A 110188-nucleotide genomic window follows, 5' to 3' on the forward strand; every position below is an offset into this window, starting at 1 on the left:
TTTCCAATTGCAAAACATACACAGAGGCCTTCTTAAACACAAGGATTTGTTCGAAGACTGCCAAACAGAAAATTCTTCCATTCACAGAGAGCCTGGCTTGCTTCCTCTTTGCACATATTGCCAATGTTGTGAACTGCTAAACATAAAAAAGGCCACCCCACTGCAATTAGTTTTCTATTTATCCTTTGCTTCTTAGCTGCCATCCCCATGGCAACCCCAGGTCACATGGGATTTTCTTGGAACCTAATGGTGTTGTAATCAGGAAGCCAATTATTCCTCTTTCAAAATAATTGCCAGCCCACCTTGTTCTTAAAGGGACATCACATCAAAACAAATATAGCTTTTTCTCAGCACATGGGTAATCATAATGTTATAAAATGGGACCAGTACTGAGCCCTTCCAAAACTGACTGGAAGCAACCTTATGACCATAACCCATAGCTTCCTATCACTGGACAATTTTGGATCTAACTTTCCACTTACCCTTGGATCCCATGGATCCTTACTTTCCTGACATGTTGCCATTTAGAAATGATTATGCTTTCATACTTTTTATTGATAAGCTTTACCTTCCTGCTTGACATCACTGATTTTATGATAAACTAAGAATTTTGTTGTTTATTGAAGAAACGCAGTTATTGGGTGGTCATTGTGAAATTAATAGGTAAAGTACATATTTGGCTGTATAGCTGGCTGGGAAGATCATTTAAGTATATGTTGTGACCTATGGAGTAGTGGAACGAGAGACAGGCAGTGCACTCCTCCCATCTGATAGGCCGAATGGCCTCTTTCTGTGCTGTATGATTTCATCATTCTATAAAGCTGACTCCTATTTAGTGGACAGTGGGAACAGAGGTTTAAAGTCCAGTTCTTAACTGGCCATAGGAAACAGTGAGGGTGAGGAGAATGCTTCTGGGAAGGGTCATGAGGACTCGAAACGTCAACTGTGCTCTCCTCCGCCGATGCTGCCAGACCTGCTGAGTTTTTCCAGGTATTTCTGTTTCTGTTTTTGCTTCTGGGAACTTAATGTTTTAATGGCAATGCATGCAGTCTAATGGAGTCAATTTTTGTGGCCTTTGTTTTTTTCCCAATATTTGATTGAAGGAAATTTCTGCTCACCCAGTAGTGGATGTGAGATAAGTAAGATGTGAAATCAAAGACAACGAAATGGTTGACAGTCAGTGGCGAGGTATAGCCAAGTGTCATCAGTATTTGTGCAAAATCTAATGTTGCACATTCAGATGATGTAGCAGAGTGGCAGCATGTAGATGAGAAATAGAAGGCCAAGGATAGACCCTAGAGTAGGGTCACCAGAGGTAGTGCAGAAGCAGGGAGAAAAGCCATGTTTAAACTAACTAAATCAAGCCCCTTTTCACCAGGAATTTTCTGGAAGTTAAATTAGCCCAGCTGCACCCCAACCACAGCGCACTCCCCACCTCTCCATGCACTCCCTCCACCCACATGCCCAGCTCTCAGTAACACCTTAACAGTGATGGGGGAAAGGACATGGACGACTGTGGGAGGGGAAAGGATAGGGGAGATGAGCAAGTCAGCTCAGATGGACAACTGAAAGAGAACCCCAGCAGGCAGCATTGAAAATACTCGGGATATTGAGATGAGTGTGATTTTTTTTTATTCATTCAGGGCTTCGCTGGCTGGGCCAGCATTTATTGCCCATCCCTAGTTGCCCGTGAGAAGATGGTGGTGAGCTGCCGCCTTGAACCACTGCAGTCCATGTGGTGTAGGTACACCCACAGTGCTGTTAGGAAGGGAGTTCCAGGATTTTGACCCAGCGACAGTGAAGGAACGGCAACATATTTCCAAGTCCGGATGGTGAGTGCCTGGAGGGGAACTTCCAGGTGGTGGTGTTCCCATTTATCTGCTGCCCTTGTCCTTCTAGGTGGCAGTGGTCATGGGTTTGGAAGATGCTGTCTAAGGAGCCTTGGTGAATTCCTGCAGTGCATCTTGTAGATGATACACACTGCTGCTACTGTGCGTTGGTGGTGGAGCGAGTGAATGTTTGTGGATGTGGTGCCAATCAAGCAGACTGCTTTGTCCTGGATGGTGTCAAGCTTCTTCAGTGTTGTGGGAGCTGCTCTCATCCAGGCAAGTGGGGAGTATTCCATCACATTTCTGATTTGTGCCTTGTAGATGGTGGACAGGCTATGAGGAGTCAGGAGGTGAGTTACTCGTTGCACAATTCCTGGCCTCTGACCTGCTCATGTAGCCACAGTATTTATATGGCTAGTCCAGTTCAGTTTCTGGTCAATGGTAACTCCAGGATGTTGATAGTGGGGGATTCAGTGATGGTAATGCCATTGAATGTCAAGGGGTGACGGTTGGATTTTCTCTTGTTGGAGATGGTCATTGCCTGACACTTATGTGGTGCGAATGTTACTTGTCACTTGTCAGCCCAAGCCTGGATATTGTCCAGGTCTTGTTGCATTTGGACATGGACCGCTTCAGTACCTGAGGAGTTGCAAATGGTGCTGAACCATTAGCGAACATCCCCACTTCTGACCTTATGATGGAAGGAAGGCCATTGATGAAGAAGCTGAAGAAGGTTGGGCCTAGGACACTACCCTGAGGAACTCCTGCAGTGATGCCTTGGAGCTGAGCTGACTGACCTCCAACTACCACAACCATCTTCCTTTGTGCTAGATATGACTCCAGCCAGTGGCGAGCTTTCCCCATGATTCCCTTTGACTCCAGTTTTGATAGGGCTCCTTGATGCCACACTCGGTCAAATGCTGCCTTGATGTCAAGGGCAGTCACTCTCACCTCACCTCGTGAGTTCAGCTCTTTTGTCCATGTTTGAACCAAGGCTGTAATGAGGTCAGGAGCTGAGTGGTCCTGGCAGAACCCAAACTGGGCATCAGTGAGCGGATTATTGCTAAGGAAGTGCCGCTTGATAGCTCTGTTGATGACCCCCTTCCATTACTTTACTAATGATGGAGAGTAGGCTGATAGGGCGTAATTGGCCGGGTTGGATTTGTCCTGCTTTATGTGTACAGGACATACCTGGGCAATTTTCCACATAGCCGTGTAGATACCAGTGTTGTAGCTGTACTGGAACAGCTTGGCTAGGAGCACGACAAGTCCTGGAGCACAAGTCTTCAGTACTATTGCCAGAATATTGTCAGGGCCCATAGCCTTTCTCGTGTCCAGTGCCTTTAGTCGTTTCTTGATATCACATGGAGTGAATCGAATTAGCTGAGGACTGGCACCTGTAATGCTGGGGACCTCCCGTGGAGGCCGAGATGGATCACCCACTTGGCACTTCTGGCTGAAGATTGTTGCGAATGCTTCAGCTTTATCTTTTGCACTGATGTGCTGGGCTCCTCCAGCATTGAAGATGGGGGCATTTGTGGAGCCTCCTCCTCCAGTGAGTTGTTTAATTGTCCACCACCATTCACGACTGGATGTGGCAGGACTGCAGAGCTTAGATCTGATCCGTTGGTTGTGGGATCGCTTAGCTCTGTCTATCACTTGCTGCTTATGCTCTTTGGCACACAAACAGCCCTGTGTTATAGCTTCACCAGATGGAGGAATGATCTACGTGCAAGGGAGGGTGCTTGCATGAGGCTTCAAAAGGTCCTACCAGACGCACACTTCTCCCTCCAGAATCAATTGTGGCCAGGCCGCATGCTGTTGAACTGTGGTGGGAGGGCAGATGCAGAAGGAGGACTCGTGAAGCCTGTTAATGAAGCTGAAAGACACCATTACACATTATTCAGTGAAAGTGAATATATTTTCAGGTTATAATGTGACAAAATGTGTTCACCCCTGCAAACACTTGTGATCAGAATTTCTTAACTTTTCTAGACCTACCACTTCTTCTAGGTGCTGCCCTGACATGCGCTGGAGGGGTGGAGACACCCCTGTTTAGCATTCCAAAAATATTAAACAATCAGGGGGGGAAATAAATACAATAACTACCACCAGAGAAAAAGTACTAGAGCAACTAATGGGGCTAAAGGCCGATAAGTCCCCTGGACCTGATAGGTTGCATCCTAGGATATTAAAGGAATTAGCTATAGAGATAGTGCATACACTGGTAGTAATCTTCCAAGAATCCTAGATTCTGGAAAAGTCCCAGAGGACTGGAAAACTGCCAATGTAACACCCTTATTCAAAAAAGGAGGGAGACAAAAAACAGGTAACTATAGGCCAGTTAGCTTAACATCTGTTATTGGGGAAATGTTATAGTCTAGTATAAAGGATGTAATATCAGACCATTTAGAAATACATAATCTAATCAAGCAGAGTCAGCATGGCTTCATGAAATAGAAATCATGCCTGACAAATTAGAATTCTTTGAGGAGGTAACAAGCAGGATAGATAAAGGGAAACCAGTAGATGCAATATATATGGATTTCCAAAAGGCATTTGATAAGGTACTGCACATAAGGCTACTTAATAAGATAAGAGCCCATGGTGTTGGGGGTAGTATATTAACATGGATAGAGGATTGGCTAACTACCAGAAGATAGAGAGTTGGGATACCGGGGGCATTTTCAGAATGGCAACCTGTAACTAGTGGAGTGCCACAGGGATAAGTGCTGGGGCTATAATTATTTACAATATATATTAATAGCTTGGATGAGGGAAGTGAATGTACTGTTGCTAAGTTTGCAGATGACACAAAAATAGGTGGGAAGGCAAGTGGTGAGGATGACACTAAGAGCGGAATTTTGCCCTTGTCAGGTGATCTTGGCGGGGGCGAGCAGGAGCGATCGGAAAGCCGACTGCCGCCCACAATCGGGCTGCGTCCGCGATTTCACGCTGGTGGGCCAGTTAAGGCCCGCCCAGCATGAAGCACGTGCTGCAGCGCTCAGTGCTGTCTGTGTGGCGGAGGGGGAGGAGGGGGAGCGGGGAGCTTCACGCATGCGCGCAAGTGCACACAGGAAAGATATAAAAAATGAAAAATACAAAACATGTCCCCTCATGTGACCCTGTCACATGAGAAGGGGCGTGTTATTAATGAAAAGTTAAAATTTTTATTTTATTTTTAATTGCTAATTAAATAACCCAAAGGCTGATTGGCCTTTTTGCCTGCCTGCCAACTGTAAGGTTGGGTGGGCAGCAAAAAATTACATTTAATAGGCACTTTAATGGCCTTAACAGGCCTGTTAATTGTCGGCGGCGGCATTGTCGACTCCTGCGTGCACAAGTGCTTGATGACGTTGGGACGCTTGCCCGGTGTCATCGCACGTCATTTTACACTCGTTCGGGTCAGACGCGTGCCCGCCCGACGAGGTAAAATTCTGCCCAGAGAGTCTACCGAGGGATATAGGCAGGCTAAGTGAGTGGGGAAAAACTTGGCAGGTGCAGTATATTGTGGGAAAATGTGAGGTTATGCTCTTTGGCAGGAAGAATGGAGGAGCTGAATATTATTTAAATGGAGAAAGACTGAAGAAAGCTACAGCGCAGAGGGATTTGGGAGTCCTTGTGCATGAATCCCAAAAAGCTAACATACAAGTTCAGCAGGTAATAGGGAAGGCAAATGGAATGTTGGCCTTTATTTCAAAGGGAACGGAGTATAAAAATAGGGAAGCCTTGCTAAAACTATACAAGGCACTAGTTAGACCACACCTAGAAGACTGTGAAAAGCTTTGTTCCCCTTATCTAAGGAAAGATATACTGGCATTGGAGGCAGTCCAGAGGAGGTTCATTATGTTGATGCCCGGTATGGAGGGATTTTCTTATGAGGAGAGGTTGAGTAGACTGGACCTGTACTCATTGGAGTTTAGAAGAATGAGAGGCGACCTTATTGGAACATATAAGATTCTTAAGGTTCTTGACAGGGTGGATGCTGAGAGGTTGTTTCCCCTTTGTGGGAGAGTCTAGGACCAGAGGGCATCATCTCAGAGTAAGGGGCTGCCCATTTGAGACAGGGATGAAGAGGACTTTCTTCTCTCAGAGGAGAATCTGAGGAATTCTTCATCGCGTGGGGCTGTAAAAACTGGGTCATTAAGTATATTCAAGGCGGAGATAGACAAATGTCTAATCAGTAAAGGAATCAAGGGTTATGGGGAAAAGGCAGGAAAGTGGAGTTGAGGATTATTAGATCAGCCATGATCTCATTGAATGGCAGAGAAGATTCAATGAGCTGAATGGCCTACTTCTGCTCCTACTTTTTATGGTCTTATGGAGACAGCCTGTGCAATGGTTGGCTCTGTTGCCTTTGGTGACTTTGGCGTGCATCCTCTGGAGATCAAAGGCCTTGAGGGCCCCGGGTAACTTTGGCTGTCCTCCCATGGGCCAGCTGCTCCCTCTGTGGTGACAAGGATGGGGTTGAGGGGTTCACAGGCAAAGGGGACTCAGTGGGAGACGGCAGTCTCTGAGTTTCCTGACTGGGTGGCCCAGGGGTGACCAGCTGCTGCTCCTCCTCCCTTCAGGTGCCTGAGGGCCCCGGCCTGACTCCTTGAGGGACATCAGCACCTGGAGGGACATTGAGGTGGCCGTTTCCCTCTCGCGTTACCACTGCAAGAACTCACCCATGGCTACAGTGATGGAGTGCAGGTCTGCATGCATCTCCACATTCTGCTGGACCAGGGTCTCCATGGTGTTCACCATTCTCCTCATAGAGACCTCCATATGCGCATATGTGGGCACCACTTCATCAGAGCGCAGGCGGATGCACTCCTCTGACTCACATGCCACTATGTTGTGGGCTTCAAACAGCTCCGCATGATGTTGCCCTGCCTTCAGCTGACTCTCCAGGATGAGTTGGAAGACTGAATCCAGAGGCTTGTCATCTGGCTTGTACCTCACAGATGCCTCTTACCCAGCAGTCCTCTGAGTGCGGGGGAGGTCGGCTGAACCTGCCTCCTCCTGCTGCGGACATGTGTCCATGCGGTGAACACCAGATTGTGAACCCGAGCCTGATCTAGATCTGGGTCCCACCGAGGTGTGTATCTCTGCGCTGGTGGAGAGTGTGGGTAAGCCCTGTAACGGGTCTTCCAGGCTGCTTATTTCCAGCTCTTCAATGTCCTCTTGGCTGGAGGTGAGGACCTGGATGGAGCTGAGGGACTGGCTGGCTGAGGGTGGCGGTTGCTTGGCAGGGCTTCCTGTGAACCAAAGTAGAGATAAGTAGTGCATGGCAGCAGAGTCATAAGCAGGAGAGCGAGCACTCACAATGCGTTGAGAGAGGGATGATGTGGTGCAGGACCCTCACGAGGCTGTTCACCACCAACCTCCCAGTTGCCACAGGAAGAGTCCATGTCCTCACCAGTCAGCGCAGTGGCACACTCGTCAAAGCGAGTGAGGGGTCTAATGTGGGCCACTCCACCCCCTGATCTGGGATCTCTCCCTGCTGTCGTGAGCTAGCTTCTCCTGCATTAAGACTGAAGGAGAGAGTGTGAGCAGGATGCATGGCACTGCATGGAATGTTTGTGTGGTTTGCGGAGCCATGGACAGGATGAGGACGTGAGGTCCAGAGGATATGAGTCTGATGGAGATGTGAGGATGTGTGTGAGAGTTAGTGGTGGTGTCTCTTGAGGTGTGAGATCCCTGTGGATGTGTGATAGGCTTGTGTCTGTGTGAGTTGAGAGTGACGAGGTGGTTGACTTACCCTGGTGGAATGGATGAGAGCATTCATCCCCTTCCTGCACTGAATGGCTGACCTTCTCTGTGTTCCGATGGCACTGACCCGCCACTGCCACCGCCTCCCAGGCCGGATTGGTGACTCTGGTAGACCTCCTGTGGCCAGAGCGGGGGTAGAGGACATCACAGCGGCATCCCACTGCGTCTAACAGGCGCTCCAGGTAGGCATCACTAAATTTGTGGGTCTTCTTTGCTTTTGGGGTCATCTGTTGCCTGGAGCAGTCCAGGTCCAAAGACATGAAGTGGGCATGTGCTCTGGTGCGCTTTAAGTATGATGCCCAAGAAGAGAGGAAGCACAGCGGTCACCATGTAGAGGGCAAATGGGAGCCTGACCACCAGTGAGCCAGTCTATTCCCTGTGAATACACAATTATCGAGGCAGGACGCACAGGGAATGGAATGATACCGTGCGAAAAGACACCATTGCAGATGTGGGTAAACTGTCCTTTTTCCCGCCCACTACCGCACCTTTTGCAAATCTGGGACAATTCTGCCCTAAGAAATATAGGTCTACAGCATCACAAGCCCATTCTCCAGTTTGTTAAAGTTTAGTAACTGGGCTGGATTGCAGAAGTGTCGAGCAGGTTAATTCATGGAGGAAGCCAACGGGGAGATCTTCTGTCCCAGTGACCAGAAACAAGTAACCCTGATTATATGCTACTGAGCTCATGTGGAAATAATGATTACATCTGGGGTGTTTTCATTTATAATACGAGGTACAGTATGTGGACAAATAAAAATGCAAAGGTTAATCATGGTTGGCCAACAGCCAGCACAAATTTGTCAAAGGTAAGTCATACTTGACTAATTGAATGGACCTTTTTGAAGTCACTGGCAATAAAAAGTGAGGGCAGTGAGTGTTTTTGGCTGTTTTCAGTGAGCGTTTGAGAACATCATTCATAAGGGGAGAGAAATTTGAGAGAATGCAATCGCATGGATAGAAAGTTGTTGATGGACAGAAAACAGAGATTTGGGGTTAATGGATGATCTTGAGACTATAGAAGGGATTGAGGTGGAAATCCCCACCTCCACCCCAGAGGTCAGTGCTGAGAGGAGCAAATCCCACCTGGAGTTCATGCTGGGAGGGTGAACCACCACCTCCCCTCCCCTTGGGGTTAGTGCTGAGAGGGGTGAATCCCCTCTTGCCCCTCGGGGTCAGTGCTAGGAGGATGAACCACACACTCGGGATCAGTGCTGAGAGGGGTGAATCAAGGGGCAAAAGTGAGGAAGGAACTTTAAACAATCACTCATCAATAGAGAAAAAGCACTAAGAAAACTAAAGTGACGAAAGACTGACAACCCCCCTGGACATGATGTGCTGCATCCTAGGGTTGTAAAACAAGTGGCTGCAGAGATAGGGATGCATTGGCTGCAATCTTCCAAAATTCCCTAGATTCTGGAAAGGTCCCAACAGATTGGAAAACTACAAATGTTGTACCTCAATAAAGAATGAGGGGAGGCAGAAAGCAGGAAACTATAGGCCAATTAGCCTAATTTCAGTTATTGCAAAAATGCTACAATTGATTGTTAAGGAAGCAGTAGCAGGACATTTAGAAATTCATAATACAATCAAGCATCGTCAACATGGTTTTGGGTTAAAAGGAACTCATGATTGACAAAATTCTTTGAAGATGTATCGAGCAGTGTGGATAAAGGGGAACAAGTAGATGTTGTGTTTTCAGATTTCCCAATGGCATTCGATATGTTGCCACATAAAAGGTTCCTACACAAATTAAGAGCTTTGGGTGTTGGCGTTAATACATTAGCATGGATAGAGCACTGACTAACAGGAAGTAATGAAGTTTCTCCTGAATTGCCTATTGGATTTATTAGTCACTATCTTATATTTATAGATCCTGGTCTCCTCCACAAGTGGAAACATCTTCTCGATGTTTGCCCTAACAAACCCTTCTCATAATCGTAAAAAAGCTTTATCAGGTTCCAATTCATTCTGCTCTTTGCTACAAATAAGACCTGCAACCATATGAAGCTTTCCTGTTCTAGTATGATACTTGTGAATCTTATTTGCACCTTTTCCAGTGCAACTTTATCCTTTTTGTTCTGGAGAGTATTCCAAGTATGGTTCCCAAACTTCACAATAAATTATTTGTCTGTAAAGTGTCCAGAGGCTGTATAAGGCACTACATAAATTCAAACCTTTCTTTTATTTCTCACCATCCAATTAGAGGTTAATCTTTGAACATTGGCAATGAGTCACTGGGAGATTGAGCTGTGAGCTGCCATCTCACAGACAGTTTGATGAAGTGTCTGAGTGAATCTCCAGCTCCCTCTAATGGAGGTACAAGATTCACAGAATTCATTGATAAAAACAAAAAACTACTGCGGATGTTGGGAATCCAAAACAAAAACAGAATTATCTGGAAAAACTCAGCAGGTCTGGCAGCATCGGCGGAGAAGAAAAGAGTTGACGTTTCGAGTCCTCATGACCCTTCAGCAGAACACCCTTCAGCTGAAGGGTCATGAGGACTCGAAACGTCAACTCTTTTCTTCTCCGCCGATGCTGCCAGACCTGCTGAGTTTTTCCAGGTAATTCTGTTTTTGTTTTGCAGAATTCATTGATCTGTACCTGTGCTGGACACACGGCAGAATCATCCGTGCCCACTGGTGTCAGGCATGCTGGGCAGCGTGAGCAGACAATATGGCGAGAAAGGCAAAATTCGGTTTCACGACATCGTGAAACCAGTGTGCGATCATCTGCTCAGCACGTCGATGGCAGGCCGCGTCTCTCGCCATCGGATGTCGGGAACCTCATTGTAATACATCAGCATATCATTATAAGGCCAGCCCAACGGACTCATTTCCTGCACCCCACCCCCAGCCCACACTGGATCGTCTCTCCACGTCCGTGTGATTGCATGCCAATGTGTTTCACAACAGCATATGTAAGGCAGGCTGCACTTTGAGGGGAACTCAAAGCTGAGTACACAGTAATGTTGCACAGCGATCGCCCAGGTCGCGTTGGACTTCAAGGCTGAGGCGCGTTGGAGATGTGGGGGCAAGGACTGCCCTGCAGCTGAGGTGACTTGGGAGTGGTGGACACGGGGGGGGTTGAAGGTAGTGCACAAGCACGTGTGGAATTGGGGTGAAGGAAGCGACCATGCAATGGAAACGTGACAATTCCTCTCTAACTGAGACTGTTCAGACGTGGACAAATTGACATGCGTGGAGTCGGGCCTCTAACTTACCTGTCCATTCAAGCAGCACAGAGGCACGAAAGTGCCACCAAGTGCTCCAGAGCTTTTCACCCCTTGGGCACAGACTGCAAACTAATGAACGTTTTAGTGGACTGCGGAACAGTTGGATGACTGTGCACATTGTACAATCTCCTCGCTAAAACTGGCCGTGGAGCAGTCACTGGTGGAGGCACTCACAGCCCCTTGCAAAGTCATCATCCCGGTTTGGACCAGTCTCCCCCATGGTTCAAGCTAACAGCGCAGCCTTGCAGTGCGGGTTAGGAGAATGCCTGTGCCTGAGGACACATCACTCACAGCATGGTTGTCTGATGGATGTTGCACTGCTGGATCCTCACTTGGTAGAGCAGCACCAACCTCATCGTCAGCGCAAGACTGGTCCCGGTCATTGGCAGTTGGTTGGATGGCTCTGTTTTCAAATTCTGTCAGAACTTTGATTTCCAGCATCCCTCCACCTGTCTGCAACCTTTCCCTCCTGTTGTGAGCCAGTTTGTCCTACATGAATAGAGATGGGGGGAGTGTATCAGCATGCCTGTGGGTCAGATGATAAGTATGCCTGGCCTGTGTGGGTGGTGAGTGGTCCCATGGATGGAATGAGGACAATGACAGTGTGTGTGAAAGACTGAATGGTGATGTCCCTTGCACTGGCAGTGAGTGAGGGCCCTGTGGATGTGTGATGGGTTTGTGAGTGTGTGAGTTGGGATTGATGAAAAGAATGACTTACCCTGGCAGAACACAGGAGATCATTCATCCTTTTGTGGCACTGGGTGGCTGTTCTCTGCGTTGACGCTGACCACCGTTGCCACCGCCTCTCAAGCCGGGTTGGTGACATTGCTACCCATCCTGCGGCCAGAGCGGGGGTAGAGCAGGCGAGCCTCCGCGGCATCCAACAGTCACTCGAGGGATCCATCATTGAAGCGGGGGCAGCAGTCTTTTTGCCTTTGCAGCCCATGTCTCCCAGGCAGTGATGGTGAGCTGGTGGCAATGAGCACTTTGTTGGCAGCTGCCTTTTAAAGATGGCGGCCGGCGTGATGCAACAGCGGGGTGATGGGGAGCGGGCGAATAAGAGCCCACCCACCATGGAAACGGCATGTTTTGCTGGAGTGAATATATAATGAGGCAGGCTCGGGAAGATAAAGCGTGAAAACCCGCCATTTTCATCGGCAGGTAAGACTCCATTTTACCCACCTGCTACTGCACTTAGTGCAATTCTGGGGTAATTCAGCCATCGAAATTAAACAGACACCAAGTAAAGCACATTTTATCTTATGGGCAGAATTTTACGGCTCCATTTCAGTGGGGACAGGGCTGTAAAATGCGGCGAGCCATTATAAACCCCATTGACGACCACGGGAACGTAAAATCCCGCTGTCATAAAATTCTGCCCTATGAATTCAAAATAAGGTCCCTTTCAATTTGTTTCCTTTGCAGACAGTTGTAGGGCTTACAGGCTTAGATCTCACATGCCTCTGACTTCCACACACAAAACTCTTCTGTATATACCTAGCCTTCCCTTCGAATGTAAATTCTCATTGTATCACCAGGCCCTTAGATCTCCACCTCTTCTAACAATAAAACCCCTTTCATAGAACCAATTTTTATTAGTAATATAAACATGTTGCTTGGTGTCTCCTAGCTATGTGCAAGATTTCACCCCCAGTCTTTGAATGGTTTATTCAACAAAATGCAAATACACCCTTTACCTTACTGTTTACATCTCAAAACTACTATACATCAAAGCACCCAGACTAGCTGGCTTTAATCCAATTAACACACACACACTCACAGACACAGACCCTACTACAAGTCCAATTTAAAATAATTTCCAATAAGATTATATACATTAATATCTCTTCATGACAGTCTGCATAGTAATAAGTTCGGCTTGCATCAAAACAAACAAAACTCTCATGACTATGACACTGGGTGGCTTCCACCTGTGCTGCAATGGTAGCTAAGGCACTGGCCAGCAATCATTGCATCATGGTTGGATCCTCAAGTGTTGCTGTGGCGCTAGCTGCCACTTCCTTGTTAGAAAGGAGGGGTTCCAAGCTTTGCACAAAGCCCTGTACCTGGTGGTCTCACTCTGCTCCCATGTCACTGCATGCTCCACATCCACTTCTGGGTACCAATCATTTGTTTACTCTTGTCTTAACCATGTCTCCACATGGAAAGTAATTACAAACTGTACAGTTCGCCAGATGCAAAAGCAACAGAGGCTCCTGTTTGAAGCTAAAAAAGATTGACAGGCTGGGCCTCTTCTCCCTTGAATAAAAAGGCTGAGGGGGTGACCTAATAGATGCCTTTAAAATTATGGAGAATTTTGATAGAGTGGACACAGAGAGAATGTTTCCTCTTGTGAGAAAGAGCATATCTAGAGGTCATCAATATAAAAACATCACCAAGAAATCCAATAGGGAAATCAGAAGAAACCTCATTACCCAAAGAGTGGTGAGAATGTGGAACCTGCTACCACAGGGAGTGATTAAAGCAAAAAATTAGATGCATTTAAGGAGAAGCTAGACAAGTATTTGAGGGAGAAGGGAACAGAGGGTTACAATGGAAATTTAGATGAGAAAAGATGTGAGGCAAGTCAAGTGGAGCATAAACACCGGCATGGATTGATTGGGCTGAGTGGCCAGTTTCTGTGTCCTATATCCTATGTAATCCTATGTACAGCAATTGTGGTGTAACCTGTTATTGTTATTGTCATATTCCCCTCCATTTCTGTTGTAAAATAAGTTCTGCAAAAGCCCAGCAACTTTAATGATTCTTTTGTGGACCCCATAAAAAGTTTCTATGGATTCCCAGTGGTCTGTGGACCCCAATTTGAGAACTGCTTGCTCCTGGAACTTTGCTATACTCAACTTGGCTGCCATATTTCCCACATTTCCACACAAAGTGGTTATGTTGTAGAATACTTCATGGGTTGTAAAGAGTATTGCAGCATCCTGAGATCATGAAAAGTGCTATATAAATGCAATTACTTTTTTTTCTTTTTCTCTCTTTCTTTCTGACTCTCTCTTTCTTTCTCTATCTCTCTTTCTTTCTGTCTCTCTCCCTCTCTCTTTGGGCATCACTGGCAAGGCCAGCATTTATTGCACATTCCTTTTTGCCCGTGAGAAGATGGTGACGAACTGATTACTCGAACTGCTGCAGTCTATGTGGTGTAGGTACACTCACAGTGCTATTGGGGACGGGTTCCAGGATTTAGTCAGTGACCGTGAAGGATACATTTTAAAGCCAGAATTGAGCGTGATTTGGAGGGAAACTTGGAGGTGATGATATTCTCATCATCTTTCTAGGTGGGAGAGGTTATGGGTTTGGAAGGTGCTGTCAAAGGGCTCCTCTATATTATTTAACAATGACAACAGGCTCCATGACAGGCCTGCCAATGTGCCCAGCATCTTGGAGTTCATGCCCATCAGCCTTTTTCTTTACACCTCCCCATCAAGGTCTTCATCTAAGTCCCTGCTGCAGAATTTGTCTGTGTTCTCAACCTCTGGTGAGCTAACAGATGAACCATTTTATTTCCCCCAGGCCTGGCTACAGCCTGCTACTGCATAGTGACTCAAGTACCCAAGAACTGTCAACTGGCAGGCCAGTGCAGCCTCACAAAGAGGGGCTTGACCTATACCAAACATTTGATGAAGGATCACCAACACTTGATCTGATCATCCCCCCCCTCCCCCCTCACAACTCTTTCTCTGGTACATCGATGACTGCTTTGGTGCTGCTTCATGCTCTCGTCTGGACCTGGAAAAATGTATTAATTTTGCTTCCAATTTCCATCCCTCCATCATTTTCACATGGTCCATCACTGACACCTCCCTTCCCTTCCTTGACCTCTCTGTCTCAATTTCTGGTGATAGACTGTCCACCAATATTCATTACAAGCCTACCGACTCCCACAGCTACCTCGACTACATCTCCTCACACCCCGCTTCCTGTAAGGACTCCATCTCATTCTCTCAGTTCCTTCGCCTTTGTCGCATCTGTTCTGATGATGCCACTTTCAAAAACAGTTCCTCTGGCATGTCTTCTTTCTTCCTTAACCGAGGTTTTCCACCCATGGTGGTTGACAGGGCCCTCAACCGTGTCCGGCCCATCTCCCGTGCATCCGCCCTCACACCTTCCTCTCCCTCCCAGAAATATGATAGGGACCCCCTTGCCCTCACTTATCACTCCACCAGCCTCTATATTCAAAGGATCATCCTCTGCCATTTCCGCCAACTCCAGCATGATGCCACCACCAAACACAGCTTCCCTTCACCCCACTGGCAGCATTCCGCAGAGATCGTATCCTCCGGGATACCCTGGTCCACCCCTCCATCACCCCCTACACCTCAACCTCCTCCCACAGCACCTTCCCATGCAACCGCAGAAGGTGCAACACCTGCCCCTTTACTTCCTCTCTCCTCACCGTCCAAGAGCCCAAACACTCCTTTCAAGTGAAGCAGCATTTCACTTGCACTTCCCTCAATTTAGTCTACTGCATTCGTTGTTCCCAATGCGGTTTCCTCTACATTGGAGAGACCAAACGCAGACTGGGTGACCGCTTTGCAGAACACCTTCGGTCTGTCCGCAAGCATTACCCAGACCTCCCTGTCGCTTGCCATTTCAACACTCCACCCTGCTCTCATGCCCATATGTCTGTCCTTGGCCTGCTGCATTGTTCCAGTAAAGTTCAACTCAAACTGGAGGAACAGCACCTCATCTTCTGACTTGGCACTTTACAGCCTTCCGGACTGAGTATTGAATTCAACAATTTTATGAACACTCTCCTCCATCCCCACCCCCTTTCCGATCTCCCCCTTTTTTTCCAATAATTTATATAGATTTTTCTTTTCCCACCTATTTCCATTATTTTAAAATGTATTTCCATCCATTGTTTTATCTCTACCTTTTAGCCTATTTCGATTCCTTCACCCACCCCACCCCCACTAGGGCTATCTGTACCTTGCTTGTCCTGCTTTCTACCCTTAATTAGCACATTCCTTAGCTAATATCACCACCGTTTTAGTAATCTCCACCTATCACTGGCCCTCTAACCAGCTCTACCTGTCCCACCCCACCCCGCCCCCCCCCCCTTAAACCAACTTATATTTCACCTTTTTTCTATTCTTACTTAGTTCTGTTGAAGAGTCATACGGACTCAAAATGTTAACTGTGTTCCTCTCCGCAGATGCTGCCAGACCTGCTGAGTTTTTCCAGGTATTTTTATTTTTGTTTTGGATTTCCAGCATCCGCAGTTTTTTGCTTTTATCTTGATCTGACATTCGCAGCCACTAGCTCAGATACTGGTCTGAACTTTAGAGGGTAGTATAGAGTTGATAACAGCACTTAGTGAGTCGCTATGCAGTAGCAGGCTGTCGCCAGCAGAAAGGTGCCCGAACAGGAGGGTCTCCTTACCCTCCAGCATGCAACAAGGCTGCTGGGGTTCGTAAGGCCTTACCATGTGGCAAGGGCATCCCGTTGTTGGTGACTATCACTGGTGGAGGGAGTAGGTTCTTAAGTGGCTATTTATTGGCTGCCTGCCAGCCTTCTCCCGGGATTGGTGGGGGCGGGGGTGGGGGGGGGAGGTGGATGTGGGGGAGGCGGCGAGCGGGGTCAGGAGTTGTATAAGTTCTCCCCATGGAAACAATATACACTGCACAAGTTTGAGGTCAGTCAAGGGAGAAGATCCCACTTCTGGTAAGATATTGGATACTTTGACCTGAGGAATATATCAGGACTGTATCAGGAAATGTACTTTCCTGTCTGTTGACTGATAGGAAAAAGCATTTCACAACGTCTTGAACAGAGACTGAATCTCATTACCCTTTAACCAGCAGTGTCGTGTCAAAGAGGGATGCAAAACTTGCAATCTGCTTTTATGACTTTCCATTTGACTGTGATTGGATAAGCAGGTCAGTAATAAAGTGATTAGGACATGAAGCAAAGGTTGGGATGACAAGGTGGTTAGCACAAACACCCACTTCCCTCAGAACATTTAGATTCAGGTTCCTTCCAACGCATTAACAGAAAAAGCAGTTGAGGCTCGGACGGTTTGGGTTCAGTAACTGGGGACTGTTGATTCTTTAGTTAGAGAACTGAGGGGAGAGTTTTCAGTGTTTGTGAGATAATGGATTCAAGCTTCACATTTTCTGCCTTGCTGTTCATCCTGTTAGCAGCCCTTCAGCTGAATGTCGCTGCTAAGTTAGAATGCTCTTTCAATGAAGGTAAGCTGTATTTTTCACATAACATGTGAACAATTGTTTTCTTTGTAAGTTATTTGCACAAAAGGTTATTTCTCTCTTTCTTCAGCTTGCTGTGTTCCAGAAAAACATATACGTGTCGAGGAGAATAACCCAGTAGACTTTGTCATCAGTAATATAACAGTACGGGAGCATCCTGTTAAAATATTGAACCAGCATGATCCACCTGTTGTTGCTGTAGTCGGGGACACACTGCAGCTCATAAAATCAATTGATTTTGAGGTAATTATCTGACAGCAAAAAAATCATTAGTTTAGTTGTAACTATTTCTGACCCTGAGTGATAAGATGCAGAGCTCGAATCCCAACCCAGACATCCCAGGGAGATAAAAACTTCAGGCTGCCCCAGGGAGACACGAGCCCCAGACAGTCCCATAGAATCAGGTCTGCAGACAGTCTCAGGTAGACTGGGCTCCAGACAGTGTTGGCGAGTGAATTCTGTGTTTGCATCCAAATAGCTACCTACATCTCCTGGAGTTATTGACTCCCTCTGGGATCTGGTTCTACAAGCTCTCCCAAAGGTGCTGTGTAACAATGATGTGGAGGTGACAGACTCCACATCAGTTGCATGTCACAGTTGTGTGTTATAGCCAAATGTGACCTGGGATTCTGATCATTTTATTTAAAGAATTGCAAGGAGTACGATTGAACTCTGAGTCCCTCAACAAATGCCTAGTTTCTGGAATACATAGCTGACACATGGCGCCCAATGAGCTCCCAATCTCTGCCAGTGGTCAATGATTGAAGCTGAGGGGTTTGAGTGTGTTTCTGTTGGAACAGAGGAGATTGGATGGTGTGACAGAGAAGTTTAAAATAATGCTGAGGTGGAACTGAGTAGAGAGAAACAGATTGTTTTCAGTGATTGAGAACTCTACAATGAGTCGACATAGGTGTGAAATTCAATCTAAGACTTTCAAGAAAATGTGCTCCACCAGGCAGTGTCAGGCCCTAAATGGTTTCCCAGTCTCCCAATATGATGGCCAGAAAGCACAGCCCCTCCTCAATATTGGATACGATGGATGCACTGGTGTCTGGAGAGTGCAGAAACATTTAAGAACATGAGCAATAGGAGCAGGTGGAGGCAATACAGCCCCTCGAGGCAGCTCTGCTATTCAATAAGATCATGGTTGATCTTCTACCTCAACTCCACTTCCCTGCCTTATAGCCCTATTCCTTCATTCCCTTCGTGCCCAAAGATCTATCGACCTCTGTCTTGGATGTACTCAATGACCGAGAATCCACAGCCCTTTGGATAGAGAGTGCCAAAGATTCACAAGCCCCTGAGGGAAGAAAGTTTTCCTCCGCTCAGTCCCAAAGTGATAACATTAAATGAATGGGGAAAATTGTGGCAAATAGATTTCAGTTTTGGCAAATGTGAGTCATCCGCTTTGGACCTAAACAGGATAAAACAGGTGACTTTCTAAATGGTGAAAAGCTAGAAACAGTGGAGGTATAGAGACTTGGGGATCCAGGTACATATAGATCATTAAAATGTCATAAACAGGTACAGAAAATAATCAAAAACACTAATGAAATGCTGCCCTTTATATCCTGAAGACTAGAATACAAGGGGGGAGAGATCCTGCTTCAGCAATACAAAGGCCTGATTAGATCATACCTGGAGAACTGTGAGAAAATATGGGCACTACACCTTAGGAAGGACTTATTGGCCTTGGATGGGATGCAGTGCAGATTCATCAGAACGATACTGGGCTCTAACTCTTAAATTAGAAGGCAAGATTACAAAAACTAGGGCTTTATTTTCTGATTTAGAAGGTTTAAGAATGATTTGATCAAAGTTTTCAAGATAGACTAGAGAGAAGTTATTTCTGATGATTGGGGAGTCTAGGACTAGGGGACATATTATAAAGATCAGAACCAGACCTATCAGGGGTGAAATTAGAAAAGCCTTCTACACACAAAGGATGTGTGCAGGATTGATGCAGGATCAACTGTTAATTTTAAACCTGAAATTGATAGATTTTTATTAACCAAAAGTGTTAAAGGATATGGGGCAAGGGCAAGTGTATGGAGTTAGGTCGCAGATCAGCCATGATCTCATTGAATGGTAGAAAAGGTTCGAGGGACTAAATTGCCTCCTCCTGTTCCTAACCTCTTATCCTGAGACTATGAACCCTAGTTTTAGATTGTTCAGCCATCGGAAACATCCTCTGTGTCTATCCTGTCAAGCCCTCACAGAATCTTATAGCTTTTATAACTTAGTTCGACATGAGATTACTGTTCATTCTGCTAAACTGCAAAAAAAGAGGCCCATTCTATTAGTTTTTTCCTCATATAACCATTCTCTCATCCCAGGGAAAAATCCTTCATTGCATTCCCTCTTGGGTAAGTTTATCCTTCCTTATGTAAGAAGATCAAAACTGTACACAGTACTCCAGGTATTGTCTCACCAAAGCTCTGTATCATAGCAGCAATACTTCTTTACTCTTTTACACCAACTCCATTGTAATAAGGGCTAACATGCTCTTTACCTATTTAATAGACAGTTATTTTTTTCAAATTAGAGTATGACACGTTCTCGACCAGTGTTAATCTCGCTCAACACACTGAGGGCAGGCTGGGAGAGGAAAATGTACCGGGGGTGGGAGAGGAAAACTTGGGTTCCACTGGGAGAGGAAGGTGTATCAGGGGGCTGTGAGGTTGGGAGGGGGGAAATAAAGGTGTCGGCGGAGGTGAGGTGAGGTTGGTGGGGGAATGAAGATGTCAGAGGGGGTGAGCTTGGGAGGGGGGGATGAAGGTGTCGGGCGTGAGGTTGGGGGTGAAACAAAATTGCCAGGGGGCGATCAGGTTGGGAGGGAGGAATGCAGGTGTCAGGGTGGGGCATGCCTGGGAGGGGGGAAACAAATGTGCCAGGGGGGTGAGGTTGGGGGTCAGAAAGTATGGGAGGGAGAAGGAGATAATTGGCAGAAGATGGCAACTGGGGAGGTAGGTGTAAGAGGGGAAGAAGGCATAAGGGAAGGGGAAGGAGTTTGGAGGGGTGCAGAACGTTAGGTGGAGGAAGGTGTTCGGAAGGAGGCAGGACTTCAGGAGGAGGAAGGAGGTTCCAGGAGGGAAGGAGGTTCCAGTGAACATGCAAGGGAAGCGTCTGTTGAGTCCATGACTGACTTCTGGGGAGTGTACTGAGGGTGGGCGTGGTGAGAGGGAATGGTGAGAATGACCAAGGGCAGAGTGAGGTGGTAGGGTGGGAGGTTGAGGGTGCGACGGTATCAGTAGAAGGTACGGAAGGGGTGGTTGGTGGGGTCTTGGCGACAGACACAGACCGTTGGGGGTGGGAAGGAGGAGGTCGGGAGGTTAATGTGGCTGGGGGTGGGGGTTTTTGGGAAGAAGTGAATGTACACGTTCACCTGGACATCCCTGAAGGAAAAGGGCTGTGGCTGGTAGGTGATGCTGGGGAGGTGGAGGGTGATACCGGGGCTGGGGCGGGTTGTCGACTGTGATGGGGGAAAGGAAATGGGTGACTGGGGGAGGGGAAAGAACAGGGGAGTGCACGAAAAATGTTAGCCACACCATGCTAGCTAAATCGAAAGTGAAACGAGAGGTGTGGTGGGTGAGAACAGGTGCTGCATGGGAGTGTGATCAGTGGGAGGGCGGAGATGCAGCTCAGCTTAGATGGACAACTGAAAGTGAATCCCAGCAGGCAGCATTGAAAATGCTCGGACATTGAGATGAGTGTGAAACGGGAAGGATCCACATGAGTGGGAGAGTGCTTGCACGAGGCTCTAAAGGCCCTCCTACACACACAGTTCTCCCTCTAGAATCACTCGTGGTCTGGTTGTATGCAGCTGAACTGCTACTGGGGGGATGCAGGGAGAGTACTTGCGCAGCATGTCTGAAAGACGCCATTGCATATTATTCAGGGAAAGTGAATATATTTTCAGATTGTAAAGTGACAAATTGTGTTCACCCATGCAAGCACGTATGACCAGAATTTCTTAGCTTTTGAACTCTTAGACTTTAGTGGCTGCTCTGACATCTGCATCAGGGGTGGAGACAGCCTGTGCGATGGTTGGCCCTGTTGCCTCTGATAACCTCTGGAGAGCCGAGGCCTTGGGGGGCCCGGCTTGCTTTGGCTGTCCTCCCATGGGCCGGCTGCTCCTTCTGTGGTGACAGAGGATGAGGTTGAGGGGGTCACAGGCAAAGGGGGCTCAGAGGGAGTGGACAGCCTCTGAAGTTCCTGAGTGGATGACCCAGAGATGTCCACCTGCCCCTCTGCCACCCTTCAGGTGCCTCAGCGCCCCAGCCTGATTCTTTGAGGGGAGTGAGCAGGTGGAGGGATGTTGAGGTGCCCCATTTCCCTCTCGCGTTGCCACTGCAGGAACTCCCCCATGGCTCCCGTGATGGAGTGCAGGTCTGCACACATCTCCACATTCTGCTGGACCAGGGTTTCCATGGCGTCCATCATCCTCCCCATAGAGAGCTCCAAATCTGCACATGTGGCACCAATTCAGAGAGCAGGTGGTCGTACTCCTCTAACTCGTGTAGCTTCCAAAAGCTCTGCATGACGTTTCCTCACCTTCTGCTGACTCTCCACAACGAGCTGGAAGGCCAAAGCAAGAGGCTCATCAACTGACTCGGACCTGACAGATGCCTCTTCCCCAGCAGTCCTCTGAGTGCCGGGGAGCTTGGCTGAACCTACCTCCTCCTGCTGTGGATATGTGTCCATGAGGTGACCACCAGATTGTGAACCCGAGCCTGCTCTAGATCTAGATCCCACCGAAGTGTGTGTCTGTGCTGGTGGAGGGCGTGGGTAAGCGCTGTGATGGGTCTTCCAGGCTGCTTATTTCCAGCTCTTCAATGGAGGATGTGTCCTCTTGGCTGGAGGTGAGGACCTGGATGGAGTTGAGGGACTGGCTGGCTGAGGGTGTCGGTCTCTTGGCAGGGCTGCCTGTGAACCAAGGCAGAGATAATTAGTGCATGGCAGCAGAGTCAAAAGCAGGAGAGAGAGCGCTCACAATTGCACTGAGATGGATGCTGTGGCGCAAGGTCCTCATGAGGGTGTTCACTGCTGACCTCACCATCATCGCTGGCATGGCCCATGTTTTCACCAGTCAGCACGATGGCACACTCCTCAAAGTAAGTGAAGGGTCTAATGTGGGCCATTCCACCTCCTGGGAACTCTTCCTGCTGTTGTGAGCCAGCTTCTCCTGCTTGAAATCAGATGGGGAGAGTGTGAGCAGGACACATGGCACTGCGTGGAATGTATGTGTGGTAAGCAGAGCCATGGATGGGATGAGGACGTGAGCTCCAGAGGATATGAGCCCGATGGAGATGTGAGGATGTGTGAGAGTTAGTGATGTTGCCCTTGATGTGTGAGATCTCTGTTGGTGTGTGATGGGTTTGTGAGAGTGTGAGTTGAGAGTGATGAGAAGGGTGACTTATCCTGGCGGAACGGAGGAGATCATTCATCCTCTTTATACACTGGGTGGCTGTCCTCTTTTCCAGGGCGTTGACACTTAACGCTGCTACCACGCATCCCAAACCGGGTTGGTGATGTTGCTGCCCATCCTGCGGCCAGAGGAGGGGCAGACGACATCATGCGGGCCTCCACTGTGTCTAAAAGGTGTTCGAGGGACACGTCATTAAACCTGAGGGCTACAGTTTTCTTGCCTTTTGGGGCCATGTCTTTCATGCTGCAGACCTGGGCTAGAAGCATTGAGAGGTGTGCGCGCAGCTGCACTTTAAATATGGCGTCCAGTGTGAGGAAGCGGCGAGGTGATGGCATGTCGAGCGAATGAGAGTCCGTCCGCCATGGAAATGGCGTGTTTCCCAGGAATGTATAATTAATGCAGCAGGATTGCGACAATACAGCGTGAAAAGTCACCATTGCAGCCAGCGGGTAATACGTCATTTTTCCTGCTCACTACCGCATTTAGTGCAAATTTGGGATGATTCCGCCCAAGATGTTTTGGAATGTGAAACATTGAACAAGCCACATAGGACTTGTAGCTCAGCATCTCACGCAAGTAGAACAAAGAGCAACAGCAAGGATTTGCACAATGTTACAGAGAGGGGACAAAGGATGGTTCCCTCTTTTTCCACCTCTCGACTGCAAAAATGTGTTTTAACCCCTTGAGCACTGTAACTGTTCTTCAGTTCTCTGCCCAAAGTGCCACAATTTCCACCATGGATAAGGCAAGCAGACAGGATTGAACCCCATGCCATTGGCACCAATCTGATCCACACCAGCCATCTAGCAACTGACCCCCAACATACACTCTTACATACATGTTGTAGTTTGGAGCTATGGATAGTGATGGTAGAGACTTCAATTTCTTTCCATTGCATGGTTAACCAGAAATCTCTTCTGTTCTTACTGCCTGCCATTGGTGTATTTTGGAAGGAATTACAAGTTGATACCCAACCTGTTTGGCCACATTATGAATTCACCTTCCTTGGCCATCATGTTCTGGAGTAGGACTTGAACCTAGAGCTTCTGCCTCAAGAGGCAGGGATGCTACAACTGTGCCACAAGAGGTCCTCACTATAATTGTTAAGAACAGACATATGACAGGTTTTCTCATAAATTTTACTAAAAGGATAAATGTTTAATACTCAACGCCTGAAATGTATTCACAACCGAACCCACACACACACATATACACACGCACACAGATACACACACACACACACACACACACACACACACAGGAAAAGAGGATGATTACAAAAGAGGTAGCATGCACCTAAATCTTAAAAGTCCAAAAGTTCACTGCCACACTTGCTTCTCCTGAGATGAAGTCTTGAAACATTGCAGGTCTTTATGGTCTGCTGAAGAAATAGAGTTTGGAGGTTGTTGAAGATAGGTTTGCAGTGGTTTACTGCTTGTGTGTAGCAGAACTGTGTAGCAGATTTCTCTTGCTTCACTCCAGTGAAGTTGCAGTAAAACACCTGAAAACCTGGTTTGATTCTTCAAATAGTTAGGTAACCTGAATCCTCTGCTACTGATGGATCTTAGGCAGAGTCCTGTCCATTTTGCTGGTCCAGATCTTTCTTCCCTCTGCTCCCAAAAATGTGACTTATTAAATGTCCTTATCTAAAAGCCTGGTTTTTGTTATGTGACCGTAGTATCTGCTTTTCATTGTCCTCATAAATGGTCTCTGATGACTTGGCTATTGTCAGACAATGCACTCCGAGTTTCACCTGTTCACATATCGGTTTGATAGAATAGGGGTTTTTTCACACCCATTGTTTGGAATTCCACTCCGCAGCTGAAAAGTCTGCCAGAAGTATTGTGAACTAGTTTATTTAATTATTTGGATAAGGGCAGTCCCTAACCATGGGAATGGTTTGAGCCATTTTAGTGACTTCTCAATTAGATACCTAACATCTGTTTGCATTTTAATGTCATGTCCCGACATGAAGGTTAGTTCCAGAGCCTTGTGTAGTTCCATGTACATTATCAGCAAAGAAAAGGTCAGCTGACCTCACAACATGATTTTGATTTTTAAAAATTGACCATTCTCAATTCTGTTTTAAGATAAAGTGTTCATTTCAAAGTTATACTCCATGAATCCATAAGTCTATATTGTGTGAGCATGTTTTCATGTGAATGTTCCATGATTATGCTCTTGAACATATTGTGGACACTCTCTCTGTGAAAACATTTCTCTCAAATGGACAGCACCACCTGGAAGTTCCCCTCCAAGTCACTCACCATCCTGACTTGGAAATATATCGCCGTTCCTTCACTGTCGCTGGGTCAAAATCCTGGAACTCTCTCCCTAACAGCACTGTGGATGTACCTACACCACAAGGACTGCAGAGGTTCAAGAAAGCCACTCACCACAACCTTCTCGAGGGCAATTAGGGATGGCTTAGCCAATGACGCCCTCATCCCATGAATGAATTTTTTAAAAAGTAATCACTTTTTTTAGTAATTATATATAAAGTTAAGAGTGACAAAAGAGCACCATTTATTGTTTGATATTGATGTGTACAATGTTGTCTGGCAGAATCTAACGCATAATGTTATGATCGTCGAATTAGCCTGTGGATCAGCGTTGGTAAGTTAAATGCCTCCTTTAGCTATTTAAAATCTGTTTAAATTCTGTGCAAAATGCAAGCACTCTGCAGCCACCTAGACCAATATGACTATAATAAATATTTTTATTATCATAGAATGATATACCATTCAGCCCATTATGCTCATGCCAGCTCTTTGAAAGAGCTATCCAATATGACCCACTCCTGCTCTTTCCCGACAACCTTGCAAATGCTTCCTTTTCAAGTATTTATCCAATTCTCTGTTCAAAGTTACTATTGAATCTCCTTCCACTGGCCTTTCAGGCAGCGCAATCGAGACCATAACAACTCACTGTGTAAAAATGTTTTCTCAATTCGCAGCTGGTTCTTTTGCCAATCATCTTAAGTCTGTACCTATCAAAATAGTTCATAATTTTGAACATCTCTATCAAAATTCCTCTTAACCAGCTTCTGCAGTCTCTAAACACAACTGAAGCTCTTCATCCCTGGTACCATTCTAGTAAATTTTCTCTGCACCCTCTTCAAGACCTTATCATCCTTCCCAAAGTGCAGCGCCCAGAATTGAACACAATACTCCAGCTGAGGGCGAACCAGTCTTTTATAAAGTTTAACACAATTCCCTTGTTTTTATACTCTATGTCTCTATTTATAAAGCCAAAGATCCAGTAAGCTTTTTTTTGACAGCCTTCTCTACTTGTCTTGTCACCTTGAATGATTTGTGTAAATACGCCCCCCAGGCCTCTCTTTTCCTGCACCCCCTTTAAAATCAAACCGTAATGATATATGTTGCACATGAACATCTGGGTTACAAGCTTTTAATTATCCAGTTAATGTCAAGCATTTAAAAATTATTATTGACAAGAAACATATTAAATGTCGAAGCCTTTCTTTGATTGATGCGATTTTATAATTAGCTCTCATTTATAGGAAACTCTAAACCTAATTATTGAGATCGTCAACGTCAATGACAATCCTGCCACGTTCCCGAGGGATGTATTGAATTTAACCATTAGTGAGGTAAGATGACTATTTCATTTCTTTTTCCATTCACTCTAATGTAATATTTGCACATGGTCAATGTAATGTCCAGTATGGTGACCAAGGTGCACTCATTCTGTCCGTATCCCTGGAACCATTCTCACAAATCTTTTCTGCGCCCTCTCCAAAGCTTTCACATCTTTCCTAAAGTGCGGTGCCCAGAATTGGACAAGATTCAGTTGAGGCCGAACCAGTGTTTTAAAAGGTCATCATAACTTCCTTGCTTATGGATCTATTCATAAAATCCAGGATGCTCTATGCTTTGTTAAATGCTTTCTCAGCCTGCCACCTTCAATGATTTGGGTACATGTACCCCCAGGGCCCTCTGCTCCTGCAGCCTCTTTTAATTGTATCCTTTAGTGTATAACGCCGCTCTTTGTTCTTCTACCAAGATGTATCACTTCACCTAAGAAAGGGTATATTTGCCATAGAGGGAGTGCAGCGAAGGTTCACCAGACTGACTCCTGGGATGGCAGGATTGTCGTATGAGGAGAGATTGGTCCGACTAGGCCTGTATTCTTCTGAGTTTAGAAGAATGAAAGGGGTTCTCATTGAAACGTATAAAATACTGTCAGGGATGGACAGACTGGATGCAGGGAGGATGTGTCCTCTGGCTGGGGGGGCTAGAACAAGGGGTCACCGTCTCAGGATACGGGGTAGACCATTTAGCACTGAGATGAAGGGAAACTTCTTCACTCAGAGGGTGGCGAACCGATGGAATTGTCTACCACAGAAGGCTATGGAGGCCAAGTTCCTGACTATATTTAAGGAGGAAATAGATTCCTAGACTCCAAAGGTGTCAAGGGATATGGGGAGAGCGCAGGAGTATGGCGTTGAGATAGAGGATCAGCCATGTTCATATTGAATGGTGGAGCAGGCTTGAAGGCCCAAATGACCTACTCCTGCTCCTATTTTCTATCTTGCTATGTTTCATACATCTCTGCATTAAATTTAATCTCCCATGTGTCTGCCCATTCCACCAGCCTGTCTCTATTCTCTTGAAGTCTATCAATAGCCTTCTCACAGTTCACAATACTTTCAAGTTCTGCATCAAATTTTGAAAATCATGCTCTGCACACTCAAATCTATGTTATTAATACATACATATATCAAGATAAGCAAGGTGCCTAATAACAATTCCTGGAGATCCCCACTACATATATTCCTCCAGTCCAAAAAACAACCATTCACCAAGACTCTTTGTTTCCTGTCACTCAGTCAACTTTAAATCAATGCTGCCACTGTACACTGTACACAGGGGGACCAGGGGAAGGGCCCAGTCCAAAGGGGGGACACCAGGGGAAGGGCCCAGTCCCACGAGGGGGGACCAGGGGAAGGGCCCAGTTCCATGGTGGGGGACCAGGGGAAGGGCCCAGTCCCACGGTGGGGGGACCAGGGGAAGGGCCCAGTCCAAAGTGGGGGGACCAGGGGAAGGGCCCAGTCCCATGAGGGGGGACCAGGGGAAGGGCCCAGTCCCACGGGGTTGGGGGGGGTGGCACCAGGGGAAGGGCCCAGCCCCACGGGGGGTCCCAGGGGAGGGGCCCAGCCCTACAGGATAGGCATTAACATTGAGAAGAGAGATTAATCAGGAAGTCTGACCAGGTAAGCCCAAACCTGAGTTTTAAAAGCCTTTAGGTTTTGTGAGGCTTAAAAGCTGAGGAAGGGGAAGCATAGCCTAGTTTTTTTTGGAAAATTAATGAATTTGTGTGAGTGCTTGTACAATGTGTCTAGATTTCATCAGAATGAGTGAGCATGGGAAGAGGAGTGTGTGGAAAGCTCTTAGATCAATAGATTGCATAATTTGTACAATGGCAGGGGCAAAAAGGGCTGATCCACATCAACTGTGCTCAAATTGAATGGCAGACCCGGTGGATGGGCAGAATGGCCTCCTCCTGTTCCTGTGTCCCACAGTGAATTTGGAACTTAGGATGAACAAGAGGGGTTTATTACTAAATTAGTTTACCCTTGATATAGAGACCAGCTCCTTGCTATTTATGCAGTGATTTATGACCCCTTGTTTTCTCTCTCTGCTGAAGCTCTTCCCTGTGAATAAAACCTGGACAACAGAAACAGCAACCGATCTTGATGGCGACCTAATCTTCTACAGTTTGGATCAAAACACAGTAAGTGCTGACTCCCAGCTCAGGGGCCACCTCTATTCACCGCGCTATATACAGTATTGTACCATCACTGAACTCAATTAATCTACATATTACTGTGCTTTTTGTAGGATGGAGCAGAGTACTTCCGCTTAAAGACCAGAAACACACCGGAGATTATTCTCAAGAAGGCGTTAGATTATGAAAAGACCAAGACTTTGCAGCTGATTTTATCTGCCGATGTGAGATTTTGATACATATCTCATAATGATATTTTGGAGGATTTGTGAGATCCTAAGTAGCCTATATGATTGGAATTTGCATATTTTGTTATGTCAGCTGTGCGTGGCACTCTCACCACTGAGTCAGAGGTTTGCAACTTCAAGCTCCACTCCAGAGGCTTGAGCACATAATCTATTGATGCTCCCTGTTCAGTCCTGACAGAGTGCTACATTTTCGGAGGGGCAGTATTGAGGGAGTGCTGCACCGTTTGGGGGAAAGTAGTAAGGGAATGCTGCACTATCAGATGGTCAGTACTGGGGGAGAGCTGTAATGTCAGAGGGTCAGTTCTGAGGGAGCACTGCACTGTCGGATGGTCAGTACTGAGGGAGCGCTGCACCATCAAGGGTCAGTACTGAGGGGGTGCTGCGCTTTTGGAGGACCAGTACTGAAGGAGTGCTGCACCGTTTGAGGGGCAGTACTGAGGGTGTGTTGCCCTATAGGAAGGGCAGTACTGAGGGAGCGCTGCACTGTTGGAGGGTCAGTGCTGAGAGAGTGCTGTATGCAAATTAGCTGTCACATTTCCTATATTACAGCAGTGGTTACAATTCAGAAGTATTTCCTTGGTTGTGAGGTAATAATGGTTGTAAACTTTCTTTAATACTCTCTCTCCCCAAGCCCTATACTCACATGTTTCTCTAGTTTCTCCTCATTTCCTCTCATTCCCTCTCTGAGCTCATCTTGTCCAAGAGGCCCACCTCATGTTTCCTCGATCCTATTCCCATTATACTACTGATCACCTAACTTTCCCTCCTGGCTCCCATATTATTCAATATTGTAAATGGTTCTCTCTCTTTTAAATCTGTCATCATCACCCACCCCTCAGAAAAACAGTCCTTGACTCCACCATCCTTGCAAACATTCCACAAGTCCTTGAACGTGTTTTTGCCTCCGAAATCCAATCCCTTCTTTCCGCCAACTCCATGTTTGAACCCCTCCGATCAGGTTTCCACCCTTGCCAAAGTGCCAAAACAGCTCTTATCAAAGTCACAACTGGCATTCTATGTGACTGTGATTAATGTAAACTTCCCCTCCTTGCATTTCTTGACCTGTATACAACCTTTAACATGGTTGACCACAACATCCTCCCCCAATGCCTCTCCAGTGTCATCCAGCTGGGTGGGATTGCTCTCACCAGGTTCCATTCTTATCTATCTAACTGTAGCCAGAGAATTACTCATAATTCCTCTGATTACCTCTGATGTCCCCCAAGGATCCATCCTGGGCTAAAAACAGAAAATGTTGGATAAATGTCTTCAGAATCATACAGGCTTGAAACATTAACACTGTTTTTCTCTCCGCAGATACTACCAGACTTGCTGCATTTTCCAGTTTTTTTTCTGCTTTTATTTCAGATTTGCAGCATCCACAGCATTTTGCTTTGCTCTATCCTGGGCCCCCTCCTATTTCTCATCTACGTGCTGTCCCCCTGCCGACTTCATTCAAAAGCATGGTGTTAGTTTTCATATGGTCACTGATGACACCCAACTCTACCTCAATTCCACCACTCTTGACTCCTCCACCGTTCCTAATTTATCGGACTTGCTTATCTGACATCCAGTACTGGATGAGCAGAAATTTCCGCCAATTAAATATCGGGAAGACAGAAGCAATTGGTTTCCATTCCCACCCTTCCCTAACTACCAACTCGGTCACTCTCTCTGGCAATCTGAGATTCAACCAGCCTGATCGCAATCTTGATGTCACACTTGATCCCGAGATGAGTTTCCGAGCTTATATTTCCACCATCACTAAAATTGCTTATTTCCACCATCATTAAATTGCTTATTTCCACCTCCGTAATGTTGCCCTCTTCGCACCTGTCTTAGCTCACCTGCTGCTGAAACCCTCATCCATTCCTTCGTTAACTCTACACTCGACTTTGCCAATGCACTCTTGTCTGGTTTCCCCCATTCTACCCTCTGTAAACTTGAAGGCATCTAAACTCTGCTGTCTGTATCTTAATTCGCAGTATGTCCTATTCTCCTATCACTCCGGTACTCGCTGCCCTGTCTTGATTTTAAAATTCTTACCCTTCTTTTCAAATGCCTCCATTACCTCCCTCCTCCAAATCTCTGTAATCTCCACCAACTCCAAAACCCTCCAAGATATTTGCACTCATCTAATTCTGGGCTTTTGAATGTCCCTGATTTCAATTGCTTCACCATTGGTGGCCGTGTCTTCAATTGTCTAGGCCCCAAGCCATGGAATTCACTCCCTAAACCTCTCCATTCTCTAATATAAAAGCAAAATACAGCAGATGCGGGAAATCTGAAACAAAAACAAAAATTGCTGGAAAAACTCAGCAGGTCTGACAGCATCTGTGGAGAGAAAGACAGTTAACATTTCAGAATTGAAGAGAAGTAAAAATGTGGTGAAGTATATACTGTTTTAGGGGGGGTGGGACAGGTGAAGCTGGATAGAAGGCTGGTGATAGGTGGAGGCAGAGGAGAGATTGCAAAAGATGTCACAAACAAAAGGTCAAAGGGGTGTTGATGGTGGTGATACTGGCTAAAGGAGGTGCTAATGGTGACATTAAGAGTAGAAAGCTGGATGAGCAAGTGACAGGTGACCCTAGTGGGGGTGGGGTGGGGGGAGGGGAAGGTGTGAGAAAAAAGGTGGGGATAAAACAATGAATGGAAATAAATTTAAATAATAATAATAAAAATAGAAAGGGAAAAAATATATATATAAAATTTTAAAATATATATATTTGAAAAAAGGGGATCAAAAAGTCTTCTGGACTTAATATTGTGTTCAACAACTTTAGATCATGAACTCTCTCCTCCATCCTTACCCCCTTTTTGATCCCCTTTTTTCAAATATATATATTTAAAATTTTTATATATATAGTTTTTCCCCACCTATTTTTATTATTATTATTTTCTAAAATTTCATTGCTTTATCTCCACCTTTTAGCCTATTTCAATCTTTTCTCCCACACTGTCCCCACCCCACCCCAACTAGGCCATCTGCCACTTGCTCATTCTGCTTTCTACTCTTAATGTCACCATTAGCACCTCCTTTAGCTAATATCAACACCCCTTTGACTTTTTGTTTATGACATCTTTTGCAATCGCTTTTTTGCCTCCACCCATCGCTGGCCTTCTATCCAGCTTCACCTGTCCCACTCCCCCTTGTACAGTATATATTTCACCACATTTCTACTTTTCTTTAGTTCTGAAGAAGAGTCATACAGACTCGGAACGTTAACTCTGTCTTTCTCTCCACAGATGCTGTCAGGCCTGCTGAGTTTTTTTCCAGCAATTTTTGTTTTTGTTTCTCTCCATTCTCTACCTAGCTTTCTTCCTTTAAGACATTCATTAAAACCTACGTGGCTCTCCGTGTCATACTTTCTTCCATAATACACCTGTTGAGTGCCTTGGGACGTTTCATTACAGTAAAGGTGCTATATAAATGCAGGTTGTTGTTATTGTTGTAACATGCTATGTTGAGTGAAAGGTGTTATAAATAAAATGAAGGCCTTTCTATCTTCTCATCATTACAGGACAATCCAGATAGTACTAGTTCGACCAAAGCATCACTGACCATTAACATCAGTGTCCTGGATGAAGATAACAAGCCTCCAGTGTTTGAACCCTGCTCTCCCATTCCTAACTCCAATGCAAACATCTGCCTCAATGCAGCCTATGTGGGAAATATCACACAAAACAAGACTGAGGTAGCATTCTGTCACTCGGAACTTTCTAAGCTGTATTCTGTCGCTCACATTTCTCACATCTCATTAATTTCTCCCCCTTTATTTATTGCAGACTGGCCCATTGCAACTGAATCCTCAGCAGATTCAAGCTGTTGATGGTGATAAAGGAATCAATACAGCAATTCAATATAGAATAATAGGTGGTGAGTTAGCAGGAAGAGGTCCATCATCAATCGTGTTATAGATTTAATTCATTATCTGCATTTGGTCCAATTTTAAAGAGGGTGCAGGAAGAAGGAGATCTGGGTATGTACACGAATGTTTAAAGGTGACAGGACACATTGACAAGGTTGTTTAAAAAGCATATGGAATTCTTGGCTTTATTAATACAGGCACAGTGTACAAAAGCAAGGATGCCATAGTAAACCTTTATAAAACAATAGTGAGGCCTCAGCTGGAGTATTGGGAGTAAATGCCCGCACCCTCCCCACCCGATGCATGCTTGGAGGCAGTGAAGTTTCTAAATGAGGCAGGAAGTTGGTGGGCGGGGACCTCCCCACCATTCTTCCTCTGCCCCCATTTAGTCAGGGAGGGAAGGCGCATGGTCAGCCTTCTCACCCTGCCATTAATTGAGGGCCTTGAGCGGGCAGTTGGTATGCTGGATCACCATGCAGGGAGCCTGAAAAGCTAAACCTGTCGTGTTTATTTGCAAACTCCCAGGAATTCCTATTGTCAGGCCTGATGGGGATCCCAGCATCAGGAAGTGGGGAGGGGCTCACTGAGAGCCACCACCTGCCATTGTCTTGGCTGCCGACCTCCCACCCCCCCCTCTCCTGTGACCCCTGCCCCACGACCCATATCCTCACTCACCTGTAGTCTGGAGGTCTCCATGATCCTGGGCCTTACACAGGCTATATCGCCAGCAGCTGCACTGCTCCACTGGCACTGCATGCAACTGGCGGGCTCTAATTAGCTGGCAGCCCTAGGGCTGGCAGGATTTCTGCCCCCTTGATTCCAGGGAAGGCCTGCCACTGGCCACTTAAGCCCCTGATAAGCACTTAATAGCAGCAGGACTTCCCAATGGAAGCGATGGGGGGCTCTCCAGCCAGTGGGTAAGATCCCTGTCATCTGCATTAAATACTGCCCATTGTGTCCAATTCTGGGCATCACACAATTAGGAAGGAGGTTGAGGCCTTTGAGAGTGTAGAGCAAATTTACTGGAATGAGGGATGAGTTGTTCACGGCTAGTTTTTTGACTGGCATAGACACAATAGCCAAGTGGCCTCTTCCTGTGTCATAAACTTTCTCTGATTCTATTCTATTCTGAGAGATTTCAGTTACATGAAGATATAAGAGTCATGGAGTCATCGAATCATAGATGCATTACATCACAGTGTTATGATCCCTGTAAAGAACAATAATGTTTAAAAGAAACTTAAACTTCCAGATAATAGCTGAAAAGGATGACAAGACACGTTTTCGTGTTTCAAGATTTTTACTGTAACAAATGACTAAAAGCCCTATTAACTAAATGCTATTTTTGTAGGCAATTTATACTTTAAACTATAGAAATGAACGGTCCCCTTTTATACTTATGACACATCACACTCTCCACAGAGGGAAAAATTCTCTCCCCGTTTTGGGAGGGGGGGGAAGTTCAGGAGCAGGCGCATGCGGGCGCGCTTCCGATCAGGGGCGTGCCGCCATTTTATGCCAATTAAGGCCCGTCCAGTGTGACGTCCACCAGGAAGCGCTACGCGTTCCCTGTGCGGGCGGGGGGTGGATTCCCTAAGCCAAGAGCGTGCTCTTTCGCGGATGCACACGAAAGAGCGCACCCATCTCCCTGAGGCTAAGTGCTGCCTCGGGGAGATCGGCGCCAAATTCAAAAATTCAGCAATAGAAAAATAAAATTTCCCTGACATGTCCATCACTTTTAATTAAACTTTTATTAAATTTTTAAAAAACATACCTGAAACCTCATCCCGCCCGTGGATGGAGGCTTCATGCTTTTTCTGAAGCCCGCCAGGGTTCCCAGCCTGCCCGCCAACCTTAAGGTTGGACGGGCAGGTCCTTTAAGCGTTTCAGTTAGTTTTTAAACGGCCTCAATTGGCCATTGACAGGTCGGCGGGCGCACAGCTGATGCAGCTGGGCCCTGCCAACCTGAAAATTGAAATGACGCGGGTGACGTTGGGAGTTCCGCCTGATGTCGTCCCGCATCATTTCACGCGTTGGCAAGCGGGCCACCCCCCACCCCCCACCCCCCCCACCCTGCTTGTTGAACTCAATATCCTACCCAGAATTACTGTCCTTACTGCAGTCAACAGTCACTTCCAGTTTCCAATAGGTTCATGTTTTCCTGTCTCGCTGAGTCGTAGACTGCCTCCAGGCACTTCTCTCAGTTTTCGGCGAGTTCTTAAATCCACTACCAGCAGCTCCCTTGATTCTCCTTTCCCTATGGCCGTGCCAGGATGAATCTCCAGGATTCCTAAGATGGCTGTGGAATGTGTCATTTCAAATGGAGACCATCTCCCCCCTGCATCCGGTCTTGGTAGCTTGCAGCCACAGCCTCTTCTCTCTGCTGACCAAACCAACAGCTTCTCTTTTCCTCCCTCTCTTTCTTCTGCCCAAACGCTTGGAATCCACAAGTCTATTTACGGTTAGCACAGCTGCCCTTGCCTTTTGCCCCCAGGTGTCAGAATTTCACACCTTATCAGCCTGTCCCTCGACTAGCCAGACTTGTTGTCAGGCAGACTTCGGAATAGCCACATCACCCCTTTCATTTTAACCTAAAATTAAAGACACACAGTACAAACCATAACAATGTCATAAAGTTCATAATTGTAACAACAGAAAGAGCCATTGAGCCCATGATGGCTCTCTGTGGATCAATCCAGTCAGCCTCATTCTCCTGCTCTACTCACACAGCCTTGCAAGTTTATTTCCCTCAATTGCCCACCCGATTTCTTTTTGAAATCATTGATCACCTCTGCTTCCATCATGATGTGAGTTAGGACAAGGGCAGCAGAGCTTTGGGTGAGTTTAAGCTTCTGAAAGACAGAAGATAAAAGGCTAGCCAGGAAAGCATTGGAATAGTGAAGTCTTGAGTTAACAAAGGCAACTGGAGGGGAGGTGAGAAATTTATTATACAGCATGTTGCTGCAATCTGCAGTGTTCTGGCTGAAAGGACAGTGAAAGCAGATTCAATAGTAACTTTCAAAAGAGAATTGGTGAATACTTGAACAGCAAATATTTGCATGGCCATGGGGAATAGAACTAATGGATAGCTCTTTCAAAGAGCCGGCACAAGCACAATGGGCCGAATGGCCTCCTTCTGTGCTATATGATTCTATCAGTCTCTGTTAATGAGTCCCATCACTTTTAACCATTTTGTATTACTCTCAAATATCATGCATTGCCCTCAACCATTGTCAATCACTTTCAAATAATGCCTATCACCCTCACATATCATCCATCGCCCTCAACCATTATCCTTCACTCTCAAAATTTCCCATCAATCTCAACCATTGTCCATAACTTTGAACCATTGCCCATTGTTCTCAAATACTATCCAGTACTCTCAACCATTGCCCATCGCTCTCAACCATTGCCCGTCGCCTTCAACATCTGTGCGTCACTCACAATCATTTCAAGCGGGCAGGCCAATTAAGGCCCGCCCTGCATGGATCGTGAGCGGTAGCACTGAGCGTTGTTTGTGTGGTCAGAGGGAGGAGGGAGAGCCGGGTCTAGAGCACAGCTCGTGCATGTGCACGAAAGAGCGCTTCAATCTCCCTGAGGCACTGAGCTGCCTCAGGGAGATTGAAGTACTTTTTATAAAAATTAATAATGACATTAAAAATTTAATGACTGTGTCACATGAGATGGGATATGTTTTTAATGGAAAAAGCAAGCTTTTATTTAATTTGTATTAGCTTTAGGAAATCTCATCCCGCTCGTGGGTGAGGTTTCCTAAAAAATATAAAGGCCGCTTGGCCTTTTCGCCTGCCCGCCAACCATTAGGTTGGACGGGCAGCGTAAAATTCAACTTAATTACCTTGTTAATGGCCTTAAAAGGCCTTTCAATTATCGCCGCTGCACAGCCGATTCTGGCTAGCACCCGCCGAACGAAATATCGCACAAGTTCATGATGGGACGCACACCCGACATCATCGCGCATCACTTTGCATTCTAGCATGTGGGGCGCGCGCCTGCACGCTGAAGGGAAAATCCTGGCCCATGTTTATTTGCAAAGGTACTCAGCAGCAACTAAATGTGTGCTTTCACTTCAAACCCTATCTCCATACTACTGACAACTAACCACAGAGGTAGCCCGCACTACTATTCTATTGGTTACTCAAAATCATATGATCTTCCTTAACAGCATTCTTCTTAAAGGTATTTTACACATTAGATAAGACCATAATTACCACAAGCAGAAACTGAGCTTTCATCTTTCTGTTTTGGAATTGTCCTTTATTGTAAAATTATATATATTTTACAGCACTGTAAGAATTTGGTCCCTCACTCCCATTCTCTCTGCTTTATATTTTAATTTATATAATATATAAATTTAACCATTTCCCTTTTCAAAGACATTCTAGGTCTGCTTCCCCCATTCTTTCTGGATGGATATTTCACATACTCGTACTCTCCATATAAACATAATGATTACCTTTCCTTCATTATTTGATGATGATCTGAAATTATTCCTTGAATTCCCAACCCACCAAACAATGTAAGTTGTCCCTCCTGATTAACTTTTTAAAAACCCTTCAGAATCCTCATCCTCACTATCAGATCTCCTCTCAGTCAAATAATTATTTGGAAGACCAAAACCATTGTTATCACTCCCTGCCGGAATCTCTGCTCCCAAGCTACCAGCTTCAACCCTCTTACCTTGCAAATGTCTGAGGCTGAACTGGACTGTTCGCAACCTTTGTGTCATGTTTGACCCCAAGATGAGTTTCCAATTGCTTATCTGTACCATCACTGAGACCACCTGTTCTATTCTCCGTAACATCACCCAACTTTTCCCCAGCCTCAGCTCATCTGCTACTGAAACCCTCATCCCTGCTCTTGTTGCCTCTAGATTCTACTATTCTAGTGCAGTCTTGGCTGGCCTCTCATGTTCCACCCTTTGTAAACTTGAGGCTATCCAAAACTCTGCTCCCAATATACCAACTCCCAGAAAGTTCCGTTCACCCACCACCCCTGTGTTCACTGACTTACATTGCTTCCTGGTTAAGCAATGCAGTAATTTTAAAATTTCCGTCCTTGTTTTCAAATCCCTCCATGAGCTTACCCCTCCCTACCTCTGTAACCTTTTCCAACCCTAAAACCCTTCAAGATCTCTACACACCTCTTGAACATCCCTGATTTTAATCACTCCACCATTGGTGACCACACCTTCAGCTGCCTGGGTCCTAAGGTCTGGAATTCTCTCCAAAAACCTCTCAACCTCACCTCTCTCCTTCTTTAAGATGCTCCTTTAAATCTACCTCATTGATCACCTCTCCTAATATCTCTTAATGTCGCTTGGTGTCATTTTTTGTTTTATATTGCTCCTGTGAATCACCTTGGGAATTTCATTATGTTATAGACACTATATAAATATAAGCTGTTGTTATGGAACCACATCTATTGTAATGAAAAGAACCCCAGTTTCTCTTGTCTCTCCTTGTAACTAGCTCCTGTCATCCCTGGGTCACCTTCGTGTATCTCTTTCAGACCCTTAGAAAGGCCTTGATGTCTTTCCGAAGTGCTGTGCCAGAAACTGAACGCAATATTCCAACTGTGGCCTAACCAGTAGTTTGTACAGACTTAACATTTTTTGTTTTCAGTTGCATTCTGTGCCCCTATTTATAGAACTTAAGATCCCATCTACCTTGTCCCCTGGGCCTCTTACTTTTAAAGATTAAAGCTGACCCAGTTATGTCCAATGGTGCTGATCCATTTGGTATTCTCCCAGGTTTCCATAGACTGATTATTGTTGGACAATTTTTTCCATGCCTGTTCCTCTCTGTCTATCAGGAAACAATGACTTTTGCTGCTGTAGATCCCAGAAGTCCTTGGACTTGGTGATGTCTAATATTGGATGGTGACGTGTGTTGGTTAACTTGTCCATGAGCTATGTTTTCATTCACTGATTCTTATTTTATAGGGGATCACACGAATGCTTTTAAAATTAATTCAAACACTGGAGATATAACGATGATTAAAGCTGTAACCAGTCCAAATCCAATTGTACTAACAGTCATGGTATGTACACCACCCCTTATGTCTTCAAGTTTAAAGAGCATTTTTAATTACTAAATTTGCAATAATATAACGTGAAAGTTAGTTCCTTTCACGCACAATCGCTCAGTGAAGCCACTTTCATGATTTAAAGAGACAAACTCTATACTTTCCTTGTAAAATTCCTTTGAAGATTGTGTTCACAACCTTAGACTAACTTTTCCAGCTGGTCCTTTGCTGCAGAGATTGCATTTAAATCCATTCATTGGGTGTGAAGGATTCAGCATGATGCAGACAAACACAATGGGCTGGTGTAGTGTAACCTGATGAAAACTCATTCTTGGTAAGGAGCCAATCTCGCTCAAATCCCACTCAAAGGGAATACTGACTGTGCTCCCCAAGATTTTCCATCTGATGGGTGAATAAAGGTCATGGTACATTTTGGGAAGTTCTATTCTCACTACAAAGCCTTGCTTAGTGGAAATATAGATTGGAGAATTAGACATGCAGGTTAATTTTCTCAATTGCATGTCCTTGAATTTTTTTTGATTACTTTTAGTGACTAAAAGTTAGGGAGTGCCAACTTCTACACCCAGTCCTTGATCTGCACTCCTATAGAGTATTGGGTAGACCCATGCAAAACTGTTCCTGAAACAACAGAAATGAACAGCTGTACTGGATAGGAAAATACCTACTGGCCTCTCCAGCCATATATTTGTGATGTCTTGTTTAATCAGATTCAAATACTCCCTATCTAACAGACTAACATAATGTCCTGGGAGAGATGACGAAAACAGGCAAATAACCAGACCAATTAGTAGGGAAAAATCCAGAAAACCCTTCTTCAACCTCTTTAAGCGTTCAAAACTCATCCAGGAGATTACAAGTAACCTGAAGGGTGCCACTTGCCCCAAGAGACCCCACTGATCATGAGGGTTCTTACCCCAAGAGACCCCCCTTGACTCTGAGAGACCTCACTGACCTCAAGAGATCTTACTGACCAAAAGAGACACTACTAACCCTAAGAGACTCCATTGACCTTAAGAGGTCCCACTGACCCCGAGAGACTGCAGTGTTGAGTGTGACTGTCTAAGATTATAATCACCTGATTTTACCCCACAGGCTTACCAGGAAAATGATCATTACAAATACACCACAACCACTGTTGTTCTCAATGTCTTGACAGTAAACAGCTGTCAACCAAAATTTGCAAAGGCAACCTATAATGGAAATATACAACAAAATGCGGAACCTGAAAGTATTGTCATAGAACAAGGTACAATCGCAAAACCTGTACGAGTTCAGGCTGAGGATTGTGACTTTCCTAACGTAAGTAAAAGAAAGCAGTGAGTTTATTTGGGGAACACACACAAAATTCTTCATGTGATTAATCTGCACAACCTAACACAGTCTGAGACTCAGAAATACTGACCATTCCTGTGGTATCCCTCTCTGCCAATTCAATACTGTTCATCAGTACCCCTCCCTGTTCATCGGTACCCCTCCCTGTTCATCAGTACCCCTCCCTGTTCATCGGTACTCCTCCCTGTTCATCGGTACCCCTCTCTGTTCATCGGTACCCCTCTCTGTTCATCGGTACCCCTCCCTGTTCATCGGTACCCCTCTCTGTTCATCGGTACCCCTCTCTGTTCATCGGTACCCCTCTCTGTTCATCCAATACCCCCTCTCTGTTCATCGGTACCCCTCTCTGTTCATCCAATACCCCCTCTCTGTTCATCCGGTACCCCTCTCTGTTCATCCGGTACCCCTCTCTGTTCATCCGGTACCCCTCTCTGTTCATTCAATACCCCTCTCTGTTCATCAATACTCCCTTCTCCGTTCATCAATACCCCCTCTGTTATGTCATTGCTTTCTGCTTCAGAGTATCACTGTTTTCTCCATTGATCCTCATCCTCCTCCCACTCCTAATCCTGATCCTGATCCTGATCCCAATTACGATCCTAATCCAATTTCCACTGTCATAAAGTGAAATTGAATATTAGATCAGGGATGGATCATGATTGGCTATGTATGTTGACTTATGCAATTTTAGAATCTGATATAACATATTACTTATCTTGTTTAATTATCAATTCTATTTTGCAGAATATTAACCCCTCAATAAGATATGAAATTGCACCAAATGCTAATTTTGCTATAAACAGAGATGGATTTATCCTTACTAAGACTGAACTCCCAACTGTGTACAACCACATTGTGCTAACGGTAAGACTGCTCACCCTTCAATGACGGTTATAGTACAGTGTACAATAATTGGCCATTAATCTAACCAATGCCTTTGATCAGTATAGATCCCAATAGGTAACTGAAGGTGTCTCGTGTTCCCATTCCCAATTTGAATTGGGGCAGGTGTGGATAGTGCAATTTGTCACAGCAGCATTGGGCAGTGAAAGGAAACAGCAGCCAGCAGGGTCCCTACTGGAGAGTGCTCGCGTGTTTGATTTTGAATAAAGACCACTTCAGCTCTGATGCTTTGCCTGGTTAAGTTGCTAATCGATGTTCAATATTTAGACTCATACTTCCCCCCCCGCATTGCATAAAGGATGGATGGAGATGCTCCTAGTGGCACTTGGCACCTCAGGACAGAGCAGGCAAAGGAAAAATTTGGTTAAAAGCTAACTTTATTTCCACTCAGGAAAATGTTTCACTCAGACCACATAACACAGGTCATAGAGAGGAAGAAAAAAAGATGGAGGAAGTTTGCACTTGTAGCGGGAGGGTAGGCTGAGGGACTCTGGTAGTCTTTAGAGCAACAAAGGAGTTGGGAGTAGGAGACAGTATGACAGCCATAGAATGGGTACTGGCAGCTCGAGCAGATGCCGCCAAACAGGCAACACTGGCTTCTGGTAGCATGGTAACCTGCCAATCACACAGAGCCCTGTAACATATACTTACTGGGATTGGGATGGTTCCAAAGAACCTGCTGGCATTGGCACTTTTCAGATAGAGGTCTTTGGGATTCTGATTGGCTTTAGATAAAGGAGATTCCATCAACACAAAATGGAGTATGCCATCCTTCGCTTATAGATATTGTGAGTGGAGATTTCAGTGAAAGGACACAGAGCACCCTCCCTTGCAGCCTGACATCTCTTTTTCTCCATTCTCTCTGCACTACCTCCTCCAACCTCCCTCCCTCCTCCTCCTTCCTCCTCACTCTTCCTACTCCTCCCTCGTCCTATTCACACCAACCCTCCTTGCCTCTCCCGCCCTCCCTCTTCTCTCCTTCCCACTGTGCTCCCTCCTCTTCCACCTCAACAAAATTATACTTAAACTTTATCACTGATTAGGCCTCAGAAGAAGTTGTGTTCTGTTCTGGACACCATACAGTCGAGGCCTTGGAAAGGGCACAGAGAAGATTTACAAGTCATGAGGTATTTCAGTTATGTGGACAGATTAAGGAGAACAATCCCAAGTTATCTAGAGCAGAGGAGGTTGAGGAGAAATTTAATAGAGGTGTTCACTAGTAGCTCACATCCTTTGAAAAAAAATATTATCAACTATCAACTCCACTTTAGGCAATTTTATTAGATCGCCCATTAATCTTATATTGAAGGAAATGTAAGTCTAGTTTTTGCAAACTGCCATCGTATTTTAACCCTTTTAACTCCTGTATCATTCTGGTAAATCTGCACTGCACTCCCTCCAAGGCCATTATGTCTTTCCTAAGGTATTTGGCTCAAAATTGGACGCAGTTATTCCAGCTGGGGTCCAACCAGAACAATGCACAACTGTATAATCAGTTCCACCACTTTGTATTCCATCCCCTTTAAGATGAAAACTAACAATCCGTTTGGTTCTTCATTTTTTTTTTGGACCTGCCCAATTGTTGTTATTGATTCCTGTACATGGGGTGGTGGCATTGTGATATTGTCACTGAACTAGTAATCCAGAGAGACACAGGATAATGTTCTGGGGAACCAGGTTCAAATCCCACCATGGCAGATGGTAGAATTCAAATCCAATAAAAATCTGGAATTAAAAGTCTGGTCTACATATGACTTCAGATCCGTCTCTGGAATGGCCTAGAGAGCCACTTAGTTGTAATAAACTGATAAAAGGCCTAAAAGGAATGAAACAGAATGAACCATCTGGCATTGACCTAGGCTACGGAAACGACAATAGCAAACTCAGCCCTGTCGACTCTGCAAAGCCCTCCTTTCTACCATCTGGGGGCTAGTGCCAAAATTGGGAGAGCTGCCTCACAGACTAGTCAAGCAACAGCCTGACATAGTCATCCTCACGGAGTCATACCTTACAAATTATGTCCCAGACACCACTGTCACCATACCTGGGTGTGTCCTGTCCCACCAACTGGACAGACCCAGAAGAGGTGGCGGCACAGTGGTATGCATTCGGGAGGGAGTTGCCCTGGGAGTCCTCAACATTGACTCTGGACCCCATGAAGTCTCATGGCATCAGGTCAAAATGGGCAAGGAATCCTCCTGCTGATTGCCACCTACCGCCCCCCCACCCCTCAGCTTTTGAATCAGTATCCCTCCATGTTGAACACTCTTTGGAGGAAGCACTGGAGGAAGAGGCTCCACAAATATCCCCACCCTCAATGATAAGGGTGCCCAGCACATCAGTGCAAAAGATAGGGCAGAAGCACTTGCAACAATCTTCAGCCAGAAGTGCCGAGTGGATGATTCACGTCGGTCTCTTCCAGAGATCCCCACCATGACAGATTCAATCTGATTCACTACACGTGATATCAAGAGACAGCTGAAGGCACTGGATACTACAAAGGCTATGGGCCTCGACAATATTCCAGCAATAATACTGAAGACTTGTGCTCTAGAACTTGCCGCGCCCCTAGCCAAGCTGTTCCAGTGCAGCTACAACACTGGCATCTACCTGGCTATGTGGAAAATTGCCCAGGTGTGTCCTGTACACAAAAAGAAGTGCAAATCCAACCCGACCAATTACTGCCCCATCAGTCCACTCTCTATCATCAGTAAAGTGATGGAAGGTGTCATCAACAGTGCTATCAAGCAGCACTTGCTTAGCAATAACCTGTTCACTGAAGCTCAGTTTGGGTTCCACCAGGGACTCTCAGCTCCTGGCCTCATTACAGCCTTGGTTCAAACATAAACAAAGAGCTGAACTCAAAAGGTGAGGTGAGAGTGACTGTCCTTGACATCAAGGCAGCATTTGACCGAGTGTGGCATCATGGAGCCCGAGCAAAACTGGAATCAATGGGAATCGGGGGAAAACTCTCCACTGGTTGGAGTCATACCTAGCACAAAGGAAGATGATTGTGGTTGTTGGAGGTCAATCATCTTAGTTCTAGGACATCACTGTAGGAGTTCCTCAGGGTAGAGTCCTAAGCCCAACCATCTTCAGCTATTTCATCAATGACCCTCCTTCCATCATGAGGTCAGAAGTGGGGATTTCGCTGATGATTGCACAATGTTCAGCGCCATTTGCAACTCCTCAGATACTGAAGCATCCATGTCCAAATGCAGCAAGACCTGGACAATATCCAGGCTTGGGCTGACAAGTGACAAGTAACATTCACGTGACACAAGTGCCAGGCAATGACCATCTCCAACAAGCAAGAATCTAATCATCACTCCTTGACATTCAATGGCATTACCATCACTGAATCTCCCACTATCAAAACCCTGGAGGTTACCATTGACAAGAAACTGAACTGGGTTAGCCATATAAATACTGTGGCTACAAGAGCAGGTCAGAGGCTATGAATCCTGTGACAAGTAACTCACCTCCTGACTTCCCAAACCTTGTCCACCATCTACAAGGCACAAGTCAGGAGTGCGAATGGAATATTCTCCACTTGCCTGGATGAGTGCAGCTTCAACAACACTCAGGAAGCCCGACACCATCCACGGCAAAGCAGCCCCCTTTATTGACACCCCATCCAAAAACATTCACTCCCTCCACCACCGATGCACAGTGGCAGCAGTGTGTACCATCTACAAGATGCACGGCAGTTACTCACCAAAGCTACTTAGACAGCACCTTCCAAACCCATGAACACTACCATCTAGATTGACAAGGGCAGCAGACACATGGGAATACTCTCCAAGCCACTCGCCATCATGACGTGGAAATATATCGTCATTCATTCACTGTCTTGGGTCAAAACCCTGAAACTCCCTCCCTAACAGCGCTGTGGGTGTCCCTACAGTCCCCAGTGGTTCAAGAAAGCAGCTCACCACCACTTTCTCAAGGGAAATTAGGGGTAGGCAATAAATGCTGGCCTAGCCACTGACTCCCTCATCCCATGAATGAATGAAAAATACATGGATCCCTCAACCCTTCTGCTCCTCTGCAGGTCCTAGCTTTACACTATTTAGAAATACTCCTATCAATCTTTCCCAGAGCCAAATTGGATGACCTCACACTTCCCCGCATTGAACTCCATCAGCCAAAGTTTCACCAGTCACATAATCTATCAATGTTCCTTTGCAACACCCTCGTCCCGTCTACACTAGTTAATGCCCTTCCACATTAGTGTTACGATCATGTATAATGATATACAGCTCAAGGATTATGGAGCATATCTCTCAATTAGTTGTAGTTTATCATTGTGAAGGTGTTACTCATTTCACCTGATTAGTAGAATGATCATCTCTCACGTTATGGCACCCAGTGTTAATGTGTGATCTCTACCTACTTACCTGGACAGGTAACAGCGACAGATATCGAAAATGGAGAGACTGCAAAAACGAAGGTCAAAGTGCAAGTCATCAGCAGTAATGGTAGGAGCATTTAGTTATATTCAGACATCTGGTGTATTAGATTGAAGTGGGTTCATCTGGAAGGGCAGTGCAATCATGTAATGGGACAGCTCTAGATCCCAGGTTTCCCTGTGACATTAGTTACAGATATGATTTGAGCATTTAATATCTTTAATACTTCTCCAGCGGGTTGCCACAGTGACAGGGCACGTCTATTATGCAATGACGGCGATTTCCTGAGTTTTTATTCCTGGGGAGAATCTTAATCTGCTAGGACTGAGTAGAGGAAAATGTAGGCCAGTCATTTTAGCATCGGTATTAGGAACAATAATAGAATCCCTATTAAAGGAGGGAATAGAAGAACAGCTAGAAACAAAAATATGTAATAATGAATATTCAACATGAATTTCAAAAGGGAAAATTTTACTTCAACAACCTTATTGAAATCTTTTGAGGAGGTAACAGAGAAAGTTGACAATGGTAATACAATGGGGATAATCTAACTGGCAGAAGGTAGCAAGTGGTGTTCCACAAGGATCAGTGCTGGGACCACTGCTGTTCACAATTTACATTAATGATTTGGACTTTGGAATGTAAAACATAATTTCTAAATTTGAAGATGACACAAAGTTGGTGTGGTGGATAGTCAATACTGAGGAGGACTGCAACAAATTACAGAAGGACATGAATAAACTTGCAGAATGGGCAAATAATTGGCAAATTGGCAATATGTGAGGTAACACATTTTGGTAGGAAAAAGTAGGGTGGTCACTTATTACATGGAAGGTGTGAGTCTAAGTGGGGTAGAGGTACAAAGAAATCCTGAAGTACAAATGCACCAATCACTATAAGTTGAGCCACAGGTTTGCAAAGCCATAAAAAATGCAAACCAGGGGATAGGATTGAGAAGTAGGGAGGTTATGCTAAACCTGGATCGAACTTTGATTAGCCCACACTGCATGCAGTTCTGATCACCATATTATACAAAGGATACAGAAGCACTGGAGAGAGCGCAGAGAAGATTTACAAGGATCACACAAGGCTACACTTCCCAGATGAACAGGCGGAGTCTCTTTTCTGTTGAAATAAGAAGGCTGAGGATGACCTAATAGGGGGCTTGAAAATTGTGAAAGATTTTGGTATAGTGGATGTAGAGTGAATGGCTTGAATTTTCACTCCTGGGTCAGGAGGGCAGAGTCGGGAGAATTCTGGGATCCATGAGCCCAATTCCTGAAAAACAGCCCCAGAAGTTCAGATTTTCATTCCAGGGTCAAGGTTTTAATTGGAATCATGCCCACTGACCCTGGAAACAGTTCAGAGGCAGCACAGGTCAGGAGCAGGGGTGGTTGGAAAAAGGCTGGCCTAGGTGATCCGGCACTTTGTCCCAGCTGCAAAGAAAACAAAAAACAGCCCTTTAGTCCTCACCCCCTCACAGCCTCCACACTCCCCATGCCCCATCATACCAATCCATGCCACCTCATGAGCTGACCCACCCCCCCACTCCATGGCCTCTCATACCTTCCATACCATACTATGTCCCCTACCCACTCCCACAGATCCTCATACCCTTCATGCCAACCTTTGCACCCCACACAACCTCTGGCCAGTCAAAGCCCCAATGCCAACCTGTGCCCCTCCACCTACCGCTATGGCCCTTTATCGCACCTATGCCAGTCTATGCCTCACCACCCATCCCCATGTCTATTTACAGCCCCTATTCCAACCTATGCTCCTCCACCTACCCTCCCATGGCCCTTTATAGCCCCTATGCCAACTTAGTGCCAACTCATGCCCCCCCACCCACCATCCTTTGCCCTTACCTCATCCAATCCCGCTCACCCACTTTCCACCATAGGCAGACATCAGAACCCCTGCTGAGAGGAAATAAAATTAAGTTCTAAGTGTCTGTTAATGAATTCACTATTTTAAAAAATGCATTCATGATTTAAAAAAAACAATTCAGTCCATTTAAATTCCTTCAACCACATTCTTTATAACAACAAGCATTTGTATTCATAATCCCACTTCAAAGACTTTATAAGGCTTGGATCTGTCATTCAAAATGTGAACTGACAGGTTCCCCACTGTGATAATAAGGTTTGTAAAATCAGCCATGTAGCGCTAATCCTATAATGATAGTCCTCAGGTCTATGTTACAGACAGAGTGAAATAGTAGCACTTTTTTTTAACACTGTAGACAGTTTTCTCAAATATTCAAAGGGTAGGAGATTTCAATGCCTTGACACATTGACAGTAACCTTGACCGTTCCCTCAACAGTTCCAATGAGTTTGATAATTCCAATGAGCTTATTCACCTTTTTATGGCATTCATTCTACTTTTACAAATTCCAAAGGGCACTTGACCTTTCCCAAAGGTGTCCTGGGACCATATCCAAAGGACCTTAACTCTCCAAAAGGGTGCCCTACTTTTCCAAAGCACTTCAGTAACTTTAGACCTTCCCCTGATAGGTCTAAAGTGCACGAGTTGTGTTTTGGACATCCAACATTAATTTGGACATTAACGAAAACTAGATATGATGGAAGGCAGCTGCACTTTACCATGTGCAGCTGCCTCCCTGAGCCACGGATGTGCAAAGTACAATCCGCCCTGTTTCTGGGTACATGGGAATAACGGGTACGTGGGAATACCACCACTTGCAAGTTCCTCTCCAAGTTCCGCACACCAGCCTGACTTTGCAAATATATTTACAGAGATTACATCAAAATCAGGTGTGGAAAGAAGGTGCCTAGACAAGGTACACTGTCTATTGTCTTCAGGAATATTTTCTGTCTTCAGGAATGTTTTGGAGTATCTGCTACAGAGTCTAGTGTGAGTTAAAGGATTCTCAATGATCTTCCAGTTATGGGGTGAGGTTAGTGGTGATAGTCTCATTAGCAACACACCATGGGCACGAATGATGTACCTCCCTCAGTGTACAATAGCTTGTTATTCACAGTGGAATAAGGAGATGGGTGGGAAGTGTCCCTCCATAATACTGATGATGTTAAATAGGATTTGAAATTGTACACATCCAAAAACATCAAACTATGGATAATAGTTTAAATGATCTTAAACAGCTTTCTTCACACACTCAGTGCTCAGGGACCATATTTAAAATCACTGCTCCTTCTACTGCTTAGCTGCATTATGATATTCATTCTCTAGTAGAAGTTTCAGATGGGAAACAGGGAGTTGTTTTTCTCGTGTCTTTGCGTCCTTCCCTTGGTGATACAGACTGAGTTAACAGTTTGACAGGGTGTGCTGTGAACATTTTTTCTATGGCTGCTGTGACCACCTTTCTCTCAGCTGAAAGTGGGGGTTTAGTCCTATTGATGAGGGATTTTATGGACCCCACACTCCATAAGATGAGCAGGGAGGGGTTCGCCAATGCCCACCAAGTGCAAAGATCCCACTGAACGTCAGCTGCAATTCTGAGCCTCAGCCCTAGTCTCCCTTCACTTCTCCTCTCCTGAGTGGTGTTCCAACCCAGGACCTTTTGAACCCAAGTCGGAAATGCTACCATTGGAAGCAAGGGGTGGCAGAGTAAGAGGCATAAGTCCCAAGGGCAGCACTCATGACAGCATGTAATACAGATTCTTTTTTTAAAATGTTGTTCTTGTGCTATGGAAATTGCTATCAAGGCTGACATTTATTAACCTACTTCCCTGAGAAGGTGGGGATAGGCCTTCTTCAACTTTATAACTCAACAACTTGGACCTTTAAGGGTATTGAGAGTCATTGGCCAGAACTTTAACTGCCGAGGGGGTGGCATTCTAGTAAAGGAGGAGGTTTAAAGCCCCAAAAACTGGTCTGTCGGGTCAGAAAACCAACATGATCTCAAGTTAGCAGGCGAAAGGGAAACCCCTGTGGAGTTGTCAGGTAAGTCACTTAAATATAGCAGTAGGCAACAACCCAGGATGCTGGCTATAATAGCCAGTGGACAGGTTTCCCAAGCTGTGTGAAACTCATCAGGGTCAACGAAGCGAGAGCACAGCTGGGAGACAAGGTCAATAAAACTGATAGGCTGAAAAGCCTTTAAATAGTGCAAAAAGAAAGACTTGCATTTATATAGCACCTTTCATGAACACTAGATGTCTCAAAGCACTTTACAGGCAATGAAGTGTAGTTGCTGTTGTAATATGTCTTTAACGGACAGCAGCATGACATCACTCAGAGGAAAGTGTGTCATGCAATCCAGTTTTTGCTTCACTTTTACCTGTGAGTAGAACACAAAACAGTACTGATGTCTTCAGGCTTTCTATCCATGTCTATCTATTCTCATGTGCCTAGTCTTAATATATGAACCTACAACATGCATACCCAATCCCTAATGCTTTTGTATCATTTTAACAACACAACATGGGTGTTCAGCATGGTCAAACAGAGTGGCAGCAAGATTAAGTGCAGGTACAACATGGTGTACAGCCTTAGATTGTGCTACGTGGCATGAGATGACCCTCGACATTTCGATCAGATCTCAACCTGGTGCAGCATCAGAGAGTGTTGAAATTGCAGTGTGCCAATTGCGCAGAAAAGCTTTGAAGACACAGTGCTGAGGTAGTGCTCAAATAAAGAGCTGGCAAGCAGACGGATCCCTCATGGTGAGATTGTAGTGCGTAGCCTGTTAAACCAATGAATGGCACAGCACATCAAGACCAACGCTGGGTTAGCTCAGTCTGGAAAGGTGAGTGACAAGGTGTGGGCCTGATCAATAGCAAGCAAGGCAGAGTCAAACAAAAAAAACATCAAATAAAACATTCATAAAAATCAGGCCAGAAAAGGTTAAGATGATTTTTTTTATTGTTCATCCATGGGATGTGGGCTTCGCTGGCTGGGCCAGCATTTATTGCCCATCCCTAATTGCCCTTGAGAAGGTGGTGGTGAGCTGCCCTATTAAACCGCTGCAGTCCATGTGGTGTAGGTACACCTACAGTGCTGTTAGGGAGGGAGTTCCAGGATTTTGATCCAGCAACAGTGAAGGAGCAGTGATACATATCCAAGTCAAGATGGTGAGTGACTTGGAGGGGAAAACCCAACAAGGTAAAAACCCTGCCTCAAGAGAAGATGACTAACATGCATGATAAAAAGGCGGACACAGAATTGCCAGAACAACAAGTTTGCATCCAGAATCCCACAGAAGGCACATGGCAACCAGCCGAGGTGACAAAATTTTTTCAGAACCTAGGTCCTGTAAGTCATTACACACAAAGACACAATGGTGAGGCTTAACGGAGGACAAATCAGATCCATTCCAGCTCCTCAACCATCGTGCAGTCCTATTGCATCAAGGACTGGACTCCAAGTGTAAATGGGGCGACATCCAAGAATGACAATCCCACAGATTGCTGTGAGCAATTAAAGAAACCTCCAGACAAGGATACCATTACAAAATCTGATGAGTGATGAAGTTGAAGAATATCAGGTCTTAAGGATTCCTGTATGATGACCTGCCTTCCTTTAAAAATGACTCCTTGGAAGATACCTATCTCATCTTAGTAAGGACAAAATGGTCTTTAAAAAGAAGTGGGGGTGTTATAATGTGTCCTTAACATACAGCAGCAAGACATCACTAGAAGGGAAGTGTGTCATACAACCCAGTTTTAGTTTCACTTTTGCCTATGAGCAGAACACAGACGGCTCTGCTGCTGATGTCTTCAATCTTTCTATCCATGCATGTCTGTTCTCATATGCCTAATCTTAATAAATGAACCCACAACATGTCTACCCAATCTGTTATGATTGGTGCCTTTATATCATTACAACAGTGACTGTCATGTTGTTATAATGTAGGAAATGTGGCAGCCAGGTTGTGCAAAGCAAGCTTCCACATAAAGCAATGACCAGATAATCTGTTTTTTGTGATGTTGATTGAGTAATAAATATTGGGAGGAATCCCTTGGTCTCCTTTGAAATAGTGCCATGGAGTCCTTTACATCCACCCAAGCAGGCAGATGGAGTCTTGGTTTAAGATCTCATCTGAAAAACTACACCTCCAACAGTGCAGCACTCCCCCAGTACTGCACTGGACCTTGACTTTTATGTCCAAGCCCTGGGCCAGGAATTTCCTTTCGGCGATTTGGGGGCGGGGCCCGCTCACCGAGGGGAAAATGACACAGGATAATGTCGGGAGGAACCCCCGACGTCATCCCGGTACCTTTAAATATTCACGAAGGTGGGGAGACAGTGAAATCAGCTGTCTGCCCACTGACCTGTCAATGGCCAATTGAGACCATTGACAGGCTAATTAACCTTGTTAAAGACCCGGCCCCGCCAACCTTAAGGCTGGTGGGCAGGCCAGGAGCCCCAGCGGGCTGCAGATTATTAATGAAACTTCATCCACTGGCGGGATGATGTTTCATGTCCGTTTTTAAAAAATTTAATAATGTATTTATTAACATGTCCCATCTTGTGTGACATTGTCACATGAGGGGGACATGTTAATTTTAATATTTATCTATTTTTAGAGTTTACTTACCTCTCTCAAATCTCCCTGAGACAGGACTTTGCCTCAGGGAGCAGTGCGTTCTTTCACGTGCATGCGCAAAAGAGCGCACTTTGACAGATGGGGATTCCCTCCACCCCCTGCACAGGAAGCACATAGCACTTCCCGTCGGGCAGGTCTTAATTGGCCCACCCACTCAAAATGGCGGCGAGCCCCGTTTCGGCGGCAGGGTTCAGCTGCCCGCCCGCCGCCGAGCCGGTGGGGTCCGCTCGCTCATCGAGGTAAGAATTCTGCCCCTGGAGTGGGATTTGAACCCAGAATCTTGCAATTCAGTGGTGAGAATGCTACCAACTAAATTGACACTAAATTGGTGGGGTAAAACTACATATCTGCTGGCCTGTGTTATGACACAGCAGTTCATAAAGGTTGAGTTATTTAAAATCCCAGAGGGAAACTTTAAATAACTGTCATAACCTATATTTTCAATTGGTATGTTTTGAGCTGCAGCTCTAAATTCAGGGATAAGACCACCAGCTCTTGAGAGGTTTTTATATCAAACTAAATGAGACATTTATCAACTTACAACAAATTAAACACATACACAAGGCTACAAATTACTACTATCATAACTTTTAACAAGTTCCCAAATTAACCTCCTCTAGTGCAACAATAACCAATAGACTCAAACAGACACCAGGCAAAGCATTTTTGCCTTATGAATTCAAAATGAGATCCCTTTGCAGACAGTTGTAGGCTTACGGGCTTAGGTCTTACATGCCTCTGACCTGCACACGCAAATTCCTTTCCTTACCCAGCCTTTCTCTTCGAATGTAAATTCTCATTGTATCACCAGGCCAATTGAACTCCACCTCTTCTAACAATAAAACCCCTTTCATGGTATCAATTTTATTAGTAATATGAACATATTGCTTGGTGTCGCCTAGTTAGGTGCAAGATTCACTCCCACTCTTGAATGCTCTATTCAACAAAATGCAAATGTCCCCTCTACCTACTGTTTACACCTCAAAACTACTATACATCAAAGATGCAAAGACTTCCATCCCAGACTAACTGGCTTTAATCCAATTAACACACATACAGTCTAAACCACTATTTTAAAAAATAATAATTTCCAATAACATTATATACATTAATATTTCTTCCTGACAGCCTGCCTATGTGAAAGGCTTGTGCTCAATGGACATCTTCTGAAAGCATAATTTCACTGCTTTTAAGTTGCTTTCCAGCTTTTTGACCTGAACATCCTGCTGCCAGCCCTCACTGCAGCATAGCAGCTACTCATTCAGCTCTTCCTTGCACGTCCAATGAGCAGCAATGCCAACACCCAAAGCTCCAGGTGCAGTAGGAGCAATACCAACAGCAGATTGACAAGGAGATCCAGATCCAAAGAAATGAGACCCCAGTACAGGGTCTACTGTCTCTCGATGTGTGTGAGCACCACTGCCTCAGGTGGCTCAGTCTCTCACGGCAGGTCACGGCTGAAATCTGCATCCTCCTGGAACAAGAGCTCCTTTGCTGTGGACTGATGGGCACACTTTGCCAGCGGTCATAAAGGTGGCTACCAACTGAGGGCCAGCCCCAGTTCTCTGTCTCTCTCTGGAGTTCTTTCTCTTCTGCAAGGAGAGGAAGCAGAGCATTATAAGTGTGAGAAATGGATTGTGTGAGGAGGGCAGGATGACGCTAATTGAGATGGTTGACTGTGAGGCATGGGTGGGAGGTCAATATGACGAGGGTGAGAGTGTGTGCTACATGTTCAGATGGGGGTGGGAGGAGGTGGCTAGAGAGAGAAGAATAAGTGGAGATGTAATGTGTGCTGTCTGAGGACTATTGTGCATGAGAATGCTGGGAGAGTCAGAGTGTGGGGCTTGGCAAGTTGGTTTTCTGCCACTCACCTATCCCACTCTTCTGAGGTCCTGGATCTTCTCAGTGTACCATCTCCAGGTTAGAGGGAACACATTCCTGGTGCTGACCTCCTCAGGCCTGTTTGGGTTATGAAGCTGTCCTCTTCCTTCCATCCTTGGAAAGTAGTGCTTCACTGCAATCCCCTGAAACAGTGGCTGCAGGTAGAGACAGAGAGATCAGGGGAGGGGTGTGTGCGGTGTTGGGGCAGCATTGGGAGAAAGCCTTCTCGTGTTTTCTTTCCATTCCTGTGGTCATTGCTGCCTCAGGAATCAATGAACAGTTGAACCTTTCTGACCCCTGTTGGAGTCCCTTTAAGTAGAGATCCATTTGTTGGTAGGTCTATGTTGTCAGCTCTTCCATGCATCGCTGACAAGGAACAAGAGCAGCAGCAATGCCAACACCAAAATCTCCAGGAAAAGCCTACTTCATTGACAGCTTCCCAAGTCCCTACTGCCTACCCAAACTCCCCCACTGCAAACAGCTCTCTTTAGATTAAATTCCTCCCATAGTATGGGACTGGAGCCACGTGTGGCTCAGACTGGCTCGAAGGTTGGCAGCATTCCCTCCCTGTGAAGGGTATTAGTGAACCAGTTGGGCTTTTGCAATAATCGAACATACTTCATGGTCACTTTTACCTGGTGCCAGCCCAAAAATCACCACGTTTATTACATTCATTTTCATACATTGTCCTGTTTGGGCTTTGAACTCCCGGCCTTTGTATCATGCAGAGTTTACACTCCAATAATTTGCAGCATTCTGTTTATATTGGATGTGGTTTAATTTACTCTGGGCTAATGATTTACAAAGGGAAAAAAAAACAAAGCAATAAAAATTCACTTATTTCATAAGCAGAGTGATGATCTATGTCTTCATTGCACCAGTAAAATGGGTTGACGGTGACCATCACAGTAGTGGAGAGGGGTGGAGATTTGAAATCTCTTTACTTGTCTACATATCTACCAAGAAAATCATTTTAAATCTCAGATTGGAAAATTTGGAAAGCGAACAGTCTAAATTCCCACTGGCAAGGTGCTTAATTTGGAGAGGGAACACGATTCCGGTGTGTTGGCCTTTCGATGAGCATTCATGAGGTGCAAATAGGGCTCCCGACATAGTTCTGCGGGACTCTCCTGCCTCTAAGCTGCCACGAAAGTCAGGAGAACAAGAGTCCAAACTAACTTCCTGCCTTCGGGAAACTGAATTTTGGCCGCTCACCAAATCTTGCTGCCCCGCCCGCCACGATTCCTGCTGCTGGCAGGAGCGGAAAATACTGCCCCATGATCTCATGGAATGGAGGAACAGGCTCAAAAGCTTCCTGCTCTTCCTCTGTTCTTAAAGTGTCAGATGCCACAACGAGCTAAACAATGTGTTGCTGTGATCTGGAATGCGCTGCCTGAAAGGGCAGTGGAAGCAGACTCAATGATAACTTTCAAAAGTGAATTGGATAAATACTTAATAGGATGACACAACACAGAAGGAGAGGCTATTTGGCCCATTGTGTCTGCGGCTCTCTCTACAGCTACTCAATTAATCCTACCCCCCTCTCTTTCCCCATAACCCTGTAAAATTTTCCCTTATCTTTTCCTTAAGTCTTTGCCCGGGAAGCGATGAGAACTTGGAACTCCTTTTAACAGGTTTACCCAGAATTAATCCCAGTTTTAGAACAAAACTGTTCTCAACATTGATTCAGTATCCATAATTCATTGATATTATATTTCACTGTCCAATACATAAATTATATAAATTTATATTATTTATAAATTTTATGAATAAATTTATAAATCTTCATTATTCATTTTGGGGCATGTGAGCGTCATTGGCAAGTTCAGCATTTATTAGCCACCCCTAGCTACCCTCAGAAGGTGGTGGTGAGCAGTCTTCCTGAACGGCTGCAGGGTGATTGCAATGGTGAAAGCAGTAAAATACTGCAGATGTGGGAAATTTGAAATAAAAGCAGAAAATGCTGGAAAAACTCAGCAGGTCTGGCAGCACCTGTGGAGAGACAAACAGAGTTAACATTTTGAGTCCATATGACTCTTCTTTGGAACTCCAGTTCCAAAAGAGAGGCTCATGGTGAAGCTGCAGATGCTGGTAGCTCACGGCTGTCGGTGGTATGTGACAGAGGGAGAGCAAGAAGGTATAGAATAGAAGATACATTGATTAAAGGGGGAAGCGTACAAACACAGTGAGGCTGTAATTTAAAGTGTAGCCTGGGCCTCGTGCTCCAGCTGAGTACAGGTCCCTGTCAGGAGCATAAACTCATAAATTCATCCCTCAGTAGGTCTAGTCACACCCTATGTCAGCCCCACAGTTCCCCTGTGTCTGACAGTGACCTCCAGCATTGAAGCCCTGGTCAGAGATTGCGGGTCAGCAGGTGGAGTTGGCAAGAGAGCATGCATGGGGCAGGGGGCCGGAAGTATCAGTTTGGTCAGCACCCCAGTGCACGTGGAATCTTGTGCACCCATCCAACCAGTGCTGGGAGTTGGGCTGGGATTGTTTCCCAGCATTCCCCTGCTCTGATCTACCTCTAAAACAGTGCTTCTGGGTGGGAGTGGGATGGGGGAGGTCTATGCCAGGCTTGAGTCTTATCACTGGGACACATATGGAGCCTTTTACAGCCCGGTATGCCTCTCATTACTGAGCACATCAACATTACCTGGATCCCTTTTCTGGGACCAGGACAAAGAGCGCCAAGATTAAATGGTCCCCTCATTATGCATTTCATGTGGAATGGAATAAAAGTTTTGCCCTTTCAAAGGCTGTTCAGAAATTCTGGGAAATGGCAGTTCCAAAATAATCATTCTGTGCTGTTCCTGTGGATGTTCCTCCTTGGCAGAGTTACATAGAGGGACAGTCAGGCTCCCTCATGGCTGTTATAAATTGCTTACTATTATCCGTACTTTAACTGTCACAACTAATTAATTTTTAATCCAGCACCAATTGCTATGACAACAACAGCTCAAGGAACTGGACCAACAAAACCATTGACTAACCCTGCAGGGACAGGGTCAACCACCATTGAGGTGAAGACTTCAACAAAGGCCCAGCCAACAGGTACACAAAGTAGCACCAGCCACTCACTTGGGCATCAACAAAGGCAGAATGTCCTTGTTGTAAAAAAATATCAGTTCACCTTTTGCCAGTGATTTCATTATCTCTGTAATCTCCTTCAGCACAACCACCCCCTGGTATTTCTGCACTCCTCCAATTCTGGCCTCTTGCCCATCCCTGATTTTAATCACTCCAGCATTGGCCTGGGGCCTCCACCCCGAAACCTCTCCACCTCTCTATTTTCCTCTCTCCTCCTTGAAGACACCCTTTAAAACTTACCTCTTTGGCAAAGTTTTCCTGTCCTATCATCTCCTTATGTGGCTCAGTGTCAATTGTAGTTTATTCTCCAGTGAGATGTTATACTACGTTAGACGTGCTGAATATATGCAAGTCGTTGTTGCTATTTTGAGATTGACCTGAAGATTTTGTGCAATTTTGAGTTTTTGATTTTATGCAATATTTCGACATTTACTGTGTTCTGGGCTATTGTAGCATGGCAAACACCTACTTCGAAACAGAGAGAGGTCGTTAGCAGAGTCCTGAGTGGAAACCCATCCTTTAAATGGCTATACATTAATTGATTACTGAACCGTTTAAATGCCTCGCATCCTTTAAAAAGTACCTGGATGAGCACTTGGCACATCATAACATTCAAGGATATGGGCCAAGTGCTGGTAAATGGGATTAGGTAGGTAGGTCAGGTGTTTCTCATATGTCGGTGCAGACTCGATGGGCCGAAGGGCCTCTTTTGCACTGTGTGAGTCTGTGATTCTGTGAATGGTCTGATCATTTAACATTGTGTTCAAATACTTTTCTTTTCCTGACCGTTTAAATGAGCTAATTTTTAACCCAGTGCCAACAACTGTGACAACAACAACAACAACCCATGGAAGTGGAACACCAAAGCCACTGACTAAACTTCCCTGGACTGGGCCAACCACCACTAGTGCATCCACTCCTTCAAAGGCCCCTCCTGGACCCTCAGGATCCACAACAGCAAAGCCCCCCATAACCGGGACTGGGCATATCACAGGTAGGATGATGGGGCCTAGCATTGCAAGCATCCAACCAATTCTCCAATAGTCACAGCAAAAGCATCCACCAAACCTTGTGTTACTGGATTGATAACTACAACAAACCCTGGGGGTTGTTATTCCGGCAGAAGCCATGCCCTCCTCTGTGGTGCTGCGTAGAGCAGGAATTGCCAACTTCTGATTGGCTGGCAGCTCTTGGCAGGTGGGAAGTCGTCTTCTGGGGGCCCTCAGTCTGGAAGAAGGCCCGCTGCTGTCCACTTAACTGCCTGCTGGGCAGGAGGAATAGCAGACCTTCCTCCTCAGAGTCAGTGTGAGTGTCTTGCCACTTTTTCAAACAGCAAGCAAGGCACCACCAAATTTCATATCCCACATCTCTGCCCACTCCACTAACCTATCTATCTTTGAAGTTTAACATCCACCTCACAGTTTACAATATTTCCAAGTTTCATGATACATATTTTGTAGCTAAAACACTTGAGATGATAATTTGTTAATTTTGAATGCAATATCAATAGACTTTGTTATCCAAAGATATTAAGCGATATGGGCCAAACTGGGTGTACATGGAGTTGGGTCACAAATCAACCATGAACTCACTGAATGGCAGAAGCAGAACAGGTTCAAAGGCCTTCTCTTATTTTAATGTTGCTATGATGGTAATGTTTAGAGTATGGAAAGCTTTGCAACAAGGTGGTGGTTGAGGAAAAGACTGCATCTTTGAAGGGAAAGTTGAATAGACATTTGAAATAACGAAAGGAGGAAAGTGGACAGTGGGATTAGTTTGCGATTTGTACAGGGCTATGGAGTGAAGGTGGGGCATTGGGGTTAATTTGGAATTGATACAGGGCTATGGAGTGACGGTGGGGTAGTGGGATTAGTTTGGAATTGCTCCAGCAATGTGTTGGCATGCACATGATGGACTGAATGGCCTGCCCTTTGCTCCACTCTTTTATGATTCAATGGAGAGAGAGGGGTCCAGGGTAGAGTGGGTGAGGAAGATCTGGAATTATGATGCCGATCCTGGAGGTAAAAATGTGCGTGAACTCTTTGTGCTTGGAGTTTGAAGTGAGTGTAGAGTGGTTGGTGACGGGGAAGTGGGTTTACGGAGATAACTGGTTGTGGAAGAATTGAGGCAAGATTTGAGCCAATTCACAGGATGTTCCTGGAGTAGGTGGATTTGGCTGTGGAGAGTGATGCATGGTGATGCTTGATGTGGCCAGACACCCCAATTAATGCCTCACTAGCTTTGTGCCAATTACCTCGAGTCTGCCCCCACCATTCCTTCTCGGGGCAGCTAAACGGACAACAATCTCGACCTTGCCCCTTGCCAGCATTGCCAACCTCCTGAGATAATAGACACAGCAAAAGCAGCACACTTCCTAATCCTGAAGTCTAGTCCCACAGCTCCAGTTGAAGGGCTAACACTGGCAGAATGGACCAAATGTGTTGTTGATGATTAGCAACGTCACCAAATTACTAACAGTAAACAGCCTGACAGATAACAGTAAACATTCTCCTGGATACTTGTACCTGATTCTATGGTTACAGCATGCAATCATTCTATAGGATTGCTCATTACGTTTACAAGTGCTATTATCGACAAGCCTTGCTGGTGAGAGTTTTGAGTAAATTGCGGACACATTGGGAACGCCTGTGTGATAAACCTATCTGATCTGGTAACTGTTAGGTATCAGATCCTATCTGACCTTCTGCCCATTGCTGAGACCGAAGTCCATGCAACACTTTCTCACAGTTGAATCTGTCATTAAAGAAAGATTCCCATTGCGCTTTTCTCAACCTCAGGGCTTCACAAAGCACTTTACACCACCTGAGACAGCAAAAGATGCCTCAGATTCATTTCTAATCTAAAAGGCAGCATTTCCAAGAATGCAGAACACCCTCAGTACTGACCCTCTGACAGTGCAACACTCCCTCAGTACTGACCATCTGACAGTGCAGCACTCCACTTGTAATGACCCTCCGATAGTGCAGTTTCTTCCTTAGTACTGACTGTTTAACAGTACAGTACTCCTTCAGTATTGCACCAAAAGTGTAAACCTGGATTTTTTTGCTCAAGTGGAGCTCTGGAATGGGTTTTGAATCCTGGCTCAGGGGCAAAAGTGACACCCACTGTGTCACAACTGATAATCACAATGGTGTAAAATGATGCCATGGGAATGTCATCACTTCCAAGTTTCCCTGCCAATCACTCACCATCCTGTCTTGGAAATATATCCGCCATTCCTTCACTGTCACTGGGTTAAAATCCTGGAACTCTCTCCCTAACAGCACTGTGGGTGTACCTACATCATGCAACGGTCTGCAACGGTTCAGGAGGGCAGCTCACCACCACCTTCTCAAGGGCAATCAGAGATGGGCAATAAATGCTGGCATTACCAGTGACTTCCATAACCTGAGGATAATTTTTTAAAATCTACCCACTTTTTCCCCCCTATATATCTGACAATATCTTCTCCTCTCTGAATCTTGGCAAGTATCCATTTGAAAGGACTGTATAGTGTTCTTGTCCTCAGCGATATCCAACTCATGATGGGACAGGGCACTTCATTCTCATGTCTTATTCTTCCTCATATTTCATCCAATATTCACCAGCTTCTACTTGGAAATTTGAATCTTTATTAGTAACCCTCCTGTACCCCACAGAGGCTTTACGCTTTCTTGTATCTGGGATTACTGAGCAATCTCTGCACCGGGTGTACTTTGAACACAGATCAGCTGAACCTTGTTAAGAGAAAGATCTACTGCTTTGTTTGAAGTATTTCTTTGTTGGCTGCTCCTAAAGCTTTGAGCAGCTTGTGTGAAACTGAAGTAGCAATGCCTATTGGACAATAACCTTGATGTAAACCTTCTGATAAGCTGCCAAGGGTCAAAGCTTACTGAAGTGTTTCAGCTGTAAAAGTCACACCCTTGTTTTATATTAACTGCAGATAGTTCAACTAACTAGAGGCATCTTACATTTTCAGGAAGAATTTACTCCCAGAGATATGGAGGAGATTTGGTTGAAAGGTTAGAAAAGGCTAATTTTACTTCGGGTTTTAAATATGCTGCCCGCTTTTTCACTGAGTCTAAGTCATTGTTTACAAGCTTTCTTGCTGGTGATACCAGTTTTATCAATCCCACCGTCAAAGGAAAGTAAAGATGGTTCAGAGTGAATTGGGTCCTTATCCTGAGTGACCCCGTAACCTGAGTTTCAAGGTTGTTGTTAACACTGGTGACGAGGCCACAGGTCAGCATCTGGGTTCCAGTCCCACTTCCCAATTTCTTTTTAAACCCACCTGCGTCACAAATAATTTTGGAAAGCAGATGTTTGACCAGTTGTCCAGGAAGTAAGGGGAATAATCTGGGACATGAAAAGAGGAAATTAAAGATAAAATTAAAGCTGATCTCTGAGCCTGAAGTGAATTTTGATTTTGCCACGAATGTACCAATCGCACTGGGGATTGTGCAAGCTGCCAATCAAGTTCCATAACAGCCCAGAGGTTCAAAAATAGTTTCCCTCCACCAGGATCAAGCAGCTAACAGGTTAATGTTTGCCAAGATCCCACCTTGTCCCCCGCCCTGCTCCTCCCCCCACCCCAGCACTGACCCACACTCCCAGCCCTGCCATGCCCCACCCCGTGGACTGGGGATTTTATTTCCATTAATTCAAGGGGTATGGGCTTCACTGGCTGGACCAGCATTTATTGCCCATCCCTAATTGCCCTTGAGAAGGTGGTGGTGAGCTGTCTACTTGAACCGCTGCAGTCTATGTGGTGTAGGTACACCCACAGTGCTGTTAGGGAGGGAGTTTCAGGATTTTGACCCAGCGACAGTGAAGGAACGGCGATATATTTCCAAGTCAGGATGGTGAGTGACTTGGAGGGGAACTTCCAGGTGGTGGTGTTCCCATCTATCTGCTGCCCTTGTCCTTCTAGATGGTAGCTGTCGTGGGTTTGGAAGGTGCTGTCTAAGGAGTCTTGGTGAGTTTCTGCAGTGAATCTTGTGGATGGTACTGGGCAGAACTTTACCCTTGGCATGCGAGCGTGTGCCCGACACACCTGTATGTGAAATAAAGCACGTTGACGTCAGACGAGCGTCCCAACGTCAACGTACACTCTCGCAATATTTCACTAGGCGGACGCACAATGAAGACAGAGGCGAGCCTGCCTTTAATTAAATGGCCAGTTAAGGCCCTTGTGAGACTAATTGACTCCCAAGTTTACATAGCCCATGTGATTTTCAGGCCATTACAAGGGCAAAACCGCATCCACGGGCGGGATAAGAGGGGTCAGTGGCCTTGTCAAAGCAATTAGTGCGGAGTGCAGGATATCACTTGCTGCTTGTTGCAACTGTGAACAGGACAGCTTCATTGCGCTTCAGAGCTGCATTCAGAGATTTCAGAGGCTTCAGTTCAGGACTCAGTGTTGTTTTCCAGGCCCCTGGAGGATTCACACCGCGTGAGGCATTCCAGGTATCAGACAGCCTTCCCTTACCCTGGTAATAGGGATTGTGCTCTCTGCTGGAGGCACCTCCTCTGAGGAGGACGAGAGGGCCAGAAGGGGGAGGAGGCCAGGTGTCTCTATTCAGCTTCCAGGGGAGCGACCTGTGGGAGGAGAGGTGCAGGCACAAGGAGTGCAGGGCCAACAGGTAGTCCAAGATGGAAGGGGCTGCAGAAGACACCACTATGCGGCTGCCAGGGTTTACAGGCGATGATTCAGCTTTCTCAGTATGTCTGAGGTGCAACGCTGACAGAGGCTCCATCTCCCACAGGAGACAGTGACCTCCATCTGTCAGAGGATCGGCCCTGAGATCAGCTCCAACTGTGTGGGTGGACACCTCATGCCTGTGGCTCTGAAGGTCATGGTGGCCCTCAACTTCTATACCTCCGGCTCTTTCCAGGGCTCATTGGGGGATCTGTGTGGAGTCTCCCAATCAGCTGTCCACAAATGCTCTGTTCAAGCGTGCATTGACTTTCATTCATTACCATACGGATGAGGCCAGCCAGGCTGAGTGAGCCAGAGGCTTCGCAGCGATTGCTGAGTTCCCCCATGTCCAGGGTGCTGTCAACTGCACACATGTGGCCATCAAGGTGCCAGCGGGTGAGCTGGGAGCCTTCATCAACAGGAAGGGATTCCACTCCATGAACATGCAGATAGTGTGTGACCACTGGATGCAGATTCTGCAAGTCTGTGCAAGGTACCCAGGCAGTTCCCATGACGCTTACATCCTGAGACACTCCCAGGTGCCGAGGCTCTTCAGTGCCCCAGCCTGGATGGATGGATGGCTACTGGGTGACAAGGGCTACCCCCTCAGAAGGTGGCTCATGACGCCTCTCCGCCACCCAAGAACAGAGGCCGAGCAGCGGTACAACAGGAGCCACGCCTCCACAAGGGCTGTGGTAGACAGAACCATTCGGTCTTCTCAAGATGAACTTCTGATGCCTGGTCCATTCAGGGGCGCACTGCAATACCCACCAGATCGGGCATCACTAATAGTGGTTGCATGCTGTGCTGTCCACAATCTGGCACTGGAAAAGGTGGGTGGGGGATGCAGTGGAGGAAGAAGATCTTGATGCAGCTGCACAAGCAACAGACAATGAGTCCAGTAGTGGGTCTGAGGACGAGCATGGTGAGGAGAACGCTGAGGCTAACCTCCACGGAGGCAGGGACACCCGGGAAGCTTTGATCCTACGCTCCTCCAGCTAGCCTGCCAAATAAGAACCACTGCCACATGCCAGGGCTGCAGCAGGCTCCATACTCGATCCCTGACAGGACCAGTTCCTTGGTCAACAACATACACTATGTGCCTTTGCAATAAAGTTTCAGGAGACATTCGTCATAACATCATGGCCTACCCTGCACCTACAGAACAAATGAAGCATCCAGAGACCAGTTGCAAAAAAAATCTTTTATTTCTGAGTGACAAACATAGCAGAAAATAATATTCACCGGTGTTTTACATCACACCATTAAAAAAACCCAGAAAAATGGGGCAAACAAATATCACCCGTGATCAGGCCGTGTTGTGCTTAAGGTGCTTTAAGCTTTCACTTGCGAGTGCTCCGTCTAGGTACTCCCCCCTCGCTGGCACCGGCATTGGAGACAGCCTGCTCACTCTGCTGTCCTGTTGGCCTTGATGACCTTGGCGGGCGTCCTCTGGCCTGTGGAGTCTGTGCTGGCCCCGCCTGGGAGGGAGTGGCCAGTGCCACGGTTGGCATCTCCCCAGTCGCTGCAGCCTCATCAGATGCCACGGTCACTGGCAGAGGGGCAGAGGAGCTACTGGCATCATCCGGAGCGCCCTGAGAGGAGCCCGCAGAGACGACAGGCAGCTCGTGTGCCAACATCAGGTCGCTCTGGACGCCCCTGCTCATTGATGGACGGGCACCTAGCTGGGATACTGGGTGTCCAATCCATCTCCCACACTGGCACTGACCAGCTGAGGTCATTGCCGCTGTGAGGGCTTGCAGCTCCGAGCGCATCCCCAGGAACCCCTGATTGAGTCTCTGGAGGAGCCTCTCCATGAGAGTCACCACTCTCTCCATGGAGGAGGCATTGTGCAGCAGTCAACGCAGTGCTTAGGCTCCACATGGACTCCTCCATCACGGAGGTTATGGCACGCATTCCCTCGTGTATCTCCACCAGATCCTCCCACACACTCTGCTGGACATCCAGCAGCTGCTGCCTCAGGGACAACTCCAGAGGCCCTTCATCAGCCACAGACTGAGCATGTTCCTGGTCCCAGCAGTCCTCCGACTGCCGACACCCTGGGCACTCTCTGCCTCCGCTTGCACCTCGGTCGAGTGTGAAATGCCCTCACCAATGTGCACCGAGATACTAGATGCCAATCTTATCCCCACTGAGGTGCTGGTATCATGCTGGTGCCTGCTTGACAGAGAGGATGTGACGCGGGTGCGTGCTCAGCATTGTGGTCCTCAGGGGTCAGGGGTGGGCCTTCAAGATCCTCACAACGAGGGGCTGCTGGTGAACCTAAAATGGGGAAGAAGGACATGTCATTAGATTAAGTCATTAGACTGTCACTGTTCATGCCTGGCACCTGGTGAGACAGAGATCTGCATCTTGGTGCCCTCGTCTTTCCATTATCAATGGGCTTTTCAGGTTCGATGCTCACATCGAAATGCGGACTACACTACAATGGTTGCAAAAAGCCACAATCTCACCTCAGTGCACTGCACTCTTACCTCCCTCTGGCATCCCAACCTCACTGCGGCTGCTTGACCGAGGTGCATGGCGCCTCTCCAGCTCCAGGGCCTCCTGCTCGTATCACTTGAGGATGAGGAGGTGTGAGGGTCCCCCTCCAGTCCGCGACCTCTCTGTATTGTTATGGGATGTTTTCTCCTGAAAGGGCAGAGGAGCATTGATGAGTCCACTCTCTACCTCCAGCGCCATTGCTGCCTGGCCAACCCCACCTGAGGAGCACCTTGCATGGCTCAGCCGATTCCTGACCCTGGGGCCACATGACACTCAGTCCAAGCAGCCAGGGCTCACTCCCCTGGCCAGATCCTGCCTCATTGACGTTTCCACTCACAGATACCAACACTTGCATTTCTACAGCTGTTTTAACAAAATAAGCCATCCCATGGACTATAATCAGCCAAATATTTACCCCAAGTCAAAGAAGGAGCAATTCAAACAAGCGATTAAAAGTCTGGTGAAGGAGGTACTGTTTATGGTATTACACTACAGCCACTGTCCACTGACGGTGGAGGGACAGGATGATTAGGGTGGTGGGTGGGTTCTGATCAAATGAGCTGCCTCTGAGGTCCACGGAGGGGGAGATGGGCAGCTCTTACCTGCTCTGCAAAGTGACCCATGCCAACACGGTACTCACCCTTCCCGATCGCAGCAGATCGTTAAAGAGCTTCCGGCACTGGACCCAAGTGCGTCTCACCATGTTGTGGCTGCTGACCCCGGATGCCACCACCTCCTCCTAGGCCTTTTCGGTGAGGTCGGAGCGCCTCCTCCTCCCACCCCTGGGGGCAAGTGTTTCCATCCTCGCTGCCACCTCCTCCAGGAGGGCACTGAGGCACTCGTCCGATAAACGCGGGGCCGAATACCCCGTCGACCTGCCCTCCCTCCTGCCGTGTCCACCCGCTGCGGCACCCATGCACACACCTCCCGCGTCCGTCAGCGGCAGCCTTCCAGGGGCTGCCGAGGCTGCATTTGAATCGGCCGCCGGGTCGCCACTGGATCCGGAGGACATCATGGCCCCGCCTGCCCCTTCGCGCTCGCTGAAAGGCCACATCTCACGCTGGGCAGGCCTTAATTGGCCCGCTGAATATAATCGTGGTGCGCTGCCAATCACGGGCAGTGGTCAGCTTCCCGACTGTCCCCGCCCACCCCCGCCGAGCCAGCATGCCAAGGGTAAAATTCTGCCCACTGCTGCCTATGCGTCGGTGGTGGAGGGAGTGAATGTTTGTGGTTGAGTTGCCAATCAAGCGGGCTGCTTTATCCTGGATGGTGTCAAACTTGTTGAGTGCTGTCGGAGCTGCACTCATCCAGGCAAAGGGAGAGTATTCCATCACACTCCTGACTTGGGCCTTGTAGATGGTGGACAGGCTTTAGGGAGTCAGGAGGTGAGTTACTCATCACAGGATTCCTAGCCTCGGACCTGCTCTTGTATCCACAGTTTTTATATGGCTAGTCCAGTTTAGCTTCTGGTCAATGGTAACCCCCAGGATGTTGATAGTGGGGGATTCAGTGATGATAGTGCCATTGAATGTCAGGGGATGATGGTTAGATCCTCTCCTGTTGGAGATGGTCATTGCCTGGCGCTTGCCTGGTGTGAATGTTACTTGCCACTTGTCAGCCCAAGCCAGGATATTGTCCAGACCTTGCTGCATTTGGACATGTATCTGAGGAGTCGTGAATGGTGCTGAACATTGTGCAATCATCAGCGAACATCCCCACTTTTGACCTTATGATGGAAGGAAGGATTATCAGTTTCCTCAAGTATCCTTATGGTTCCTGTTTAACCCTTTGTTACTTGGTCTCTCATATTCTGTAAATTAGCCAATAGAAGCATAGCAGCCTCACTGGAGAAGTTGCTTCCCTCCTGAACAATGCTTATCAGCTTTAAAATGGAAAACAGTCATTAATGATGTCCTAAATGGAACAGCAACTCGTAATGATTTGTACATTAATTGATTACTGAATGTTAAGTTTACTTTACTATCTATTCAGTCATTCTCTCAGCAATTAAGTGAGGGACCTCAATTATGTGGAGAGACTGCAGAAGCTGGGTTTGTTCATGTTAGGGCAGGAGAGTTAAGAGTTGATTTGAGCAGTGTTCAAGATCATGAAGGATTTTGATTGAATAAAGAAGCAGAAACTGTTTCCACTGGCAGGGGGGTTGGTTACCAAAGGAAACAGATATGAAGCAATTGACATGAGAAAGATCTAGCGCAGAGATGAGAATTTTTATTTTACACGGTGAATTGTTGTGATCTGGAATGCATTGCCTAGAAAAGGTGGAAGAAGCAGACTCAATAGTAACTATCAAAAGGGAATTGGGTAAACACTTCAAAAGGAAAAATTTACAGGCCTGTGGGGAAGGCCTGGGGAGTGGAATTAATTATATCGCTCTTTCAAAGAGCTAGCCAGGCATAATGGGCTGAATGGCCTCCTTCTATGAGATTCTATGATTCTGTGATTTCCTGGTTGCTAAAATGAACTAATTTTTAACCCAGCACCGACAACTGTGAATGCAACAACAACCCATGGAACAGGAACACCAAAACCACCAATTAAACCTCCCGGGACTGGGCCAACCACCATTAGGGCATCGACTCCATCAAAGGCCCCTCCTGGGCCTCCAGGATCCACAACAGTAAGGCCCCCCGGACCCGGGCCTACAACCAACAAACCTCACGCCACTGGATCAATAACTACAAATAATCCGCAGCCTCCAGGGCCAATAACCCCATCCAGAAATCCACCCGACGGATCAGGAACTGGGCCAACAAGTAAGCCAGCTCATCTCTCACCATGTTGACTCCCACCTCATCACCGGCACTTATTGATCACCCCTGATCACACTGAAAAACCTGTGCATTGATTTTAATTCTTGTCTACTCTCTCATCTTACTGTTCCCTACTCTCACTTCTTTGGTGCAGAAGAAATTTACCAAAATGGTACCAGGGATGAGGGATTTTAGCTACAATGTTAGATTGGAGAAGCTGCGATTGTTCTCCTTGGAGCAAAGGAGATTGAGGGAAGATTTGATAGAGATGTACAAGATTGTGACAGTTAGAAAAGGTGGACCAAAAAAGACATTTCCCATTAACTAGTGACACAAGGACTAGGGGGGCACAGATTTAAGGCCTTTGGGAAAGTGACACAGTGTGAGTATGAGCAGGAATGCTTTTACGCAGCAAGTGGTAAGGCCCTGGACCTAGCTGCCTACAAGGATGGTGGAAGCAGAGATGATGAATGATTTCAAAAGGAAATTGGATGAGCACTTGAGGGTGATGGAGATAGAGCAGTGGGTGGGGATGGAACTGGCTGGATAGCTTTACAGAAAGCCAGCATGAGGTTGATGGGCCAAATGTCCTCCATTCTGTGCCATATTGACTCTAGGACTCTATGATAGAAGTTTTTTAACCAAAGGTAATAAGAGATACGGGGCAAAGGCGGGGATATTAGGTCACAGAGCAACTATGATCTGATTGAATGGAAGAACAGGTTCGAGGAGCTAAATGACCCATTCCTTCTATATTCTCTTCATTTCCTTATTAATCAGCATTGTGTTTTCCCACTGAGCTTTGATAACCTTAATGCTTGCACGTTTCTATTCTATTTTAATCTTTACATTCTATGGGTGCATGTCTGGTTTACAATAGAAATTAACGTCAATTCTGACGTTACTGTTGCTGAGTGTCTCATTCCGATTTTATGTAACACTAAGAATGACTGAGAAAGAGGTTCTATATTTGCCCCACCATCCAGGACAAGGCAGCCCATTTGATCAGACCCCACCAACCACCCTAATCATCCTGTCCCTCCACCATCCGTGGACAGTGGCTGTAGTGTGTACCATAAACAGTACCTCCTTCACCAGACTTTTAATCCCTTGTTTGAATAACTCCTTCTTTGATTTGGGGTAAATATTTGGCTGATTATAGTCCACGGGATGTCTTATTTTGTTAAAGGTGTTGTAGAAATGCAAGTGTTGGTATTTTCCCATGGCCCTGTCCTTACCACTGTTCCCTGATTCCAAGTTCTCAGTCATGTGGGATTAATTGGAGAGCTCTCCCAAAGAGACAGCACTGCACAATGGGCCAAATGGCCTCTTACTGTATGATAAAAACAAAAAGCTAAAAGCTACTGCGGATGCTGGAAATCCAAAACAAAAACAGAATTACCTGGAAAAACTCAGCAGGTCTGGCAGCATCGGCGGAGAAGAAATCAGTTAACGTTTCGAGCCTTCATGGCTTCAATTTAATTGACTGCCACCTCTCTTCAAGAAATGCCCTCTTTGAAGAAGTACGCTTCTGTCCTCCGACAGGATTTCCGACTGTCTCTACTGCCCTGCTCACCTTCATTGCTTTCCATTTCTCTCCTGGTGTTTGACAAGGTGTTTACTAAAACCCGCTTTCACAGCCATATCTCCTTTCTCAGTGACTGTCTCCGTCTCCGACTCACCCCACGTGGATTTCAACTGAAATTCCATCCCTCTTCTTTCGAACCCACCCAGGATTACAGGTATCTCCGGGACATACAACGTTTCTCGGACTGCTGTTCCCGTCGCATTCTGAGATCCACACTCAGTGCCATGCGCCGCCATATGAACACACTCGACCTCTCCCTCCAGCAGCACCGCCGCACCCTTTTTCAAAGCTGCGCGTGCCCCCAGTTTCATTTTATTCTTCGCCTCATCCGTCGCCTCAACAAGAAACTTTTTCTCTTTCTCTCAAGTGCTAAGGAACGCAAGCTCCAACAACTCATCGACACCAACACCCATTTGGGACCCTCCACCCCTGCTTGTCCCTCCGTCCTCACCCCATCTTCCAATCCCAGCCCCAGCCGCGTATTCACTATACCCCCTGACCTTCCCCTCTCCGATGCTGAACGTTCAGTGCTCAGCAAAGGACTTAGTTTCATACCCTTATGCCCTCATCTCAATGAATTTCGGGCTCGGCATGATGCTGAACTCTTCTTCCGCCGTCTTCGTCTCCGTGCTCACTTCTTTGGGCAGGAGTCCTCTCCCCGTTCAACGGATCCTTTTACCCACCTCCAATATTCTCCCTCCACTTGGACCCCTCCCTCTGGATTCTTACCTTCTCTTGATCTTTTCATTGAGAACTGTCGGCGTGACATTAGCCGTCTCAATTTCTCTGCTCCTCTCACCCATTCTAATCTGTCTCTCTCTGAACTCACTGCACTCCGTTCTCTCAGGTCCAACCCCAACATTGTCATCAGACCCGCTGACAAGGGTGGTACTGTTGTTGTCTGGCGCATTGACCTCTACCTCGCGGAGGCTGAGCGTCAACTCGCAGACATTTCCTCCTACCTCTCCCTGGACCATGACCCCACCACAGAACATCAAGCCATTGTTTCCAGGACTGTCACTGACCTCATCTCCTCTGGAGATCTTCCTCCCACAGCTTCCAACTTGATAGTCGCCCAACCTCGGACGGCCCGCTTCTACCTCCTACCCAAAATCCACAAACAGAACTGTCCTGGCAGACCGATCGTGTCAGCCTGTTCCTGCCCCACGGAACTCATTTCTCGTTATCTTGACTCCCTTCTCTCTCCCCTTGTCCAGTCCCTTCCCACCTACATCCGTGATTCCTCTGACACCTTACGTCACATCAACAATTTCCAGTTCCCTGGCCCCAACCGCTTCCTCTTCACCATGGATGTCCAATCCCTCTACACCTCCATCCCCCACCAGGATGGTCTGAGGGCCCTTAGCTTCTTCCTTGAACAGAGGCCCCAACAATCCCCATCCACCACTACTCTCCTCCGTCTGGCTGAACTTGTTCTCACACTGAACAATTTCTCCTTTAACTCCTCTCACTTCCTCCAAATAAAAGGTGTGGCTATGGGTACCCGCATGGGCCCCAGCTATGCCTGTCTCTTTATGGGGTATGTGGAACATTCCTTGTTCCAGTCCTACTCCGGCCCCCTCCCACAACTCTTTCTCCGGTACATCGATGATTACTTCGGTGCTGCTTCATGCTCTCGTCGAGACCTGGAAAAACTTATTAATTTTGCTTCCAATCTCCACCCCTCCATCATTTTCACATGGTCCATCTTTGACACTTCTCTTCCCTTCCTTGACCTCTCTGTCTCAATTTCTGATGATAGACTGTCCACCAATATCCATTACAAGTCTACCGACTCCCACAGCTACCTCGACTACAGCTCCTCACACCCCGCTTCTTGTAAAGACTCCATCCCATTCTCTCAGTTCCTTCGCCTCCGTCGCATCTGTTCTGATGACGCTACCTTCAAAAACAGCTCCTCTGACATGTCCTCCTTCTTCCTTAACCGAGGTTTTCCATCCACGGTCGTTGACAGGGCCCTCAACCGTGTCCGGCCCATATCCCGCGCATCCTCCCTCATGCCTTCTCCTCCTTCCCAGAAACATGATAGGGTCCCCCTTGTCCTCACTTATCACCCCACCAGCCTCCGCATTCAAAGGATCATCCTCCGCCATTTCCGCCAACTCCAGCATGATGCCACTACCAAACACATCTTCCCTTCACCCCCCCTGACGGCATTCCGTAGGGATCGTTCCCTCCGGGACACCCTGGTCCACTCCTCCATCACCCCCTACTCCTCAACCCCCACTTATGGCACCTCCCCATGCCCACGCAGAAGATGCAACACCTGCCCCTTCACTTCCTCTCTCCTCACCGTCCAAGGGCCCAAACACTCCTTTCAAGTGAAGCAGCATTTCACTTGCATTTCCCCTAACTTAGTCTACTGCATTCGTTGCTCCCAATGCGGTCTCCTCTACATTGGAGAGACCAAACGCAAACTGGGCGACCGTTTTGCGGAACACCTGCGGTCTGTCCGCAAGAAAGACCCAAACCTGCCTGTCGCTTGCCATTTTAACACTCCACCCTGTTCTCTTGCCCACATGTCTGTCCTTGGCTTGCTGTATTGTTCCAGTGAAGCCCAACGCAAACTGGAGGAACAGCACCTCATCTTCCGACTAGGCACTTTACAGCCTTCCGGGCTGAATATTGAATTCAACAACTTTAGATCTTAAACTCCCCCTCCCCCCATCCCCACCCCGTTTCTCCCCCCCCCCATCCCCCTTTTTTTTTCAATAATTTATATAGATTCCTCTTTCCCCACCTATTTCCATTATTTTTAAATCTAAAACTAAAACCTTGTTAGTCTTTCCACCCCACCCCCACTAGAGCTGTACTTTGAGTATCCTGTCTTCCATTCTTAATTAGCACTTTTTTTAGACAAATATCACCACCTTCAACACCTCTTTGATCCTTTTGTCTGTGACATCTTTTGATTATCTGCTCCTAACACTGCTTGCTTATCCCCACAATCACCACACCCTCAACTTCTCTCTCCCCCGCCCCCCCCCCCCCCACCTTAAACCAGTTTATATTTCTCCCTTCTCCTAACTATGCTTCAGTTCTGCCATGAAGGCTCGAAACGTTAACTGATTTCTTCTCCGCCGATGCTGCCAGACCTGCTGAGTTTTTTCCAGGTAATTCTGTTTTTGTCGTACTGTATGATGTGGTTGATGGAACAAATGGTTCTTTCTTCCCCTCATAACTTGCTGCAGAGGAAATTATTGGAGGCTGTAAGAAGTGACTCAAGAGTTCAGGACAAGGAGACTTCGGGAGGAGAGAGAGTCTGAGAGCTAAGATGGATCATAAAAGTGATGGGGGAAGGCCATTCAGCCCATCTTAAATCATAATTTTGAGGGATTCTGATCTCCCAGTTGCAGCATCCAATTGCTTCTTGAATGAATCGAGAATCCCTGCCTTTAGTTCTTGATCTGGGAGTTTAATACAGACATTGATCACTCTCTGTCTCTATATCAATTTAGTAATATCAGTCTTTAAATTACTTTTCACCAGTTGAACTTGTGCTACTCCCGTACATTAAAGTAAAATTACAGCTTAGCTTTTACTTTATCCCTAACAATCATATATCCCTCTGTAAGATCACCTCTCTGACTTCATCCCATTTTCCAATCTTTATAGCCCAAATCTCTCCAGTCTTTCCTCGATAGCTCAAACGTCTGACATTGAAAATCAGACACACAGCGTCTCTCTGCACTGTCTGCAGGAGTGGCAATCTCCCTTGTTTCATGGTGACCGGAAATGGAGCCAGAGCTGTGATCTGATCGGAGCCTTGGACAGTTTGATCATTATCCCTCCTGGAATTTGTTCCACCGTTCTGGCTGTACTTTAACCTCTGGATGGCACTGCTTGTTGCTTAGGAACTGTTTTTCAGAGTGAGATGAAACTGTGTGAGTTTAGTTTGGATTGTGAAGGTCCAATGTTTATGAGTCATATTTAGTCACTTAGAGACTATATTTAGTCATTGTTTGCTGTCATTTTGAGTTTCATTGCTCAGCATAAACAGGAAGTGCCAAAGTGCAGAAGGTGATTGTGATTGGCTGATCAGGAAACTAGCACACAACCTGACACTAAACCTCCAGAGTATCCTGTCTCTTTCTAACTTTGCTCTCCACTCCACCAGCCTTTTAGCAGCATTGTATAGATCACCTGGATGAATTGATTGTGAAACTATTGCCAGCCTCTCCAATCGCCTAGAAAGAATTGCACTTGATGTATCCACAAGTTCTTCTTGCTGATTGGACTGTCAGGGCTGGTATGACTGTCATTAAACTGCATTCTCACTTCTCTGGAATACCAGGAACAGTGCTGGTGCCCCTTTCTAACAAGACCACCAGGGGATGAGCTACCCATTCTGCCTCCCAGGAATCAATATCATTCCCCTCAAGGCTGCTAGCTACAGAGAGCATCCAAAATAATGGCTGAAAGCTTCTTTCAACATCTGTCCCCCAACTTGGATTAAAATCATATTTAGGAAGTGGTCAGTTTTTAGACAACATTCACACCTCTGGTATAAGGTATTATAAGACTTCTTCCCATGGTAAGTCATAGAAAGAATACAACTTGCATTCATACAGCACCTTTCACAATCTCAAGACATGTCAAGGTACTTTATAACCAACAAAGTGCTTGTGAAACAGTCACTGTTGTAATGTAGGAAACACAGGGCAACCAATTTACATACAGCAAGCTCCCATAAACAGCAAAGTTATAAACGACCAGATAAGCTGTCTTTAGCTGTTGGGTTGAGGGATAAATATTGTCCCAGGACACCTGGGAAAACTCTCCTGCTCTTCTTTGAATGGTGACAATGGGATCTTTCACATCCACCTAGGAGGGCAGAGAGGGCCTCAGTTTAATGTCTCATCTGAAAGATATTTGTGGTAACTTGCAGTGATATCAGATGATAAGACAGAGTTCTCTGATCTCATCCTCCCAGAATCCCAGCCTGTCAGACTCACATAAATGTGTTTAGTATCCAGGTCTCAGCTGGTCTGCCTGACAATATTCAACTAAATCCTCAAAGGAAGAAGAATTTGCATGGCTATGGGGAAGGAGCAGGGTGGCGGGGTGGGGGAGGTGGTGAGTGTTGTGGGGGCAGGAGAGTAACTAAGCTCTTTCAAAGAGTCGATGCAGACACAATTGGGTGAATGGCCTCTTTCTGTGAGATTCTATGATTCTGTGATTTCCTGGCTGCTAAAATAAGCTCATTTTTAACCCAGCACCGACAACTGTGAATGCAACAACAACCCATGGAACAGGAACACCAAAACCACCAATTAAACCTCCCGGGACTGGGACAACCACCATTAGCGCATCAACTCCATCAAAGGCCCCTCCTGGGCCTCCAGGATCCACAACAGTAAGGCCCCCCAGACCTGGGCCTACAATCAACAAACCTCACGCCACTGGATCAATAACTACAAATAATCCCCAGCCTCCAGGGTCAATAACCCCATCCAGAAATCCACCCGACGGATCAGGAACTGGACCAACAATATGTAAGCCAGATCATCTCTCACCATTTTGTCTCCCACCCCTTCACCGTCACTTATTGATCACCTGTGATTGCACTGAATATGCGAGCTGTTGTTTTAGGACCTCTTAAACTGAGCTGGGGCAAATGGCCTGGTGAACTGAAATAACTGGGATAATAAGTGGAGTTTAAAACTAAAAAGGGAGGAGGCAGAGGTTTCAAACTGAGGGTAAATTTATAAACCTAAAGGGAAATATGAAGGGCACAGAACAGTGACACAATTTAGGTAAGTATAATCAGCATGTGATAAGATGGAATAAAAGGTTTAATACCAATAGTGTGTCAGTGAATAAGGTCAAATCACGGGATGATTGTAGAAAGAAAAATGAAAGGCACTTTATTGAATGCACGAAACATTTGTAGCAAGATGGACAAAATTAATAGCACAAGTTGAGGTTTAATTAACAGCCACGACAGAAACATGGGGGAGAACTTTTCGCTTGTCCATCAGGCGCGTGCCTAACCTGACCCAACCAATTGCAAAGTAACGGGCGATGATGTCGCGTGAGTGTCCCAACGTCATCGCGCACTCGCACAATATTTCGGTCAGAGTCGGCAGTGCGCCCGCCGACAATTAAAAAGCCTATTAAGGCCATTAAAAGGGTAATTGAATGAAATTTTTCACTGCCCGTGCAACCTTGCAGTTGGCGGGCGGGCGAAAAGGCCAAAGCGGCCTTTGCATTATTTTAGGAAACCTCAACCACAAGCAGGATGAGCTTTCCAGCAGCAATAAAAACAAAATAACAATGTTAAAATTTAAATAGTAACATGTCCCCTCATGGGACATTTTCACACACGCACCTGTGCACATGCGTGGAGCTCATGCTCGCCCTCCTCTTCCCCCCACCACCTCCACACAGGCAGCGCTGAGAGCTGCCGTTCACATTTCTCGCTGACAGGCCTTAATTGGCCCGCCCGCCCCCACCCACTCCTGCCGAGCCCACCCGATGAGGGAAAAACCCTTCCCACGGGACTGGATTTAATGCAGCCCATTGCAGAGTGAACCATGGTTGCCGGGCCCACTCAGTCACGGGAGAGATCCCGTGTCAGCCTCATGGCAGCTGGAGAACCTCCCCAGTTAAGCCGGAGGGCAAAGTGGGCTGGCACAGAATTCCTGGCTTGGCCAGCGGCATCCCGGGCGGAGGGAATCCCTTGATATCGGACAACCCCTGCCTGCGGGGTACTCGACATCAGGAAGTGGGGGTGGGGCCGCTGAAAGCCATTCCCCTGCCCCTGCCTCCGATTCACTGCCCCCGGCCTCCCGCAGCTCCCCTCTGAAGTCCCACCAAGGGTTGCTGGCCAACCAGAGGCCGGCAGCTACTCGTCACTGCCTGCGCCAGTGGAAGCGGTGGCTGCTGGCGGCACTGCAGGCACCAGAGTTCCAGGAATGTTATGGCACCGCAGACCAAAGGTGAGTGAGGGTGGGATGGGGGTCATCCTGATTTCCTGTTATGGGTTCCTGCCACGGGACATCCTACTGAATAAAATGTAGTTTATTCAATAATTATCAGAGGTGATTAAGAGCAAACTGAACCAAGCCAGCCTGTAAAAGGTGTAATCTTGTCAACTGATGTGATACTTTGGGCAGCTTTTGCTAGGAGACTTTTGGTGATTATATTCTCCTCTCCTGCACTCTCAGTCTCCGATGCCACAAGCTGCACTCGGCCACGAATGGTACCCATAAATCGGGGAAAGCCAGAGTTTACTTTCCATTTCCTTTCTCCACCGTATCTCTAGATGTGGACCAAGAATGGGACCTTGTGCAGGGATTCCTGGCAATTGAACTATATCAACAACAACAACAACTTGCATTTAGATAGCACCTCTCACATTGTGAAATTCCCTAATGTATTATCAGCCAAAACTTGCCATGGAATGACATGAGATTTTAGGACAGGTAGTCAAAAGCTTGGTTAAAGAGACAGATTTTATGGAGTGTCATAATGGAGGGGGGGGAAGAGATGGAGAGATTTAGGAAGAGAATTCCAGAACTTAGGGCCTGGGCAACTGAAGGCATGGCTGCCAATGTTGGAGCAATTAAAATTGGGATGCTAAAGAGACCAGAATTAGAGAAGTGCAGAAATCTCAGAGGGCTGATTTTAAAATTCTCATTCCCTTCATGGCTTCATCCCTCTCTATCTCTATTACCTGATCCAGCCCCACAACTCTTTGACAAATCTGTGCTGTTCTGATTCTGGCATCTGCACTATCTCCAATTTTATTCATTCCACCATTGCTGTCCATTGGTTCAGCTGCCTAGGCCCTAAACTCTGGAATTCCCTCCCTGAAACTCTCCACCTATCTAACTCTTCCTCCTCCTTTAAGACACTCCTTAAATCACGTTTTTGGCCAAGCTTGTGCCAATCTGACCTAATGGGTGGAATCTTGTGCCCTCCCCTATGGCGAGTTTGGTGGTGGGGGTGCATTTAATCGAGTGGGAAGACAATGGGTAGGACCACTTCATCTTTACAATCCCACCTTGATTAAATCCATGGCAGCTCCTCAGGCTAGTGACCTAGGCCCAACCATCTTCAGCTACTTCATCAATGACTTTCCTTCCATCATAAGGTCAGAAGTGGGGATGTTCGCTGATGATTGCACAATGTTCAGCACCATTTGCGACTCCTCAGATACTGAAGCAGTCCATGTCCAAATGCAGCAAGACCTGGACAGTATCTAGGCTTGGGCTGACGAGTGGCAAGTAACATTTGTGCTGCACAAGTGCCAGACAAAGACCATCTCCAACAAGAGAGAATCTAACCATCACCCCTTGACATTCAATGGCATTACCATCGCTGAATGCCCCACTATCAACATCATTGGGGTTACCATTGACCAGAAATTGAACTGGACTAGCCATATAAATACTGTGGCTGCAAGAGCAGGTCAGAGGCTAGGAATCCTGCGATGAGTAACTCACCTCCTGACTCCCCAAAGCCTGTCCACCATCTGCAAGGTACAAGTCAGGATTGTGATGGAATATTCTCCATTTGCCTGGATGAGAGTAGCTCCCATAACACTCAAGAAGCTTGACACCATTCAACGCAAAGCAGTCTGCTTGTTTGGCACCCCATCCACAAACATTCACTCCCTCCACCACCGATGCACAGCAGCAGCTGTGTGTACAATCTACAAGGTGCATTGCAGAAGCTCACCAAGGCTCCTTTGACAGCACCTTCCAAACTCATGACCACAACATCTAGAAGGACAGGACAGCAGATAGCTGGGAACACAACCACCTGGGAGTTCCCCTCCAAGTCACTCACCATCCTGACTTGGAAATATATCGCCATTCTTTCACTGTCGCTGAGTCAAAATCCTGGAACTCCCTCCCTAACAGTGCTGTGGGTGTACCTGCACCACATGGACTGCAGTGATTCAAGAAGGCAACTCACTACCACCTTGTCAAGGGCAATTAAGGATGGGCAATAAATGCTGGCCTAGCCAGCAATGGCCACACCCCATGAATGAATTTTAAAAAAGCAAGTCCCATGGACAGCCTTTCCACCCCACCGCCAATTGAAGCCCTTAACTGGGCAATTAATGCCCACTTGAGGATCTCATCCCACCGCTGCTGCTACTAACAAAGCAATGGGCTGGCAGTCGCTATGCGGGGAGCTTGCATGTTCCGGTGGGTTTGGGGGCTCCCTCATTCAAAGGCACTCAGTGCCTGATCGGGGGACCTGGCGTTGGGAAGCAGTGGGGGGAAGGGGTGCTTCCCAATGACTCACTGCCTGCCATCACTCACCTGTGCTTGAGTCCCTCCTCGATCTGAGGTCTTAGGTGGGTGTAGCACTGGAGGCAGCCACTGCCACCCCTGTGGTGCTGCTGAGTCCATAAGAGCTGCTCACCTCTGATTGGCTGAGCTCTCGATGAGCGTGAGGTCTGTCCCTGAGGTCCTTGATCTGAGGGGAACGCCTGATAAGTGCCTGTTTGGCCACAGGATGCAATGGGCCATCTCGAAAAGAGGCAAATGCTGGGGTTTTCACTGGGTCTCCAGCTGGCGGCTGATACCCCCAATGCTTCCACAATGCTCCGCCCAGTATCTCCTCATGTGATTCAGTGTAAAATTTTGATTTAGTGTGTTCCTGTGAAACACTTTGGGATATTTTATTAAAAATGTAATATAAATACAAGTTGTTGCTGTTGTTGTTGACTGTGGAGCTGGAGGAGATTATAGTGAGGGGTGAAAACATGGAGGGATTTGAAAACAAAGGTGAGAGTTTTCAATTAGGTTTCTGGACTGGAAGCTCGTGTAGGTCCACAGGCACAGAGAGTATATTCTGCCTCTGTGGACTATAGGACTCAAAGAAGAGGAAACTAATTAATGTTTTTGAATAATTAATGTCATAGAGATTCAATAAACTACCTGTTTAAATAAAATGTTGTTTTCCAGGTTTGCCAGTAAACAGCGCAGTAAACCCAAGGCTGATATATGAAGCCAAACACATGGCAGCCCTCGGAGTCCCGCTAGGCATTCTGCTCTTCATCTCTCTCGTTATCATCGGAATTCTTCTCCGCAAAATCTACCTGAGGAAATCAGATTGGGAAAAAATGGATGACGGATCAGTGACAAAGATAAACGCTGTGAGTGACTGAACCCAGAGTTACTTGAACAGAGAAACCTATCTGTAGGGTTGGGCAAAACTTGAAATAAGGCAGACCCAGAGGTAGAGATGGGATTTTGTATATAATGGTGACTGGGACTTGGGCATCATTTCAAAGGTTGCAGATGATCCGAACCTCGGAAATGTGGTAAACCATGAGGAGAATAGTAACTGACTTGAGGAGGACCTAGACAGAGTGGTAAAATAAACAGATGGCAGATGCAATTTAACGCAGAAAGGTGTGAACTTGTACATTTTGGTAGGAAGAATGAGAATATAAAATAAATGGTACAATTTTAAAGGGTGTGCAGGAACAGAGAGACCTGGGGGTGTGCGTACCCAAATCTTTGAAGGCGGCAAACAAGTTGAGAAGGCTGTTGAAAAAGAAAATGGACCCTTGGCTTTATAAATAGAGGCATAGAGTACAAAAACAAGAAAGATAGAGTGAAAAAACAAAAACAGAATTACCTGGAAAAACTCAGGAAGTCTGGCAGCATCGGCGGAGAAGAAATCAGTTAACGTTTCGAGCCTTCATGGCCCTTCGGCAGAACTGCAGCATAGTTTCAACAAGGGAGAAATATAAATTGGTTTAAGGTGGGTGGGGGGGGCGAAGAGACACATTGAGGGTGTGGTGTGAGCAGATAATCAAAAGATGTCACAGACAAAAGGGTCAAAGAGGTGTTGAAGGTGGTGGTCTTTGAGAAAAGTGCTAATTAAGAATGGAAAACAGGATATTCAAAGTACAGCTCTAGTGGGGGTGGGGTGGAAAGACTAAAGGTTTTAGTTTTAGATTTAAAAATAATGGAAATAGGTGGGGAAAGAAGAATCTATATAAATTATTGAAAAAAAAAGCGGGTGGGGGGGAAAAGAAATGGGGTGGGGATGGGGGGAGGGGGAGTTTAAGATCTAAAGTTGTTGAATTCAATATTCAACTTCAACAACTTCAACAACTTTAGATCTTAAACTCCCCCTCCCCCCATCCCCACCCCGTTTCTTTTCCCCCCCACCCGCTTTTTTTTTCAATAATTTATATAGATTCTTCTTTCCCCACCTATTTCCATTATTTTTAAATCTAAAACTAAAACCTTTAGTCTTTCCACCCCACCCCCACTAGAGCTGTACTTTGAATATCCTGTTTTCCATTCTTAATTAGCACTTTTCTCAGACAAAGACCACCACCTTCAACACCTCTTTGACCCTTTTGTCTGTGACATCTTTTGATTATCTGTTCACACCACACCCTCAATGTGTCTCTTCCACACCCCCCCCCCCCCCACCCACCTTAAACCAATTTATATTTCTCCCTTGTTGAAACTATGCTGCAGTTCTGCCGAAGGGCCATGAAGGCTCGAAACGTTAACTGATTTCTTCTCCGCCGATGCTGCCAGACTTGCTGAGTTTTTCCAGGTAATTCTGTTTTTGTTTTGGATTTCCAGCAACCGCAGTAGCTTTTAGCTTTTTGTTTTTATCTAAAGATAGAGTGAACCTTTATAAAACACTGGTTCGGCCTCAGCTGGAATATTGTTTCCAATTCTGGGCACCACACTTTCAGAAGGTTGCCAAGGTCTTGAGAGGATGCAGAGGAGATTCACTAGAATGGTACCAAGGATGAGGGACTTCAGTTACATAGTGAGGCTGGAGAATCTGGGATTGTTCACCTTAAAGCAAAGAAAGTTAGGAGGAGATTTCAAAGAGGTGTTCAAAATCATGGACAGTTTTGATAGAGTAAATAAGGAATAACTGTTTCCACTGGCAGGAGGAGACAGACTTAAGGTGATTGGCTAAAGGACCAGAGGGGACATGAGGAAATATTTAGTTTACACAGTGAATTGCTGTGATTGGGAACACACTGCCTGAAAGGGCAATATTCAATAATAAGATTCAGTAATAACTTTCAAAAGTTAATTGTTTAATACTTGAAGGGAAAATATTTACAGGGCTATATGTAGTGAAGTGAGACTAGTTAGATAGCTCTCTCTAAAAACCTACACAGGCATGATGAGCCAACTGGCTGCCTTCTGTGATTCCACGATATGCAGTCACTGGGGGAGATGGGCTGTAGCAATACATGCACAGCTCTCATCGCAGTTTCATCCTCCTAATTCTCATCTACTTGATGCTCCTCAGCGACTTCTTCCAAAGTCATAGCGCCTACTTCTACATGTATACTGGCCACATCCAGTACTACCTCACCACTGCCTCTCGCAAAGGAACAGACAAGGCCATTCAGCCCCTCAAGCTTGATGCACTATTCCATAAGATCAGGGCTGACCTGTGCCTCAACTCCATTTGCTCCATGTTATTTAGTGCCCTTCCCCGAGTCAAAAAAATTAGCGATCCTTTCAGGGGAAGGGTGCCAGATTTGCCCTGCCCATGGATGCTGTTTCCGACTGTCCACAGGATTTATAGAGCAGTACTTTCCTTCCCCTCACTTAACCATTCTATCACAATGGGAATAACCCATAATATTCATAAAAATCTAGCAGTTATGACATCGTACTGCAATGAGTAACTCACTTGCTGACTCCCCAAAGCACAAGTCAGGAGTGTGATGGAACACTCTCCACTTGCCTGGATGAGTGCAGCTCCCACAACACTCAAGAAGTTTGACACCATCCAGGACAAAGCAGCCCGCTTGATTAGCACCACATCCACAAACATTCACTCCCTCCACCACCAACGCAGTGGCAGCAGTGTGTACCATCTACAAGAGGCACTGCAGGAATTCACCAAGCCTGCTTAGACAGCACCTTCCAAACCCACGACTGCTACCATCTAGAAGGACAAGGGCAGCAGATAAATGGGAACACCACCACCTGGAAGTTCCCCTCCAAGCCATTCACCATCCTGACTTGGAAATATATCGCCGTTCTTTCACTGTCGCTGGGTCAAAATCCTGGAACTCCCTCCATAACAGTACTGTGTGTGTACCTACACCACAGGGACTGCAGTGGTTCAAGAAGGCAGCTCACCACCACCTTCTCAAGGGCAATTAGGGATGGGAAATAAATGCTGACCTAACCAGCGATGCCCACATCTCATGAATTAATTTTAAAAATGTATTCTTTATGCACTAGTGGAATTGAGTTTGAACAATTGACACTTCCTTCATTCTTTATCAACAAATGGGATTAAATAATTCCAAGAAATCGCTTTTCTCCATTGCAGGCATCCAGAGATTTAGTTACTTCAGGAAGTGACAAGATGCAGTTTACAAATGAAGGTTACCTGGAGGAAGTAACATCTGAAAGAACCCAGAAATCCAGTTGGGCAGAGCTGAAGAATCCCCCCATCGATAAAACCACTGCTCTGGCTGCTATCCTCAACTTAACCCTGGAAAACAACAATCCAACAGGATCTTCGGGAAACCAAACTGACCCCTTATCCCAAAGGACCAACGCTGCTCCCACAACCCAGAAGGATAACAAAGCATCTAGCTCCTTAGACGATAATGACACGGAGGTTAAATCCATCCTCACCAAAGAGAGGAAGTCTGATGAAGGTTACAAGTCTGTGTGGTTTAAGGAAGATATTGAGCCAGAAGCGAATGAAGAGCATGTAATAGAGGGGCATGATGATGAAAAAAATAACATTGATCATGGTGAGGGAGATGGGTTGCATATACAGTTGATGTCAGATGATGAATCTTCTATTGACCTTTAGGTCCATAAAAAGCTGATCCTCCACAAAATAATGAATCACAATTATTTTTGTAAATCAATGCATATTATGAGCTGTATTTTCCAGAGCCGGTATCTGTGGCATGCTATAGGCATCTTAAAGAGCATGCTGCCCACAGCAAGTTGCTGTGCACTGTACAATCCAGGTACCCTCATGTACCCACAGTTATTAACCCTGACTCTCTTCATACAGTTTCTCTATGAAGTTGTCAGTGTTGTGTCCATAATCCAAATTCACAGGAACAATGATTACCCTCCATTGTGTTAAATCCAAATTTCAGCAAGAGCCTACTTGTTGATTAATTAGGCAGCAATTTTCACATATAAAACTTTAGCAACATCTGCTGATTAATTGCCAGAGAAATCCCAAACTAATCCCACTTCCCCGTGGCTCCCCACAGCCCTGTATGAATCCCAAATGAATCCCACTGCCCCACTCCCTTCCCATTGCCCTGTGTATTCTCCTGCTTCAAAGATTCATCCCCTTTTTACCCTGAAAGATATAGTGGCCTCAAGGAAAATTAGGGGTCAGCAATAAGTACTGGCCTCGCCAGTGGGTTTGCATCCCAAGAATGAATAAAAAAATGTCTGTGTTTCCAGCACTCCCTGTGGTAAAGAATTCTGTGCTCCAATAAACCCCCTGTGTTTTCTCCTGTTCAATCTCCTCACTCTTTTACTGACAATCGATGCCCCCTCATCCCTGTTTCCCCAGCCAGAAGACATCTAACCACATGTAACCCTCCTCCACACCGAACAACACCCATTCACCCAATCACTGTGCTTCCTCTCGATCACCAATATTCTGTGTTTTAAAAAAAAAGAAAGTCTTGCATTTCTATAGCACTTTTTTTGACTGTACAGTCAATGAAGTACTTCTCAAATTGAAATTCAGCTGTAATTAAAAAAACGCAGCAACTGATTTTCACACAGCAAGTTCCCACAAACAACAAGGTGATAATGATCAGATAATCTGTTTTTAGAGATTTGACTGAGGGATAAATATTAGGAAGGACACCAGGGCGATCTCCCCTATTCTTCTTCAAGATAATGCCATTGGATCATTTATGTCCACCTTTGAGGCTGAACATTTTATTTGAAAGACAGTACCTTCAACAGTGCAGATCTCCCTCGGTACTACACTGGAGGGCCAAGGTCAACCTAGATTTTTGCATTCAGGTCCTGGGGTGAGTTGACAAAGATCTTAATTTTAACTCGGTCTGTGGGAGTGGGTGGAGGGTCATGGAGGAACTACGGTGAGTGACAATGTTATACATTGAGGCCCAAAGAGATTCTGACCCCAGACATCTCCCCAGATTCTGTCTCCAAGTCCCTCCCAATTCTCATAGCAACAGGCCCTGGCAGCCAGATGACAGGAGGTGGTTCCAGAGGTGATTGCAATCGGTTTTGGGGCAGGGGGGTGGTGTGGTTTGAGCATAAGTTGGCTACCACATCCCTTATGTCACAACAATGACTACTCTTCAAAAAGTACTTCATTGACTGTAAAATGCTTTGGGATATCCTTAGACTGTGAAAGGTGCTATAAAAATGCAAGTTCTCTGTTACGTGGGAGAGATATTAATGGCTCCCTGGAACAATAAGGAAGTAATCTATCAGTGAACTCCAATAACCATGAACCATGGGGAATTTATAAATGTCATCTAATTGCTTGAGGTTAGATTAGAGACTTGTTGTTTTCCTGATGGAATTTTCCAGCTTTATTCAGCTCGGGGTGTGACTACGAATTATTGTTTTACTAGAAGCCTTAATGGACATGATGTCATAACCACAAGAGGTTTTTAGTAAATTCAGGAAATTTCTGGGCTGCTAAGTCTTTGTGAGGTAGAGAAGGCAGAATACAGCAATCAGGGCTCACTTAATCCATCAGCAGCTAACCATCTCATCTCATTGCAGCGTAAAAGGTCTAGGATGCATATATATTGGTCAGCCACTGGAGGGACTGAGCTGCTTGTCTCAAAACACTTACCTCATCAACAGGAAAAAATTGAAAAGAAATTTGAAGTCCAGAAAGGTACAAAGGGTAACAGGGGAGAGAAAGAGAGAGAGATCCATCCCTCATCTTCTTCTGTGCTCATTGGTCCATTTGATAAGATGATCTCATAAATCCCCACCTTGTTCCCATGGACCAATAGCCCTAATTCCTGGGATAGGGGAAAAAAGGGAAGAGCCCAGGCCTATTCCAAGAAAAATTCTCTCGGACACTTCCTGCTGGTTCCCTAAGGCAGGCTGTGTGAGACAGCAGTACCCAAATTTCAGCAAGAGACACTTTGAGGGTGATTTCCCCTGTGTCGGGTGAATCAACCTTCCTGGGGCAGAGATAAAAGCAAAATACTGCGGATGCTGGAAATCTAGAACAAAAACAAAAATACCTGGAAAAACTCAGCAGGTCTGACAGCATCTGCGGAGAGGGATACAGTTGACGTTTCGAGTCCGTATGACCCTTCATCTAATGAAGAGTCATACGGACTTGAAACGTCAACTGTATCCCTCTCCACAGATGCTGTCAGACCTGCTGAGTTTTTCCAGGTATTTTTGTTTTTGTTCCTGGGGCAGAGACTTTGATTACAAAGATTTCCTTCCCGGTATGCATATCAGAATTCCCAAGTAGGCTGCATCAGGAGTATTCCCAATGAGCGACACTGCTTTTGTGCCTGGAGTAGACATGGATCCAATACAGGATGATCCTAGCCTTCAGGCTCAACTATTCACCCGGTGAGGAAGAAGAAACCTGGAATCACTGGCGTCCCTGGGAAAAACCCCAAGTCTTTCTAGTCGACAACAAAATATTCTTAATTATCCCCCTGCTGCCATTAGTCCCTAGGGTTGCCAATCCTCCAGGATTGCCATGGAGTCTCTAGGAATTGAAGATTCCCCTCCAAGTAAAACTCAGAAGAAAAACGATAGAAATTTGATGTCGTTTTCATTTTCTTAAGCACTTTCACTTATTAGATGTCCAACAATTGTTCAGTTTACTCTGTAAACAACGGGAAAGTGCAATATGATTGTCTGATGTCACTATATTTAATAGAAATTGCTTTGTCACATTGTTGCTGAATATTGTAATTTTAATTTGTACTCAAAAATTGTATCTATTTCTTTACTAAAGTTCCCAATGAATAAAATGTGTTCCTCTCCTGAAATATTGGTGTAGTAACATTACAGATTAATTTAAATCACATTGCAGTTTGTGGGAGTTTGCTGTGTACAAATTGGCTGCCATGTTTTCTACATTAAAACAGTGATAGCACTTACATATTTCATTGGCTGTGAAGCACTTTGGGTATCCTGAGTTTGTAAAAGGGGCAATAGAAATGCAAGTCTTTCTTTCTCACTAAATTTTTGGATGTCATAAACACAGAAATATTGAATTGGTTGAACTCATACTGAACACAATGCGACAAAGAGACATTAGGGTTGAAAGTGATATTTATTATCTTGTACAAATGGTAAACCCATTCTTGGTTACTAATGGTGAGGGAATAGGAGTACTAATCTTTACATTGAAAGAAGACAGTGGAAGCAGTGGAAGTAGGCAGCTCCAGGATTGTCTTTATCAACGATGGGAGCTGCAGGCTCCTGCAGGAAGATCCACAACTAAATTCACCTGCCCGTGCCCGGAAAATGAACAACTCCACTCAATTTCCGTGCTGCTCGCTCATTTCAAGCAGAATGGTGGATCTGTGTAATATTATACATGGGGCTGATTGGTGCCTGACACTGAGGGTTGGGGACTTCATCCAGTTTGGTATTAAAACTTGGCTAATTCAGTTTTATTGTATAATTGACTTCCTCAAAGTGAAAGGTGGTAGTAGGCATCCAGCACTGCAAGCTCGTCCAATGAATTGCTTCCTGGTGACAGCTTTTATTTATTGAATACAGTTTCCTAACTTTTCCCATTGGGATGTGAACTCGTGACCTCAGCATCGCTGATCCATTACCAGCACCAGGAGACTACAAGTAACCACAAAATCAGTCTAACACCATGATTCCCTGGGTGGCTCTGCCTTTCTTCCACCTATTCTAATGCCCCTCTCAGTTTACACCCCCTTATTCTCGACTTCATGCCCACCAGAGGGAATAGATTCCCTCTCTAAACCCTAAAAAAACCCTTTCAACATTATTAAAAACATCAATTAAATCACCCCCTCAACCTTCTAAACTCAAGGGAAGACATGTCAAGTTGAGAGAACCTTGTCCTTTAACCCTTTAAGCCCCTGTATCACTTGGGTGATTCGGCTGATTTGACCCATCAGGTTTCGGAAAGGTCAGCTGTCAGCACCATCACTGAGGAAAGTATTTGTTCAAGGGTCAGTGTAACATCTGGAAAGGACTGGATACTGCAGAATCTGTGACTGGAGTGAGCCGCATCTTGCTTACAAGATTTTGGAACAAAGGATGAGAGGTGGAAAAGATGAGCAGCGCTGCTGCTTTATAATACAAGAAGTGGTGCAATTAAATGGCACCATTTTAAAGGTGGTGCAGGATCAGAGAGACATGTGGTGCTTTATGTACACAAATCTTTGAAAGGGGTAGGATAAGTTGAGAAGGCTGTTTAATTGAGGATTAGAGTACAAAAGCAAGGCCATTATGCCAAACCTGTGAGTGAGTGAGTAGCCATTCTTCCATCTACAAGAGATGATGGACATGCAGCAAACAATCCCTTTAGGTGGGCTGTCTTCATTTGGTGCACCTGTGCTGATAACTGTGAAGGCCAACCCTTGTCCTTCTAGCTGGTAGTGGTCGTGGGTTTGGAAGGTGCTCTCTAAGGAGCCTTGGTGAGTTCCTGCAGTGCATTTTGTAGATGGTACACTTTGCTACCACTGTGCGAAAGTAGTGGAGGGAGTGAATGTTTGTGGATGGGATGTCAATCAAGCGGGCTGCTTTGTCCTGGATGGTGTCAAGCTTCTTGAATGCTGCTGGAATTGCACTCATCCAGGCAAGTGGGGAGAATTCCACCACACCCCTGACTTATGCCTTGTAGATGGTGGTCAGACTGGGGAGTCAGGAGGTGAATTACTCGCTGCAGAATTCCTCGTATCTGAAACCCATGATTCAATTTTTAAAAATCAACATTAATAAAACAAATTATCTGGTTATAATCACATTGTTTGTGGCATTTTCCTTTGTGAAAATTTTCTGTCTCGTTTCCTTCATTACAACAGTGATTACAATTCTAAAGTATTTTATTGAGTGTAAAGTGCTCAGAGTCATCAGTAGGTTCTGAAGGCCGTGCATAAATGCAAGTCTGTCTTTCTTTTCATAAAAACTAGTTCAAATTGGCTGTAAAGAGGTTTGGGATGTCCTGATGCTGTGAAAGCGCTATAGAAAAGCAAGCCTTTCTTTTCATTTTATGAAGATGACTTATTTCTGACACAGTCATTGAAGACCTCTCTCCCTGCTTATGCTTCACACTGCCTGGTAGTTACTGTGTAACTCACTGTTTCAGTTCCTACTGACCTGTCAGTGCCTTGTCAATATTAGAAAGTGAAATTCTGCTTCGTTCACACTTACTTAAAACTAAATGGAGCTTCAGACAATCTGAGGGACACAAGAATTCCAGACCGACCCGGGGGCACAAGAACTCCAGACAGACTTGGAACACAGGAACTCCAGAGAGACTGGGGAGACAGGAACTCCAGTCAGACCCGTGGAGACAGGAATTACAAACAGACCCAGGGAGACAGGAACTCCAGACAGATCCGGGAAGACAGGAACTCAAAACAGACCCGGGGAACAGGAACTCCTGAAAGATCCGGAGAGACAGGAATTTCAGACAGACTGGGGACACAGGAATTCCAGACAGGCCCGGGGACTCAGGAACTCCAGGTAGACCAAGGGAGGCAGGGACTTCAGACATTCGCGGAGACACAGGTACTCGAGACAGTCCCGGGGAGATGTCAAAGAATAAATCAGCAACTGCAGGTTACTTCAGGAAAAAGTACAATTTATTTAGCGCTAAACAGTACAATGGCCATTGGGAGCAGGTCACAATAAATTTGCTCAACGATAAAGCATTCAACAAGCAATATTTATACAGTGGCTCCAGCATGTTGATACAGTGATCCTATTTACTTAAGTGATCTTATTAACTTGTGTGATCTTATTAACTTGCCCTTCTTTATTCTCTTATAATTATATCTATGTTAGCTAATTGATTTTGTTTACCCAAATAGTTTCTTGATTGTCCCTTATCTCTTCGAACAATGTACTATTCATTCCATGAGACAACATCAAACCCGCTGACAAGGGTGGTACTGTTGTTGTCTGGCGCATTGACCTCTACCTCGCGGAGGCTGAGCGTCAACTCGCAGACACTTCCTCCTACCTCTCCCTGGACCATGACCCCACCACAGAACATCAAGCCATTGTTTCCAGGACTGTCACTGACCTCATCTCCTCTGGAGATCTTCCTCCCACAGCTTCCAACTTGATAGTTGCCCAACCTCGGACGGCCCGCTTCTACCTCCTACCCAAAATCCACAAACAGAACTGTCCTGGCAGACCGATCGTATCAGCCTGTTCCTGCCCCACGGAACTCATTTCTCGTTATCTTGACTCCCTTCTCTCTCCCCTTGTCCAGTCCCTTCCCACCTACATCCGTGATTCCTCTGACACCTTACGTCACATCAACAATTTCCAGTTCCCTGGCCCCAACCGCTTCCTCTTCACCATGGATGTCCAATCCCTCTACACCTCCATCCCCCACCAGGATGGTCTGAGGGCCCTTAGCTTCTTCCTTGAACAGAGGCCCCAACAATCCCCATCCACCACTACTCTCCTCCGTCTGGCTGAACTTGTTCTCACACTGAACAATTTCTCCTTTAACTCCTCTCACTTCCTCCAAATAAAAGGTGTGGCTATGGGTACCCGCATGGGCCCCAGCTATGCCTGTCTCTTTATGGGGTATGTGGAACATTCCTTGTTCCAGTCCTACTGCGGCCCCCTCCCACAACTCTTTCTCCGGTACATCGATGATTACTTCGGTGCTGCTTCATGCTCTCGTCGGGACCTGGAAAAATTTATTAATTTTGCTTCCAATCTCCACCCCTCCATCATTTTCACATGGTCCATCTTTGACACTTCTCTTCCCTTCCTTGACCTCTCTGTCTCAATTTCTGATGATAGACTGTCCACCAATATCCATTACAAGCCTACCGACTCCCACAGCTACCTCGACTACAGCTCCTCACACCCCGCTTCCTGTAAAGACTCCATCCCATTCTCTCAGTTCCTTCGCCTCCGTCGCATCTGTTCTGATGACGCTACCTTCAAAAACAGCTCCTCTGACATGTCCTCCTTCTTCCTTAACCGAGGTTTTCCATCCACGGTCGTTGACAGGGCCCTCAACCGTGTCTGGCCCATATCCCGCGCATCCTCCCTCACGCCTTCTCCTCCTTCCCAGAAACATGATAGGGTCCCCCTTGTCCTCACTTATCACCCCACCAGCCTCCGCATTCAAAGGATCATCCTCCGCCATTTCCGCCAACTCCAGCATGATGCCACCACCAAACACATCTTCCCTTCACCCCCCCGACGGCATTCCGTAGGGATCGTTCCCTCCGGGACACCCTGGTCCACTCCTCCATCACCCCCTACTCCTCAACCCCCACCTATGGCACCTCCCCATGCCCACGCAGAAGATGCAACACCTGCCCCTTCACTTCCTCTCTCCTCACCGTCCAAGGTCCCAAACACTCCTTTCAAGTGAAGCAGCATTTCAATTGCATTTCCCCTAACTTAGTCTACTGCATTCGTTGCTCCCAATGCGGTCTCCTCTACATTGGAGAGACCAAACGCAAACTGGGCGACCGTTTTGCGGAACACCTGCGGTCTGTCCGCAAGAAAGACCCAAACCTGCCTGTCGCTTGCCATTTTAACACTCCACCCTGTTCTCTTGCCCACATGTCTGTCCTTGGCTTGCTGCATTGTTCCAGTGAAGCCCAACGCAAACTGGAGGAACAGCACCTCATCTTCCGACTAGGCACTTTACAGCCTTCCGGGCTGAATATTGGAGTCAACAACTTTAGATCTTAAACTCCCCCTCCCCCCATCCCCACCCTGTTTCTCCCCACCCCCCCACCTTTTTTTCAATAATTTATATAGATTCTTCTTTCCCCACCTATTTCCATTATTTTTAAATCTAAAACTAAAACCTTGTTAGTCTTTTCCACCCCACCCCCACTAGAGCTGTACTTTGAGTGTCCAAATTCCATTCTTAATTAGCACTTTTCTTAGACAAATATCACCACCTTCAACACCTCTTTGATCCTTTTGTCTGTGACATCTTTTGATTATCTGCTCCTATCACTGCTTGCTTATCTCCACAATCACCACACCCTCAACTTCTCTCTCCCCCTCCCGCTCCCCCCCCACCTTAAACCAGCTTATATTTCACCCCTCTCCTAACTATGCTTCAGTTCTGCTAAAGGGCCGTGAAGGCTCGAAACGTTAACTGATTTCTTCTCCACCGATGCTGCCAGACCTGCTGAGTTTTTCCAGGTAATTCTGTTTTTGTTTTGGATTTCCAGCATCCGCAGTAGCTTTTAGCTTTTTGTTTTTATATCTGATCCTTTTTATCTGAGTCATTCAGTGCATGCAGTTATACCTCACAATAGGTTAGGTAATCGGTAAGTTAACTAAGTTATTACATCAGATGCAAGACAGACAGTTTTACAAAGACAGATAGCTTACAAGACATGTTCATCAAATTAGAACACAATCAACAGCCTACGAGACATAAAATACAAGGAACAGGGAAGTTAAAAAAGTTAACAAGTTAAAAAGTTAAAAAAACAAGCTGGCCACCCTACTTATGTAATTAATCACGCACAAAGTTCATTTTATTCTGGCTATGCTCGAAGAATATTTTCCTGGTTTCCCACAAAGCTTACAATTTCATTGTAACATTTATCTGCATGCGCATAAGGTACAAGTTAAACAAAGTCAGAACATTTCATGACTTCCTCCTTTGTGTCTGTTGTGGGTTTTGGTAGGCAACAGGGCAACTGGCTATTTTCTTAGCTTACTTCCCCTTACTTCTCTATTTCCTACCCTGAAATATTTTCTTTCTCAGAGACAAGAGCTTCAGACAGGCCCGGGGAGACAGGAACTCCAGACCGACACGGGGACACAGGAAGTCCAGACCTACACGGGGACACAGGAAATCCAGGCAGTCCCAGCGACACAGGAACTCTAGGCAGATTGGGGACACAAGAACCCCAAATAGACTGGTGACACAGGAAATGCAAACAGGCCCGGCGAGACAGGTACTCCAGACAGTCCCGGGGGCACAGTAACTACAGACAGTCTTGGGGACAAAGAGACTCCAGACAGGCCTGGGGGCAAAGGAACCCCAGACAGATCCGAGAACACAGGAACTACTTACAGTCCCGGGGAGACAGGAGCATCAGGCAGACCCGCAGAGACAGGAACTCCGGACAGACCAGGGACACAAGAACTCCAGACAGGAATGAGGAGACAGGATCACCTGGCAGATCTGGGGAGAGGGGAACTCCAAAAGACTGGGGACATGGGAACTCCAGACAGACTGAGGACACAGGATGTCCAGACTGACGCAGGGACACAGGAAATCCGAACAGGCCCGGTGAGACAGGCACTCCAGACAGAACCAGGTGCACAGGAATTACAGACAGTCTCGGGGTGACAGGAGTCTCAAGCAGACCCGGAGAGACAGGAAATCCAGGCAGATCTGGGGAGAGAAGAACTCCAGACAGACTGGGGAGACAGGAACTCGAGGCAGTTCAGGGAGACAGGAGCTGCAGAAAGAACCAGGGACACAGGAGCTCCAGACAGACCCAGGGAGACAGGAACTCCAGGCAGACCCGGGGACACAGGAAATCCAAAAAGATCGAGGGGGAAAGGAACTCCTGAAAGATCTGGGAGAGACAGGAACTCCAGAGAGTCCCGGGGATATAGGAACACCAGACAGACTGGGACACAGGAATTCAAGACAAACTGGGAACACAGGGACTCCAAGCAGTCCCGGTACACAGGAAATCCAGAATGATCGGGGACACAGGAACTCCAAGCAGTCTGGGGATACAGGAAATCCAGAGAGACAGGGGACACAGGAACCCCAGGGAGTGCCAGGGACACAGGGACTCCAGACAGTTCCCGGGGACACAGGAACTCCAGACAGTCCCAGGGAGACAGGAACTCCAGACAAACTCGGGACACAGGAACTTCAGACAGACTGGGGACACAGGAACTCTAGTCAGAGTGGGAACACAGGAACTCCAGGCAAATTAGGGGCTCAGGAACTCCAAACAGTCCCAGGGACACAGGAACTCTAGACAGCCCCAGGGAGACAGGAACTCCAGACAAACATGGGACACAGGAACTCCAGGCAGACTGGGAACACAGGAACTCCAGTTACAGTTGGGACACAGGAACTCCAAGCAAATTAGGAGCTCAGGAACTCCAGACAGACTCAGGGAGACAGGAACTCCAGACAGTCCCGGGGGCACAGGAACTACAGACAGTCTAGGGGACAAAGGAACTCCAGACAGGCCTGTGGGCAAAGAAACCCCAGACAGATCCGACAACACAAGTACTACAGACAGTCCCAAGGAGACAGGATCATCAGGCAGACCCGGAGAGACAGGAACTCCGGACACACCTGGGACACAGGAACTCCAGGCAGATCCGAGGAGACAGAATCATCTGACAGATCTGTGGAGAGGGGAGCTCCAAAAGACTAGGGACATGGGAACTCCAGACAGACTGAGGACACAGGATGTCCAGACCGACACGGTGACACAGGAAATCCGAACAGGCCCGGTGAGACAGGCACTCCAGACAGACCCGGGTGCACAGGAATTACAGACAGACCCAGGGGCACAGGAACTACAGACAGACCTGGGGAACAAGGAGCCTCAGACAGACCGGGAGAGACAGGAAATCCGGGCAGATCTGGGGAGAGAGGAACTCCAGACAGACTGGGGAGACAGGAACTCCAGACAGTCCCGGGGACATAGGAGCTCCAGACAGTCCCAAGGAGACAGGAGCTCCAGACAAACTGGGGACACAGGAACTCCAGACAGTCCTGGGGACATAGGAGCTCCAGACAGTCCCAAGGAGACAGGAGCTCCAGACAGACTGGGGACACAGGGACTCCAAACAGACCCAGGGGCACAGGAATTTTAGAGAGTCCCGGGGGCACAGGAACTCCAGATAGACCCAGGGAGAAAGGAACTCCAATGTGGAATTTTGGGTTGACATCCAAACTTCTCCCCAAGACTGTCTTGAAGTCCTGTCTCTCCATGATTGTCTGAACCCCCATCTTCCCGGCTGTATCTCCCTGGGACAGTCCAATTGTGGTCGGAAGATTCCGACTGGGCCAGAGGATCCTGAATATGATGTTAAATCGTTGGATCCTCGAGTTTGGTGGGTGTAGGTGACACCACCCTCCCCAACCTCATCTTATAAAACTTTTTACACTGTATTGAGCTAACCCCTTATTGGCTGGGGGCAAGATGTTTATCGTCAAGGAGGGAAGGGACTTCTTCTGTTCCTGTGCAACATTCTTGAGGGGCTGAATGGACCCCTCCTGTTTCTAAGTACAAACAATAATTCAGTATTTGAAAGAAATAATGGATGGCCTGAATTAAATATCAACTCCCCTGACAGGAATAAATTAATAATCCTTGAAATGGAATAAATAACTAAGTCCCTGTCAGGAGATGTGATCATGCACTGTTGTTAAGAAGTAGTCATTTGTCTGACTAGATAAGCAATAAAATCTGCAAGAGGTAAATTGCTAGAACACTCAGGGGTTCACATTCAGCTGCTTGTCTAATTCATTCTCCTTTTAGTAGTCAGTTCCCTCTCATCTAACTGCTACTCAAAGTTAGCTCGTGACTGCTCGCTGAATCCCAACTGGGGGAGGGGTTTTGCAGCATTTCCCCTTCCTGTGGCTTCCTGGTTCTGTTCTTACTGGCTCTCCACCTCTTTGTGATGCTCAAAACCTCCTTCCCAACAGATCCTGGACTGGATTTTACCAGCCTGTCTCTGGACTGGGCTGGAGGTAGGAGGTAAGGGGCCTGTAAAATAATGAGGGAAGGCGGGGGATGGAGCACGCATCATCTTCCCACTACCATGTCATCATGCCAGTGGTGGGGAAGGTGACAAACAGTCCTCCCATCTAACGGCCAAATGAGCCATCTAAGAGGGCAGTTCCTGCCACCACTGGCATTTTACAAGCAGTGGGTGGGCCCTCCACTATATGGTGAAACCACTTGGAGAACCCTGCTCACCTCCCAGCAGGCTCGAGCGGGGGATGACAATTTTGCATTGCACTAGGACTAACACATACCCCTGAGTGTTGTTGGAGCTGCACTCATCCAGGCAAGTAGAGAGTATCCAATCACACTCCTGACTTGTGCCTCGTAGATGGTGGACAGGTTTTGGAGAGACAGGAGGTGAGTTACTCATTGCACAATTCCTAGCCTCTGACCTGCCCTTGTAGCCACAGTGTTTATATGGCTAGTCCAGTTCAGTTTCTGGTCAATGGCAACCCCCAGGATGTTGATAGTGGGGGATTCAGTGATGGTAATGAAAATAGAATGTGAAAGGATAATAGTTAGATTCTCTCATGTTGGAGATGGCCATTGCCTGGCACTTGTGTGGCGCGAATGTTACTTGCCACTTGTCAGCCCAAGCCTGGATATTGTCCAGGTCTTGCTGCATTTGGACATGGACAGCTTCAGTATCTGAGGAGTTGCGAATGGTGCTGAACATTGTGCGATCATCTGCGAACATAGCCTCTTCTGACCTTATGATGGAAGGAAGGTCACTGATGAAGCAGCTGAAGATGGTTGGGCCTAGGACACTACCCTGAGGAACTCCTGCAGTGATGTCCTGGAACTGAGATGATTGAGCTCCGCCAACCACAACCATATTCCTTTGCGCTAGGTATGACTCCAGCCGGCAGAGAGCTTTCCCCCTGATTTCCATTGACTTCCGTTTTGCTAGGGCTCCTTGATGCCATATTCTATCAAATGTTGTATTGATGTCAAGGGCAGTCACTCTCACCTCACCTCTGGCGTTCAGCTCTTTTGGCCATGTGTGAACCAAGGCTGTAATGAGGTTAGGAGATGAGTGACCCTGGCGGAACGCAAACTGAGTGTCAATGAGCAGGTTACTGGTAAGCAAGTGCTGTTTGATAGCACTGTTAATGACACCTTCCTTGCCACAAGGAGGCAGTCTTGTACACATTATAGACTGTAATTCAGGGAGTGTGTTCAGGCATTGAGGTAACTGCAGAACACCGAGCAGTCTTTTCAATCTATATTAGCCTTACCTAATGGTTATGAGTGAGGGGTGGAGCACAGTATAGATGGAGAGTGTTTTGTTGCTAAATAAATGAACTAAATAATAACTAAATATCAATGATATAGTATTTATTAGTTATATTTAATGCATCAAGATCACAATATTTTAGCAGTTCAGACTGCCCATTTCAGCCTCGCCCCAAACACAAACATACACACACATACACATACACACACACACATTCGGAGTCAGAGTCATAGGTCACGCCTTCTCATGTGTAACTTTATATCAAAGATAGAGCATTTCTGAATTTTTTTCCAGAATTAATATACATTTTGTAATAAATCTCTGCCTTTGAACTGAATTCATTTAATTTCCTTCCTAGTGTATGTACTTAGTAGGCTCAGAAACTAGGGCAGTACTGAGGGAGTGTCAGTTCTGAGGGAGTGCTGCACTGTTGGAGGTGTCAGTTCTGAGGGAGTGCTGTGCTGTCGGAGGTGTCAGTACTGAGGGAGTGCTGCACTGTTGGAGGTGTCAGTTCTGAGGGAGTGCTGTGCTGTCGGAGGTGTCAGTACTGAGGGACTGCTGCACTGTCGGAAGTGTCAGTTCTGAGGGAGTGCTGTGCTGTCGGAGGTGTCAGTACTGAGGGAGTGCTGCACTGTCGGAGGTGTCAGTTCTGAGGGAGTGCTGTGCTGTCGGAGGTGTCAGTTCTGAGGGAGTGCTGTGCTGTCGGAGGTGTCAGTTCTGAGGGAGTGCTGCACTGTCGGAAGTGTCAGTTCTGAGGGAGTGCTGCGCTGTCGGAACTGTCAGTACTGAGGGATTGCTGCACTGTCAGAGGTGTCAGTACTGAGGGAGTGCTGCACTGTCTGAGGTGTCAGTACTGAGGGAGTGCTGCACTGTCTGAGGTGTCAGTACTGAGGGAGCGCTGCACTGTCTGAGGTGTCAGTACTGAGGGAGTGCTGCACCCAAGTTAAAATCAGGCAGTTATCACATTGATGTTGGTAGGATCTTGCTGTACACAAATTGGCAGACTCATTTCCTAAATTAAAATGGTAACTAAGCTTCAGAAAGTACTTCATTGGTTTTGAGGAACTTTAGGATGTCCTGACTTTGTGAAAGGTGCTATAGAAATGCAAGTTTTTCCTTCTGGCAGGGATTTTGGGATAGCGCACTCTCTGTTAATCCAAGCAATGCTTGGGAGTGATGGTGTAAATCTGGAATCAGTGCCCAAGTGACGTGTATATCTCTGCCCAGGGAATCCCATTTATTCTTCTTCATTCTCAGGATGTGTGTGTCCCTGGCTGCCCTGTGCTGAGTGCCTCGCTGGACCTCGCCAGAGGGAAGCTGATGGTCAACCAAGTGGAACTGGAGTTACATATAGACCAGACCAAGTAAGGATAGCAAGTTTCCTTCCCCAAAGGACATCAGTGAACCAGTTGGGTTTAATTCAACGTAACTCCAGGCTTACACTGCAACTCCCTAGTGTCAAAATGCTGCCTTTAAGGTGCGCGTTTAGTGTTGAATAGTGAGATGAAGTTTATTTTTATACAGGTTTGAGCTTGCGTACTACCTCCCAGTACCCCACACTAAAGCAGGTTTATAAGCAGCAACATAAATCGCAATTACACAATAATTCCTGTGAACCCAGGAGGAAATTAACATTTATAAATCTCTGGAAATTGCATTTCATTAATTTAGTTTTATTTCTTATTACAAACTTACAGAAACTTTAACTGATTAAGTCTGTGCTGCTGGTTCAAGGGAATTTTATCTGGGATGAATCTGACTGAAATATTTCCTGCCCTCAATTCCTCAGTGTTCCGAGAGTGAGCTGTTTGCTGGTCATAAGAGTGACCTTTATTTTCATGCGCGTGATCTAAGTTTGAATGCTCTTTTATCTATTCACGAGATGTGAACATCGCTGGGTAGGCCAGCATTTACTATTCATCCCTAATTTTTTTAAAATTCATTCACGGGATGTGGGCTTCGCTGGCTGGGCCAACATTTATTGCCCACCCCTAGTTGCCCTTGAGAAGGTGGTGGTGAGCTGCCTTCTTGAACCTCTGCAGTCCATGTGGTGTAGGTACACCCACTGTGCTGTCAGGAAGGAAGTTGCAGGATTTTGACCCAGCGACAGGGAAGGAATGACGATATATTTCCAAGTCAGGATGGTGAGTGACTTGGAGGGGAGCTTCCAGGTGGTGGTGTTCCCATCTATCTGCTGCCCTTGTCCTTCTAGATGGTAGTGGTCGTGGGTTTGGAAGGTGCTGTCGAAGGAGCCTTGGTGAATTCCTGCAGTGCATCTTGTAGATGGCACACACTGCTGCTACTGTATGTTGGTGGTGGAGGAAGTGAATGTTTATGGATGTGGTGCCAATCAAGTGGGCTGCTTTGTCCTGGATGATGTCAAACTTCTTAAGTGCTGTGGGGTCTGCACTCATCCAGGCAAGTGGGGAGTATTCCATCATATTCCTGACTTGTGCCTTGTAGTTGGTGGACAGGTTTTGGAGAGTCAGAAGGTGAGTTACTCATCGCAGGATTCCTAGCCTCTGACCTGCTCTTGTAGCCACAGTATTTATATGGCTAGTTCAGCTCAGCTTCTGGTCAATTGTATCCCCCAGGATGTTGATAGTGGGGGATTCAGTGATGATAATGCCATTGAAAATCAAGGGGCAATAGTTGAATTCTCTCTTGTTGGAGATGGTCATTGCCTGGCACTTGCGTGGTGCGAATGTTACTTGCCACCTGTCAGTCCAAGCCTGGATAGTGTCCAGGTCTTGCTGCATTGGATATAGACTGCTTCAGTATCTGAGGAGTTGCGAATGGTGCTGAACATTGTGCAATCATCAGCGAACATCCCCATTTCTGACCTTATGATGGAAGGAAGGTCATTGATGAAGCAGCTGAAGATGGTTGGGCCGAGGACACTACCCTAAGGAACCCCTGCAGTGATGTCCTGGAGCTGAGACGATTGACCTCCAACAACCACAACCATCTCTCTTTGTGCTAGGTATGACTCCAACCAGGGGCGAGGTTTCCCCCTGATTCCCATTGACTCCAGTTTTGCCAGGGCTCCTTGATGCCACACTCTGTCAAATGCTGCCTTGATGTCAAGGGCAGTCACTCTCACCTCACCTTGGGAGTTCAGATTTTTTGTCCATGTTTGTACCTAGGCTGTAATGAAGTCAGGAGCTGAGTGGCCCTGGCAGAACCTAAACTGAGCGTCAGTGAGCAGGTTATTGCTAAGCAAGTGCTGCTTGATAGCACCGTTGAAGACCCCTTCCATTACTTTACTGATGATCGAGAGTAGGCCAATGGGGCAGTAATTGGCCAGATTGGATTTGTCCTCCTTTTGCTGTACAGGATATACCTGGACAATTTTCCACATATCCAGGTAGATGCCAGTGTTGTAGCTGCACTGGAGCAGCTTGGCTGGAACACCTGTACTGGAACAGCTTGACTGGAACACCTTGAGAAGGTGGTGGTGAGCTGTCTTCTTGAATTTCTGCAGTCCCTGTGGTCTATGTACACCCACAGCACTGTTAGGGAGGGAGCTCCAGGATTTTGACCCAGCGACATTGAAGGAACAGTGATATAGTCCTAAGTCAGAACAGTGAGTGGTTTGGAGGAGAACCAGCAGGTGGTGGTGTTCCCGTGTGCCTGCTGCCATTGTCCTTCTAGGTGGCAGAGGTTGTGGGTTTGGAAGGTGCTGTCGACGGAACCTTGGCAAGTTGCTGTATCACATAGATGGTACACACAGCTGCAACTATGCACCAATGGCCAAGGGAGTGAATGTCAATGAATCAATCACACTTAAGAAAGCTTTATCCATATTGATCCTGTCACTAGAATTCCAATTGGGATACTGCCCATGACTTCCTGCTTTTTCACCCTACATTGAATGTGTGAACAATGATGGGCAGAACCTGTGCAAACTTCCTGTTCCTACTCCCAGTAAATTAGGATTCTTTCCAGGAATACAAACTCAGGAAATCATCCTCATTACTTAATAGTCTTGTCCTGTCACTGGGATGGCTCGCTGGAAAATAATTATAAGTTTTCAAAGTTAAAATCATATCTGGAACTAATGTCATTGGGAAAACTGGGGACTGGAATGGTCCCATCGCCTTGCATATTGCCCTCTCAGATTAATGGGCTTCAACCTGCTGCAGCTGGCCTTCTAGTTGGTGGAGAGTACAGGTTCAGCTGGAACTGGCTCTGAAACAGTGTCCTGCCTGTGATATCAGTTTGAGGATCATTTCTTTCTCACTATTACATAAACACTGTCAACAATCAGCAACTGATGCAAATCAAAACCTGTGACGTGTTTAAGAACAAATGTCCCAATTCTCTCTCTGAATACTGCTTTCCTGGAAAAGAACTCTAAATGTTGTTTATGAACTATAATTAGTGAGCTGTGCTTTCATTCGTCTGAAAAGTGAACTGAGCATTTTCAAACCCCAATTGATTATTTCAAGATGGGGTTGGGGGGGGGTGGGTGGTGAGGGCAGTGGTGGTGGGCAAGTGAGGGATTTATAGAAGCAGTAATATTTACCACAGGAGAACAATTTTAAAAGACTCAGTAAAGAGGGGTGTGAATTTTCTTTCTTTGAATAACGAATAATTGCTTAGAAACTCCAAAGCAATCTTATTACCATAATTTCGCCATGTGCCTGACTCTGTTGCTGTGTCACAGCTCCCAAATTCTGTCTCAGGGCGGAATCATCCAGTCCAGGTTGGCGGCGGGTATCATGGCGGGCGTGAGCGGACATTATGGCGAGAAGGCCAAAAACCGGTTTTATGCTGTCATGAAACCAGTTTGCGATCGTCCACTCCGCCCGTCAATGGCGGGCCGCATTTCCCACCACCACACGGCAGGCATTTAATTTCAATACTTTAGCATCTCATTACAAGTCCTGCTCACCGGAATCATCCACTCACGCTGGATCATCTGGGCATGTCGGCATGATTGCCCACTGACTTGTTTCACAACTGTACATAAGCGACGTGCACCTAGCGAGCTGCATGTCACTTGGGACTTCGAGGTTTGTTTGCCACCTGGCATCGGGCAGCGCTCACAGTCATCAGCGCCAGGCTTCGCAGGCAGCACCACAACATTTTTAAGGGGGCTCAAGAGCAGGTCAAGAGCAGGCCAGCCATATGACGGGGGTGGCTTTTCAACAGCTGCAGGGCTAGGACTTGCTTAGGGAAGGGGGAGAAGTGGCCACGGGCAAGGGAAGGGGGTGTGAGGCGAGGGCTGTACTGGGGAAGAGGGATATACCAGGGTGTGTGTGGGGACGCATGTTGAACTGTGCAAGTGGCTTCAAGATGGTGAGGGCTGAGGAGGTGGTCTCCAGAGGAGATGAGGCCAGATGTGAGGGTGTGTATGAGAGAGTGAGTGCTGATGTCCCTTGGGCTGGCAGTGAGTGAGATGTCAGTAAATGTGTGATGGCCTTGTGAGTGTGAGAGTTTAGAGCGATAAGGTGGTTGACTTACCCTGGCAGCACTGATGAAATCATTCATCCGTTTACTGCGCTGGATGGCCAACCTCTTGTGTGCAGCATTGGCACTGACCACCCCTGCACTGCCTCCCAAGCCGGAGCGGTGAGACTGATGGGCCTCCTGCGGCCAGACCAGGGGTAGAGGACATCCCGGCGGACCTCCACAGTGTCCAGAAGGCATCCGAGGGATGAGTCACTGAATTGCGGTGGTGGGGCTGGGGGGGGGCTGCATTCTTCTTGGCTTTTGGGGCCATGTCTTCACCGGAGCAGTCCTGGGCTGCAAGACTGAGAACTGTGCATGTAGCTGCAGTTTCAATATGGCACCTGGCATGAGAAAGCAGTGAGGAAGCGGCGTGGCGGACAAATCAGAGGCTGCCCGCCAGCCAGACGGCGTGTTTCCTGTGGCTGCATAGATGGGAAGGGGACAATACAACGCGTAAACCCACCATTGTGGCCGCTGGGTAAAACCTCCCTTTTCACGCCTGCTACCGCACTTAGTGCAAATCTGGGACAATTCCGCCCTCAGTGTCTGATGGTCTTGCACTTTTATTGTTTCAACATATATCTAATAGCAGGTTGAAAAATCAGGCGTGTGGATCTTTCGACCATACTGTCACTCACTGCAGGCTTCTGTGGTCAGATAAAGGGGAAGTAACTTCCTTCAAATGTAATATCTATTTAATTACAATCCCTCGCCCAATTCGATTATTCTGAGCAGGTTTCTGTCCCCAGGACCCATTTTGTGTATTAAAGGTGCATGACAGGGCTGATCTGCTTTGTAATAAAGATTTCTGAGCTTATGTCAATGTTGTCATCGCCTGCACCTCCTGTCTTGTGTTTGCTTTTCATGTGTGCCTACAATTTTTGCTAAACTCCCTCCCTAGCAACACTGTGGGTGTACCTACACCACATGGACTGCAGCAGTTCAAGAAGGCAGCTCTCAAGGGCAATTGGGGATGCGCAATAAAAAATGCTGGCCTAACCGGAGATGCCCACATCCTGTGAAACAATATTAAAAAAATGCAGCAGTAGGAGTGAGACCAGCATTCCATTTCCAGGACAGGGCTATTTTATCTAGTTTAAATTCCAAAAACCTTACAACAGAACTGGTTGCAAAATATGTGGACATTTGATTTGTGAATCAGTAATGCTTGCCAGGCCTGCGGTAATTCTGTCAAAGTTAAAGTCAATCTGAAAATTAATTGAAAAACAAGAATACAAAACAAAAATGAAGAATTTTTGGGATGATAACGGTGAGCTACTGCAGCTGTTTCAGGAGTTCCCAATGGGACAGGAAGTTCTCGCTTCTTTTATTCATTCATGGGATGTAAACATCTCTGACAAGCCCAACATTGATTCCTCATTCCTAATTGTCCTTGTGAAAGCCTTGATACTTTAAGACTATAAGACCATAAGACATAGGAGCAGAAATTAGGTCATTCGGCCCATCGAGTCTGCTCTGCCATTCAGTCACGGTTGATAAGTTTCTCAACCCCATTCTCCCGCCTTCCCCCGTAACTTTTGATCCCCTTACCAATCAAGAACCTATCTATCTCCGTCTTAAATACACTCAATGACCTGGCCTCCACAGCCTTCTGTGGCAATGAATTCCATAGATTCACCACTCTCTGGCTAAAGAAGTTTCTCCTCATCTCTGTTCTAAAAGGTCTTCCCTTTACTCTGAGGCTGTCCCTCGGGTCCTAGTCTCTCCTACTAATGGAAACATCTTCCCCACGTCCACTCTATCCAGGCCTTTCAGTATTCTGTAAGTTTCAATCAGATCCCCCTCATCCTTCTAAACTCCATCGAGTATAGACCCAGAGTCCTCAAACGTTCCTCATATGTTAAGCCTTTCATTCCTGGGATCGTTCTCGTGAACCTCCTCTGGACCCTCTCCAGGGCCAGAACATCCTTCCTGAGATACGGGGCCCAAAATTGCTCACAATATTCTAAATGTGGTCTGATCAGAGTCTTATAAAGCCTCAGCAGCACATCCCTGCTTTTATATTCTAGTCCTCTTGAAATAAATGCCAACATTGCATTTGCCTTTCTAACTACCGACTCAACCTGCAAGTTAACCTTAAGAGAATCCTGGACTAGGACTCCCAAGTCCCTTTGAGCTCCAGATTTCTGGATTCTCCCCCCATTTAGAAAATAATCTGTGCCTCTATCCTTCCTACCAAAGTGCATGACCTCACACTTCCCCACGTTGTATTCCATCTGCCACTTCTTTGCCCATTCTCCTAACCTGTCCAAATCCTTCTGCAGCCTCCCCGCCTCCTCAATACTACCTGTCCCTCCACCTATCTTTGTATCATCTGTAAACTTAGCCAGAATGCCCTCAGTTCCTTCACCTAGATCATTAATGTATAAAGTGAAAAGTTGTGGTCCCAACACTGACCCCTGTGGAACTCCACTAGTCACCGGCCGCCATCCTGAGAAGGACCCCCTTATCCCCACACTCTACCTCCTGCCAGACAGCCAATCTTCTATCCATGCTAGTACCTTGCCTCTAACACCATGGGCTCTTATCTTACTGAGCAGCCTCCTGTGCGGCACCTTGTCAAAGGCCTTCTGGAAGTCCAAGTAGATAACATCCATTGGCTCTCCTTTGTCTAACCTACTCGTTACCTCCTAAGGTAGAGAAATAAAAAAAAAGACTAGATTCTTTGCTGGAAGGGAGAGGCGAGCAGATGGTAAATGGGAACAGGGGTGGGCTCAGCTTTGATATTGCCCAAATGATTGAATATCCTGCCGACACTGAACGCACATCCTTGCACATTGAAAAAAATTCACGTTTGGTGGAGGTGGTGCAGTGATCAATTTCACCAACTTACATCAACAGGGAGTCAACACCTTCGAGAGGGGAGAAATTAGCAGAAAAAAGGGAAAGGGGTAAAAAAGCAAGTGTGAGACTCAGCCATCTGTTCTATTCTTCAGCACAGGAAGGTGTTAGGAATACATATGTCTGGGAACATATAAAGCAGGATCACAAAAAAAATTCAGCAGGGATAAGAGTCAATTAAATCCCCTTTATTTCTGCAGATTTCAATTTCCCTTGCTCTTTGCAAAACAGAATTTTATTTAAAAGCAAAGATGATTCAAGTAAAGCTATGATTTAACAAGTTTAAAGAATACTGTAGCATTTATTCTTTAGATTCTAATTCTGGCCTAAATTCTTAGAAAACTGCCTGCTTTATAAAGAATAGTGCTTTTATTAAAAAATTATTTGAATATACATGTGTTCCCGGCCCACCCAGCTCCATTCCCCTCCCCTCTTGGAAGTGCAGTATGGTACTGTATCTTACTCCACCCCCATTCCCCTCTCCTCTTGGAAGTGCAGTATGGTACTGTATCTTACTCCACCCTTGGAAATAGCAACACAAGTCGAATCAAGCTAGCCCCTGTGCCTATCAGCCTAAGTGGCTTTATATTTGCTGTTCTTTATAAATCTTCCAAACTATCAGGTGGAAAAAACTACAGCAGCCAAGTTAAAAACTGTGCAGAGAGAATATTTGCGTTTTATAACGCGATGCATGCACCACAAAGGTTTAGCAGCATGGAGAGCAGTGCCTCTATTTCAGAAACCTCACACAAAGCCATATTGGCAAACGGGAAAGTGGCCTCGATCAGGGCTGGCAGTGGACACACCATAGCTTTCTGAGCACTACGTGATTTAAATTGGCAGCTCTTATGATACAGCAGCATTGTTACTCAATGGACGTCATTTTACAAACCATGTGCAAACTTACCATTCGACAGGTAGTAAAATAAGATTCCAATATCTTCAATCCCAAACTTGCCTGATTGGTAAGGTTTGATTTTGAGTTGCAAGTTTCTTAGGCAAAATCCTCACAAATAGTATGGTTTACTAGATAAACAGCACTGACTGGTCTCGTATTGACCTACACAGATGAGGAATGCCCAACATTCAGTCCCTGATCTACAAAGTGTAAACTCTGAGCTGGGTAACAGTGATGTAATAAATGGCCACACATCCTACACTAACAGGGGCATGGGAAAAATCAAGTGTTTCTGCTCTGAACAATCTATGTGGTTCCTGTTGCAGCTAACACATCTGTTGGGCCATTGAAGAACAGGGACCGGAGTGAGGACTGGGAGCATGGCTCAGACTTGTGCAGCTGTCCCCTGGATGAGTCATAAAAACAAAATACCGCAGATGCTGGAGATCGGAAATGAAAACAAAGTGCTGGAAAAGCTCAGCAGGTCTGGCAGCCCTGTGGAGAGAGAAACAGAGTCTCTCAAAACATTAACTGCTTCTCTCTCCACAAATGGCTCCAGGCCTGCTGAGTTTTTTTTCCAGCACTTCTGCTTTTATCCCTGGATGACTCAGCAAGTTTGGAGTGGAAAGATTTATTTCTCCTCAGTAGCTGCCACTCAAATACACTCATTTCCTTAGAAGCAACAGTGTAGTTCCAATCCTATGAGCAGTTTCTGTTTTAAATAAACTGAGCTTGCATCCTAAAAATCACCCAATATGATGATCAAGTTCTGCATTAGCGAGGCAATTTCACATTTTATTTCTGGTTTCACATCCTAAAAGATAACTGCGCTAACTGTGTGACACAAGAACAAAATCATATACTTGCCAGCAGCAACCATGTGCAAAATTAGTTTTGAAACAGCAAAGGTTTCCAACGGTGTCTATTTCACACTGACTATTACAAATACCCATTCAGTAAGGTGACAGTCCATTCAAAAATATAATCATCACACCTGGAACTGGTCTTCAGTTGTATTTCACATACCATTAAACAGTAACAATTGCGTCATCAAATAAACTCCAAATTAAATATCTAAGATCTACAGTATGTGGAGACAAGAGCAGACTGGAGTTAGAACATCACTTACACTGAAAATGCCAGGTAAAGCTCTGATCAGATCACCTCACCTCAAAGAAGAATCGTAACATTAGGAGTTTTGCTAATCATAAGAAAAGGACTTGCTTTTACATAACACCTTTTGAAGATAAGCTAAAAGATTTTACATCCAATTAAGTACTTATTTTGAAGTGTAATGTAGGAAATACAGCAGTGAATTTGCATACAGCAAGGTCCCACAAACAGCAATGATTATTGAATGAACAGGTCAACTGTGTGTGATATATATATGTATATAAATGATATATATATATAACATATATATAATATAATATATTATATATATATTCCACTCGAGGGAGGAGATTGGACCTCTGTTTAATACTGCATCTGAAAGACAACACCTTGAACAGTACAGTGCTCACTCCCTCAGTACTGCAAGTACCAACCTAAACTTTGTACTCGCATCTTTGATAACTATTTACATGAAAGTAAAACTTCGGTTTTATTCCAAGAGTTTAGAGAAGCTCGAGTACGAGGGGAGAGAGAAAGCAATAAAAATTGTTTCTGTAACATGTGAAAGCAATTGCTAAAATAACTCCTACGTTACAAAAGTCCATGCAGACAAGAATTTTCTAAGTACAAGTGCACTCAGCTGACCTAGTCAACAGTTCTGGTCAGTCTGTTCACAAGACAAAGCTATGTGCATCAGAATTTTCATCACTAGGTACAGCCAGGATTCACTTATGACACCATTAACAAGAGAGGTCTATGAATATCACTTCAGCCCCTCTAATCGGAGAAAAGAGCAATCTACTCAGACTGCAGAGTGCAAGATTCATTACAGAGACAATCTGGTTAAGAAAAAACACAGCCTACAATAGACCAGGCAGTATTTTGCACTTTGTATTGAAGAACTATAAGATGAGGCGTACTATTTTGTCCTTGTAGAAGGCTGTGGTCGGGCCTCACTTGGAATACCGTGTCCAGTTTTGGTCGTCTCATATTTGTGGGTGATATTCAGGCTTTGGAAAAGAGTTAATATTCCCAGTGTAAAGCATTTTAGTTATCAAGTTAGGCTTAAAGAGTTGGGACTCAACAAGATGGAGAAGTGTAGACAAATAGATTATCTGATTGAGGTTTAAAAGACAATGAAGGGAACTGATTACGTTCCAATTAAATAGGTTGGGGAGAACCAGGGTTCCAAATTAAAGTTGTATAAGGCCACACTAGTTAAGATGACAGGTGGTGGTTCTTTTCCTGGGACTTAATGGATCTCCAGATCAGACTGCCATCTCATGCTATGGATGTTTATACACTGAATTCCTTTAAGTGAGAGCTAAATCTGTTTTTGGATGGAGCAGACATCTCCTCGTACAAAAGATAAGTACTTCAGGGACAGAAGGATCTCCTGGGCTAGTTTAGATTGCCTCGATGGGCGATGAGAATTACCCAGATTTTTCTTCCCCCACATTGACCTAGGTTTTAATCTGGATTTTCAGATCTCCCAGGAAATCACCTGGTCTTGGATGGGGTGGGGAGTAATTGTATTGGAATGCACCTGTCCATCATCGTTTCTCCATAACCCACAAATTTTTATACATGCACACTTCCTTTTAAATCAGCAAGTCTGGCAGCATCGGCGGAGAAGAAATCAGTCAACGTTTCGAGCCCTCATGGCCCTTCAGCAGAACTGAAGCATAGTTTCAACAAGGGAGAAATATAAATTGGTTTAAGGTGGGTGGGGGGGAAGAGACACATTGAGGGTGTGGTGTGAGCAGATAATCAAAAGATGTCAGAGACAAAAGGGTCAAAGAGGTGTTGAAGGTGGTGGTCTTTGTCTGAGAAAAGTGCTAATTAAGAATGCAAGACAGGATATTCAAAGTACAGCTCTAGTGGGGGTGGGGTGGAAAGACTAAAGGTTTTAGTTTTAGATTTAAAAATAATGGAAATAGGTGGGGAAAGAAGAATCTATATAAATTATTGAAAAAAAAGGCGGGTGGAGGGGGGAAAGAAACGGGGTGGGGATGGGAGGAGGGGGAGTTTAAGATCTAAAGTTGTTGAATTCAATATTCAGCCCAGAAGGCTGTAAAGTGCCTAGTCGGAAGATGAGGTGCTGTTCCTCCAGTTTGCGTTGGGCTTCACTGGAACAATGCAGCAAGCCAAGGACAGACATGTGGGCAAGAGAACAGGGTGGAGTGTTAAAATGGCAAGCGACAGGGAGGTTTGGGTCTTTCTTGCGGACAGACCGCAGGTGTTCCGCAAAACGGTCGCCCAGTTTGCGTTTGGTCTCTCCAGTGTAGAGGAGACCGCATTGGGAGCAACGAATGCAGTAGACTAAGTTAGGGGAAATGCAAGTGAAATGCTGTTTCACTTGAAAGGAGTGTTTGGGCCCTTGGACGGTGAGGAGAGAGGAAGTGAAGGGGCAGGTGTTGCGTCTTCTGCGTGGTCATGGGGAGGTGCCATAAGTGGGGGTTGAGGAGTAGGGGGTGATGGAGGAGTGGACCAGGGTGTCCCGGAGGGAACGATCCCTACGGAATGCTGTCAAGGGGGGTGAAGGGAAGATGTGTTTGGTGGTGGCATCATGCTGGAGTTGGCGGAAATGGCGGAGGATGATCCTTTGTGTTAGGTGATCTGTGTCACAGCATGCTACTTGAGACATTAATACCTTGGGCTAGGGACCCTAAAACAGTGCAAATTGGAGAGGAGAAAATTTAAAGAGGGGAAAAAACGGCATTGATAACTAAAAGCTGCTATTGATTAAAATGATTCCATCATCTTCACATGGTCCATCTCTGACACTTCTCTTCCCTTCCTTGACCTCTCTGTCTCAATTTCTGATGATAGACTGTCTACCAATATCCATTACAAGCCTACCGACTCCCACAGCTACCTCGACTACAGCTCCTCACACCCCGCTTCCTGTAAAGACTCCATCCCATTCTCTCAGTTCCTTCGCCTCCATCGCATCTGTTCTGATGACGCTACCTTCAAAAACAGCTCCTCGGACATGTCCTCCTTCTTTCTTAACCGAGGTTTTCCATCCACGGTCGTTGACAGGGCCCTCAACCGTGTCCGGCCCATATCCTGCGCATCCTCCCTCACGCCTTCTCCTCCTTCCCAGAAACATGATAGGGTCCCCCTTGTCCTCACTTATCACCCCACCAGCCTCCGCATTCAAAGGATCATCCTCCGCCATTTCCGCCAACTCCAGCATGATGCCACCACCAAACACATCTTCCCTTCACCCCCCTTGACAGCATTCCGTAGGGATCGTTCCCTCCGGGACACCCTGGTCCACTCCTCCATCACCCCCTACTCCTCAACCCCCACTTATGGCACCTCCCCATGCCCACGCAGAAGACGCAACACCTGCCCCTTCACTTCCTCTCTCCTCACCGTCCAAGGGCCCAAACACTCCTTTCAAGTGAAGCAGCATTTCACTTGCATTTCCCCTAACTTAGTCTACTGCATTCGTTGCTCCCAATGCGGTCTCCTCTACATTGGAGAGACCAAACGCAAACTGGGCGACCGTTTTGCGGAACACCTGCGGTCTGTCCGCAAGAAA

At 46.2% G+C, this 110188-nt stretch overlaps 1 protein-coding gene and 1 long non-coding RNA gene across 4 annotated transcripts; one reads left to right on the forward strand and one right to left on the reverse strand.

The window, feature by feature from the left end:
* Positions 1 to 16479: 16479 nt before the first annotated feature.
* cdhr5b (cadherin-related family member 5b) lies at positions 16480 to 86407 on the forward strand. Of its 3 annotated transcripts, XM_078549332.1 has the most exons (18): positions 16480 to 17039; positions 17125 to 17297; positions 25048 to 25098; positions 26006 to 26095; positions 28153 to 28239; positions 28347 to 28457; positions 32003 to 32176; positions 32268 to 32358; positions 38313 to 38410; positions 39509 to 39715; positions 40493 to 40612; positions 45060 to 45132; positions 56412 to 56531; positions 57382 to 57561; positions 67269 to 67544; positions 74367 to 74645; positions 79077 to 79267; positions 82456 to 86407. In XM_078549332.1, exons 1-18 carry the CDS (start codon positions 16943 to 16945, stop codon positions 82948 to 82950), a joined length of 2913 nt encoding a protein of 970 aa, XP_078405458.1. In that variant the 5' UTR covers positions 16480 to 16942; the 3' UTR covers positions 82951 to 86407. The 3 variants fall into 3 exon arrangements, with proteins under 3 accessions (XP_078405458.1, XP_078405459.1, XP_078405460.1); XM_078549333.1 differs by lacking the exon at positions 74367 to 74645 and having other exon boundaries at positions 82456 to 86406; XM_078549334.1 differs by lacking the exons at positions 67269 to 67544; positions 74367 to 74645 and having other exon boundaries at positions 82456 to 86406.
* Positions 52167 to 80930, reverse strand: LOC144684925 (uncharacterized). The gene is made up of 3 exons (XR_013577587.1): positions 80774 to 80930; positions 79050 to 79210; positions 52167 to 53188 (listed from the first exon to the last, which is right to left on the reverse strand). It is a non-coding gene; the product is annotated as an uncharacterized LOC144684925 (long non-coding RNA).
* Positions 86408 to 110188: the final 23781 nt, after the last annotated feature.

Source organism: Cetorhinus maximus, chromosome 9 (assembly GCF_964194155.1).
Source record: "Cetorhinus maximus chromosome 9, sCetMax3.hap1.1, whole genome shotgun sequence".
Taxonomy (NCBI): domain Eukaryota; kingdom Metazoa; phylum Chordata; class Chondrichthyes; order Lamniformes; family Cetorhinidae; genus Cetorhinus; species Cetorhinus maximus.

What these genes read in the sequence shown, in the direction of transcription:
- cdhr5b (XM_078549332.1), top strand. Translation starts at nt 16,943, where the DNA reads ATGGATTCAAGCTTCACATTTTCTGCCTTGCTGTTCATCCTGTTAGCA. An exon ending in AACAAAGGCCCAGCCAACAG is followed by an intron (nt 56,532 to 57,381) that starts GTACACAAAGTA and finishes TTTTTAACCCAG; the next exon opens with TGCCAACAACTGTGACAACA. An exon ending in ATCAGGAACTGGGCCAACAA is followed by an intron (nt 67,545 to 74,366) that starts GTAAGCCAGCTC and finishes TTTTTAACCCAG; the next exon opens with CACCGACAACTGTGAATGCA.